This window comes from Xenopus laevis, chromosome 6S, assembly GCF_017654675.1.
Source record: "Xenopus laevis strain J_2021 chromosome 6S, Xenopus_laevis_v10.1, whole genome shotgun sequence".
Taxonomy (NCBI): Eukaryota; Metazoa; Chordata; class Amphibia; order Anura; family Pipidae; genus Xenopus; species Xenopus laevis.
Window position 1 is genome coordinate 50641781 of NC_054382.1, and position 144179 is coordinate 50785959.

Consider the following 144179-nt stretch of genomic DNA (forward strand, 5'->3'; position numbering starts at 1 on the left):
TTTCCATGCTTTCATTCTGCAGTCGTAAAGATACAAAGATAGATGCCCAGTCAACCCAGTAGTCTTTGTAAATCTGTCTTGGTAAATAAGCCCCATAATGTGCAACTTACAAAACGGTTTTCAATAAATAATATTTCTAATAAATTCATGGACAATGTGTTTACAACACAAACCCAAATACACCATCTTTCACCTGTACACAGGGGCCGTGCCTTTATATATATGATATACCTCTCATCTCACAAACCACTCCTTTCAGCTCCCTATGTGCTTCTGGCCTTCACCTCTCCTCCTCCTCTCTTAACTTCATTCTGTTCTGCCCTGCATAGCTCTTCTTGACTTTCTTCCATTTCTTTCCTGTATTTTATCTTAAGCCCTGGCTTATAGTGTAAAAATTACAAAAATTGGATTTCTGTACAAGGCACAAAAATGGGAATATTAATAATTCTGACAATAAAATAATTTTTATTGATTGAGATTAAAAACACACGTATTCAAATAAGGTTTCAGTCAAGAGCATGCCTTTACTGAAGATATTGCATGATCTGCTAGCACTCTTGGGACAATGAGGCAACGATATGTAATGTACATCACCAGTTGAGAAACATACGTACGCTGGAGAAACTACATACTATGAAAGAATGATTTTAAAAAATTAGGCCTCTTTAGCCCAGAATGGAGACCTGTGACAATTACACCCTCATCCCAGCCAGGTGTGTAAAGGTAAAAAATTACACTAGTTACAGACCTTGGTAGAATTGCAACTACTTTCCATAAAACAAGACATCCATTCCATTGGGCAAGCCAGTACTGAGGCTAGCAATACTTCTGTGCCAGCTGAGCTAGTGCAGAGCCAAGGGAGAGAGTCCTCCTTGTGGTAAAGTAAAGCAGTTGTCAACAGTCAGTTTTGAGGAAACTGGCTAGGGTTCATTTGTAGGATTTCACCACTTGCTCGTAAGGAGGTGGAGGTGTGTTGCAGTAAGAAGGTGGAGGAGGGAATGGTGGGTTGCCTTGTGGAGAGTTTGGCTGAACATAAAAGGATGGAGTCATTGGATTTCCCATAGCTCCTCCTGGGTCAGAGTAATATGGCATGACTGGTTGCTGTGGTCCTGCAAAAAAAAAAGCATGTTATATGGGGCTGTAAGTAAGCAACAATATAAAGAGCTGAATGGCCAATGAACAGTAAAAATCAGTTTTGCAGTAAAGTTTTTTTTATGGAAAGCTTATTTGTTACTAGGGATGCACCGAATCCACTATTTTGGATTCGGCCGAACCCCTGAATCCTCGGCGAAAGATTCAGCAGAATACCGAATCCTAATTTGCATATGCAATTAAAAGCAGTAACAAATAGGCATGCACTGAATCCAGGATATGGTTCGGGATTCAGCAAGGATTCAGAGTTTTTCACTCAGATTCGGCCAAATCCTTCTGCCTGGCCAAACCGATTTTGCATATGCAAATTAGGGATGGAAAGGGTAAAACGATGTTTACTTCCTTGTTTTGTGACAAAAAGCCCTCCCGGTGCCTATGTAATGGGGTTATATGGAGGAACCCAAAATGCAGTCAGGAGGGATGAGTAAAGATCCCCTCATGGTGAAGCCCATGGTGTTAGGACTTTGCTTTATTTGACTCAGTCATGGTGGAGCTTCTTTAAGAAAGGAGTTAGATGCACAGAGAAAAGAGAGTGAGGCTGAAAGTTTGAAGAATGTATTAGGAGTTAAGTAGGTTAGTTTTTAAATTGTAAATACCTCACAAGGAAATGTTGTTAATGTGCCTTTCTTTAAGGCAGATGTTAATTGCAGACCACCCATGTGTCTGTGCCCACTGCCCTATACTGTGCATGCCATTCATAAAAGTATAGAGGAGCAGACAAGAGTACAGATGCAAATAGCATTCAAATGCATGCAATTTTGCACAAATCGTTGCGCTTGCATCTGTAAATAATTCCTATTGAGTACCTAACAGCTCAGGGTGCAGTATGCAAAAAATGTGTGTCCTTAAACACCTTGAGGTATCACCTCTGGGCACAGGGTGCTAAGAAGCCTTATCATTATCATTTAATTGCAGGCATACCACCCCCTAACTTGGACGTCATTCAGATTCATGATAGGGAGCACTGGCAGCTGTTCAGGATAGGATCACCTTGTGCCTGTTTGTGCTGCACTCCTTGCAACAGATATTTAGTCCAGTGCAAAGGATACAGTAGGTCAGAGCATAGCGAGTGCTTTACTCAATTACCATTGAGGTGCACAATTTGTATGCACTCTTACTTCTGGGCCCAGTCCATTTGTAAATTATTCCTTATACCTCCTATCACTAATACAGTCACTTTTTCTTCAAGTTTCTGCAAGATGAAATGCAATGAAATATTACAGTGTACTTACCTCCTGGAGGCCCGGCAGGTTGCCTGGTGTAAGACACATTAAACGTAGGTTCATCAACAAGCAAAGGTGGGTACATCCTTCTCCTGATGAAAAATCCAGCCCCACAACAAAACAGCACACCCATCATCAAGAGGAACCTAAAGAGAAGTGAGCAAGTATGTTTATCACATGACTGGACTGCAATCAAGGAAAGTTTCACATTAGCACAGTGTTACTCAAAGCTAAGAGTAGGGTTATAGAAATGAACACAAGGTCAGTAGCACAAGGAATGAATATACCCAGTGCAAATATATACACAAGGATTCTTTTACTAATGCTACAGAGGCAAGAGCTGGACCACTTAAGGGGTAGGGATGGGCGAATTTGGCCTGTTTCGCCAAAAATTTGCAGCCGGCGACAGATTTATCCTCGACCCTGGAAACAGTTTTAATTCAAATATTTGCCATCTAAAACCTGCTGAGTTCATGTAGAAGTCAATGACAGAGGTCCGTTGAACCATTTGAAGATGTTAATTGCCTTCCTGACATTCAAGTTTTTTTTCAGAGGAAAACTTGATTTGATTTTGATTTGAATTTTCAGGTCATTTGCATTCGATCAAATATTAGACTTTCACGTTTTTCTCCTAAATAAAGTCCCATTCGAGTTGTGAGTACATTCAAATTTATTAGAGTTAAAAAAAATTAAGGTAACTTTGTAATTGGAGGTGCAAGATTGCTTCCCTTGTGGCCCTTATACAGAGTACCTTCACCTGTAGTATATGTTGGTGCATGCTGCACCTTGCGCTGGAATTAACATCTTGCCCCTGAATGATGTGCTAACAGAAGACCTCTCTTTTTCAAGTTTTTTTAATTTTTTTCTCTAATTTTTCAAGTTTTTACTTGGCTAGACGTCTACATGCATTGAATACAATAGACTTTTTGGGGTTTTGTCAAATAGAACATTTTGGCTATTGATGTTACTTGTCCTTAGAAGGTTTTGCTTTGGACCAACAAATAGTTACTGGATGCATTTACATTCTGATTTGACAAAAACAGTAGCCTGAATTGGTGAAATCAATTGTGCATCATACGGATGCTATATGATTAAATTATACTTTGATAATATTAATTTGCTTTCTCTGCCTGTGCAGCCTCTGGACCTACCTGTAAAAGGCAGCTAAGAGAAGGACCTTGTTCCAGCAAGATTGAAACATTGTGCCATGATGTTGAACTTGCCAAATGTCATACTGTAAATTTATTTGATTCCATGCCAACAGAGTCATGCTTGGACTTGCCTACCAGACTAACAGAGGATCTAATAGTGGACCTCAGTCTGGGACAATTCCCATCAGCCATTTTTTTATTTCCACCATAAGCCCATGTGGTATCTATTGCATTTGGCACATAGACCGTATCTAATGGTTGTGACATAGGCCCTTGAATATCAGGTTCTGTGGTGAGACCTAGGAAACCCAGTCAGACATTAAACATATCATTCGAGAATTACTGAATGGAACGAACACCTTAAATGATAAGCAAACCTTTAAAACAAGCAAATGTAAAATTGATGATAGTGCTATTATACTTTTGTAATTTACATTCATTATTTGTTTTTTCTTTTTTTTTTCAAGACATTAAAGGATACATGTACTGTTAATATAAATGAATTTTGCTAGAACAGAGCCACCTGCTGGTCAGCTCCAACCAGTCTGACCACCAAGTAGTCAAGGAAGTTGTCAGGAGAAAGAAAGAGTCTATTCTGATGTTCTTTTGCTTTGGAAAAAAATAGAAACTAACCAGAAGAACATCAGAGCCGCCTCTTTCTCTTCCTTGAGTACTTGGTGGCCAGAATGGTTGTAAACTGACCAGCAGGTGGCGGTGTTGTAACAAATTACAAAACGTCCTTAGAATAGCACTCTCATCAATTTTACATTCACTTGTTTTGAAGGCTTGCTTACATTTTATACTGCTTCCAGTTGTGTTGCAGTTATTCATCTCCTATGCATTTAACTGAGCATATCTGTATCAGTTATGCTGGTCAGTTTTCTGTATTGAACCCTATAAGGGCAGAACTACACGTGCAGCGTTTGCATGTGACAGTTGTGTCGCGTCGGACGAACGCTGCAGCACCATCCGACTTTTGTATTACTTGCCTTGTTTCCCGTCACATCCGACTTGACGCGGGCGTTTTGTCGCCCAGCTTCGGATCCGACAGAAGCGCACGGAAATTGTCCGTATAGTTCTGCCCTTAATCCACTGTGCCAAATGTTAATAAATAAATTCTGTTAATGCAATACTAAATTATTTTACCATAGATATTGTTTTTTACATTTTCAAAGTGCAAATTAGCAGTGTAGTTAAATGTTAAAATACATTTTGAATAGCTGGGAAATGCAGAAATATGAATTAAAAAACTGCAGTTATAATTCATTTTAACATTTATACACAGTGCAGATAGGTGTTTCATTGGCCATAGCTGTACCTACCAAAAGTACCATAGCCTCTGAATAGAGAGAGCTCGTACGCAGCATCTGGAACCACAGCAATCTTCATATGCACGACATCTGCAAAGAGGAGCAAAGCTTTCATTGCAAGCCACAGATACAGCATCCTTATTTAAGGAGACATATAGGATACATGGAAATAAATCCTTCTTTTTGCAGGCAATAATAAATACAAATTGTTCTGGCTTCACTGTGGGTTAAAACTTATCATGGACCCTTTATTGGAGGTCTGGTAAATCTCCTGTGGACCTTGTCCATGTTTTAAACGGGGGTTGGGCATATCCTCTGCCTGAATTACCCCCTGCAATTATACCCCCCCCTCTTAAATTTCCAGAGCTGGAGGCAGTTAGGGGGAAGCCCAGTAGGAAGGTAATAGCTAATCAAAGCCCTGCAGTCGCACAAGCAAAGAAAGGCTTCAGTTCCTATTAGGTCAGCCTAATTTCTGATTGGTTTCTATCCTACAGTGCATTGTACTGAGTGCCACCAGCTCCCCTGCACAGCCTGGGAAAGGAGGCAGCAGGAATTGGAACAGATTGGTTGGCCTAGTAGGGTTTTTGCAGAAATTTTCAATAAAGCAATCAGAAATGCCACTTTTTAAATGACAGTCCTTCTATATTAATAAGAGTATAATGTACTGGCAAATTCTTTTTTTTCACAATAGGTCCCCTTTAAAGGTAAAATACGTCTCAGTAAAACATTACTGATATTACAATTTATTTTCTGCACTGAAATGATTCGCCAAGGGAAAACTAGAGTAGGTAGAGTGGGAAGGTGACATCAGTGCAGCAGAAGGAAAGGCATGTGGAAATCGAAGGCAAGTAGTCATGGAACAGAGAAAAAAAAACATATATATATATATATATATATATATATATATATATATTGTAACCGTTTGAGGTCACAGGGTCGTCGTCTCCTGGGGGTAGACGGGTGCACAGCAGTATTGGAGTCCACGCAAAACAACACAAAACTGATTGGCAATGTGCAACTGGCCGCAACCAGTTTTATTTGTCTGGTTGGCAGGAAGACAGGAATCAAAACAAACAAAAAATGAAAATAAAACATTGCCTGTCCGGCACTAACTAAACAATCAGCTCCTAACTAACTAGGTGAGGATCTAACATCCAGCACCTAACAGAAAACAGTATTTGTGGCACAGCACGTACTCACATGAATCAGGCTCTCTCACAGGCCTGCACTGCCTGCTCTTTTCCCCAGGATTGAGAGAGAGACACACACAATCCCTTCCCTACTTAAGGAGAGAGAACACCTGTTCCTCTTTCAGGTGTTGGGCAAAACCCGGACCGTCCATCTGGAATCGGATCCCGCCCAACACTCAACACTCTTGTAAACCGGGCCCTTTTTCCGGCTATTACAGCTAGCCACAGACCCGTGAAAAAATGTACATTTACTTGGTTGCTTAAAAACAGTATGACAGAAATCTGGATGATACATACACCCCTTCAACCAATTTCCCAGCATTTCTGTTACATATCCTCCCCTCCTGTTTCGACCTTGGGGTCGCAACACAGTTTTCTAACTGACAGTATACTCAGGACAAGGCATCAGCATTTCCTAGCTGGGCACCTGGCCTATGTTCCACTGTAAAACTATAATCTTGCAGTGCGAGGAACCATCTAGTGACCCTTCTATTCTTCTCTCTGTTTTCACACATCCATTTTAGGGGTGCATGGTCAGTAATCAATTTAAACTGTCGCCCAAGCAGATAATATCGGAGAGACTCTAATGCCCATTTAATGGCGAGACACTCTTTCTCTACAATAGCATAATTTCTCTCATGACTGTTAAGTTTTTTACTTAAGTAGATTATGGGGTGTTCCTCTCCATCTCGCACTTGTGAAAGCACTGCTCCTACTCCTACATCAGATGCATCCGTCTGTACAATGAACGGTTTCTTAAAGTCAGGAGTTACTAATACTGGCTGTTCACATAAGGCTTCCTTTAAAGTCTGAAATGCTTTTTCAGCTTCTGCCGTCCATTTAATCATAACAGACTCTTTTCCCTTAGTGAGGTCAGTCAGAGGGGCCGCAAGGGTGGCAAAATTTGCTATAAAACGTCTATAGTACCCTGTGATACCTAAAAAAGCCCTAACTTGCTTTTTGTTTACTGGGTGGGGCCAATCTTGTATGGCTCCTAGTTTGCATATTTGGGGTTTTATTAAACCACGCCCAATGTTGTAGCCTAGATACTTGGCTTCCTCCAGTCCGATGGAACATTTTTTCAGATTTGCAGTAAGTCCTGCATCTCTAATAGAATTCAAGACTGCTTGGACTCTAGGAAGATGAGTCTCCCAACTTGTACTTTGTATAACCACATCATCCAAATAAGCTGCTGCATATTGGTTGTGGGGTCTTAAAATTTTATCCATCATCCTTTGAAACGTTGCGGGGGCACCGTGTAAACCAAAAGGCAAAACCCTATATTGAAATAAACCCTCTGGGGTAGAAAATGCTGTCTTTTCTTTTGCCCTCTCTGTAAGTGGTACTTGCCAGTAACCTTTCGTTAGGTCAAGGGTTGTTAGATACCTAGCTGTACCCAGTCTGTCAATCAATTCATCGACACGAGGCATTGGATAAGCATCAAACTTAGACACAGTATTGAGCTTTCGGAAATCGTTACAGAAGCGCAAACTACCATCTGGCTTGGGAATGAGTACTATAGGACTTGACCATTCACTTTGAGATTCTTCGATTACCCATAACTCAAGCATATGTTTGACTTCTTTTGCAATAGCCTCCCGTCTTGCCTCTGGAACCCTATAAGGTCTCCGTTTAACCCGCACACCGGGCTCTGTTACTATGTCGTGTTTGATAACTAAGGTGCGCCCTGGAGTCTCTGAAAAAACACCCCGGTTCCTAACAAGAAAATCCCGTACTTCGTTCTTTTGGGTGACTGATAACGTCTCAGCTACCCTGACTTCGGGTATTAAGGCTATATTTTGGGTTACCGTATGCTGCCTCGAAGAGGGTTCTGCAGCGAGGGATTCCCTCTCTTTCCAAGGCTTAATAAGGTTTACGTGATAAATTTGTTCGAGCTTTCTTTTACCTGGCTGCCGAATTTTATAATTTACATCACTTACTCTTTGAATTACTTCGAAGGGCCCTTGCCATTTAGCTAGGAACTTACTTTCCACTGTTGGGACTAGTACTAGGACTCTGTCACCAGGTACAAAAGTACGCAGTTTGGCGCTACGGTTATAAGCTCTTTGTTGTGCCCCTTGGGCTTGAAGCATGTGCTCCTTTACAATTGGCATCACTGTCGCAATCCGATCTTGCATCTCTGAGATATGCTCAATGACACTTTTATAGGGTGTGACCTGCCCTTCCCAGGTTTCCTTAGCTATATCGAGAAGACCTCACGGGTGTCGCCCATACAATAATTCAAAAGGCGAGTAACCAGTCGATGACTGTGGAACCTCTCTTATTGCAAACATAAGGTATGGGAGCAGGTAGTCCCAATTCCTCCCATCTTTGTCTATCACTTTCCGCAACATACCTTTTAAAGTTTTATTAAACCTCTCAACTAGTCCGTCTGTCTGTGGGTGGTAAACCGAAGTACGCAACTGTGTGACTTTGAACAACCTGCACAACTCTTTAGTGACTCTAGACATGAATGGGGTACCTTGGTCCGTAAGGATTTCTTTTGGAATGCCGACCTGACTAAAGACCTGAACCAACTCTTTAGCTTCCGGATAGCGGGTGGCATAATCTAGAATAACCAATATGTGCTGATTACCCCTGGCAGACTTTACTAACGGCCCCACCAGGTCCATGGCAATTCTTTCAAATGGCACCTCGATGATGGGTAGGGGAACAAGTGGACTACGGTAATGTGGCCTGGGAGATGAAATTTGACATTCTGGGCAAGAATTGCAATATTCTTTAATTTCAGCATAGAGACCGGGCCAAAAAAACCTTTTCAGAATTCTTTCAGTAGTCTTTTCAACTCCTAAGTGTCCCCCCCATTATGTGTCCATGGGCCAGGTCTAGTACCATTCTCCTATAGGGTTTGGGGAAAACTAGCTGCTCCACAATGTCCTCCCCCTTCTTTGAAACCTGATACAGCATATCCCCAATTAACGCCATGTAAGGAAAAGATAGCCTAAGATTAGGCTCAACGGGTTTTCCATCTATAACCTGTACATTTTCTCTTGCTCTGGCTAGGGTAGAGTCCTTCATTTGTTCACTGCCAAAGTTATCTTTTTGGACCTCTAACTCAGGCATTTCTAAAGCATCCTCTGACCCAGTCTCTGTTTCATCTACATTCCCCAACAACACAGAGAAAGGAAAGGGTTGAACATCTTCCGGGAGCTCATCATTAATCCTAGCAAGAGAACTATCAAAGGGCTCAGGACCGACATTAGTATTACTGGTAGCATTTACAAGCCTGACAGGGTCCCTGTTTTCCCACAGTTCCCAGAAATGTGGAAAATCCCTCCCAACTACCACATCATGCAGTAAGCTAGGTACCAAACCCACAGGATAAGTCAGAGAACCAACAGGGGTACAAAATTTTACTTTTGCTGTAGGGTAGTCCCGTGTGTCCCCATGAATACAAATTACCCCTATCATATTGCCCTGACTTTTTTGGGGCTGAACCAGGTCCGACTTTACTAAAGTGACCAAACTGCCTGAGTCTAACAAAGCGGTTATTTGCTTGCCTTCCACAGAAAGGGAGCACATTTGTTTTTCAGTTTGAGTTTGAGGCACAGCAGCACAAACTGCTTTTGCAAACATAGACTGTCGTCTGTTCCCATAAACTAAACCACACTGCATGGGTTCATCTCTCCCTGGACAATTTGCAGCTATGTGACCCAACATTTGACAATGAAAACACCTTATAGTCTCTTGGTTCAGTCTGTTATTAGGCAGGGACCTTCCTGACAATGCTTGCCAGTCTCTAGATCCAGTGCTTACAGTCTCTCCCGCTTTATATGTCCCTTGATACTTTCCAGCCCCCCTTTCCCCTGGAACAGTCTTACCGGTTGCAGATGCAATTCTGGCCTTCTGGGCTATGGGACGCTGGCAAGGTACTGGACTTATCAGCTCCTCTGCTGCAGTATACCTCTCCACCATCTCAATGAGTTGGTCAGCCGTTTTGGGATCCGCATGACTCACCCACTTCCGCAAAGTAACAGGGAGAGCTTTTAGGTAAAAAATAGTGGTGAGCACAACTTTCCCTTGTTTGTTATAGTTTATACAGGAGCAGTGACCAGCTCCATGTTGTAGCTCCCACCCTTCCCAGCTATAGTCAGGTGATCCCACTGGTGTCTAATAAAAGGGCAGCCAAGTATGGAGGTTTACTTTGAAAGCAGCAAGTTAAGTTGCAGGTAAAACCAAGTCCCTTTGTAAAATGTATAATGAAGCAACAGAATTCTTAATGAATCAGATAAAATTGAGCATAGGACTGGCCAGGTATGGGATGACTTTGACGTAGTTGGCCAGCTTAAATATATTGCAATATATGGACAAACAATCCCTGTTTTGTTTAAAGGGTAAGGCATTTTTTAGTAGCAGTATGCACAAAATGTCGCTGTCTTAAATATATTGATAATGGGTTGAGTGCAGAGGACTCTTGTATTTGACTATATGTATTTTGTGGTCACAGCCTCATTGCACCCCCGCCTAATGGTTTTAAAAAATAGTGGTGAGCACAACTTTCCCTTGTTTGTTATAGTTTATACAGGAGCAGTGACCAGCTCCATGTTGTAGCTCCCACCCTTCCCAGCTATAGTCAGGTGATCCCACTGGTGTCTAATAAAAGGGCAGCCAAGTATGGAGGTTTACTTTGAAAGCAGCAAGTTAAGTTGCAGGTAAAACCAAGTACCTTTGTAAAATGTATAATGAAGCAACAGAATTCTTAATGAATCAGATAAAATTGAGCATAGGACTGGCCAGATATGGGATGACTTTGACGTAGTTGGCCAGCTTAAATATATTGCAATATATGGACAAACAATCCCTGTTTTGTTTAAAGGGTAAGGCATTTTTTAGTAGCAGTATGCACAAAATGTCGCTGTCTTAAATATATTGATAATGGGTTGAGTGCAGAGGACTCTTGTATTTGACTATATATATATATATATTATATATATATGGTTTTTCAATAAGTCCTGAATTAGACTTAATTATAGACACTAGAATACTATTTTTTAGATCTTACCCACTAGGGGGCTATACACGTTGTGTTCACGATCACCAATGAAAACACAGTGGTGTGATGACGTCATCATTTCATGGTTGGCGCCATTTTAGCATTTAAATATGTGTGTTGTGTGTGCAGTTTTCACCTCCTGAAGACGGCTTAAGTTAAGAGCCGAAACGTCGAAAATAAAGTAAATTTTTGTTTTTTCAACACTTATGAAAGTCCTGGTTGTGCGGTTTTTTTGACCATTTTGCTGTTTATGTTTTAACCAGCACCTAGGCATTTACTAATACTTGGGAGTGCTACAGACTGTGAATTTTGTTACTAGGGAGTCCCCCTGGCTAGGGGCCGGCTCTTACTGGCAGCACCCGGCTTTTTGCATAAATTTTGTTTTCTTATTGACCAATATTGCAACTTGAGCATGAGGATTACTCCACAACAATACGCCATACATCTTGATTAAATCATTGCTTGGAAATGGATGCAGTTCTTACGCAAACAGAAGTTGATACCACAGGGGAACACACTTTCTCAACAGAGGACGCTGAAAGAATCCTATTCGCTGATTTACCTGTCTCGGCTGATACTGGTAGGACCCCTCGGGACTTATATCACCATGTGTTAAGCTTAAAGAAAAGGGAAGTTGATTTACATTTACATGGGTCATATTTGTCCAGCTATCACAGACAAAAACTTATCCCTAGGGGTTTTCGTATCAGAAATATTCCCACCCTTGGTCGTTCCAACCCAGATTTCTGTAGCAAGTGGTGTAAGATATTGAATAAATGTTCATCCGATTTACTTTTACTGGTTATTGAATTTGTAGGAAAGGAATTGAAACAGACACAATCAGATATCTCGAAATTTGAAACCGACCACTTGCTACAATTATCTCAAGATAAATCGGACTGGTTAAAGAATATTGAGTCGAATTTACAGAAGTATAGACAGGAACTGCTATCATTTAAAGAAAACAAACTGTTAATTGTTAAGGAGGACTATAGGCAGAAAAAAGTTTATAGATGGTTATTGGGTATTTCTGATCAAACCACTAGGAGATCGAGTCGGCGATTCAAACCAAGAACACTAAATACAATTGATAGTTCAGGGGATTCCACTGATTCGGATCCCAGTACTTCTACACACACTGCCCAACCTTTTTTAGGCACTCACCCTTCCCCTCCCACCCACCCGGACAGAGGAAGAGAAGGGCAACTAGAAGGGGAGGCACAAATCGTCACAAAAAAACCACCCCGGAGGGGGACGAGGAGAACATAGTGGTAAATTTATCAAATCACTCCTTAACCATGGGAGAGAGTAGACTTTTAAACAGGGGTTTGAAATTCGTTCCGACTAACCATTCCGATGCATTTGAGGTCCACAAGGACATACATAGGTTTAAGAGAAATCTTAAATTAAGGGACTACTTCAAGGACAATGATAAAGGGGAGATACTGGCTAAAGGACTCAGACCTAAAAGCAGCTTTGAACCCCCAAACACAGCCCCGTCGATTGCTACCTTTACCCACCTATTAGCTAAGGATTCAGGTACCATGCATCTTAATAAAGGCCGTACGTATTCCAACTTATCAAGTTGTGAAAGGGATGCCCTTAAATCTTTGAAAGCTGACAATAATCTTATTATTAGAAAGGCGGATAAAGGTGGAGCGATAGTACTTTTGGACAAAATTTACTATGAAAATGAGATCCTCCAACAGTTAGCTGACATAAATACGTACTCCAGACTGGCATGTGACCCAACAAAAGCTTACAAACGGTCGTTGGATTCTATCATTGAATTAGCCAGGGACTCAGGATGGATAAATGACAGTATACAGAGGTTCTTAGTGACAGAATTTCCAAAAATACCATTTATATACACTTTACCAAAGATACACAAATCCATAACTGAACCCCCGGGGCGTCCCATCATTTTGGCCATGGATTCCTTATTCCAACCAGTTGCCAAATATCTGGACCAATACTTGCAGCCTGCGGTACAGTCCATGGAGTCCTACATCAGGGACACTACACATCTACTTACACTCCTAAAAGACTTGAATGTATCAGAGGATAGCCTATTGGTTACGATGGATGTGTCTAGTCTTTATACTGTCATTCCACATATGGGTGGTATTGGTGCATGCAGGGATGCATTGATCAAAAAACACTCAGGGACACCTCCAACTGAATTTCTGATGTCACTTTTGGATCTCATATTGTCCCACAATTATTTTTCATTCAAAGGGACTTTTTTTCTACAAATCTCAGGGACCGCGATGGGCTCTAATGTCGCTCCCTCATTCGCTAATTTGTGTATGGAACAATATGAGACCAAATATTTGTTATATAAACGCTATATAGACGATTTGCTGTTGATTTGGCAAGGGTCGGAAGAGGAGCTTCAGAGTTTCCATTCCTCTTTAAATAGTTTGGATTTACCCATTAAACTGAGTTTGGAATATGACAAGCAGCAAATACATTTTCTTGACATAACCATTTTCAAACAGGGGGCTATACTAGGCACTTCTTTGTACAAGAAACCCACTGATCGCAATAGCCTAGTACATGCACATTCACACCATCCACCACACATGTCCCGAGGGGTCTTGTTTTCCCAGTTCCTGCGTATCATCCGTAACAACTCCGATAGGAAGATGGCGGAACTACAACTCTCTACATTGAGTTCACAATTTGCCTCTAGGGGATATCCAATGAGGTTAATAGATGAACAGCTACAACGGGCCAAGGCATACACACAGGAGGAGCTACTAGCCAAAGGTGACCATCACCCCAGGGAAAATCCCGATCTAATTTTTGTGACTAATTGGACAGACAAGAGTACACTGGTCAAGAAATCCTTGCAGAACAGATGGGAAATCTTAAAATCTGACAGCAGTTTGCCTTTTTTTGAGACAAAAGTTCCATTGGTTGCATACAGGAGGGGTCCCAATTTGAGCGACATGCTTGTGGAAAAGAATCTAACAGAGACCCCTAAGAAGGGGACTACATGGCTTGACAAACCACTAAGGAAGGGATGTTTTAAGTGTGCTGGCTGTCTAACTTGTACTGGGATGCTACAGGGCTCCCAATTTACACACCCTAGAACTGGTCACAAATTCAACATTTCATATAGGGTTACTTGCACCACAGACCATGTGGTTTATATGGCGTGGTGTCCATGCGGATTACATTATATAGGAAAAGCTTCTACCACCTACCGTGAAAGAATGAACAATCATAGAAGTGCGATCAGATTGGCCCTAAACTCAGGAAAGGCGGATCAACCAATATCTAAACAATGGCTGCATTGTAAACATACATTACCACAATTCAGACATATGATCATAGACCACGTACCGGCCCCCAAAAGGGGTGGGAACAGGGACTTACTATTAGTCCAAAGAGAATCGATGTGGATTTACAAATTAGACACTCTCACTCCCCATGGTCTCAATGAAACCTTACCTATGTCTCCTTTTTATTAACAGCTATTTTCTACCAACAGATCCATACAGACTTGGATGACACGTGAAGTGGGATTATTATACACTTTGTTACAGCGTTACAGGATGTTATGGGACTGTACAATTATAATTAAATAGCTGTAACTATGTATATTTCTTTAGGAGTCTTATTCTAGTGGCGAATAAGAGACATTGTTTCTTTCAGAATGGACACATAGAAGATGGATTGATACTGTTGCTATTTAGCCAATAAGCGTTTAAAACTGACATACCTATGTTCGATTGATGTCATGATTATTTGATGAAATGTATCTTTTGGTGATTGATTAACTAGGATACTGTTTTTCAGGTGTCTTGCTCTCTATACCCCCTATGGAATATGAAGGGTGGCGATTGAAGGCCGGCCGTGAGTAGTGATACATGCCTCTGCGCATAAGTAAGTAAACCCTTATTGCCCTACCCGCTAGTAGTACGAGCACAATGTTGTAAGATTGTGGAAAGCTTACAACCGATGGACGTCTGATCGCTCAAGCCTAAGCTCGACTAAAATATGATGTTCGATTATGGTCTGATATGTTGACAGAGCTCCCCTCTGACTGATGGATTGGCGTGAGCACGGTGGTCCTTTGGACAACCTGTGCTACACGCTGCTCCCTTTGGTCGGATCGTGGGGGCCCTTGATGATGGATAAGGTCGTACGCCTGGACGGTGCGCTGATAGATGGCAATATGGAATCATATGGATACCCTAAACCGTACGCGGATCGGTGGTATTGTTAGTGGCCGGCGCTAAATTTCGCCGAATAAGGATGAAGACCAGACGAGCTGCGGATGATGGAATCGTGAGTCCGACGCATGCCTACAAGATACACTGATAGGCGTGAACACCGGCTCCTATTGGCAGCCGGTGACACATGCTGATCGGTGTTATGGTGAGAGGCTGGCACTTCATATTGACGCAGGGGGACGAATACACTGCGAGCCACAGGATGATTGATGGATGAACGTACTCCAATCAGACGCTTGGATGTTCAGGAGTCGTGATGGGCTCGCTCAGGCCATAGACTGCTGCTGGATTTGGTTGTACGATGCGGGCATAAGGGGCTTACTATTGCATGGATCGGAGGTATGTGTCCTACAGAGGCGGCGAAAAGGTAAAACATATGCGCTGTTGATCTATTCCTGGGGACATGAGATTAATAGCGCACCATGTGTGCGCTATGCTGAAGAAATGTTTTTAATCCACTTAGTTACACCGGATAGCAGCACGCTAACACAAGTGCCACTATTTATAGATTTGAATACATGGTTTTTCAATAAGTCCTGAATTAGACTTAATTATAGACACTAGAATACTATTTTTTAGATCTTACCCACTAGGGGGCTATACACGTTGTGTTCACGATCACCAATGAAAACACAGTGGTGTGATGACGTCATCATTTCATGGTTGGCGCCATTTTAGCATTTAAATATGTGTGTTGTGTGTGCAGTTTTCACCTCCTGAAGACGGCTTAAGTTAAGAGCCGAAACGTCGAAAATAAAGTAAATTTTTGTTTTTTCAACACTTATGAAAGTCCTGGTTGTGCGGTTTTTTTGACCATTTTGCTGTTTATGTTTTAACCAGCACCTAGGCATTTACTAATACTTGGGAGTGCTACAGACTGTGAATTTTATATATATATATATATATATATATATATATATATATATATATATATATATATATATATATATATATATATATAAACTGTATATTTAATCATTGTGATATTATATAATAGATCTATATTTGAACTAAATAATACAAATAAGTTATTCTTACTTCTTTATTAATATAACATTCAGCAGAACAGCACCCTAACAATAACAAATGAGTCAGATTAATTTCAAGTTGAAGTGAACATGCTTTTTTTAAAAGGGAACTATTGAAATAAAAAAGAAAATTTAATATAAGCTTCATTCCATGGAAATACACTTTTTAAATGTAATAATATTCAAAATATAATATATATCAATAATCAATAAAATATATTCAATAAAGCATTGTCCCATATTTAAAATATTCAAGTTACTCTTCACTATCCCTCTCTCACCACGTGTATCTCGTCATGCAGAAGTCCTGGTCAGGTTTTAGTTGACATGTATCATGTAGACATAAATCATGTAGACATAAACCATCCACTGAAAAGCTAAGCAGTGCAATAAGTTTTTAGGTTTATTTGAGATGCGTAGCACTACATGTTTTGAAGTACATGGGCCCTTCCTTTAGTGCAATTTAGTTGGCATATATGTCTACTATATGGGTTCCCTTTCCTAGCAGAGCTCACTCAACTAATTCCAGCTTAAACACAAATCCTGCATGTAAAGAGACAGGGTTTTTGGTGAGTTTGAAAAGAGTGAGCTGTAATGCATCTTCTAAGCAAATGGAACCCCCTAAGGACGCATTTTACCTGTCAAAATCTGACCTGCAAGAAGGGAGAATGAAGAGAGACAGATGCTAAGAAGGGAGTTAAAAGAGTAACTTTATTATTTCAGAAATTATTCAGAATTTTTACTTGATTATATTTAGAAACTTGATCTTATTTAAGTGAGATGAAGCTTATATTACATTTTAATTTTCACAATAGTTCCCCTGCACTGTAACATAACATTGTAAACTAGGCAAGGGGGGGGGTGAGATAAAGAATTATGGGGAAGCTAGGGTAGACGGGGCAGTGGGCAGTGGGGTTAGTTAGGGGTCATGGGGGAGGAGTGAGGGGGGCATACAGTTTACCAGCTAAGGAGGTCCCTCTGTTACAAGGAAAACAGAATAATGCTAACTTAACATATAATTTTCCACTAAGTAATGCAAATTTCAAAAGTAAAAGTAGTAACCTATGCTGTATGCTGGCAAATGCACAGAGTTTGTCAGGTAAAATGTGAGACCTAGAATTAATTGCATGCTCTAAAAATTATGATATAGTTGGTATCACTGAGACCTGGTGGGATGAAACATGTGACTGGATTGTGAATTTAAATGGTTACACCCTTTTTAGGAGGGACAGAGGGATTAAAAAGGGTGGAGGAGTGTGTTTGTATGTAAAGCCTGAATTAAAGCCATGTGCTAAAGAAATAACAATAGCTGGCACTGGTGAGGGTGAAAAATCCCTCTGGGTAGAGATTTTGACTGGGCAAAAGGTTACAAAAAGAATTATCATTGGTGTATGCTATAAACCACCTCATATAAGTGTCGAGTATGAAGAGCAGCTACTCTTGCAGATACAAGCGGCTTCACAGCTGGGTGAAGTTGTTGCTATGGGTGACTTCAATTATCCAGACATTGACTGGGGTAATGGGGTTGCTAAGACAGAAAAAGCTAGTAGGTTTGTAAATATGCTGAATGACAACTTTTTATTCCAGCTCGTTCAAGAACCTACTAGGAATAACTCTCTTTTGGACCTTGTAATAACTAATAATAGTGAACTCATTTAGGGAATAGTGATCATAACATGGTCTCCTTTGAGATTCTGTTGCAGAAGCAATTTTATAAGGGAGTAACTAAAACACTAAATTTCAGACGTGCAAACTTTGACAGTATAAGGGCATCTCTGCAACATATTAAGTGGGAAATGCGTTTCACAGGGTTAAACACAGAACAAAAATGGGAAGTCTTTAAAATGCTGCTTAATAAATATACTTGTCAGTATATTCCACTTGTAAGCAAGGAACGTCATTGCAAAGCAAAACCTTTTTGGTTCAATAGAAGCGTTGGTGTTGAGGTGGGTAAGAAAAGAAGTGCTTTTAAGGCTTTCAAGTTAGCTGGGACAGCTGAATCATTTATAAGGTACAAGGAGGCCAATAAATCATGCAAATAAGCTATAAGGCAAGCTAAAATTGATATAGAAAAGGATATTGCAGCAAGCAGTAAAAAAAAAAAAAAAAAACAAATTCAAAAGAGACTAGAACATGTTAAGATTAACAAAGGTCCAGGGCCAGATGGTATTCATCCCACGGTACTTAGCGAGCTTAGCTCTGTGATTGCCAAATCTCTTTACTTAATTTTTCAGGATTCATTGAGATCTGGCATAGTGCCGAGAGACTGGCGAATTGCTAATGTGGTGCCTCTTTTCAAAAAAGGATCCCATTCTCAGCCTCATAACTATAGGCCAGTTAGTCTGACGTCAGTGGTAGGAAAGCTTTTCGAAGGGTTAATAAAGGATAAGATACTGGACTTCATAGCAAATCATAATACTATGAGTTTGTGCCAGCATGGTTTTATGCGTAATAGATCTTGCCAGTCTAACTTAATTTCTTTTTATGAGAAGGTAATTAGAGACCTCGATTCTGGGATGGCAGTGGATGTGATTTACTTAGACTTTGCTAAAGCATTTCATATAGTGCCACACAAAAGTTTACTGGTTAAATTAAGGAATGTTGGCCTGGAACATAGTATTTGTACCTGGATAGAGAACTGGCTAAAAGATAGACTACAAAGAGTGGTGGTAAATGGAACATTTTCTAATTGGACCAGTGTTGTTAGTGGAGTACCGCAGGGCTCTGTACTAGGTCCCTTGCTTTTCAACTTGTTTATTATTGACCTGGAGGTGGGCATTGAAAGTACTATTTCTATTTTTGCAGATGATACTAAATTGTGCAGAACTATAGGTTACATGCAGGATGCTGCCACTTTGCAGAGTGATTTGTCTAAGTTGGAAAACTGGGCAGCAAACTGGAAAATGAGGTTAAATGTTGATAAATGCAAGGTTATGCACTTTGGCAAAAATAATATAAATGCAAGTTATACACTAAATGGCAGTGTGTTGGGAGTTTCCTTAAATGAGAAGGATCTGGGGGTTTTTGTAGATAACAAGTTGTCTAATTCTGGGCAGTGTCATTCTGTGGCTACAGAAGCAAATAAAGTTCTGTCTTGCATAAAAAAGGGCATTAACTCAAGGGATGAAAACATAATTATGCCTCTTTATAGGTCCCTGGTAAGTCCTCATCTGGAGTATGCAGTGCAGTTTTGGACTCCAGTCCTTAAGAGGGATATAAATGAGCTGGAGAGAGTGCAGAGACGTGCAACTAAATTGGTAAGAGGTGTGAAAGACTTAAATTATGAGGGTAGACTGTCAAGGTTGGGGCTGTTTTCTCTGAAAAAAGGCGCTTGCGAGGGGACACGATTACACTTTACAAGTACATTAGAGGACATTATAGACAAATAGTAGGGGACCTTTTTACCCATATAGTGTATCACCGTACCATAGGCCACCCCTTTAGACTAGAAGAAAAGAACTTTCATTTGAAAGTTCTTTATTATTAGGAATAATAATGGACCCGTCTGGCAGGGTTGAAATGGGCCAGCTGGACACTGGGTAGAAAACCTGTTTTATTATTACAGAGAAATAGAAAATAGGTTTTAAAATTTTGAATTATTTGATTACAATGGAGTCTATTGGAGCTGGACTTCCTGTAATTCAAACTTTCTGGAAAATTAGTTTTCAGATAATGAATCCCATATCTGCTAATATTGCTATAGAAAAGGATATTGCAGCAAGCAGTAAAAAAAATCCAAAATTATTTTTTAAATATGTCAATAGTAAAAAAATGAAGCAGGAAGGGGTGGGACCCTTACTATCAGAGGGGGGTCAGCTGGTTGATGAAAACAAAATAAAAGCGCAGATTCTGAACTCGTATTTTTCATCTGTCTACACAAATGAAGAACCAGTAAGTGAAGGTTTCCTTCTTAACACTCCCAATTCTAGTAATACAACTAATGATGCATGGTTCACACATGATGAAATTCAAAAGAGACTTGAACATGTTAAGATTAACAAAGGTCCAGGGCCAGATGGTATTCATCCCAGGGTAATTAGCGAGCTTAGCTCTGTGATTGCCAAACCTCTTTACTTAATTTTTCAGGATTCATTGAGATCTGGCATAGTGCCGAGAGACTGGCGAATTGCTAATGTGGTGCCTCTATTCAAAAAAGGATCCCGTTCTCAGCCTCAAAACTATAGGCCAGTTAGTCTGACGTCAGTATTAGGAAAGCTTTTCGAAGGGTTAATAAAGGATAAGATACTGGACTTCATAGCAAATCATAATACTATGAGTTTGTGCCAGCATGGTTTTATGCGTAATAGATCTTGCCAGACTAACTTAATTTCTTTTTACGAGAATGTAAGTAGAGACCTCGATTCTGGGATGGCAGTGGATGTGATTTACTTAGACTTTGCTAAAGCATTTGATACAGTGCCACACAAAAGGTTACTGGTTAAATTCAGGAATGTTTGCCTGGAACATAGTATTTGTACCTGGATAGAGAACTGGCTAAAAGATTACAAAGAGTGGTGGTAAATGGAACATTTTCTAATTGGACCAGTGTTGTTAGTGGAGTACCGCAGGGCTCTGTACTAGGTCCCTTGCTTTTCAACTTGTTTATTAATGACCTGGAGGTGGGCATTGAAAGTACTGTTTCTATTTTTGCAGATGATACTAAATTGTGCAGAACTATAGGTTCCATGCAGGATGCTGCCACTTTGCAAAGTGATCTGTCTAAACTGGAAAACTGGGCAGCAAACTGGAAAATGAGGTTCAACGTTGATAAATGCAAGGTTATGCACTTTGGCAAAAATAATATAAATGCAAGTTATACACTAAATGGCAATGTGTTGGGAGTTTCCTTAAATGAAAAGGATCTAGGGGTCTTTGTAGATAACACGTTGTCTAATTCTGGGCAGTGTCATTCTGTGGCTACAGAAGCAAATAAAGTTCTGTCTTGCATAAAAAAGGGCATTAACTCAAGGGATGAAAACATAATTATGCCTCTTTATAGGTCCCTGGTAAGGCCTCATCTGGAGTATGCAGTTCAGTTTTGGACTCCAGTCCTTAAGAGGGATATAAATGAGCTGGAGAGAGTGCAGAGACGTGCAACTAAATTGGTTAGAGGGACGGAAGACTTAAATTATGAGGGTAGACTGTCAAGGTTGGGGTTGTTTTCTCTGGAAAAAAGGCGCTTGCGAGGGGACATGATTACACTTTACAAGTACATTAGAGGACATTATAGACAAATGGCAGGTGACCTTTTTACCCATAAAGTGGATCACCGTACCAGAGGCCACCCCTTTAGACTAGAAGAAAAGAACTTTCATTTGAAGCAACGTAGAGGGTTCTTCACAGTCAGGACAGTGAGGTTGTGGAATGCACTGCCGGGTGATGTTGTGATGGCTGATTCAGTTAATGCCTTTAAGAATGGCTTGGATGATTTTTTGGACAGACATAATATCAAAGGCTATTGTGATACTAAACTCTATAGTTAGTATAGGTATGGGTATATAGAATTTTAATTAAAAGTAGGGAGGGGTGTGTGTATGGATGCTGGGTTTTCATTTGGAGGGGTTGAACTTGATGGACTTTGTCTTTTTTCAACCCAATTTAACTATGTAACTATGTAACTATGTACTGGTGAGAAGCTAAACAGAACATTCATGTGGCATATGGCATTGCACAGAAAACGCATTTACCATATACTCAAATATATACTAGACAGTGAGATAGCCAGGACACTATTGCTGTGTAGATAGGAATGATGTATATATTTATTGGAAGAAAGAATAACTAAAATATGTATGCCTCCAACTCAAGCACAGAGACAAGCAGGCAAATTTACTAAAGGGCGAAGTGGGTAACGCTGGCAAAATTCGGCAGTGTGACGTCATTTCGGCACTTCGCCGATTTACAAACGGGTGCTGGTGTAATTACGCTATCGAAGGAGATAGACTCTGGTGCAACTTCGCACTCTAACGCCAGATGCAAATTCACTACATTGCCTTCGCTTTTGCGAATTTTCGCAGGTAAGTAAATTTGCCCCAAGGATTGATGGTCAGACTGAATGTTAAAGAAGGTACATAGATTTCAAAGTGCTAGAATGGTTCTTGGTCTGCTACACACAAGGCTCCACACAGCAGCTTCTCTGAAGGTAACTTTTTAATTTTTTTCTGAGGCTGTGATTGCCCGTCAAAAAAAACCTTTCCATCAGTAATCATAGTAAGCAGAGACTAATCACGTCTGTTCTGTTTACTGGAAGGAGTTCAAACTTCCCAGGATTGTTCCAGATAACCCAATGTATCTCAGAAGCTCAGAGGGTTTCAACTCATTACGACACAGAACATATGATTCCCAGGCAAATTAATTGTTTGTACAATTCTCTATACAGTCATTTCTGATGCAACACAAAGCTCATCCACAGATACACAATTCAAGCGCTTTTATAGGAGATATATGAGAGCTGTGTGATTTCATAAACAAACAGAACGCCGAACATTTCATTGAGTGGGATTAGAATATAAGTCATTCCCTTTGGGATCATGAAATGTATTAGGGCTCTGTCATACAGCTTTTTTTTCCATATGAGGCACATTTGAGCTGCAAGTTTGAGCATAGTATTTGCAACCCTGGACTTGCGATAGGGGCAAGCCCTATAAGATGATTGATTTTTTATTACATTTTGGACAAAATTCCCCAGGCGCCATAACACTAAACCCTACACATAATTCCATATCCCACACCCCATCTAACTTTTCTAGTTATTCTCCAGTTTAGTTCAAAAGCCATGATTCAATATCTTGCACTAACTTGCTAACAAAACCCTGGGTATGCTTCCTCTATACAGGAAAGTCATGAATGGGGGTTATGGGTGAACTCTGATTTAGCGTGCGTCATGAGTGACCTGTGATTTCAAATCACCTGGAGGGGGGCCCAGAAAAACATTTTGCAGGGGGGCATGGCATGCAAAGTTATGCCACTGACCAGGCCACTTCCAAGACTACAGATGTGGCTCTGAATTTCGCTGTATCTGCTCTATTAAATCAAGAGTCCTGGATGTAGCATTGGTTGAAGTGAAGTAAAATGGTGGTTTAAAAGTGATTCTAGTTTTTGGTTTGAAAAAAAAATTATGTGTAGAAGGAGATAGGAGAACTCGAGGGCCTGTGCCTAGGGCAGCAGCTTTAATGTGGTGGCCCTCAGATACCTATATGGTATACACATTTTTTTTTTTTTCAAAAATACCTCTTCCCTTACCACAGGATATATTTCCATGAAATTCATCAGCAGAGGTGTCGGTATTGGGTCCTGGGTCACTGTTGAAAGTGACGTCACAAGCATGTGCAGTACATTGTGCCATCACTTCTGCCAACTTCACACATATGAGCTGATGGGTTTGAAGAGGTCCGTTGCCTAGGGCGGCACTGGACTAGAATACATCCCTGCATGAGAATACTTTTTTTATATATGCACCTGTGGCCCACCCCAATAATGCTGACCCCATAGGCACGGGCCCATGAGTGCCTATGTAAATACAGCCCTGTTTAAGACTCTTACACACAGGTGTTTTTTCTGCATTCTTCAAATGCACGCTGAGAGCAAAAAAACATATATTGCTTTTTATACACTTTTTTTTATGCAACGTGCATTTTTGTCTGCTCCAAACACAACCTTCTATTCTATTGATGGCTGAATGCGTATCAGACGCAAGAAAATGTAGCTTGCTGTGTCTAAACAAATGTAATGACATGCAAATGGAGTAAAACACAATTCAGAACGCTCATGAGTCCAGTCAGGCAGGATATAATGGAATCAGTTTGTTTAGGTGCCCTCAAACCTGCATTTAAATGCACTGTAAATGCAGGAAAAAATGCAGAAACAACACCCGTGTGTAAGAGTCCTTAACCTAAGCTTTTCGATCGACCAGGCCATGGTAACATTAACACAATATGGATGTACCGTAATTAGGCACTGACTCTCTAAAATCTATTATAATCTACCATATTGCAATGGGCAGCAGTCTCACCAGTCATGAAGGCAAAGGGCATGGCTTTAGATCACTATATCTGCTTAGCAGTTTTTTGAAATGTGGGTTCAATTATGTGCAAATGCAATGAACAGAAGGATAATATAAATGAAAAGGCCTCAGTAACAACACACTACATACTGTAAAAATAACATCTGTGCAGGAAAAATTTCAAACTTGTTTGAAAAACAGGTTATTTTTAGCTTTAAAAAAATGTTAATTTCTGCATATTGTCTAAGCTCTAATGCAGAACAGAAGCCTATCATGTAGGCAGACAAACCCCTTATAAAATTTGTCTCACAATTGCACTGTTATTGGCAAAAGCCTTAAAACAGAGATGTTAAGCACCCCCAGTGATTATAATCACTAACCTCAGGAGTGCCCATACTTTACTAATGTGAGGTTTACTTTTAGTGATGTTGTCCCATTAGGATCTACATCCATAAAAACATTGTCAGCATTCTGTTCCATAGAAAATATTACTTAAATATTGATTTATGAGAAAATGTATATTGCTATAGTTAACAAATATCTATTTCTTATGCAACCTTAACATAAATATCTGAATAAAACGCATGAAATAGGGGGGTGATAAAGACAAGCTGTTTGTTGACAGTGCCTTGAGATCTACTGATCACCAGCTAAAGGTCTACTGGTGGATCCCGATCTACCTTTTGGAAACCCCTGACTTACCTGATACCCCTGCTAGCAGAAAACAACACCAGCCGGGTTAATTCTGTGTGAGGTTTGAGCGCCACAGAGCATCTGAATGATGCACATGTAAGGGGACGGGGGGGGGGGGTGCCTATATGTATGCACAACAGTATTATATGGAATGCCCTGATTAGTTAGAGTCAATTGCACAGCCTTGGATTACAGGTATGAGATCTATTATCTGGAATGTGTGGGATCTGGGGGTTTCTTGATAAGGAATCTATCCAAAATTGAAATCACCATTCCTTAATTCTGTTAACAATCATTTAAACATTAAATTAAACCAACAGGATGATTTTGCCACCAATATGGGTTCATGCAGCTTAGTACAGAGAAAAGGGAAATTATTTTTACAAATTAGATTATTTGCTTAAAATAAACTCTATGGGAGATCACTATCCTGTAATTTTGGAGCTTTAAAGGAGAACCGGTCCTATATCTGTCATCATATCTTCATATTATCATATTGGTATAAATCTGCCAATATTTCAGAAACCACTATAAATTGTAAAAGTATGTAAATTTCAAAAGGGATTTTCTACTTGGATTTAGATGCCCTTTAATGAAAAATAGTTTTTTAAAACTTTATAGTTGTCATAAGGTATTAATGTGTTTGTTGTGTTGTTTGGGACTACCACACCTGCTCATAATGCACATGTATTGATTTCAGCAGATGAGCCTCTGTAAATAACATTTATTGCCAGCTACTGAATGGGAACATCTTTGTTTGTTTCCATGGTATATTCCAAGCTTAAGTCATCTTTGCTAGGCTCTGCTGGGGTTTGATCGGGGGACCTCCTGGTTTCTGGCAGAACCACTAGGCCAGGAGAGCAGCCAGCAAGTTCTTATTTCCTTTTCACCTGGGTCCCTTATTACCCCAGCAGCCTTACTGGTGTGGCACGGCCCTTGCCCATGTTCCCTTATCTGGCTTCCATCTGCTCCTTGCCTTGCCTTGTCTAGTTCTTATCCTATTTTCTGCTCTTCTGGTTCCTGCACCTAGCTCCAGTCCTCCTCGTCCCGCCCCATCCTGGCCTGGTTCTACGCCTGTACCATCCTTTTCTGTCTCAGTCTTTGTCCTAGGACTCCTGATCCAGTCCCCCTTGTCACACCCCATCCTGACTTGGTCCTATGCCTGCATTGTTCCTTTCTGTCCCGGGGTCCTCGTCCTCTCCACCCCTTCGCCCGCTCCATCCTGTTGGCACTATTGCCGGTGTTTGCCTGAAGGACTCACTCCTTCCCCACCTTCTGCCTTTTAGCACCCCTACTTTCCCTTACAATCCTTTGCATTAAAAAACAATAATTTAAATAAATTCTAAAGTTTTAATTTTTTAATAAAAAGAATGTTGTAGCCAAACAGGGTTTTTTCATAGGCCTGCCCCAGTCAATTTAGCATCTATAATCAGCTGGATAATTACAGAATTGTATGTGCAGCTGCCTCCGATATGACTGATGAATCTGCCTTGTGCTATTCATGCTATTAAATTATTCACATCTGCTAGATGGGAAAAAGTTCCTACTGTGAATGGTTCTACCTATGAATCATAATACCCAAATAATAATCCTGAGATTTGGCAATCAAAATCTGAGCTAAATTGTAACAAAATAATTTCCATTAATATTTCAATATATCTTTATTTGATTAAAGCTGAGACAACCAGGTAAATTGGAGACACTTCTTTATTTTAAGGTATACTGATATTTTTCTGAGAAAAACTGCTTCACTGCTTCAAAGTAAAGCAATTATTATGGGGCATACCAATTGGTTGCTCCAAACAGCTGCTGTCATGGATTCAAGGTGTCTTTTAAAGGCTAAAGACTGAATGCCAGATGAACAAATACAATGGGAGCGGTATAGTGGCCCTTCAGCAGTGTGTGTGTGTGTGTGTGTCTAAAAGGAGCCAAAAAGCCTGTCACATGCAAGATATGCAGTGCAAAGCCTTATGAAAACAGAAAGTATTTACATGCCTTTCGCGTGCAAGACATGCAGTGCACTGATGAGATCGAACGAGATTAAACCAGGCTGTCTGCAAGTTTGGATATATGCCTCTGAACTAACGGATATATGCCTCTGAAACGTTTTATATTAAACCAAAAAGGGACACATTTTATACCTCGCATGGAATTGCGCTGCTCAATAATTTACACAGTTTTTCTGAAATCTGTGCCAGGCTAGAGTTCTCTGGCTTATTTACAAGGGGTCAAGCCTCTTTTGATGAAAGATATTGACGCTTGGGACCCATGGACCCATAGAGCAAGCACTTGAATTAGGCACAAGGTACAAAATACATCACTATGAGGCGAAAGGTAGTTCTGTACACCTGCCATAGGCATCTGACACATAAGTTAGTGGGCATCTCGCCTGACCACCACTGTACTAAGTTCTAGTTAGTATTCATAGAAAGGCACAGCTCTTTATACTCCATTCTGGTAGCCAGTGTCGGACTGGCCCACAGGGATACCAGGAAAACTCCCTGTGGGCCCAGGTGTCAGTGGGCCCTCATGCTGCTAAACATTTGGATTATTTCATGGTCATTCCCTATTTCTATGAGTACAAAGAGGCTAAATAGATGAAATAATAAATTATAGTATGTAAAATAGAGAATAGAGGTTGAGTGAGGAGAGGAAGAATAATAGTACTTAAAGTGGGCCCCTTGTCTAAAATAAATTGGTGGGCCCCTGGTCAAAGGTTTTTGGGTGGGCCCCTGGTGTTCCAGTCCGACACTGCTGGTAGCACAACAATCTGCACCTTAGGGAAACCACGGGGCAAAAACACAGAGAGCACCATTTTTTTTGCACCCTGCACCCTGTCCCATAAACCACGCCATGTACTTTTATAGTAAGTTAGAGCCAAAAAACAGGAGCAGAGGTCTCATACTCAAGAAAACATACACATATTCTTAGGGTTTAAGAGAACTTGTTTTGATTTTTTATTTCTATCATTATCAGTATTGGATTCAGATGGGCACAGTTAAGCAATATTGTTAAGAGTAAGGCTAATGGAAAATAAACATATACATATAAATGTGAATAACAGAGCTATAATTTCTTGTTGTGCCAGAATAATTAGAATAATTCTAATTTTTAAAAAAGGTTTTTTTTCTCTATAATAATAAAACAGTACCATGGAAAACCCGGAGTCCAATAGGTTCTGGATAACAGGACCAGTACCCCGTAGAAAATGTTCAGCCTGTTGGGTCTTTGCCCAAGCTTGCAAAAAGGCCAAGGCCAAAACATTGCGGTGATGCCCACAAAAGCATTAATAAAGGTTTTTTTAACTACTTGAAGAGTGTGTGGTGCTGTTCAATAAATCTTCTGCTACAGGGTCTTTGCCCAAAGCCAACATCATTATTCAGTGTACATATGTATTTTGTAAGTATTGTTCTCTATTAAATTTAACATTTTACAAAATAAGCTTATATTTTGATGCAGTAAGTAGTCTCTGCTGGTTGTAGACTATTTGTGGTGCATTCATTTCAGTACCCTGCAAGAAAAATCTAGTCAATGGGTGTTATGGCTTCCATTTAAAGGTCAGTGCTATGATGTTACAGTCCTAACCACTTTGGTATGTTTGCATGCCAAATTCATTGACACATGGGATATGCCGGCCTCTCACATTGATGTAAAGCTTAAATGTTCCCAGCCTCATGCAATCTAAGTCTTGGGTCTTGAGAAAGTAGCACTTTCTCCACACCCAATTACCGTAATTAAACTCTTTGGAAAATATGTGCAGACCGTGGTACCAGATATGCATATAGCCTATAATGTAATACAGGTATGGGATCTGTTATCCAGAATGCTCGGGACCTGGGGTTTTCCTGAATAAGGAGTATTTTCATAATATGGATCTCCATACCTTAAAGGAACAGTTCAGTGTGAAAATAAAAACTGTGTAAATAGATAAGCTGTGCAAAAAAATGTTTCTAATATAGTTAGTTAGCCAAAAATGTAATGTATAAAGGCTGGAGTGAACAGATGTCTAATAAAACAGCCAGAATCCAACTTCCTGCTTTTCAGCTCTATAACTCTGAGTTAGTCAGCGACTTGAAGGGGGGCCACATGGTACATTTCTGTTCAGTGAGTTTGTAATTGATCCTCAGCATTCAGCTCAGATTCAAAAGCAACAGATATGACCCATGTGGCCCCCCCTCAAGTCTCTGATTGGTTACTGCCTGGTAACCAGGGTAACCAGTCAGTGTAAACCAAGAGAGCTGAAAAGCAGGAAGTAGTGTTCTGACTGACTTGTTATACTTCAAATCACTCCAGCCTTTATACATTACATTTTTGGCTAACTAACTATATTAGAAACATTTTGTATTTTGCACAGTCTATCTATTTACCCAGTTTTTATCTTTACACTGAACAATTCCTTTAAATCTACTACAAAAAAATGTAAATATTAAATAAACCCAATAGGCTGATTTGCCTCCAATAAGAATTAATTATATCTGAGTTGTGATCAAGTATAAGGTACTGCTGTGTCCTTACAAAGAAAAAGGAAATCATTTTGAAATATTTTAATGGAGTCTAGAGGAGATGGCCTTCCTGTAATTCATAACTTTTTGGATAATGGTTTTCCAGATCCCATACCTGTACATATTTTAAAGGGGTTGTCTCTGAAGTGAAAAAATATCAAAACTGTTTAAAGTTATAAAATATGCTATAAAATCCTAATGGTTTCACAGTTAAAAGAAAGAGTACACATTATTCTGCATTGATTAAAAAAATGCAGAACAAATTCATATTTAGGAAAATTGCAGCTTTAACAGCTCCCATGTGAAATGACCTGTCAGCAGTGAAAAATATTAAATTAATGTAGAAATACCAATACCCAATACTAATTAGCAGTAAGTGAGGAATTGCTGTCATGGATCTTTTCATTCACTTACTCTGATGAATATCTGTCCTTTTTCAGATAATTTACCTGCAAAATGTGTTAGTATATACTCGAGTATAAGCCGAGTTTTTCAGCATCCAAAATGTGCTGAAAAAGTCTACCTCGGCTTATACTCGAGTCAGCGGGCAGAAGCTGAGATTGCAGTCACTTTTAATCATTCCTATACCAACAGTTCGCTTGGGGAGAGACTGCAATATCACACAGCACCCTCTGTTGGTTATATGAAAGAATAACAGTGCGCCCTCTGTTGGTTATATGAAAGAATAACAGTGACTGCAATATCACACAGCACCATCTGTTGGTTATATGAAAGAATAACAGTGACTGCAATATCACACAGCACCCTCTGTTGGTTATATGAAAGAATAACAGTGCGCCCTCTGTTGGTTATATGAAAGAATAACAGTGACTGCAATATCAGACAGCGCCATCTGTTGGTTATATGAAAGAATAACAGTGCGCCCTCTGTTGGTTATATGAAAGATTAACAGGGACTGCAATATCACACAGCGCCCTCTGTTGGTTATATGAAAGAATAACAGCGCGCCCTCTGTTGGTTATATGAAAGAATAACAGTGACTGCAATATCAGACAGCGCCATCTGTTGGTTATATGAAAGAATAACAGTGCGCCCTCTGTTGGTTATATGAAAGAATAACAGTGACTGCAATATCACACAGCGCCCTCTGTTGGTTATATGAAGGATTAACAGTGATGGCAATATCACACAGCACCCTCTGTTGGTTATACAAAATATTTACAGTGATGGCAATATCACACAGCACCCTCTGCTCATGGTAGTGGGACAGTGGGACAATGCACACAGTGGGACAATTCGTTGGGAGACAGGGCTGTAGTTGTGTCTAGGCTTATACTCGAGTCAATAAGTTTTCCCAGTTTTCGTAGGTAAAATTAGGTACCTCGGCTTATACTCGAGTATATACGGTACTGTACAAGGGCCATTTAGCAAATGAGCAAAGGTTGATGCAATAATTTATTGTTATGGCTACTTAGCTTTATTACTCATCTTTCTGTCCAGGCCTCTCCTATTCATAGTCCAGTCTCTTACTCAAATCGATGCATGGTTGCTAGGGAAATTTGGACCCTAGCAACCAGATAACTGAAATTGCAGCTGCTGGCTAAATAACTCAAATCCACAAATAATAACAAATGAAAATCAATTGCAAATTGTTCATAATATCACTTTCTACATCATACTAAAAGTCAAATTAAAGATGAACAAGCTCTTTAACCCTGGATTGCTGCCTGTGGGGAATATAAAACACACTGTCCATAAGGTTCTTTTAAAGTTTAATAATGATAAATAAATTGTATCTGCCACATAAAAAAGTAACTTTTTTGCAGAAATTTTTAATTCATTATGGATAGATTACATTAACAGCATATTTAAGTAATAAAGAATTAGTAAATGCCCAAAAGTGTTCATATTCTAAATTTGCCCTGTACTCGTAGCTCCATAAACATATAAGTTGCAGTATTTTTTTAATGAACTTAAATGACACTTTAGAAAAAATGTCTAGTTGAAGGGGCACATTTACTAAGGGTCGAATATCGAGGGTTAAGTAACCCTCGATATTCGACCATCGAAGTAAAATCCTTCTACTATCGAAGTTGAAGGATTTACCGCAAATACTTCGGACGAACGATCGAAGGAGTTTCCTACGATCAAAAAAAGCTTAGAAAGCTTATGTGGAAGGTCCCCATAGGCTAACATTGTAGCTCGGTAGGTTTAAAGTGCCGAAGTAGGTAGTTTTTTTTAAAGAGACAGTACTTCGACTATCGAATGGTCGAATAGTCGAACGATTTTTAGTTTGAATCGTTCGATTTGAAGTCGAAGGTCGAAGTAGCAAATTCGATGGTCGAAGTAGCCAAAAAAAACCATTGAAATTCGAAGTTTTTTTACTTTGAATCCTTCACTCGAGCTTAGTAAATGTGCCCCGAAATGTAATAAAAGGTGGCTTATCTTGAAAATTGATAGCTTGCACACCTTCTGTGTGTCTGAAGTATTCGGTGCCCATAATTTCGAGTCTGTCTTTAATGTGCTTTATTCAAAGAAGCCTTGGTGTGTAGGGATGTAGCGAACTGTTCTGCGGCAAACTAGTTCGCGCGAACTTCGACCGTTCGCGTCCGCCGAATGTTCGCGAACGTTTGGGAACGTTCGCATTTTGAGTTCGCGTTCGATTCGAATACAAATCGTTCGACCATTCGACCATTCGAATTCCTTCGACCGCTAAAAATCGAACGATTTCCATTCGTTCGAACGATTGTAAGCATTCGATCGAATGAAAAGCATTCGATCGAATGGCTTCGATCGTTCGATTCGAATGAAAATCCTTCGATCGAACGATTAAAATCCTTCGATCGTTCGAATCGAACGATTTTAGCGGGTGTTCGAAGTTCGCGAACTGTCCGCGAACACCAAATCGGCAGTTCGCTACATCCCTATTGGTGTGCAATTTTAAGATCTCTAGTGTGTAACTAATGATAAGAACAGCTTGGCATGTTACTGTGGCGTATATGCTGATGACTTCATCTAGAGCCTAATATGTGCCCACATTCTCTGTTCAAAGTAGTAAAGAGGAATCATTAAATATTGTGTTTAAAGGAGAACTACACCGTAAAACCAATTATGGATAGAAATTCCCTAATTTATATACTGCACTTACTCTCACAGCATAAAGTTCCAGAATCCCTAAAGGTGGCAATAGACGTTACAATTAAGTTCTTTCCAGGAAAGACAGTTAGTTTTAATACATACATGTAGAGCTGAATCGTCAGATATACAGGTAAAAACAATAGAATTCTACCTGTATCTGATTCAGCACTAACAAAGGCTTATGTTCGGGTGCCTTTAAAGGTGCCCGATCAAAATTTTCCGGTAAGCCCGATAGACGAGCCGACTGAAATCCAAGTCTTCTGCTGATATCAGTCAGCTCGTCTCCCACTATACACCGAATATCGTACGATATTATCAGTACACCTTAAAGGGGTAGTTCACCTTTGAGATAACTTTTAGTATGATGTAGAGATTGATATTTTGAGACAGTTTACAATTTTATTTTTTATTATTTGTGTTTTTTGAGTTATTTAGCTTTTTATGCAGCAGCTCTTCAATTTGCATTTTAAATAATCTGAAAGCTAGGGTCCAAATTACCCTAGCAACCATGCAATGATTTGAATAAAAGACTGGGATATGAATAGGAGAGACCTGAAGAGAAAGATGAGTAATAAAAATTAGCAATAAAAATAATTTTTAGCCTTACAGCGCATCTGTTTTTTTTAGAAGGGTTCAGCGACGCCCATTTGAAATCTGCAAACAGTCAGAAGAAAAAGGCAAATAACTATAAAACTATAAGAAATAAATCATGAAAACCAATTAAAACGTTGCTTAGAATTGGTCATTCTATAACATACTAAAAGTTACTTTAAAAGTGAACCACCCCTTTCAAAAATAATGATCTGAACTTTCAAATTGTGCACAAAGAGTCACCGTCTTGTATTTTTTTGGGAGTATCAGTAACCCTGCACACAGACACTGTAGTCTGGGCAGCTATTGAAAATGTAAACTTCGGGATTGCTGTATTATGGCTATATATATATATATATATATATATATATATATATATATATATATATATATATATATATATATATATATATATAAACTTATATAGATATTATCCTTGAGAAAGGTCCCCAGGAGGGACCGAAACGTCGGATTGTGATGTGAAAATAAAAACTATCACTTTGAAAATGAGAGTGCGGATCCTCTATTACCTATATATATATATATATATATATATATATATATATATATATATATATATATATATATATATATATATATATATATATATATATATATATATATATATATATATATATATATATATATATATACACACACACACACACATGGAGGAGCACCCCTAAACTTGTTTAGCAACTTGCCCAGGTGCTGGTAAATAAGGTAAATAAAGTAACAAGAAATGTTTTATTCACTCCGTTGAGTGCGGTACTATGTTACTTTATACAATATATATATATATATATATATATATATATATATATATATATATATATACATACACACACACACACACATATAACTAGATAGGTGCACACATAGGTCTTGATAAGTGAAAAAAAAAAATATCTACCAGCTTTTTTTTTTACTTATCAAGACCTATGTGTGCGGAAGTTTTTTTGCTATATATATATATATATATATATATATATATATATATATATATATATATATATATATATAGTGTATTGTGAGTCAGTTCCTAAGTTTCAGCAGCACAGAACATGTGCAGTGAGTCAACAGAAATGAAGATGGGAAACTACTGGGACATATTTGGAGGCTTAAGGGCTGGTACAGAATGTCAAAACATAATATGCTGTACTGTATATCTCAGCTTTAGTTTTTCTTTAAATGATTAGTAAACTTAATTTAAAAAAAACTTGTGAAAATTGGTAAAAATTTAAAATTGTTCAGGGTGCTTTTCTAAGTAGTTTTGCAACTTTTTTTTCTGGTTTCAGAGCTTTCTACATTTTTATTAAATTCCAGTAAAATTAATTTTATAACAACAGTGCCACCTGTGGATCAGTTCCGGTCTTTGTATAGTCAGAGATATACCTTCAAAAGGAAAAGAGAGAATGGTTAGGCTGTTGCTCTGCTCAGGAAGGAGATAGGAAAGGGCATCTGAGGCTTCTGATCTCTTTCCTGAAAAGAGTAGCACAAAAACACTTATTTTCTTCTGAATGTATATCTTTTTAACTGTACAGTTACTGGAATTAACCAGCAGGTTGTCAAATAATTTATTATATTGGCTGTTAATAAAAGCTAAAATAGCCATATAAAGGCTGAGCCACCACAGCTTTCGGTTTCATGGAGCTAAATTAAAAAAATAACAGAATCAGCACACCTCTGAGCAAAAATGAGTGGACAATGCCAGATCAACATGGGTTAGGGTTTTTGAATATAACAACATGAGAAGGTTCTGGCATACTTCTAAAGTTAAATACTTGTCATGTACAGATGCAGCCACTTTGGTTTGTCTGTTTGACACAGAATAACTAAACACAGATATCCCATTTATCTCATTTAACACAGAAAACTGTGTCACAACATCCCATCTAATTAAAGCATTCACCATTGTGAACAATGGTGCTTTGGTATGCTAATGAAAAGGTTAAATGCATTAAATGAGTTAAGATAACTTTAGATAACACAGTTTCTTCAATTAACTCTGAGTCATGACGCATTTAACTCACAAATCCAAGTGGCTTCATCTGTATAGGTTTTTTTTCCCAATGAGAGAGCTTCTGCTTCCATGGGACCAATGGGGATCTGATCATGGCTGCCATCCAAACGTAGTTACTTTGAGTTAAAAAAGACAAAAGTCTTCAACTTTCAAGAAGTTCAACCCTTCTAAAGCTGGCCATAGACATGCAGATTTTAGCCTTGTATCCAACTAACAATCTTATGTCATAATCTTCTGACCTGCCACTAACCATTCAGATGAAATAAAGTAGTAAAAAGAACAAATCAGATGATGTTCTGGACACTACAGCAATCGTATGTCCGACCAATAGCAGTGACATTCTCCCATTGATAGTCAGATAGGCAACACATGCAGAGATATTGTCGGTAGTCGACAGAAATCTTCTAACCTGTCTGATTTACTAAACGACTGATCGCCATGGTATGAAAAATGTCAGGATAATCCCCACACGATTTTATCTTTGCATCTATGCCCAGCTTAAATGAATCCTAGTGAATATATAGTACATACATATAACACACCTATAAATATATATATATATTCTATGAATAAGCGCTTGGTAAGCATGAAACATGTTAGGCTATCCATTTGGGGTTAACATAGCCTTTAATGTTTTGAAATAAATACAGTATATTCTGATTTTAACTTTGAGTGGCACAAGAATATATACTATACAGTATATCTCTCTTGTCATTTGCCTCTTTTGGCCACTAGAGGATCTCTTTATTCCTTTTTTGCACAGAATCACATTAGGTTTCACTGTGCCACCGAGAGTGGCTATAACTATGCTGGAATCAGCCTTGCTTTGGTTAGTCTGGGAAAGGTATGGAGTGTCATTGAGTGTGCTGGAGTTATCCATTCATACATATTGGCCTTACCCAAGGGTGGACTACACATTTATAACTGTATATACACATATCTATACTAACTAGCTGTGAATCTCAATATCACAATTGCCTTGATGGTATGATTGTCCAAGAAATCGCATAAGCCACTCTTAAAGGCATTAACAGAACCAGCCAACACAACATCATACAGCAGTGCATTCCACTACCTCACTGCCGTCTCCATAACAAACTACCTAAGTAACTCCAAATGAAAGTTATTTTCCTCTAGACTAAGGGTAGTGGCACGTGATGCAACTGAAGAAGAGGTGATTTGCTGCTGGACGATTAATCTCGCGCAGTAGCCTAGTGTGCCACTGCCTTAAAGGGCTGTTCTCTGGTGTGTTGATCATCTCTACGGGGAAAAAAGATCCCCCACTATCTAGCTGATTAACCAATTAGCCAGTTGTGTGATGTAAATGGCTTGTTGCCTCCAGCCATTTAGTAAAATTATCACTATTTTGGAGACAACTATTTGAACTGTATAGATGTGTTACACAGTGTCAACAGGAGATAATTAAGTATTTGTTTAATTTTCAAGTGTTTTACAAAAAAATGTATCATAATTTAGGTGGTAAAAGTTAGGGCCTGAACTTATGGTAGACATATGGCGCAACAAAGGGGGGGGGTGCTAAGCACATACTGTAGACCTTCTGTCTACATACCCCCCAGTCTGGACTCTCGTCCCCTAACTGCCCACTCGTCAATTAACCTCATCCTCCTCACTGTGTCATCATTCTGCATGCGTTGAAGCATAGGAGGCAAGGTGGCCAGTAAGGCTATCTAGGGTGCCGGCACTGGTAAAAGCGGTTAGAAAAGGTGTCGATTGGTGGACAGTAGAAACACTATAATGTATATAATTTTGCAGGATCTGTTTGATCAGACAAGAGGCGTATGCAACTTAGACAACAAAAAAATTAATTTGCTTTCTCTATGGCTTTTAGAGGGTTTTCAGGGTGGGGGAATGGGTTAGTGAGGCTAAAGATCACTTGTGCGCATTATAGTAAGAATTGCAATTGTTAGTTATAAAGAATAGGTCACAGAGTTCTGATTTGTATCCTGTGCAGTGTTTCAGATTTTGTTATGGGATACAGTATTTTGGTTGAAAAGAGCAAAAGTTATTTTAAGAATTAAGGAGTCCTCTTGAATTATTTAGATTTGGGTTTTTAGAACTATTGGGAATGTAATAAAATCGGTAACTGAAAAAATATTCGCAATGCGAAAAGTTATGCCTCTGTGCGAACAAATTTGCCTTTGTGCGAATTCAATATAGCTTTTGCGAACCTGGAAACTGTTTAGTGACCACTTCCGTGGAAGAAGGTTTGCAAATTTAGTCTCTCGGGTCTCCGGCTGCTGCTTCCACGCTCCTATTTCACCGCTGACATGTTGCGCCGTCTGGCTTCTTCCAAAGAGCGAAGAAGTCAGACGGCGAAACATGTCAGTGGTGAAATAGGAACGTTGAAGCAGCAGCCGGAGACCCGAAACACGCGTGCTGGAACAAGAGAGACGCTAACAGACTCGGATCACCAGACGGATGCGCTGCATTGTTCTTAAAGAGATTTTAAAGAAGAAATGTTTGTTAGTGTAATTTTTACTACTTATTAAAACTGTTTAAACGCTTTCACACAAGTTGCTTCATTTTACCCACTAAGGATACAAGAAGATTATTAGCGAACCAGGACACCTACCAATCTTAAAGCCTTTCTTTAACTTACTTCTTGTAACCATGATCACCTGCTAAACTCACTAGGAAATTGGATTGTAGGCTCTTGTGGAACTACAATTAGACACCATGGGTGCAATTTCTACTTTTCAATACCCTTTGTTTATAGGGGATTGTATTCCACAGAATGCATATGTATTAAGGTGGCATGCAGCACAAAAAAATTTGGGTGAGAATTTAGCACAACTTTTAGAGTATATGTGGACATTTTACTCATAAGTACTACACTATATTATTTGTCTGTTTTTTCCCCCTCAATGGTTTTTACCTTTGAGGTATACAGCAATCCTATCTTGAAAAATTCCCCCGTATGTGTTTAAAGTCTTGAAACGGCACTGATTTAGTGGAAGTGTATATTGAGTTAAAGGGTCAAGTCCACATACTGTTGTGGAGGCCTTTAACAGAGGGGAACTAGAAAATCGATTATCAATATTATTAACAATCATTCTTCAGAATGGTCAAAATGGATACTGGATTCCTAAATTAATATCCCGGTAAAATTGACTGCATTGAATAAGATGGCAAGCCAATGTACTGACTGTGCTGGAGGATATTGGGCAGCATCATTTTAATTTATGATGGTATAATGTAATAATGGCGTTCTTTGAAAATTGGTCTCCTGATAAGATAGTCTTATTCTGATGAAATACTTCCCTTAGGGAAACAAACTGGTTATAATATACTGAATGTGGGTTGCAATTCTGGTCTAATCCTCTTTTCTTTACTACTTCTTAATCTTCCTTCCGTTCTAAGGGGCCGTGGTTTTGTGGCTTTTTAGGTTTCTTTTAAATTACTAGGGCAAGTTAAATACAAAGGCCATAGCTCCGGTTACCCTGTCCTGCCTTTACTTTGTGGTGTCCCAGGCCTTAGAAACAAAAATAGGCAGTTAGATTTTGGGACAACTCCACCCTTTATTTTTTCAATTTTCTATGAATTTTATCTATGGATTGTGACTGGATGACTTTTTAACCCACACTGAATTTTTGGTAAATTTTTATTTTATCCTTTTTAACTAGTTAATTAATTACCAAGTTTAATTTTTACCCTATTTATTGGACTGCACTTTACGGGTAGAATTTAATTGCAACATTAACTTGCTAACTCTGTCTATTAATGGAGCCTTGTTAATTAATTAATGAATGAATTTACCTATCAAGGGGTGGAATTTGAATGAATTGGTGGGGTAATATACCCTTTTAGTTTAGGAACAATCAACTATTTTTTATCACCAGCCTTTGCGGCTGACTGATTTCACAGTATTTATTTGCACTAGCACTTTACTTAATTTATTAGATAGCACTTCCTTATCAATTACCATTATTATTATTAACTACCTCAGTCTTTCAACTTAAGGTTTGAATTAACTTGGCATCGATATAGTATTAACTATTTGGTGGGGTTTCTTTCTCTAATCTAAAAAATTGTTATAATGTAATTAAAATCGCTGTGGCCAATATAAGTCTTTTATTGGATATATTAAAATATTGTCTGGTATAATTTATTTTTAAATCAGTTATGGGGTTTTTTCCCCATGTTAGTCCTTACATTAGACATGAATGAAATTTGATGGAATACATCAAACTGGTAAAATATGTTGTGTACATGCCTTGTGTGATTATACAGGAAGAACTAATTTCAAAGAGTTCTGGGAAAACAAATGTGAGTAAAATTCTTTGGTTTGGAATGAATATTTCCTCTGTAATGATGAAGTAATTGCTTATTTGAGAGCTATGACGTGTGCTTCTTTTTATTCCCTTGATGAACTAAGTCCTTTAGTTGAACAACATCCACTTTAGCAGAAGAATAAATGCATTAATAATGACGTTACCCTTTCCAGTTTCTACAAGCAGAAGTAATAAATACTTACATGTAATATGTAGGATACAATCCTTCAAAGTACCAGCAGTGCTTTTTGGCCTCTGTTAGCTGGAAGGAAAATATTAAACATGTTACAAGTCAATGTATGCACATAAGTTGTTTTCATGCAATAAAATATATTTCAGTTTGAAAACGATCAACTTTTCTGGTTATGAGTTAATTAATTAATTTTTCTAACAAGCAGATTTTTTGGCAAAGATAACAAGCTTGCCACCTAAACCCTGGCAAGTGCTTTATTTTTGGCACAAACCTGCTTGTAGGAAAAAATACACTTTTTAAAAAATTCAACTCAGAAGCAAGCCAAAGCAACTGAGAAATGCGAGTTTAGGGCCTCACTTGCTGTTTCTTGCAAATGTCATGTAACAGGTGCATATAGGTTAGAGTCTAACTTTGCAACTTTGTGGTATATGGACTGAAATGATTAAAGAATAGAATAGTTTAAGGTCCAAACTCCAAGGTAGTCCCAAAGCCATGGATGATGGAATTCAGCAGAAATTGCAATTAGATTATAATAATATTATTAAAATCCTAATATTATTATAACTTTCTGAACTAACTGCTGAGTTGCTGTGTTGATAATGTTAAAATGATGTGACAGACATTCCAATAAAATATTAATGAGCTGAAGAACTGAGAAAATGTTTGTACCAGAATGCCTGACAACCTCTGTTTAAAAGCTTTGTGTTTAATATAAGACATAACTAAATTCCACCCAGCAAAGGTCATATTGCCATAATTAGCAGTTTTATATCTTTTTAATAAAGATTTTCGAAGCAAGAAATGCTTTATAAAGTTAAGGTCACATTTACCTTACCGAAATACCAAGCCATGCTGCTGCTTTGCTGCACTTAAATGCCACTGAATTTATTTTTTACAATTCATAGCAATGTTCAGTAATAATATCATATAGTACACCACTAACAATACAGACCATATCTTGAGACAAGCTGGGGACTGCCTTACACTCTCAAGGGTTGAAATGTTAATTTTAACACTAATTAAAGAGGAAGCTAATAAGAAGCAGTTTCTATGCAAAGACAATTTAAAGGTTGCTCTCGGGTTGGGCTCCCTAGAATCAACAAAAATCAGATTTGAGGCTGGCAATATTGTTTTATGGTATAGCAGTATAGCAATGGATACAACCCCTAAATGCCTACAAGGTTTTTACTTAAAAATGCAAAAGAACCAGAGTATTGGTCCACAAAGACAGGATAGCATATCTGTGCTCAAAGGAGGAAATCTCTGTGTTATCAGATACTTGACTCATACAGGTATGGGACCTGTTATCCATAATGTTCAGGACCTGGGGCTTTACAGATTACGGATCTTTTCATAATATGGATATTCATACCTTGGGGCAAATTCACTAAAGCGCGAAGCAGCTAACGCTGGCTGGTGCTGGTGTAAATTCGCTAGTGAAGTGGACCTACTCTAGCGCTACTTTGCACCCTTACGCCAGGCTAGGTTGCGTTATGGCGAAGGGACGTAACTACGCTAATTCACTAACTTGCAGTTTTTACTGAATGTTACCTCTTGTGCCAGACTTGCATTTGCCACCTTAGACCAGGTGAAGTGCAATAGAGTAGATAGGGCTTGCTTCAAAAAAGTCTTTTACTTTTTGAAGGGTGATAGGCTGAAAAAGATCGTAAATTTTTCTGGGGGTACCCTCCTGCCCCCCTACATTTCCTAACATATGGCACCTAAACTATACAGTGGGCACATGTATAGGGCAAAATAAAAATTTCCCAGGCTTTTGTAGTGCACTGTATTTGCTGCTACATATACGTCCATTGTACTTTAAGTTGGCGTTGTATGCAAATTAGGCATTGCTAGCGTAATTTCACTTTGCATGATGAATTAACACTAGCGCAACTATGCTACCTTTCGCTTCCCTGAGCGCAACTTCGGATTTTAGTGAATTAGCGGCGCCCCTGCAAGTGCGGCGAAGTGCAGCAAAGGCGTCGCTAGCCCTTAAGTCTACTAGAGAATCATTTAAACATTAAATAAAGCCAGTGGGTTGGTTTTGCTTCCAATAAGGATTAATTATATATTAGTTTGGATCAAGTACAAGGTACAATTTTATTATTACAGACAAAGAAGAAATAGTTTTTAAAAACGTGGATTATTTCCATAAAATGGAGTCTATGGGAGACAGCATTTCCATAATTCTGAGCATTCTGGATAATGGGTTTCCGGATAACGGATCCCAAACCTGTACTACAAGCCTGTAGGAAAATGTTCCATCCCCAGGCAGCTTAGTAAAGTAAGTAAAGAGTACATTGTAGGTTATGCATATGAAGAATGGACTCTCTGATGCACGTTTGGTATATGGTGGGCCAATGATGCTTGACTGTATTAGGGGTTATCTAACTTTTTAGAAACATAGTATGCTATTTAATGTTACCTCTTGCATTATGATGTGCCGTCTTGTAATCATTAGCAACACTGTTATATTCCAAGTTTATATTAATGGTACAAAATTGGCAATATGAACTGTGTTTATCCAATTCATTTTGAAATACTGTACTTTTGTGCTATGATGACTGCTGCTAAGGCAATATGTCAGCTATTTGCTGTATCTTTTATTTACATGGGCTGTTAGGGCAACTTAAGTATGGACACAGTGCCTAGATCATGCAATTTTCTGTACTGACCTTCTTGCAGTGTTCTGTATTGAAGTCATATGTGTTTTAGTTACATTAGGATTGATGATCTACTGTTTGCTTTGAACTGTCATTGAAATAAACATGCCATATACTGTAGTTGTACAGTGGATGCCTAATAATTCCGTTTCATCAACCTAACACTTTCTTCCTACTGCAAACAACTCAATCAAGTGACTTTTCTCAGCGACACACAGCATATATGTGTTGTTTGCAGGCAAAAAATGCAAATGGTATGGTGAGAAACTCTCCGCCTCCCCCATATTTAAATAACTGTATGGAGAAATAAATAAAGAATATTTGTGCAATTTATTAGAAATACAGTACCAGTTGGTGTTATTTGGTGATAATAGCAACATATCTCATTGGTTCACATAGAAAAATTAGTAGTATTTGGCAACTTGTAAAAATGTTTATTTGATGGGTACCATAAAAATATTCATGTTTTGTAAATGGGATTGTAGCACTTGGTCATGTATCTCTTACAGGATTCAAAATCCTATATAGACTCAAAAATACTGTTTTTAATAAGCACAGCTGGATAACACAGAGGACAATGCACGGCTGGGTAAAATGGATAATGTTCTCACCATCATTCAAGCCCCTTGAGTTTTAATGCTGGCCGTGGGCAGAGATAGGTCTCAAAAAGCACCGCTGTATTATCTTGTCTGATATTTTCCAGGCCGTTACTTTAATCGAACACGCCACACTGATCGCACTTGCTACTTGGTAGCAACTCAGTTCAGGTCAATACAAGTGCATGGAATGTACATGGTCTTTTAACAAGTAACTCCCACGCCACTGGATGCTAATTAGACACTATAACGATGATAACCATAATGAGCTGCAGTCCTGACAAAGAAAAAATAAAGTTCAGCTGTGTTAACTGTTATTATTTCTGAGGACTGGCAATGTCTCTTGTTGTGACTCAGACTGATCTCGAAAGCCAAGAGGTTTCTATGGAGCTGCATGGGAAGTTCACTTCTGTGAACCTATTATACGTATCTACTGAAACTGCACATGAAAACCACAACACAACCAGAGATTTCCAGTTTTCACATTTCCATTACAGAATAGCATTGATGCAATGGGGCACACGTCTGTAATTTCATTAATAGGGTTGTAGTTCTAAGTTAATTAAAGGCACATCAATATAAACATCATAAATATGTTTTTAATATTCTGTAGATGGTAAAAAATGCTACTGCAGTATTTCAGTAACAGAAATTTGCTTTACTTCTGCCATTCTCCACCAGGAATTCCAGAGCATATCAGCCAGTGACTCCAACAACAAGAAAACAAACTGATTGTTTGTCCCTCTTCTAATCATCTTCCAAATTAACATTGAAATCACTGCACAGTTGCTAGGGTCACTGTTTCTTGATAAGTGTTACCCTAAAACCCTTTTCTAATTTCTTTGGAGGGGAATCTTCTGTATTAATGGACAACAGAGCTAAACAGACAATAGTACTGATCTACTCATTTCTCTGAACGATGTTATTATTAATATCACCTTATTGTACCTTAAAGATAGCATAGCCTAGTATTTTCTATGATTGTCAATATTTATCTAGTTACTCTTTAACTTGCATGATCTTCTAAAGTCTATAATAACTGTGAATTAGGACAAAATATATGTTATGGATTTGCTTGCTTCCAGGTTTGCCCAAGATTCGTAGGTATGGAATCCATTATCTGTAAACCTGTTATCTAGAAAGCCCCAAATTATAGGTAGGCAATCTCCCAAAGAGTCCATTTTAATCAAACAATTCTAATTTTTAAAAATGATTTCCTTTATTTTATGTAATCAAAAAACAGTACCCCGCTTGAACCCAGCTAAGATACAGTGAATCCTTATTTTGGCAAAACCAGCCTATTGGGTTTGACTAATGTTTAATCTACCATGGTGACCTCCCACACTTCTTTGTATCAGAATTAAAGCAAATACACCATGCTTATGTGTCGCTTCTACCAGTGTCGTAGGAAAGGCACCATTCCGAAAGTTTACATAGTTCAGAATTACGAACATACTAAAGAACCTGGAGAACATTTTGGGGTACTTACATAAGCAAACTTTGTTCCAGACTTAGGGGCAGATTTATCAAAGGTTGAAGTAAAAATTTTATGGGAGGCCTCCTAGAACCTATTTGGAGTCAATTGGTGGACTTTGAAAAATCAAAAGTATTTTTTTGGAAAAACTATGAATCGAATTTGATCGAATGCAATGTTACTTCGATTCGTACAATCCAAATTCAATCGAAAACGGACCTATTCGCCCAAAACAAAAAAAACTTAGATTTTTTGATAAATTTCTATTGGTCTTTTTTAATTAGAATTTCGAAGTTATGGGAGTTCAAAAAAACTCCCATTACTTCGAAATTCGACCCTTGATAAACCTGCCCCTTTGTAATGCATAATAGATGTTTGCTTTCAAATAGCAGAATAGGAATTGCAACCAGGCCAATTGGTTGGTTAGTGTAACGACCAATGTACACCACTAAATCTGTCTTGAGAAGCAGTGCACTCCTGGGCCTTTTTTTCACAAATCTCTCTTCACCAGACCATAGGTAAAATCATTGTACAGATGCAGCCACTTTGGTATGTGTGTTTGACACAGAATAACTAAACCCAGATATCCCATTTTTCCCATTTAACACAGAAAATTGCGTCACAGCATCTAATTAAAGCATTCACCATTGTGAACAATGGTGCTTTGGTATGCTAATTAAAAGGTTAAATGCATTAAATGAGTTAAAATGACTTTAGATAGCACCAATTCTGCAGTTAATCCCAGTAACGGAACTAGGTGGGGGGCGGGCCCTGGTGCAGGCCGTGCAGCTGGACCCACCCTCGTCCGTGCGAATTTACTTTGCAGCTGCAGCGCTCGCAATCTGCCGGGGGGGGCCTGCGGGGGTGCGGGCCCTGGCCCAGTTGCTCCCCCTGTAGTTACACCACTGATTAATCCCGAGTCATGACGCATTTAACACACAAATACAAGTGGCTTCATCTCTACTTTATTTAAATATCAAATTAATTATAAATAGCATCTGAGGTCTGACGAGTTTCGTGGTTGAACACTTCCTCAGAGACCTCACTTCCCGTCATCGTACATAGTATTTAACCCCTCCAGCCAATTATTTAATTTTAATTATTTAATTTACACCACTATAAGCACCTTCTCTGTTCCAGAAGCAAAAAAAATGCTTAATGGACTTAGTAATAGTTTAGCTTGCATACCCTCAAACATTTACTGTTCACAAGTAATGGAAAACTGAGTGCAGAGGTGAGTTCTAATTGTGGCACTTAAAGAAAGAGCAACCTTGTTCCCACTCAGTGACTAAAAGGTATTTCTTTTCATCCACAAAATACAGGGTACAGAAACCATTGTTCGTTATGCAAAGCAGTCACCTACTCGGCACTCAGAACTGGAAAATGGCTGAGAAGCAGTGAAGTTAGTACAAGCACAATTTTCCACACTGCAGGGAACACAACATCAAATTAATCACTCTGTAAGGAAGATAACATGTGATATTGTTCTGTCTCTGAGGGGTGATCAGCAGTATCTATCCTTGCCCCAAATTCCAGACAGCACAGGATTGCTCACAGACTGCATGATTAGGAAAATAAAATTAGGCAAGGTATTTATTTGTATTCAAGAATGTCACCAGTGGCAACACGCATATGTGGAAGAGAATACTTCCTGGAGAGAAGCTGAAATAAATCATTGTATTTCATACAAAAGGAACTGCATCAATAAAACACTTGTAAATACAAGCTTTATATTTCCGAGTGTCTATCGGAAAGGAAATCTGCACTGTAATGCAACCCAGACTTAATATACAGCAAATGCATTCACATGAAAATCTGCAGGTGTTCATCACTTCTTAAACTCACAAAGCAGAAAAAGACGATGGAATATACATCTCAAGAGTTTTTTACCATATATTCTATTCTGAAAATGGTACAATAAGTCAGGGCCGGGCCAAGGTATTTTGGCACCCTAGGCAAAGGCTTCAATCAGTGCCCCCCCAACCAGTCCTGCATTTCCCACCTTACCATTCATATTGCCCCCTGTACCTGTGCCAGCACCTATCAAATTTCCCCCATTTGTACCTGTGCCAACGGCAGTCAATCACTCAGATTGCCCCCAATCACCCCAATCTGTACCTATGCCAGCAGGAGCCAAAAATCCATCATATTGCCCCAAATCATCTGTATACCCGTGCAAGTAGCAGCCAAAATATTGCCCACAAATATGTACCTGTGCCAGCAACTGCCAAGAGGGAGGTGGGGAATGCTTCTGCCTGCAGTACGAATCACGTGCAAGAGGGGGTTGGAACAGGTGGTTTATAAAATTGAAAAACTATTAAAAATCAGGGTTCAAAAAAGAAAAAAAAATCCCCTTAAAAGTGCGCCCCCCCATGATTGCCCTAGGCGGGCGCCTAGTCTGCCTACCCCTAGTTCCGGCCCTGCAATAAGTAAGAACCCAGCTGACAAATCAATATAAAAACCCTTAAGTAAAAAAAAGATAAACAAAAGGGAAGGGCCGCACTAGCTCACCGCTCTCCCCTCTAATCAGGTGCACAGTCAGACAGTGACCCCACTGTGTATACGGCAAGACATTCGACGGCAGACGGCACTTCTGAAAAAAGAGGGTTTATTGGAAATCCTGCTGGAATACACCTAACGCGTTACGGGAGTTATCCCTTAATCATAGGTTCCTATGATTAAGGGATAACTCCCGTAACGCGTTAGGTGTATTCCAGCAGGATTTCCAATAAACCCTCTTTTTTCAGAAGTGCCGTCTGCCGTCGAATGTCTTGCCCTAAAAAAAAGATAAGCTAAATGTAGCCATACTACAAGAGGTGCTGATTAACATGTTCTCTACATAAAATACATGCACTGAATGAAAGTTGTTTTTTAAAGGGATGGTTCAACTTTAAAATAACTTTCTGTTACAGAACAGACAATTCTAAGCAGCTTTTCAATTGGTTTTCATTATTCTGACTCTTTGCAACTTTCAAATGGGCGTCACTGACTCCCTTCTAAAAAACAAATGCTCTGTAAGGCTACAAATGTATTGTTATAGTTAGTTTTTATTACTGATGCTTCTATTCAGGCCTCTCCTATTCATATTCCAGTCAAATATTTTATTCAAATCAATGTATGGTTGCTAGGTTAACTTGGACCCAGATCCCAGATCCAGATTGATTAAGATGCAAATTGAAGAGCTGCTGAATAAAAAGCTAAATAACTGAAAAACTTTCAATAATAATGAAAACAAACTTTTAGTATATCATACTAAAAGTTATCTCAAAGGTGAACAACCCATTTAAGACAATTTGTAATATTGTTATTGCTCTGTTTATGCGTACCAAGAAAGGACCGGAATACTCTTCCATAATAAATAGAGAACCAGTTTTATTTGGGGTTTCTGTTGAATTTCATGGTGTAGTAGATCTATGGATTTATTTTAACTATTCACCCCAATTGAAATGAGAGCAGCAGAACTTGAATGAAGCTTAAACCAAAATAAGTCATTTTTAGCATAGTTGAGACAAAGGTTATATTGCCTTTATTCCATAACACTGTACATATATATATTATCTATCTATCTATCATCTATCTATTGTATATACAGTACATTTATACTAGCAAACATAGTGCTAGAAATGCCTTGTGTGAATCCATGATTGCTTAATAGACACTACCATTGTAAATCTCACTTAACATTCTCTGCTTCCTTATTCTCTACACTTTAGTATTCTCTTCTCATTTCCCCAATTCTCCCTCTGCCATTCTCTCCTCCTTTTTCAAAAATCTTCCTGTACCAGTCTCTTCTCCATTTCTCGCTCACCACATGCCCACTCTCGATCTTCTCATGTGCCATTTTCTTCCCCTGTTTTTCTACTTCAGTATATGCAATTCTCTTTTTTTCCTTTCTTTTCTGACATGCATTTTTTGCTTTTTCTCCTTCTCCATGTGTTTCATGCTCTTCAACTTGCCTTCTTCCTATGTACCATTATCTCTACATTTAGTCTCCACCCAGTGTGCCATACTTTTAACTCTTATTCTCCATCCTTGTGCCATTATCCCATGATGCCATTATTCTGCAATATCCCTTTGTTATGCACCATTTTCTTCCCCTGCCATTCTCTTCTTCTTCCAACCCTGCCTCCAGCTACTATTCAATTGATGCCTTGCATCCCTTTATGAGAATTGTAATTTTCATAGCAATTACTTTCTTCCAATATGCCATTCTTTTCTCCCTAACCCCATGCAGCATTGTACCAATGTTTCCACCCTGCCCCAAGAGCATTTTGTACTTTCCAAAAGATTAGTGTATATTGCAATGCTCATATGCTTTTCTGATTGTCCCCTACCTACTTACTGCAATCTTTTCGCTTACAACTTCTAATAGCCTGAAAACTTTGCTTCCCTATTCTCTCCCTTTCCTTTTCTCACTGCACTTTTCTTTTACCATTTGAATTCTGCCCCTCTTCATTTCACTACACTGTCCCTGTCTCCTAAAGAGCAAGACTTCCTGCGAGTCCCTTGCAATTGTCCCTTGACAGCAAGACACATCAGTTCCTAAAAAGGGGTAACTTTAAATATACATTTTAAAATTGTATAAAGAATAATTAACCTCACAGCAAATTTGTTCTTATTAGACAGAATGAAATAGGATATAGTTGCAGTAAGGACATCTAATGAATATGAGCGTATTTGCCATCAGTTAATAGCTTGTTTTCCTTCCTTAGCACTCCATTGCCATCTGATATCTACAGATGACTTCCCAGGGGGAGTTTTCCCATTTGGCTCATGAAATCAAAAGTGGGAAAATCACTGCGGTGTGAAACAAATGTTTATCACCTTCCTGTAGGGACAAGATCTGCAGCCTTTTAAAAGCCTATCAAATTGGAATCTGCCATCAGAGACTCTATGTTATCAATCCATTTATTCTAACTCTAGTTTTGTCTTAATGCTAGAGTACATATAAAAAATTCATAGTTAACAAATATTTGCCCACTTCATCATGTGAAGAAGAACTCCTAGCATCCTTTGTTAATTGTAGATGGAATATGATGGAAGCATGTTGGCCATTTCGTGCAGCTGTTTTACTCAAAAGTTATTTCATTACACTCATCAGTTTTTTTGTCTGTACAACAATCCATAGCTTGTTGCATGGTTCTCTTGCAGCCTATAGAAATGCCAGGTGAAGAGTGACATGAAAGTAACATATCTGTTAATGTATTTATTTCCCTGTAATATGTAGTAATTAAGACCTCTATATCATAACATTTTTAAAAAAATATATACATAAATCATTTATGGTCATGCATTTAAAGGGATACTGTCATCGGAAAACATGTTTTTTTCAAAACGCATCAGTTAATAGTGCTACTCCAGCAGGATTCTGCACTGAAATCCATTTCTCAAAAGAGCAAACAGATTTTTTTATATTCAATTATGAAATCTGACATGGGGCTAGACATTTTGTCAATTTCCCAGCTGCCCCTGGTCATGTGACTTGTGTCTGCACTTTAGGAGAGAAATGCTTTCTGGCAGGCTGCTGTTTTTCCTTTTCAATGTAACTGAATGTGTCTCAGTGGGACATGGGTTTTTACTATTGAGTGTTGTTCTTAGATCTACCAGGCAGCTGTTATCTTGTGTTAGGGAGCTGTTATCTGGTTACCTTCCCATTGCTGTTTTGTTTGGCTGCTGGGGGGAAAAGGGAGGGGGGTGATATCACTCCAACTTGCAGTACAGCAGTAAAGAGTGATTGAAGTTTATCAGAGCACAAGTCACATGACTTGGGGCAGCTGGGAAATTGACAAAATGTCTAGCTCCATGTCAGATTTCAAAATTGAATATAAAAAAATCTGTTTGCTCTTTTGAGAAATGGATTTCAGTGCAGAATTCTGCTGGAGCAGCACTATTAACTGATTCATTTTGAAAAAAAATGTTTTTCCCATGACAGTATCCCTTTAACATGGCATTTAAGCTAATGTATTTTGTGATCCCCTTGACATCAATACATATATAGTCTAGAATTTTGAAAAGGCAGCATAATTTGGTGCAATATTTATTGTTCATGTTTATCTTATTATTAAAGAGTAGCTAAAAAACTAAATCTGATAATCCAGTGCTTATAATTAATTCATTTACACTACATATGACATATTAAATAATCAAAGACAACACAACACTCTGTGAGCTGTGAGCATATGGTCTCTGCACATTCCCTCTGACTGCTCTGTGCATGGTTTTGCGCACAGATGCTCAGAATATATTCCAAGGTCTGAATCCATATCCCTAGAGATTGCATAACCATGAAAAGCTGTTTCCTAAAATGTTGGTACACAGCAAAACAAGCTTGAATCATATTTATTTATTTTTGTAACTTGAATTTTAATCTGAAAACATGTATCATTGCATTGTTTATAGTGAAAGGTGCATTGTTGGTTGTAATTACAAATATTAATAAGTAAAAAGAAAAGAACTGGTATAAAATACAGCAGGTGAGAGGATAACAAAAGACTGATTACATCAAGAAAACCCAGGAGTGCACATTTGCACCTCAAACCACCAATCCCCCCAACCTGATTTAATTACAAAACTGGGGGCTGGGACAGCAAGAGACTGTCCAGTTCCCAGTGCAGATGCGTTCAGTGGGCAGCATGTAACTCCTACAATTTTGCCACTGAAGAGTGTTATTGATTAACTGTATAGTGTGCGTGTTGTAATATGATGACATCAGTGTCACTTAATGAACTGAGCAAATTAAAAATCCCTGGGGATAAAGTAATTCTATCTAACTCCTTTTGTACTCATATACCTATTAAATCTGGAATGATCAGTGTATTTTTTTTTTATTCACTGAGCCACATGGTCCTTTGTTGTTGAACAAGAAACTTTTCACATTTGTTTTTTAGTAATGGCACAAAGAAAGAGACTGCACAGTCTTTTAGTATTTTACTAGCTTGTGATTACTATGAACCTAGTCTGCAATTTCACTGAAATAAATCCTGATTTAAATGAATCAAATTCTACACATGATAAAGTTGCTTGATGATGACTTTACATTAAATCATATATTTATAGAAAATCTAAATGTTAAAAATGCAGAGGTGATTGAAACTCCTTTAAGGATAAGATAAGGTTGATTAGTAGGATCAGGATGATGTATTTACATTAAATCATATACTTATGGAAATCGAAATGTTAGAAATACCATTTAAGGTTACTTTTGCCTTTCCTATACCTATAATAGACTGACTACTCACAGCAGATACCTGAAACTGAACACCAGTGACCCACTTTTCTTCCAGAAGGTTTCTGTGTCCTTTTCTAATATTGATCACATCTAAAAACCCATATTGCTATAGACTTGATGTACTAATAGAAAGTTGTTGGTGTGCAGGTTGTACATCCTGTATCTTTATTTGTGCTCAGTTCAGCTTTGTTATACTGAACTGCAAACAATACTCTGCTCTACTGCTGAAAATGTATTTCAGTTTTATTTTCAAACATGTTTACCATGTATATTTCAACTGTGCTGTCATGTACTACACACTCTTACAAAACTCTTTAGCTATCTGATCCACATACTTGTTTTTAATATTCATTTCTTAGCTTTTTTTTCCCCCAATAAATGCCCATGCTGACAGTTATCCATGTCATTTTTAACCTATATTGGTATGCATGCACCTTGAATACAGACACCGTTTTTGTTTCTGCATTTTATTCTGAGGATCTGTTAACTGGCACTAAATCCTATAAGCTGCAGGATCTTATAAATATTTGGGTCAGGGAGGGAGTGAAGACGTACTAAAGCCAAGACATAAAACAAAACATATTTTATCTTTTGTTGTGAACATTTAAGGCAGAAAAATAAAACTATAACTAAAGAAAATGCAGTTGTAATGTAAAATAGTATGTAGTAAATAATATTTACTTTAATACATATTTTAAGGCTGAAAGTCTGAGAGAACATGGAAGATAATTCCAGAGAAATTGTGCAGCTCTAGAAAATTATTAAATGCATTGGAGAACAAATATGGGATGCATTATCCTGTTATCCAGAAAGCTCAGAATTATGGAAAGACCATCTCTCATAGATTCATTTTATCCAAATAATCACATTTTTAAAAATGATTCCCTTTTTCTCTGTAATAATAAAACAGTACCTTTTACTTGATCAGATCTAAGATATAATTAATCCTTACTGGAAGCAAAACCAGCCTATAGGGTTTATTAATGTTTACATTTTCTAGTAGATTTAAGTTATGAAGATCAAATTATGGAACAATCCATTGTCTGGAAAGCCCCAGGTCCCAAGCATTCTGGATAACAGGTCCCATACCTGTATATAAAAGTAAGTTGTTGATGAGCAGATTATTAAAAGACCAATGACAGGCTTAGTGGCTACTTGGTGATATTTCAGAAATATAGGGTGTGACAACTTTGTGAACTGCTTTGAAGTTCGTGTTCAGTAGACTGAATGACAGTAGACTGAATGACAGTGGAGGCCAGAGAAGTGATGGTCCGAGTAGTATGGCAAGAGGAGCAATTTGTGAGGCGTATGAACCAGGGACCTGCATTTATTATGGACTGCAGTGGTGACAGGTTGTTTAGGGGGTAAATTTGTATTTTGGTGACATTTTATGTTATAAATGGTCATGGCAGAATCAAAGATAACTCCATGGCATCTTGCCTGAGGAAAGGGGATGATAGTGGATTTATTAACGGTATTACAGATTTCTGGGATGATATGGGTGTTGAGAGGAGGTAAAATAACAGTTTCTATGTTGTAGATAATTAATTTAAAGTAGTGTTGGACATCAAAGTAGAAATTAAAAAAGAAGAGACCTAGGTTAAGATATATGGTGTGGAAATAGGAGAGGAGACATGCATTTAAGTTTGTTTAGCATAAAGGTGGTATTGGTAAACATATAAATTGAATAATTGCCTATGGTAGAACGTTTATAATGAGAATAATAATGGACCTTGGGCAGAGCCTTGAGGAACCCCAAAAGAAAGAGGTAAGGAGCAGACACATTGCAGCAGACGCTAAAAGAGACATTAGAAAACCTGAAATATGTGTTAAAGTCTTTTGGTATTCAATTATGAACAACATTTTTTTAGATCTCTACAGATCTTTCTCAGACAAAATTTTTCACTGGGAGTCTGTGCTGCCCATCTCCATATATTTTTTTCAGTTAATAGTGTTGCTCTTGCAAAATTCTTTACTGAAATCCATTTTTTAAAAGAGCAAACAGATTTTTTTTATCTTATATTTTGAAATCTTACATGGGGCTAGACATATTCTTAGTTTTCCAGGTGCCCTGAGTAATGTGACTTGTACTCTGATAAACTTAAGTCACTCTTTACTGCTGTACTGCAAGTTGGAGTGATATTACCTCCCCTCCAAATAACACGCTCAATTTTTTGCACCACTCCCTATTTAAACATTATATATTTTTTCTCTTCATATTTTAAAAATAACATTTTTAAGGTAACATAATTTGCTTTGTGGATAGTGTTCAGAGTGGGAGAATTGCTTTCAGTTAATCCGGCTACAGGATCAGGTACAGAGTGTGGTTGTTAATGGTGCTTTCTCAACTCGGTGTAAGGTTCTTAGTGAAGTCCCTCAGGGCTCTGTATTGGGTCCACTTTTATTTAACTTGTTCATTAATGACTATGGGGAGGGTATTATTAGTAATGTCTCAGTGTTTGCAGATGACACACAACTATGCAGCCCAATTAATTCCATCCAGGATGAGTCATCCTTGCAGTAGGATCTGGACAAACTATCTGGGCGGCTAAAATGCAGATTAGATTCAATGTCGATAAATATAACGTCATGCATCTGGGATGTAAAAATATGCAAGCCACGTTAACCCTTAATGGCACTAGGAAAATCCATAATGTAAAAGTTGTATCAAAAGGGGCAAAGGGGGGGTCATTCCTCCACTGTACAGGGTGCTAGTAAGGCCCCATCTAGAACACCGTACAGTTTTGGTCTCCAGTGCACACACAGGACATTATTGAATTTGAGAGGGTGCAGAGAAGTGCAACTAAGCTGGTAAAAGCTATGGAAAATCTCAGCTATGGGGTTGTTTACGCTGGAGAAGAGGTGCTTGAGGGGTGATATGATTACTATGTGTAAATAATATAAGGGAATCATATAATAATCTCTCTGATGCTTTATTTACTAGAATGCCCTTCCAGCTGGCACATGGGAACCCATTCCGATTAGAAGAAAGGAGGGTTTGGCTAAATATTCGGAAGGGGTTCTTTACAGTGAGAGTCGTGAAGATATGGGATTCTTTTCCTGAATCAGTTGTGATGACTGATACATTAGATGCATTAGTTTTTAAGCAAGTGATGGAATACAGGGTTATGGAAGACAGTTCAAGTACAAGTTGATCCAGGGACTGGAGTCAGGAATGAATTGGAGAGGCTTCAAACAGGGGTTTTGCCTTCCTCTGGATCAACTAGCAGTTAGGCAGGTTATATATATATATATATATATATATATAAACCTAAAAGGTTGAACTTGATGGGAATGTGTCTTTTTCACACCTAACTTACTATGGCACTATGTTACTATGACTACAATGTTTTTATTTGATTTATTATATTATAATTTATTTGATTTATTATAATTAAAAAATGCAGATTAATAACCCAATTCTGGATTTAAATGACACCCATTTTTAGTAAATGCCAAAACTGGACCCTCTATAATGGGAACAAAATGGGTAAATCAGGGAACTTGGAGCTGGTATACAAATGCAAAGCATAAACCAGCTCTAAAGACCTTTCAGTATAAAATTCTGATTCACCTTTTAAATTGACTTCATGGGAACAAAAACACAAACAGTGCCTTGAAAAATTTGGCAAAAAATAAAATAGTGCTGCTGGCTAAATTGCTTTTTACAGAACTTGTATTGTCATTAGCAAGTAGTTGATTGTTAAAACATCAGGACTATATATACTGTATAGAGAGTGCATTAGTCAAGATTTCTTTCTGTTTTTTGTTTCTGCAATAAGTGAGATGATACAGCAGTAAGTGTAATTATATCTCTCAGAGGGATTCTGAACTTAATTGCACAGAAACGGACAAGCTGATCCAGCAGTATTGATAGCTTGTGATTGCATGAAAACTGTATAATCACTGAGACAGTGAAAACACAATTTACTCCGTGTTTATATAGGCATATAGGCTAGTTAATGTATATTTATAATTGGCATCTATGCAGTGGAGTAATATATTTTCTGATAACTCTGATACTGCTCTTTGAAGAGAAAGTCTCACCAAAAACAGAATATCTTAACATACTTTATTTCTGTCCTGTATTTGTAACATCTTTCTTTAAAACAGGTTTGCCATAAACAAGATTTGACCTCTGCTGTTGACTACTCAATGCATATTACTATTTTGGTTTCATAAAACAAAATTTAAAAAAGATACATTTTAATAGCACTTTTGAAGTTTACACTGCTATCCCCCAGCTATCTATACAGAAATCTATAAATTATCATTCTCCATAACTGTACAAGAATAAACAGATTTAGTCGTAAAAGGTAAATAAATCATTAAAATGGAAATCACTGTAAACACTGTCCAACTATATAAACTCACACATTGTATTAATACTGCTGCTTCAAGAGCATTATACTACATAATGAGTTACAGAGTACACTTTGCACCCTAGAATTTACCTTTTGCTAAAATCTTACTTGAATGAAAAGAAGGTGCTATTATATTAAAGGGGTTGTGCACCATTAAATTAACATTTAGTATGACGTAGAGAGTGATTGGTTTTAATATTTTATTATTTGTGGTTTGAGTTATTTAGCTTTTTATACAGCAGCTCTCTAGTTTGCAGTTTCTGCAATCTGGTTGCTAGGGTCCAAATTACCCTGCCAACCATGCACTGATTTGCATAAGAGAATGGAATATGAATAGGATAGTCCCTAAATAGAAAGACTAACAAAAAGTAGCAGTAGCAATAAATTACAATTAATTTGTTTTCAGATGGGGTTAGTGACCCCCCAAAGAGTCAGAAGGGGAAGGCAAATAATTCAAAAACTATAAAAAAGAAATAAAGAATGTCAATTGAAAAGTTGCTTAGAATTGGCCATTCTATAGGACACTAAAAGTTTACTTAAAGGTGACCCATCCCTTTAATGTAGTGAGTATAATTGCAATTGCACACAAGCTCTGTGTGAACTACACAATCAACATATTACTACCCACTATTAGTATGGGTTTAATCCTAGTTCAGAACATAAGTGAATGCTCAGCAAACATGTCTCCAAGAGTTTGGTATTTGCATGAGCACAATATGGCACACATACTGTACTACTTGCCAAGCCACATCACTCCCCTAAATGCGCTTTAATATGTACAGGTAAGTTAGCTAACTGATCTCCAATTACCTTTATCCAAGAAGTAAGAAACCTCCTTTGATAAGCTGCAAATCAACATGCTTATTCCTCTTTAAAGCTGCAGTATTTTAGCCTCATCCACAAATATTCTGACAATGAAGTAATAATACAGGCTTACAAACAGCCATAAGAAATGGTTACTGGGGGGAGGAAAGGTGTGGGTGCAGTCTGCACATAGTGGTAGTATTACACATACCCCTTATCCACCTTATTCTTCTTGGCTTTCTACTAATTTGTCTCTACCCTTTAAATATATCATCAGTCCTTTCATAGTTAATTCACCACTGCCCATCCTGTTTTCAATTAAGAAGAACTAATAAATCCAGAGAAATGCTAAGAGAACAGATTTTGGAAAGAAGAGTTTACTACTTTTTTGCTACAATTTTTCTACTCTGAACATCCAAATTGCATGCATTCATCTCAAACATTTAGCAGGTATATTATAAGGAGACAAATTGCTCCAATAAACTGGGTATTAAAAGGAATTCCTGTTCAGTGTGATGTCAGTGCTCCAGCTGCTTGATGAATCTCAGGGGTAAGCAGCACAAGCGTATGGCATAAACATGAAAAGCTGTTGTCAGATTGAAGCTCAAACTAAAGTCAAGGTTGGTCCATGGAGACTGCAGGCAAGGCCAAACTGGAAAAAAACGTCAGCGCAGCTGCTCCAAAAATGGATCACGCTGTCAAGGAAACATGTAATGCAATTGTGTTGTGACAGTTGGTCACAAAGCATGGATACTGTGTACATATAAGGTCTAAACAAAGATTTCGAAAAATGAGATTTGTAACTTTTATGATAATTCTATAGTATATAACCACATAAGGCAAAATAGGTTTACAGGTGTTAATTGCTAAAGGTATCACCCTTTAGTTCTCGATGTACTAGAAATATTTCGGCAGCTGGAAGGAGTCCTACTAACAGCCACTAATGGGCCACAGGATGGGCAACCCTGAAATAAATGTTTGCTATTGTCATCTAGTACTACTTTTTACCATCATTATCATCATCGCTATTTTTCAACATCATCTTCCCAACTTTACCAGCACTATGCCATAGCTAGAGTCCCTAACCATAGGCATTGCCATTAAGTAATAAAAATCCGAGCATTTTCATAAGGTCTTGTAATAGCAACCGATGTTTACAGAGAATACAAAGAAATGAGTAGATACACTGAGACTGTCACTACTTTACCCAGTGGAAGGTCACGGAAATGGAAAACATTTTTACACAAAGCTCAATCTGTACCAACCTTAAAGGAGAAGGAAAGGTTATGGCTAAGTACCGTAAGCCTTATCAGAAAGGTCTATATAAATACACCACTAAACCCTCAAAGTAATGCAGCTCTGAGTCCTCTGTCAAAAGAAACACATAATTTCTTTCCTTCTATTGTGTACACTTGGGCTTCTGTATCAGACTTCCTGCCTTCAGCTTAAACCTCCTTGCCCCGGGAGTGAGCATGCTCAGTTTGCTCCTAGCTTCTAGAGCCCTTTACTCAGGTATGGTAAAACATTCTACAGAATAAATATAACATTCTAGCTTGCACTATTGCAGCTAATATATTGGCAATAAAATGCCTCTGTAGCTTTCCTTCTCCTTTAAGGTCTTATGCACAGTACAAATAATTTAAACAAGTCAGCAGGCAATGAAAGACTTTCTGTTAAAACATAAGGTATAACTGTTGTGTTGCATTTCATTTGCATTTTTATGTCATTTCTTGTATTTAACTATCATATTTAAATCCAATAGGCATATTTTGCAAGCATAATATCTTTTAAACACCCAGTGCCTGTACCAGGGAAGTTAAGGGTGAAAGCCAGTTTCATACTAGACTTTAGACACTACCTTAAAAGGGTACAGAATGTGACCACTTTCCTCTAATGTAAAACTCAGGACCAAATGACAACTTAATGCTCTGAATAACAGTCTAAAGTCTACAGAATGTGTTTCCTTTGATCTTTTATAAAACAAGCAGCAACATACAAAATCACAAAGGCATTATAGTGTTACATTATTTCATATATACCTGTATATTTTTCTTTTATAACCATATAAAAAGTGTCAGACACAGGAATACTGTATGTTAACACAAATGTTGTTACTTGAAGTATGTTACTAAAGTTCTAAGATGGCTAAATAGGAATGACAGTGAAATATACGACAGATAAATTACTGTAATACCAACAAGCCCTCTCTGTAACATGTGAAACATTTGTGGTTTTTCTACATTTCTAAAAAGCTCTAAACAAAAACTTCTAATGCCAAAAGTTGGCAATGTGCTATAGTCAGTGGGAGCTGTGCTGATCTGATTGGACCATTTAAAATCAATCTTTTTAGAGGTTTTTCATTGTTTTTTAATTATTAGCTTTCCTACTCTACCTTTCTCCAGCCTGCAGTTGAAAATTATATCTGGTTGTCAGGGGAGACTTTTTTTAACTTATCTTTCTCTTCTGGACTTCTGTGATGCATGCTGCATAATTGCCTTCCAAACTACTGCCAGCTTGCTAAGGTAATTAAGCCTTAGCAACCAGATGGCAGTTTAAATTCCTGAGACTGGCCGAGCAAAAACATAAATACAGGTATGGGATTCGTTATCTGGAAACCTGTTATGATTTGATTTATCTACAGAGACAAACGTTCATGCAATGTTTCATGAATGGCATACTTGACCTTTGTCACTTTATGGCGACTTAATTGTCATTACTGTCATTTATGGGGTTATTTATCAAAATCCGACTTTATCTGTTTTTTTAAATTAAAAAAAGTTCTACCAAACTAGAATCCACGATTTGACCATATTTGTTATTAAAAAAAGCACAAATTAATGGGATTGGGGGGAAACTCGATAAAACCGATGAATTTTTTGGGGCTTTTGCCCGAAAAGTCAGAAATAGTTGGATTTTCAGGCTAATTCCAGCATGGTGGATTCTTGTGGTATAATAAATCTTGAAAATTTTGTATCTTGAAAAGTTTGTATTTTATAGTAAAAAAACTCACATTTTCTGGGGCAAATTCACTAAAGCGCGAAGCGCCGAACGCTAGCATTTTTTCGCTAGCGTTGGCCATTTTCGCTACTGCGCAAATTCACTAACGAACGCTGGCGTAGTTTCGCTAGTGTTACTTCGCAACCTTACGCCAGGCGAATTTTCGCTAGCGAAGAAACTACGCAAATTCACTAACTTGCGCAGTGTAGCGAACGCTACCTTTTATGCTAGACTTCCTTCGCCACCTCAGACCTGGCGAAGCGCAATAGAGTAGATAGGGATTGTTTCAAAAAAAGTCAAAATTTTTTCTAAGTCTCAAAAAACGCTGGCGTGTTTTCTACATGATGGCTGATAGGCTGAAAAAGATCTAAATTTTTTTGGGGCTCCCCTTCCTCCCCCCTACTTTTCCTGACTCATGGCAACTTACCTAGACAGTGGGCACATGTGTAGGGCAAAATAAAATTTTTATTTGCAGATTTGAAGGTTTTCTAGGCATTTGTAGTGCAGATACGTGTTCCTCCATTGAAATTTGAATTTCGCGCCGTATGCAAATTAGCCTTCGCTAGTGTAACTTCGCTTTATATAGCGAAACAACGCTAGCGCAACTTCGCAAACTTACGCTACCCCTGTGCGCAACTTCGCATTTTAGTGAATTTGCGGAGCGCTGGCGAAAATTCGCCTGGCGAAGTGCGGCGAATTGTGGCGAAGAGTGGCGAAGTTGCGCCTGGCGCAACTTCGATTCTTAGTGAATTTGCCCCTCTGAGTTTTTGGCATTCAGACTTTAAAAAATAACCCCCTATATATTGCAGAACTTTGTATTCAGACATGGCTGTTATTGCTATTATTCTTGTCAATTGTAACATTTTCATTGCATACAAATAAATGCAAAATTGGAAAAAATATAACAATGGGGCACATTCATGGTGTAAAGTTGAAGGAGTGCTGAATGTTACAAAATCCCAGTCTTCAGAGCCCTATGCACATCAGTTGTGCACTAGTCCTTAGCACTGCTACTGTTCCCTGTGTCAGAATAAACAATCTGTGCAATTCACAGATTGTGGACCCATTAAGATGGATACACATGCACTAATAAAATAAAAGTTTATGATATTTGATAAGAAAAAAATTGTTGACTGAAATCTTTTTAATTGTGGCATCATCACTGTTATGTGGGTTGTGTGAAAATTACAGTAGTGTGTTAAGAGCACTCCTCACAGGGAGAGAGAGAGAGAGCTGTGGGGCTACAGAACCCAGTGACTTCTAAACCACTGGCAACTGTATTAGACCAGTAGACTCCTGCTTCCCCGGTAAATCTTTTGCATGTCTATTCTAGAAAAAGCAATTTGTCTCATTTCATATAAAGTTTCTAATTGTTACTGAGAATACCCTGGAGACGGCAAAGGGAAAATAGGATTTGTTTTTAACACATCATAACTGTGCTGTACAGTTTTCATGATAATAAACAGATCCATCACAGCTATGTATTTTATTTCTGTCCTAGGTATGATTTATAGTCTTTGGCCATTAAATGCAGATCTGGCATGAAATCACTTGGACATGTTTGCAAACATGTTGAATCTCCAAGTTCATAGGTGCAGCTTTTTCATAGGTACATTATCCACATCTTTACTGGCCCTATATAGTCCTTATAATTTATTGCATTATTATACAACAACAAGGGACTAAGGGTGGAGAATACATTTTCTGCAATCTAGAGGGTAGTTTTCCTTGAAATGCATTACTATTATTGAGATGTAGTAGTCACAATTTGCAGTTGGTCTCCATTTCTTTCTTTGTTGTTGTTAGATTACATAAATTAAAGGGGGTTGCTCACTAAACTGTTATTATGTTATAGAATGGCCATGCAGCTTTTCAATCGTTGTTTAATTAATGTTTCAATTATTTTGTAGTAGACTTAAGTAATGGAGATTAAAATTACTGTAAGATCCCTTATCCAGAAACCCCTATTTCCTGAGAGTCCTGGGTAACAAGTCCTTTACCTGTAGTAAACGTTAACTCAGTGGCAAACAATCCCTTTAACCTAGCACCAGGAAGTAGGATAGTGACAGAAATTAACAATCCTGCTAAGGCACTGTGGGAGATGATTGTGGACAGGGGGCCTGGGGTAGGGGGGCCATGGCTCCTTTGGCCCTGTCCTGATGTGCATTATCATGCCTCAAGCTAAATCTGCTCTCTTATTGCTGAGTTAGTGATTTCAGCAACCAGGTGGCATTTTATCACTTAGAATATTACCATATACATCATATTAAAAGTTTATGTTAAAGGAGAAGGAAAGGTATTTTAACTTGGGGGTGCCAAAAGTTAGGCACCCCCAAGTTTGAGTTAACGTTTACTACGGGTATAGGACCCCCAAGTTAAAAGACCCTTCCTTATCCTTTAAAGTGAACCTGCCCTTTCATCATTTTATTCATTTCAGTCGTTACCATTAACTAAAATTAACCTGAAAATTAATATCGCTACAATGTAGTATTAGGAATTCTATTCTGTGGAATTTACCACATTACATTATTATTTCAATGTAAATTAAGGTTCTGTGAGTCCAAAAGAGAGTTTGTCTCAACTTCAGTTTGATCTTGAAAGCAAAGTGCTTTTTTCCTAACATACTTTGCAGTAGTCTATATATTTACTGTATATACCTCCCATTATATTGCTTTTGTTACATGCCAACACTTCACACCCCCATAATTTCTCAGCTTGTCTGAGCCACAGATGTTGCTTGCAATGCTTGTGAGTGCCAGATTTGCTATATCCCATATACTCATGGTAACTAGGAGCAGCACCTCAGTAAAAAATGGCTCATTTCATTGTTACTAACTTAATTTTCAAAATGCTGCTCTTGTAATTCATTTATTTTACTGGCATAGCAGGGAGTGGGTTGCAAGACACAATTTATTACAGGAAAGCATAGAGAAAAACATTGGAGTCTCTGCCTTAGCTGTACAGATAAGAGAGTTTTCTCTGGTTATTTGGTTCTCCTAATGTGATATGGCTCTTTGTATCATGTAGGAAATCTGTGCTCCCGTGGACAACAAAGCTCATGAAAAAATTTTCAAGCAGCAGAGAAGGGAATTGCTAAAATATTTAAATCACCTAATGTCTTATTTAAGGGCTGCCAAATATATTGGCACTGTATAAATGTACGTTAATAATAATCATTCTGTTTCCATTTCCAGCAAAGTAAACAATAATAGTAAAGGCCCCCATACACGGGCCAATAAAAGCTGCTGACATACCGAATCGGCAGCTTATTGGCCCGTGTGTGGGTTCATCCGACGGGCGTCCCTGAACGATATCTGCCCAAAAGTCAGGCAAATGCCGATTGGGCAGGGTAAAAAATCCTGTTGAATCGTGGAGGCATCTGTTCATTGATGCGGTCCCGTATCGCCTCCATTCTGATCCAATCGTTGGGCCCTAGGGCCCACAATCAGATCAGCCCCGATATCGCCCAGGTCCATTTGGGCATATTGGGGAGAGATCCACTTGTTTGGCTACATCGCCAAACGAAAGAATCTCCCTGTGTATGGCCACCTTGGTAGTCTTGAGTTCATTAGCAAGGTGTATAAAAGTTATAACCAGTCGTCTTTAACATGAGCCAGTCAGTAGTAACGTTAATGTGCACTGTGTCAAGGCTGACATGCAAATAATAGAACATTAAATAAAGAAGCTTTTATTATTTCACGAAAAACGAGCCATGGAAACCCATTTTTGAAAGTTGTGAGGACACTCTGTTGCCAGGGAGCTAGATCTTGGACACGTGATGGTTGGGAGCCAATTGGAGAGCTTCACACTGGTGAGAGAAGTGTTTTTGTATAAAAGTTATAACCAGTCGTCTTTAACATGACTCAATAGCTATAAAAGAAATTAATTATGTAATCCTTTTATCAGAAAGACAAACCTACAATAATATCTGCTTCTTGTAAAATGCATTTAGGTAGGAATATTGCATAATACATATTTAATTAGCTTAATAACTGATTGGACAGATTGATAGCTCTGACTATAGATTGAGAAAACTGAGGTTTTATTGTGGCAATATACTGGGGGTAAACACTGGTTTCCCACTGGCACAAATGGCTTATGAGTCATCGGAGTGCTTATCAGCAGGCCTGATGGGGGGGGCGACATACGAGAGCAAGGGTCCACCAGGTTTTCACCATAAGGTACGCATAAGCTTAGTCTGACTCTGGGTATAATATATATATTATCTATAAACCTGAAATACAGAACGCTCTAAAAACCAGAAATACCATTTCCTGTAGTATACTGTATAAACTGATGTATAATTTACAATCCAGTTTTGACTATTGGTACCAATGTGTGCAGCTTGTACAAAAGTCAACAATAATAACAAAAGCTCAAGTGTTAGCAATTCATTTCTCCATAATGGGAAAATTATCATCCAAAACTGTAATCCTTGAGTGTGATTTGCATAGTGCAGTGATCCCCAACCAGTGGCTCGTGAGTAACATGTTGCTCACCAACCCCTTGGATGTTGCTCTCAGTAGCCTCAATCAGTTGCGTGTTCATGGAATTCTTGGCTTGAAGGCAAACTTTACTTGCATAAAAACCATGTGTACTGCCAAACAGAGCTGCCAGTCCACATAGGAACTACTAATAGCCAGCCATTCACAGCCAAATTTTGCTCCCCAACTTTTTTTTACATTTGAATGTCTCTCACTGCTACAAAAGTTTGGAGACCCCTGGCATAATGGATTAACAATTCAGATAGTACGCAGCGTGCTGGTGAACAGCATTAAGTACTGGCACTCAAATGCCAAATGCAACAAACATTCAAACAAACATCTATCAGCTACAATAAATGTGACAAGAAGTTTCTGTCAGGAAAATTTACAATAAATTGTAAAATAGATAAAACTGTTAATATCATGAAATTAACAAAAAATGTATCTAAATTGCTAAAGTGCTCAGAAAAGCACTCTAATCAATGTTACATTAAGTTATAAGTAAGACTATGTGTCCCCCTATAAGCTAAAGGGAGATCTAACAACGCTTTACATTTAAAAATATAGAAACTGCTGAATATTAGTATCCCACTGGAATATAAATGTATACTGTACTGTATTTAACATATAATTTTTATCATAGATATTATGTCCAAGATGTGCATATTCAGGGCCTGTAGCAGCTTATCCAGAAAGACACTTAAAGGACAAGGAAAGTTAAACTAAAGAAGTAGCTAGAAATGTTGTACATTATGTTTTGGGCTTCTGTACCAAACCCAGTCAACCACAGTCCTTTAGCCGTAAGGATCTGTGCCTCCAAAGATGCCCCAGTAGCTCCCCATGTTCTTTTCTGCTGATTCACTGCACATGCTCTGTGCTGCTGTCACTTACTGAGCTTAGGGGCCGACACTGAAGAATCTGCCCATGTGCTTAAGCCTTTAAGTTGGTAATTGCGTCCAGTTTGAGGATGATGTAAAACCTCACCTTTATTAACATAACTACACTGATTACATGATAAACAAGGAAATATCCCCGTGAACTTGGGCCAATATATGTCTGTACTGTCCCCAAAGCTGTCCGAAGATCCGAATGTACCAGCTGACTCCCTAAACTCCTACCTTTCTGATAAGAAATCATGATTGTCTAAACTCCCTAATCTCAGAGTATGCTGATCCCAGAGTCCCCCAATGTCTCCGATGTGCAGCGGCCTCAGTATCACTTTTCCCACTGAACTGTGTGACAAAGGGGATCGGTGGACCACCACCCCCGGATTTCTCTCTCCTGTGCTTAACCCTATGTTTACCTCTATCCAAAATATATGTATCAGGAACTTCTTGTACATTTCATCCAGAGGTTGATTCTGTCTATCAGGCTCACTCACCACTCTTTCAACTTTTGAGAATTGACTAATAGGTATAGAATTTTTCATATGGGTAGGATGGTAACTCTAATAATGCAACAACCAATTCCTATCCATTGGTTTAGAATATAGCTCTGTACTGAACCTATTCAAACACTTTATAACCTTCACATTTGGATGTATCCAACTGATCTTGCTGGAACCGCGATAGGGAATCCACATCACCCCTCCATATAATGAACACATCAGAGGCAAGGAGCCCTGAAACCCTGAAAGTTGTTCATTGGCAAAGTGCTTATGCCTGATCTTAGCAATATAATAATATAAAATAAAAATGTGTTTGATTTCTTGCAAACTGCACCTCCTTGTCACAGTGACAATGTCACAGCTTTTGAATAACAAAATGTCACGACCGGCACCCGATACCAGAACAAATGCCAAGCACCCTGGTCTCGGCTCGGCTTCACCAGTAGTGTGACCACAGTTGGGCTTCGGGAGGAGCCCTCAGCTTACTTGGGTGCCACCTGGACTTAACGAGGGGTGACAGAATAGTCAGGATACAGGCAAGGTCAAACACGGATAATCAGACAGACGAGATTCAGAACAGATGCACAAGGCTCAGGAAACCACTAGAAACAAGTTCTATCACGGGCACTGGCTGGGGGTCAGAATGGGCTTTAAATACATTCAAAATTGGCGCCAAAACAAGCATCAATACGCGCTGACGCAATCACACCAGCGCACCTGTACCTTTAAGAGGCGCGCCCTAGAATAATCAAGATGGCGCCGGACCAGGAGCGCGGTGGCGTGGCGGCCCTCCACGCGCCGCACACCAGGTAATTTTATTACACAAAATCACATAAATAATATGTTCCACTTACTCTAAGGAAAAAATTAAATGTTTCATATATTAAATGATTATTTCTAAAGGTCTTTATCGTCAGCTTAAATATAATAACATATTATTTCCAGCAGGTTCTGAGAAAATGCTGTTACTGGGCATGCTGCTATGAAATTATGTGGCCAGTGTCAGAGTGTCAGGGGCTTGCCAGAAAACCTTAGACCTTTCTTTATTCTATTAATCCCTTTATTAGCTATTCTTCCGTCCATTTCTCCTTTTTATCCATTTGTTCAAAAAAGAATAGCCATGGTATATGAATACAAGTCAAATGGTTGGGTGAGCAGGAGGGCCCATTGACACCTGGACCCATTGCCTGTTTTCCTAGTATGCCGGTGGGCCAGTCAAACAATGTATGTGAACAAAAAAGGCAAAATTGCTAGTGGGCAGTGTCTATGGCCAGAACTAGGGGAAGTCAGAAGAAGAAGAAGAATTTGGATCTTCATACCTTAAGGCTACTAGAAAATCATGTAAACATTAAATAAACCCAATAGGCTGGTTTTGCTTCCAATAAGGACTAATTATATCTTAGTTTGGATCACGTTTTATTATTAAAAAAAAAAAAAGAAAATCATTGTTAAAAATCTGGATTTGGATAAAATGGAGTCTATGGGAGACTATTAATATCTATTAATATCTATTTTCTACCGGGATCAAGGCACTGTGTCTCAGTGTGGCTTGACTCACTCTTTTAATGTTAAATTGTAAATGAATGCTTACAGCAATATAAAAATAATAATGCACACATTTTTACATTTTAGGAAGTGTTATTGCATTCAGTATTTTGCAATTAAAATAGAGATATATGAAGCCCTAGCTGTGGCAGTTCTAATTTAGTATTACAGTTACCAATTTCAGGTAGACAAGAGTCTTACCCCCAAATGTAATATTTGGAGTTATCGCAGCACGCATTCGCACTTTTGCGAGTATATTTGCGCTAAGCGGAATGCAATATTTTTCGCACAGATATATTACATAAGCACAAAACAGTAGCAAACGCAAAAATAAGATGAGTCGCAATGAAAGATGTTTTCACTGGAAAAAAACTAATAACCATATACCTTTACCAAATATAAAAAAAAATGCTGACAAATATCTTTACCACATATAACTTGACCACATTTTTAAATTACATGAAGAATAGCGAAAAAACGTATGCAATGCGAACGGTGGAATTGCTCCACGAATATCTTTCTGCAAAAGTTGTGCATACACCTTCTTCTCACAACACTGATAGCAAAGTCACGTGAACACAATTACATTGCGATTAGATTGCGAATAACATTTGCACTGAACAGCGACTACAGACTTTTTTTCGGCAAGATCTCGATCGGTGAAGCCCGTCGGGGGCCCCATACACGGGCCAATAAGCTGCCGGCACGGTCTGTCGGCAGCTTTTATCGGCCCTTGTATGGCCACCTTTAGAATCCTTGACCTCTACCCTCATTGCCATATGTATAGAAGTGGGAAGTGATTGAGCAAGTGATGCTGGTTGTTGGGCACCTGTATATGTTGACCCAGCATTGCATGGGGGTCCATAGTGTAGTGAAAAAAGAGGAAGCCAAAAAAATACTTTTTGCAGGGGCAGTTACATCACACCTCTCCTTCTAAGATCCACTAGAAAACACAAACAGATTACATAAGTCCCAATAAGGCAGCTTAGTCAAGTTGGGCTTATCTACCAGCAACCCTACTTAGGGCCAGTCATATCTGCTGAGTTCTCCCTATGTAAACCATTCCTTTTACTAACTTTTTGGTTAGACTGTGACCTAACTATTGCCTTCTTTAGTCTGTAAATCCTTTGATATGAAGCCTAGTCCTGTGGAAATCTGATTTTCTGACTATATTAGTTTGTCCTGCCTTACCTGTATTCTGTATCCTGCTAAAGTCCTGCTCCAGTCTGTCCTGCTCTACTACTGCTCCATCCTGCTCTAGTCTGTCCTATTCCAGTCTCCCCAGAACTTTGCCTCGTCTGCCTTTTTCCAATATCTTCTTAGCTCCATTTTGGGCCCCAGCTGTTTCTTGCCTGAAAGACGTTAATTAACTTTTAGAAAGCTCTTATAGAGCTCTGCTTTGATTTGCCCTTTGAAGGGAAACTGTCACTGACATACACATACAGCCAAACTGTAACAGATTCTTGATAATTATTTTTCATAAGTAGGGTTAATTTTTATGATATTTTTTATAGATATATATGGTTTATTAGCCATGCAACTTCTAGGCAATGAATTGCTGCAATTATTCTGGAATCAACAAGTTAGATCATAATTAAATCTGTCAGTGACTACAGCATGACCGTTTGATTTTTGCAGCCAGTAAAAAAAAATTTGGTTGTAGAACTCCAAAACAAATTGTTAAACATTTATTTTAAGAAAGAAATAACTAATAAATGTCTGTAAAATAGATTTACTACACATCCATTATAGTTCAGTGAATTGTTTAGAATACTGACAGTAGTTTTATCTGAACAAGCAAATGCATTGCTTTCCAAAAACATGAAGCTGTCAGGCTCATAATAAAAACAAACTGGTGGGAATCAAAACAGTTATTTGCATAATCAAGCATTAGGTCTGCTCAGTGAGTAGCAGAGTTATACCAGTCAATGTTAAGCAATACTTGCCTTGGGGTGAAAAATCAAGACATGGTGTCTGATACAAATGCCATCCTTTTAATATGATCCATATTATAAATATGCACTGAAGCATGTATGAACTGCACATTATTTTAATTGACTTCAATAAGGTGCATGGGCTTTCTATACTGTTAATTTTTACTGTTAGAAATACAGTTTTTGTGCATTCATTGTAAATATTTTTTAGTATTTGAACATTTAAAATATGTTTGTGCAAGAATAAAATGTATTATCCAGAATGCTTGGAACCTGGTATCTTTGTGTAATTTAGAACAATCAAATTGCGATTCTTTTCCACAAGTCTCGAAAAATTTGTGGTTTTCCTATATATCTAAAAAGCTAAAAAAAATCGAAATTTATTGCGTGAAAAAACACAGAAACCTTTAATACCAAACTTTGCAAAGTAAAAGTTGTTGAGGTCCCATAGAAGTCACTGGGAGCTGCACTGGTCTTATTGAACTGCTTTTAATCTTCTCAGACTTTTAGAGGTTTTCTGATTTTTTTTGCTGATAATTTTAAAAAAAACTTGAATTTTTAAGAGGTTTCTGAGGTATTCATATTTTTTAATGCATCGTTCAGAATATTTTTGATTTGTACTTTTTATATTGGCAGTATTTAATAAATTCACTGAAAACCGTGTGAGTTTAGTCAGGGTTTCAAAAAATCTCTAAAACCACTAAAATCCGACCTTTAATAAATAAGCCTCTTTAAGGGCAGGACTCGATGATGCGTTTTGACCCGACACGTCGCAATGCGACGTGTCGGATGGTTTACTGAAAACAGAAGTGAAGGAGAAATCGCATGTTACAACTACATTGATCCGACTGTCGGATGAAATCGCAGCGCTGCGTTTTCATCCGACAGTCGGATCAATGTAATTGTTTACGTGCAATTCTCCTTCACCTCTGTTTTCATTGCGACGTGTCAGGTCAAAACACATCATCGAGTCCTGCCCTAGTATAAAAATCATTTAAGCATTAAATGGAATGTTTAGTCACAAATATAGGTCCAAAATTGCACCAGTGCACTTGTCCATAGCAAATCTTAAAGATTACTGTGCCATTTTCTAACTGATAGTAGACTAATTAAATCTAACTGCTGATTGGTTACTAAGCCATAATTAAGTCCTTATATGTACTCACCTCAATTTTATTTTAGTCAATAAAATGTTTAGCATATTTTGAACAGTTTTTTTAGCTAATATTGATGTAACTCAGATTAAACAATAAATGTAACATTCTCTCTGTCTCTGATTGGCAAGTGTTTTATTATCTAATTTCATGCATGGAATTACCGGTACCACCATAGCAAATCTTTTAAATAAGTAGCACATCTAGTCATTTATGAATAGTACAGGGAAATCATTTCACTCAGTGCATGCCTCCTCTCCAGTCAAGAAGTCCTGAGGCTTCAGCTGTTCTTAGCAACATTGATTCAAAGATCAAAAGATTATATAAACCTAAATGCTTCCTCGCTGTTACCATCTCTTAAGCAGGATAACGATGTGAAAGCTGTGAGTGAGATTTTGGGGATCAAAAATAAACTGGTCAGAAAGTCACAGGGGCAAATTCACTAAATTGCGAAGCGCCTAACGCTAGCGCAAATTCGCCAGCGTGATGTCATTTCGTTACTTCGCCGATTTACTAACGGGGCGTAAATTCAATAGCGAAGTGGACCTATTCTAGCGCTACTTCGCACCCTTACGCCAGGCGAAGTTGCGCTATGGCGAAGGGACGTAACTACGCTAATTCACTAACTTGTGCATTTTACTGAACGTTACCTCTTGCGCCAGACTTGCCTTTGCCACCTCAGACCAGACGAAGTGCAAAAGAGTAGATAGGGATTGCTTCAAAAAAAGTTGAAATTTTTTCTAAGTCCCAAAAAAACACTGGCGTCTTTTCCTTTTTTAGGCTAGGGCCACACGGCGCGATTTTGCCGCGATTCTGCGCTGGGCGAGTTGCGAGTTGCGAGTCGCTGCGGTTTTTAAGCCGAAATAGCTTTGTTAACTTTGGCGCTGGCGTCAATGCAAATCGCGGCAAAATCGCTGCGCTAATTCACACGCGGCGAGTTGCCTCGCTGGGCGTTTCCGGGCGACAGTAGAAAAAGAATCGCCGCGTGTGAATTAGCGCAGCGATTTCGCCGCGATTTGCATTGACGCCAGCGCCAAAGTTAACAAAGCTATTTCGGCTTAAAAACCGCAGCAACTCGCAACTCGCAACTCGCCCAGCGCAGAATCGCGGCGAAATCGCGCTGTGTGGCCTTAAGGGTGATAGGCTGAAAAAGATTGTAAATTTTTTGGGGGTACCCTCCTTCCCCCCTACATTTCCTAACATATGGCACCTACACTATACAGTGGGCACATGTATAAATAACAACTCTATTTTATCTTATGAAGCTTTCCCAGGCTTGTGTAGTGTAATGTATTTCTTGCTACATATATGTCCATTGTACTTTTACTTGGTGCCGTATGCAAATTAGACATCGCTAGCGTAACTTCGCTTTCCTTGACGAATTACCGCTAGCGCAACTTTGCTACCACTCCCTGAGCTCAACTTCGGATTATAGTGAATTAGCGGTGCCCTGGCGAAACTTCGCCTGGCGAAGTGCGGCGAAGTATGGCGAAGCCTGCAGTAGCGCAACTCCGCACGTTAGTGAATTTGCCCCACAAGATACAGTAATTAGCAATAGTGGCTAAACTATACAGGTGATTTTCATTCATTTGAAAATTCAATGGGGCATACCCCCCAAAAAATTGTGCTAAAAATATTAGGGGTCTACTAAATCCGCACCCCAGATAGTAAGACAAATGTTCATGGGGCAATTTTCACATTTACACTGGAATTCGTTTTGAACAGGATATTAAATGAGCCACAGTGTCTCATGAAGCAGTATTGCACATTTTTCTTTGTTCCTTGGTTATCCACATGGAGCTATAAAATATATTTAGTCAGTTCCTTCTTTTACCTGATCTGCCACCGTTCAGTTTATTGTCAGCTTCCCCATGTGTTTTACATTCTGTTCTTTCACTAGACTATAGATCTGTTGCAGAGTTTTGCACGGGATTACACTGCTGTATATAACAAGGTGAAAGCAGTAAAAGTGCTGTCTGATAACCTTTGGAGATCAAGCAATACGATTAGAGAGAATCTGGGATACTTATCTAAGGGACAGTTTTCCCATAGTGTATTTGAATTTGTGAATCCACCTTCAGTATAGGCAGTTTTGCCTGTTCACCAACTTTGCCTGTACACCAATTCAGGACAGTAGTACTATTAGTCCATGGAGGCACTATAAGGGTAAGGGCACATGGGCAGATTTGGGGAGATTAGTCGCCCTAGTGACAAATCTCCTCTTCTTTGGGGCAAAATCTCCTCTTCCTCATGAGGCAACTTTGGGTGACCAGAGAATGAAGTGCCGCAAATGCCATCCCGCTGGCGATTTTTCATTCTAGCCGCGGGAAGGCAGGGGAAGGCAGTTTGGGGAGATTGCCACCCTGAAGAAGAGGAGATTTGCAGATGGGGCAACTAATCTCCCCGAATCTGCCCGCATGCCCTTGCCCTAAATTTAGGCAGATGAATTATTCAGCAGAAGAATTTTATTAAAAGTAAAAACATTACAGAAAATGATATAAACATTTCAGAAACAGAAACGCATCACATTATTAACCAACATTAATTTAATGAAAGTAAGTTCCCTTATCATTAAATCCTGTTTTGTCCAGGTCAATCTCAATATCCTGCTCTAGGGATTCCCATTCCCCCTCTTGACTCAAAACCTCCTCCCCACTCTCTTTTCCCTCTTTCCTCTTTCAGTTCCTTTTTCCCAAGGCCCTAGCCTTCCACTTCTCTCTCTTTTTTCTTCCTCCCTCAGCCTTTCTTCCTCTTCCTCAGCCAGATCTCCCCAGCTCTTGCCTTCTGGCAGAACAAACCTATTGCCTGTTGCTACCACTATTTTTGGGGAGATGCCTTTCTTTTTAATGGAGGCTTTCTTTCCCACCACTCTCCACTTCTCCTATCTTCTTGGCTGACTGGCCCTCTGCTCACCCTTCTCATTGGGTCAATCTCAATATCCTGCTCTAGGGATTCCCATTCCCCCTCTTGACTCAAAACCTCCTCCCCACTCTCTTTTCCCTCTTTCCTCATTCAGTTCCTTTTTCCCAAGCCCCTAGCCTTCCACTTCTCTCTCTTTTTTCTTCCTCCCTCAGCCTCTCTCTCTTCCTCAGCCAGATCTCCCCAGCTCTTGCCTTCTGGCAGAACAAACCTATTGCCTGTTGCTACCACTATTTTTGGGGAGATGCCTTTCTTTTTAATGGAGGCTTTCTTTCCCACCACTCTCCACTTCTCCTATCTTCTTGGCTGACTGGCCCTCTGCTCACCCTTCTCATTGGGTACCTTCTCTGTTGCCCTACCCACCACCTTAATGCATGGGGCACTGGATTCCAGCTGCACAACCTCCCTCTCTGATCCCACCACTTCAGATGTTGGGGCACCCTCCTCCACAATCTCCATTCCCTGGCCAATTTCCTTCTATAAATTAGGGCAATCTCTAACAATGTTGTGCCAGGCATCAGGGCAAGAACGATGGGCATGTCCTAACTTCAAGCACAAATTGCAGCGGATTTCCTGGCATTCTTTACTGGGGTGCCCAGTTTCACCACAGAGGGGGCACTTCACCACTGGGCATTTAGCTGCAAAGTGCCTGTTTGAGCCACACCTGAAACACACCCTGGGTTGACTGGGATAGAAGCAAACCCCCCTGTCCTTACCAATAAAGAAGGAATTGGAAAGGTGTTTGGGAACATGGAAATTCATGTGCAGTTTGACCTGTACCTTCCACCCTCCTATCCAGAAACCCTCCTCATCATAAAGTGTTGTAAAGGGGGAAAGGACAGTAGATTGCCTCTTTAGCCAGACCATCACATCTTCCGGGGACACACACATTGTCTTAAGCATAATGCTGACAGTCTTGGTCACAGGCCCAGAGACTGGAATCACGCTAAACCCCTCCCACTCTGGGGCTTCTCTCTTACCCTCATATTTGTGCCAGCAATTCTGTCACACTTGGCATTCCAGATCTCCAGTACCAAGGTTTGTAGTTATATTTGTCAAGACTTTTAACTCATGATTTGTCACTCCAACAAGGTGCACAGTTTCTATTGCAATCTATTGGGTATTTAAAGTCAAGAGTAGAGTTGGCCTTTTTGGGATATGGAAAGGGAGATTATGGTGAATAGGAGATGGGTCAGGGGCAAATGGACTAATTATTACAAATTTACAAGCAAATACATTGCTTGTAAATTTGTAATACTGCCCCAGCCTTAACTGGCATTTCCACAGCTAGGCCAGTGCAATACCAGACAAGTGGCAACACTACTTGGGAAAGAGATAAGAGGCCTAGGGTGGTATAAAAGCTGCATCAAACCATGGGGGACATATTCCTGTTAACAAAAGGTGAGATAATCCTTAAATGAAATATATAAATGAAAATATCTAACTTATATGTCCAATTAATTCTGTCATTCAGGAAAAGCATAAATACAGTATGTAATTGCACATGAACAGTTTCTTCCATCAGAAGAGAAAGTAAGGTTGACATGACAAACAAACCATGTGTTTTTGTACAACTGCAAATAACTCTGGCACTGAATGGGTTAGCAGCAATCTCCTATTGATCAATGGATCTAGGTCACACAATGACTGCTTTATAATGAATGTTTTAGTGGGAGCTGCACAGCATTATCCAAACAAGAAAGAAAACACAAACGATAATTTTTGTGACCTATTTTTCATCTCTGCTCCTAGGTAAGATTGCTTGTAATATCTGTGCAACACAATACGACTGTATAACTGTAAACTGAGGTTAAACTCTCTGGGGCTGGTTTATAAACCCAGGTTCTAAACTGCAGCTGCCAACAGCAAAAAATAATGTGTTATAATTTTAACCTGTTACACACTCTTTAACCTATCTTGGAAGAGGTCCTGTTGAGTGTAAAAAGATGGAGGCAGGGCCAGATTTCCAATGCATTCGATACTAGGCCTGCCACTCAAGATCACTGAAGTTGCACCCCTTCCCCTTTAATACTCAACCAGCCACAGACTGGGATTCACCCACCCCGAGTGATTTATTGATTCCCTTCCAACCCTGCTCCCATTTACCTACTCTGTGCCACTGTGTAACACAGCTGAGTTAGTACAGAGCAGATTTCTGGCTGAAAGCATAGTATCAAATAATTGAGGGCACAGTCAAAAGAAACTTAATGATCTACTACAATCTTTTAAAGCCACCTCATCATAATGTATTGCTTTCGTACATTTATAGAATGTGTAACTACTTGTTAATGCAGACACAATATACAGTGAAAGGAACACTAACTTTAGCTGCAAAATCCTATCAGCGAATATGGGAATGGGAAGTGAAGTTCCTGGCATATTATTCAGTGAGCAATGGGCAAAGGGATCATTTGGCAAAGCACACACAGCATCCTAGCACATTATACAGTCAAATAAGGCCTTGGGCACACAGACTTTTTTTTTAATGTAGAAAACGTTGGAGAGCAACATAATCATGCAAAAAGTTCCTAGGGGTACAATATATGGGATTTGATTGGCAATTGGTATCCCCTTTGTGCCTACAAGAGGCTCTGTTTGGAAGTACACCTGTTTTTTATGCAACTAAAACTTGCCTTCAAAACAGGAATTCAAAAATAAGCACCTGCTTTGAGGCCACTAGGAGCAACATCCAAGGGTCGGAGAGCAACATGTTGCTCATGAACCACTGGTTGGGGATCACTGTTGTAGAGTTTTACTCTGCTAAACTTTGCATGTAGTCTTCATTGGTTATTATGCCCAGAATTTAAGAGCTTTGCTGTTCTGTTCCTGTTCTATCAAAACGAAAAATTTAAAATGCTTTCCGGTTGCTTGAGTCGAGCAAGATTGCCAGACAAGTGATCGGACTAGTTGTGACTTTTTTTTCTTTTTTCTTTAATATCTCTCTCCTGTTCACCTTTTTTCTAGCCAAAATATAGTATTGCAAGAGCTGTGAAACATAAAAATATATAAATACTTTTGAAACAGTCTGGCTTCTTGTTCTTTATAATCATTTGCTTTCTTTTTTATTTATATTTTACAAAGTGTCCCAACTTGTTTGGATATGGGTTTGTGCACTATTGTCCTCTTTGCTCTAGTGATGTGCTCCCCTTGGCCTGCTGTGATTCCAAAAAACGGAGCGAAGGGGGGAAATCTGACAGCTCTGTTTACGTTTTCCACTCTCATGAGTTTTATACAGCTTTCAACAGCAACAATAACTTGTTACAAGTCACGTAGAAGATAAATGGCAGCAACAGATTAGCAGGAAAATGCAGGGCCAACATGGGGGACCGTGTGTGGAAAGTCCCGCCATTTTTCGTCCGGCGGCGGTTGTTTTGTCGATCACACAGGTGCAAATCCCATCACTGACTGTCACCACTGCTACACCAGCACCCACCCATAACCCCCCCCCTCCAGATTGTTTGCTCACCAGCAAAGTATGTATCCACTCTGGTCTCCAGCTAGAGGAGAATCCAAGAATGTAGCAATAGGCTGCAGGCCTGCAGAGGGAACAGGCTGCGGATCGATCAGCACCCAGGAATCACACCAGCAGTACTCCCTGTCTGAACTCTCTGTCGCTGATTCCCCCACAATGTGATGGCGCAAGTGAGTGACATCATCAGGGGGCACACAGTGTAAAACAGGCGCACAACCGAAGAGCAGCCAGCAGGGACAGCACAGCCGCATTTTCAAACAGGTACCAGGTGGAGTAGAGGCAGTGGGGCCCACTAGGTTCAGGAGGCGGCCAATAACAAGGACTGGGGCCCACCGGGATTTTTCCCGGTGTCCTGGTGGGCCAGTCCGACCCTGTACAGCAGGGGTCCCCAACCTTTTTTTACTCGTGAGCCATAACCTTTTTTTACTCGTGAGCAACACAAGCATGAAAAAAGTCCATGGGGATGTCAAATAAGGGCTGTTACTGGCTGTTTGGTAGCCCCTATATAGACTGGTAGTCTACAGGAGACTCTGTTTGGCAGTACACCTGGTTTCTATGCCTCCAAGCCAGGAATTCAAAAATAAGCAGCTGCTTTGATGCCACTGGGAGCAACATGCAAGAGGTTGGTGAGCAACGTGTTGCTCGCAAGCTACTGGTTGAGGACCACTGCTGTACAGGAAGGCCAGTATTTTATTCCAAAAGAGGTGGCAACCCTATCCGCAGGTGTGGATGGTGAGGTTCCAAGGTACGCCACTGGCTATACGACACTATAAATTGGAGAATCATTTTTATGTTACACCTACTTTCTTTAACTATTACATAACTGGGAGATAAAAAGCACACTCTTCTATCCAGTTAAAGTTAACTTCCAAAATTCATAGCATGTGTACAAACTTTTGCTCTACTGCACATGTGCAGCAGCATCAAGGATCCTGGGGACAGGAAACAAATTGTCAGTTAATCACTCACTAGAACTGTAACCAGGTCTGGTTTGTTTGTACCAAAAAGTAGTGTTGGCACTTGGTACCCAAGTGAATAAGCATTTGTCTTTTAAGAATATGTAATCTGCTGATCTTACTGTGTTTGGCAAACCCCAGGGGACTCAGCAGTATTCAGTTGTTGTAAATGCACACTGGAGTGCTGCGTCAATGAGCAAGTTGAGGTGGCAGTGCTCCACTCATTATCAGGGGTGGCAAAAATGCAGCTCCTGGAACTTTAAGAGCCACATTTTCAAACCAGAAATTTGGCTGTTCTAGTGCAGAAAGCGCAATTGCGCTTTTCTGCTCTAGTACCCTGGACCCCAAGGACCTCCCTGGACCCCCTCCAGCGTTCTGATAAAATATGGGAGGCAAAGAATGATTGCAATATTTGAAGCAAGTGTACAAACTGCAACACTTTGCCATACTCCAAGCTTCCAGGAATAGAACAAAAGCACAGCACTGATGTTCAGAATTATTTTAAACAAGGTAATCTCTTTAAAGGACTTTTTAAAACATTGATTAACAATGCTTAATCTTATTTTCCTGAAGTCCTGAGTGAACTCTTTACAATGGACCTTCAAAAAAGCTGTGTGCTTTTTTTGCATAATAAATGGAAATATACAGTAATTCTAATGTTAATTCAAACTATTGCATCAGATTTAAAGTTACCTGTAAACCCACTTACAATGCAGCTTTTTTGCATAATGAAAGGAAATATAATTCTAATGTTAATTCAAACTATTGCATCATATTTAAAGTTACCTGTAAATCCACTTACAATGCAGTAGAAGTCAGTTCTCCTCCAAGTTTGTTAGCTGGCTTCTACTACATTAGTCAGGTGTCAGAGTCAGCAGGGAAGTTACTGTAATATAACCAAGTCAAGAGGCATTCTCTGCTTCTGTATTCTGAAGAACATTCCCAGCAAGCATTGTTAAGGGATACATGATATGCTGGTAATTATTTGCAGGGTACTGGGAGTTGTTGAGTGATCAATCATTGAGCAAACCCCCACACACACACACACACACACACCTGCTGGATTAGTAAAATGTTTATCTTTGGGATCTTCACATAAAGTATATCAATTAAAAAATATCAATGGTTTTAATATTTGAGTTATTTATGAATGTTATTCAAATTGAAAGCTTACCTTCTTCTTCTGCCCAGTTTTGTGGTGAACCCACACCCAAAGGCGATATTAACATTAAATCTCCTCTCTCAGTGCCTCTAGGTTTATGTTTAGCCCAGAAAAAAACAATTCATTGCAACACCCATAACACAGTGAAACAGGCAGTTTTAAATATGTTAATAATGCTGGATATGGGGATCTGTCCATATTTTTGCGCTGCTTGTTGTTATTGTTGTACACTTCTTGTACAAGGATGCACCTCCCAAGGTTGGGCACTGAGTGAAACTGATATATTCAAATAAAAAAGTTGCAAAAGCATGGGAAAATGTGGTGCTCATCTAATCTAATCTAAGTACTGCCCATAAAGACTACAAAGAAAGTTAGATGGCCTTGGTTCTATGATTTGAATCAAACTGATGAAATGTGTTTAGAATTTGTAGCTCCAACCTAAGAGTCCTCTTATTATTACCACTCTAATGAGGAAGTGCACAACCTAATTTCCCATGAGCCACATTCAAATGTAAAAAAAAGGTTGGAAAGCAACACATTTCTGCAAAAATATGTGCTCTGACTATTAGTAGCCCCTACTGTATATGGACTGGAAGCCTGCCGGTGGCTCTGTTTGGCAGTACACATGTACTAAAGCTTGCCTTTAAGCTAGGAATTAAAATATAAGCTTTGAGGCACTGTGAACAACATCCAATGGTTTGGTGAGCAACATGTTGCTCTTGAGCCACTGGTTGGGGGTCACTGCGCTAATGTTTTTTTGAATACATACACATATATACATTATACACAAAACAAGAAAGAAATAGAGTGAGGATGATTTCCTTCTGAACATTGCTAAAGACTTCACTGAAAGTTAATGGTGCTTACTCCACCATTTCAATCTGGTGTACACTACACTAACTTGTTAAAACATGCCATAGCGTATAAACTATATCTGCCTTATAATCACACTTAAACAAAACAATAACCCAGAACCCTTGGGTATTTCATTGCTATGCTGGACAGATGTTGAATATCAAAGCATGGCAGAAACCACTAAATAAGTGGGTCAGTGCCACGGGGGATTTGTTGCTGCCATACATCTACTTTTTACTTTCTAATCTCATTTGCATAGATTGACTAAATTAGTTTATCAACTGTTCTATCAGGATATCAATTTGCAGAAAATTGGAATAGGAGCTAAATAAGCCAATTCAGATAATTTATAGCTTGTTTGCCTGTAGCCCTGAGACAACATGCAGACAGTATGTCTCTGTAAATACTGCATTCCTGCTTGTTATAAAATGTAAGTCCTTTCAGTATAGTCTGTCCTTTGGAAGTAAAATTATATAAACATCATCAAGCAGTTCAAGCAAAATGTGCAGAGCATATACTTACTACAAACAAGACCTAGATCATGCAAGTTTCAAACAAAAGCAGCTGGCTCATGGAACATACTTCACCCATTGTGTCGTCCTTTTTTTTTTTGCATGGAAACCTGGCCAAACTGACTGCAGGAGAACAATAGATCTCTATCTCCTTTAATAGAATTTCCTAAACAGAATGAGGCATTGCCAGTAGCAGAGAAAATGCCTGACCTTTATCACACTCACCAGCAAATCTTTCATTCCAGATGTGGATTGGAAAAGACCATAATTTTCAATTGTGAGATTAGCATGCTCTTAGAAATGCAAAGCCAAGAATTCTGAGCTATGCCTAGCATCTGAGGCTAAGCAGGAAGTATAGAAATCTGATATACAATATAATAAACACACAGGCAAGCCTTACTGTCTGTACCTTAGGGCAGACTATACCTACTGTATTTACACACTGGTCAACTAAACATACTGTGTAGACTGGTTATATACTGTGAAATGACTGGTTCTATATTCAAGAATACTAGGCTTATGGTAAATATGTGTAAACTAGACAATTGTTATCTGAATTATGGGTATGCTTGTATAGTATCTATATAAGGGTTAATTAGCCAGTATAAGGTCCTATGATTCCCTTTTTGCTTCTTCTAACTTTCAATTTCAAGTACTGCTATATCACTTTCTTACAGAAACTGTTTACAGGCTTTTAGAGGTGTTCTTTTGTGCGGAATCTAAACCCAACATAGTTCATTATTACAATGGATAAGAAAGTGATAAGAAGAAGAAACAGGAAACCATTAGAGAAAATGAAGCAAAATGCTGATGATTAAGATGTTCAGTGATGTGCATAATCTTGCTGTACACAATTGGCACTTATAAACATAATTTCAGGAGATCATTTTCATAACAATAGAATTTCATTAATCTGTAGGTCGGTTTAGTGACAAGAAAGTCTTTCTAGAACAGGGTATTCAACCTGTGAGCCACAGGAACTGAACTACATCTCTCAGCACGCCTTAGAGTCTAGGTCTCACAGCAAATGCTTATAGTTGAATTACAACAGCAGCTGTAAGGTTGGTTAAAATGATGGAGGGAAACACTCTTTTTTTAAAGAATTCTTTAGTTAGATCAGATGAGGTGTCAGCTATTATTGGTTTTGCAGGCACCCCTGTATGAGGTAGGACAATTCTGCATAATGTTGTCTGTATGAAAGGCAGGCTGGGACTTACCTGGCAGAGCAGTGACAGGAGGTACAACCCCACACAGTGCAAACTCTTCATCTTTTCACCTCCTGTAGGGCAATTCCCCTTTATTCACAATACATGCATTTAGAGCTCCAGCAATGCCTGTTTTCCCTGAAATTGCAGTAGAAACAGAGTAGAGGCGATGCAATATATGCAGTATAAAAATCCCAGTAATCAGTGAGCCGTCTCCTTCAGTTTTTTGTCCTTTTCCATCAGCAAACTGACATGCTCCAATCTGGTAATTAGTGTATTGATCCTAGGCAAAGGCAAATGAGATTGATCAGGGAAACCCCAGGCTCCTTATTATCTCATCCCCAGCAGATCTGACAGGGCGGTGGGTGTTTCCCTTCCATCCGCTGTTAGAGCCAGAGGAGGAGAGATGATGCTTGATAATATATGGGAGAGAGATGAGAGAAAGAAAAGAGAAAGAGGGGAGAGAAAGGGATTGCACTGGAACAGGGAGGGAGGGGATTAAATTCATCTGTGTCTCTGCCTCATGGAGAAGGATTTCATAGCTGCAAATGGAGAGGTTATAGGCTGAGATCAGAGTGTGAGGAGGAGATTATTGGAAAGAGGAGGAGGAGAAGATCTCCTTCCCCTTCAGCAGCTTGTGGTGGGCTATTTCATTCCCTCTTTATTTACCCTCTTTACACAAACAAGCTGAAATGTAGTTGGGCACAGGTTTGTGTCAGCACAGTGCCAGTGTACAGACTGGTCACAAAGGGACAGTTATGCCGCCTCACAATGTAAATGAATATCATTGTTAACCTTCTGGCTCCCAGGCAGTCACATCTCTACTTTAAAATGTGCTGTCTGTCCGTCTTCTCACTTTCTCAGTCAGGATTTGTAGGGAGAGAATTACCACTATTTGGTCTCTAGTTCTGTTAACTTTACATTATCCAGCTCGTTTATTTCTACTCCTATACAATTGCCTCATACATAATAGAAAAATACATCTCATAACAAAGCACAATCATATAACTGCCACTGGATTCTCCCTGAAGGTGCACACACATTTACAAGTGTGACTTGGATTCTTATACTATTCTATCACAAGCTATAATAATTTTGACTCAGCACCATTCTGTAACAATTTGTACCATGTTTGTCGTATACCTTGTGGTATAACCTGCAGTTCTCCAGTCAGTGCCAGCCGTCCAAGTCACCCCCGCCCCCCCATGCGCAAACGAGGGTGCACGCAAACGGAGGCAGCACCAGCTTAACTATTTTCAGTAGCGGACTAAGGGCAGGCTGCTTATTAGGTACGTGTAGGGTTGCCACCTGGTCGGTATTTCACCGCCTAGCCAGTGTAACACCTATTTGGCTGTATTTAGACAAATACCCACTAGTATGATAGAACATTGGCTACATGCGACTTACACAACAGGGTCAGGGCCTTAGCCAAGTGGAAGCTATCCCTTTAAGATGTAGTATAACTACATAACACATGCTACAGCATATAAAAATAGATTGATTGGATGCCAGGATGTTCTTGATGCAAACAAAATGGGATTTATTGTACAGAGACAATTGACCACAGGTTTACTCAAGCAGGAGATGATGCAGGTGTAGCATATCACAGAGGAGGGAGGATAGCAGAAGTTGATACAGCGCAATGAAGACTGTCAGGGAGTAGTTAGGGAGACAAAGTCTAAAGCCTAACACCCTATCCACTGAGCCCCGGCACTAAAGGCAAACAAAGAAGCCTTTGTGAAGCTACTCCCTGCTACTATCCTTGATGGAGCACACAGCTGCTATATAAAGCTGACTATCTCACTCTCCTAGAGAGTCTATTAAAGATCTGCCCTAATGATAGCTAACCTTGTTCACAGGGTTTCCTGGTCCCTGACTTAATCACCAAAGGTACAAGTCCCTTAGGGGCAAATGGCTTTACTGGGGCCTTGGTGATCCCAGGCTCAATGGGAAACACCTAGCAGCCAAGACACCAGGAGCCAAAGAGGAAGAGGCCACTCCCTACACAACACTATATAGCAGTGTGGCATCAAATGGTATTACACCCTTTGAACAATAACTAATGGTGTACTAAATGAAATGTTACAGGCTTTTGCTCAATAACAAAAGAGTAAAGAAAGGGTAGGGATTTAACTCTATAGGAGCCTAACAGATCCTATAGGTCCCTACACCAGTAAAATACCAGCCAAGGCCAGGGCCGGTATTACAAATTTACCGGCAATGTAGCTGCTGGTTAATTTGTGATCACCAGTCAACAGGCCACTCGTCGCCTGCCTTCGATGCACCTCCAGCCCACTCCTTTCTTCCCTCTATAGCTACAATACTTACCAATTCCACACTCCATGACTCAGGTCCGCCCCTCAATATCATGACCCACCCCTGTGACATCATGACCCCGCCCATTTACATCACAATCCTCCATCTCCAGGCCCGGATTTCAGGAAAGGCCACCAAGGCCCAGGCCTAGGGTGGCAGGATTTTTAGGGGGCGGCATGCTGCCCAACCACACCCACATTGGTTAAAAAAAAAAAACACTGGGGATGCACAGGAGATACAATAATTTTTTACATTTCTGTGCTCCAATCTCCATATAGTCCCAATGATGAAAATTTGCATTTGAATAAAGGGGAGGGGACAGGGGAGACAAATGCCAGTGGGCCTAGGGGTGCCCGTTATGTAAATCCGGCCCTGTCCATCTCCTGGACCCGCCCCCTTCCCTGGCCAGTAAAGCTCAAAAGGTGGCAAACCTAGGTACATGCCTGGCGGCCACCAAGCTTTGTGCCCTTAGCACGTGCCTTTTCTGCCTACCCCTAGTTCTGGCACTGTCCAGGTGTTAAACTGCAACTCTCTGAATTTCTGTCCCTTTGCATAAAATATTAATGGAAAACAATGATCACACTGCAGGAATCTTCTGTGGTGGACGGAGTTCTGCTTACAAGGGGCATTTATCTCTCATGCAGTTTGGTATACATTTTATGAGGTGAGAAAAGGATAAAAATGTCAAGCAAGTTGTGAGTCCTGCTGACTTGAATGGCAATTATCTCTTGTGAGAGAGTGTGATGCCCGCCTCAGTACAGAGACTGATGGATTTAAATCTCAGGGGTGTTAATAGATAAAGTGAACAGTAAAGTGCACTCCAGGATGAGAATCAGACGTAAATATGTATTGTAACCAAGAAAGAGATTGTAATGTCAGTGTATTATTTTTTTTATTTATTTTCTTCAATGTCAGTGTTTAAGTACAATATTATAATCCTGTTTTCTTGGAGGCGTATGTCATGTCCTTTGTGGTATCCTTACCCATCCCTCATGGAGGGAAATAAATATGTACGGAAGCTTAACTGCTATATATTTACATAATTATAAGCTCTCCAAAGGAAAGCCTTCTATTGGTAGAATCCCCCTTTGACTTTTAAGATATTACAGGGGCCATTTACGATTCGCAGTGCAGGGTGCAATTTGCAAATACCAATGGTCCTAGTGGGCGCGATGAGAAAGTAAATTGGTGAAATGCAAGCTGTATGTTACCTTTTATACTTTTCCGTGAGCAAGCCTTTTTATTTGCTAGGGTGTAATGAGGTATTATTTATTTTATGGTAGGTGTAGGAGTGCTTCTGTCTTTCTTGCCTACTAAGCCAGAAAACCCCATGTTGTGCCGTAGCCCCTTGTTGCTTATATCTCCTGTGCTCAGAAACAATGAAGGCAGGATTGCTAGTGTACAGATGACAGCAATTAGAAATTCTTTACTTCAGGTTACAATGGGCTTCAGTTTTCCTCATAGCAAAGGACATACTTGGCAGTTGCATTGTATTTGGTGCAGTGAATAAGATCTAGTATTTTGGACAACCAAATGAACACATCTGGACCTTTACTAGCTATTGTTGAATCAAAATGGGCAATGACTCACTTGTTCAGTGCTTTTATTCAAGATTTGTGACCAGTGAAACCAGTTGCTCTGCAGCTAGTGCTCTAAATGTAAATACACCTTTCAAATAAAGGATAATTGATAATTCTGTGATGTATGTCAAGCTATTGTTCTGATAATCAGTCTGGCTGTCCCATAGGTCAAAGGAACAAAATAAATTAACTACAATATATATATATATATATATATATATATATATATATATATATATATATATATATATATATATATATATATATATATATATATAGATATATAAATTAAGAAAACAAAAATGTCTTCCTTTTTATTTAATAGCACTATCCCATGAAGAGTGTATTTTCGAACGTGCGTTCATTGTTGAGGATTTTTTCTATAAATAAGATGGCTAATGTTATATAAACACTTAAGGGGTTATTTATCAAGGGTCGAATTTGAAGGGGATAAAATCCTCAAATTCGACCATCGAATTCGATATTCGAATTCGAAGGATTTAGTGCTAAAATAAGCATTTGATCGATCAAATAAAAATCATTAGATCGAACGATAAAATCGTTTTATTAAGGATTTTTATTCGATGCCAAAAACTTAGAAAATGCTTGTAGAAGGTCCCCATAGGCTTATAATGCAATTCGGTAGGTTTAACTTGGCGAAGTATTGAATTAGAAGGATTTTTAAAGAGACAGTACTTCGACTATCGAATGGTCGAATAGTCTAATGATTTTTTATTCGAATCGAAGGCGAAGTCCAATTCAATGGTCTAAGTAGCCTATTCGATGGTCGAAGTATCCAAAAATTTACTTTGAAATTCAAACTTTTTGAAATTCGAATATTCACCCGAGGCTTAGTAAATCTGCCCCTTAAAGTATGTAACTTATTCTGAAAGGGGAAGGGTAAAAAGTTTTACTGATGGTAAGTTAATGCCAAGTCTAATATTTGCTTCTCCTATGGTATAGGTTGGAATCTACACTGGTTTGTGGTAAAAAAAAACAGTATTATTATGGACTAAGCCAAAAAAAATAGCTAATGGTCAATGCCATTCTGTGCCTTGCAGGACTTTGCTGCACATGGAAAATAACTTAGGCACCAGTTCCCCTGAGATTTACAACAGAGCAACTAGCACAAGCTAGAGGGAATTCCAAAGTGCTAAAAATATATATATATACGGCATCTTTTAACTAGAATGCATGGGACCTGGGGTATTCCAATTATGCATCACCATACCCGATAATTAAGCAAGCATGCCAGTTTGATAAAAATTTAATTTTATTTAAAGTAGAAAAAAACTTTTGATAAATAGGCCATATATATCTACTTAAAAGGAAAACTTAAATAAACACAGTAGGACTGTTTTGCCACCAATATGGATTCATTCAGCTTAGATACAACCAATTACAGGGTGCTGTTTTATTATTACAGAAAAAAAGGTAATACTTTGTAAAAATTTGAATTATTTGTGTAAAACTGAATAATTATTTGACTTAAATTGAGTATATGCAATTAATTCAAGAGATTTATATTAACTAACATTTAAAAATCTAACATACAGGTAGCTAAAACATACAGAATACTGTTCAGTGCTGTGAAAAGATGGGCAATGCAATATACTATAATTCACATATTTTGTCCAGATTTGGTAACCCATAGCAACTAATTAGATGAGAAGACATGTAAATGTTAACTGCCTTTTCAATCAAAACTTTTAGCTCCTGTGTGATGGTTCATTGTAGAAAGGACGCCAGTACTAGCTACTGCCTTGTTGTGTCTGTTTTGTCTATCCTTGCATTTTCTGTTTAGGTGTGTGAGGGCCCATAGCTAGAGTGTCTTGCCTGGTTTCATTTAGTTGCACCTGATATCCACCAATGTGCTCTTATAAGCACCCTTCTGCAGTAGATTTATGGTAGTGAGATCCAAATTATCTGGAAAACTCCAGGTACTAAGCATTCTTGATTACAAGTCCCCAACATGTTCAGAATTATCTGCTTCAACTTTAGTTCTAGATGTGTTCTAGAGTATTCCATTCCGCATTCATTAATTGCATGCAGCCTCCACCCACAAGTAATTATGATATTTTACAATCAGTATATCCTTCCTGAGAATTTTGAATCCCAAGGGTCCAAGATAAACCAATGGTTATTAAGTAGAATACCTAGAGTAACTATAGGAACACAGGGCAAACTGGAATATATACACTGAACTAGTTCACAACACAATATTATTAAGTAAGTACAGTATATGCTAAGCAACACAGAAAATAATATTACATATATTACGTTTTTTATTGAAGATGAATCTTTGTTTAAATGAGGGATGCATTTGTTTCAACAGGTAGCATTCAGTACATATTAAAATAAACATAAATAACAAAATGACAAGACTTTGAATATAAAGACATCCAAATGCTAGATGATCACACAACAGTTAGTAGGGTTAGCAGGAGACGGGAGCATCTGCTCAGAACATATCACAGATAGCCCCTCAGAGCTTTCTTAACCAGAGTTTATGTTTGAAGTAGGCAGTGCTGCATTCTGTGAAGAAGACATGAAAGATAAGACATATTAATTATTAATACTAACAAGAACCCTAAGGAGGCCTGGGGGTAGCATCCAAACCAAAATTTTCATTTTATTTCTCACCCTTCTAATCTGTTTACTTTCAATGCACGCATGAGCTGTGCTGCAGGAGATTATTAAGGTTCTAATAAACAGTGACTAACTCCTCTTCATATCATTGTAATAGGCAATATTTACTAAGATAAAGATCTGTATATTTGCTGAAGCCTCTGGACCAAACCTTAGATTCTTTTTAAACTGAAAAAAATATACAGTACCAATGTATGCAAAAGGGTGACGTTATGACCTTAGCCTCATTTATTACATGTGAGCAAGATGCAAAAAAATGGCAAAATCTACAGAATCCAATCCCTATGATTGCGAGTCTCATGGCAGGTGTAAGGTCCTAGTTGCCTTGCACCTCACGCACAATTAGCAGGTGAAATTAGGAATGTTTTTTCAACTAGCAAAGCAATTGCTTTTTTTTAAAATAAAGCTCTTACCTCCTTATTTTATTTTTACCAAAAAAAAAACCCCATACATTACGGTACATTTACTTGAAAAAAATTATTTATGGGCTTGCCCAAAAATAATATATTGGTTTAGAATGGGTTATGTTGGGTTGTTTTTTTTGTTTTCGTGTTTAGCACTAAAACAATTATACCTAATTACATAATACATACAACATATAAATAACTACATCCAATTTCCAAACACCAATTTTATTCATGAAAGAAGTAATACAATAGTATAAAGAAAAATAGTTTTCAATAGTCAAAACATTTGCTCTGAAATAAGTGTTCCAACTTTTTTGTTTGGAAAAATAATTTAAGGGACTTCATGTGGTGATTTTAACTTTCAATGTACCCTACATTGTTATTATAATCATAAACTGTCTTAAATGTCTCTTTTTTTATACTTGTTTTTATTTCTGATCCTTTTATGGAACTATTTGAGTACATTATTAATGCACCCTTGGAAAGCTGTTTTCACGACTCAGTAGCTTAGAAACTTGAAAAATGAAACAAGCATACCAAAAATACTGTTGAAAAGACTAGAGAGCCACTTTGAAATTGTACAATAAAAAGAAAACACTGTTTATGATTCAAGAGCTGTATACTTTGAAGTATAAAGGAAGCCTGAGCCCAAGCACTACACTATACATACAAGCTTTCTCTTACTATCAGATTACCATCTATGTTTGATTTCATATTTTCAATTGAGATCATTATCGATACAATAGACAAAAACCCCTTATGAAAACGAAGGTAAGATTGTGAGCATGGTACAGCGGGGGAGGAGGCAGATGGGGTGGAATTTAATTAAATTCTGCTGCAAGGAATATGAAAGTAAAAACTTTTTTTTTCTTCTTGAATAATGCCTAAATAGAAAAAGTGGCCAGCAAATGAAGCTTTCAACAGGTGGACCTCAGTACTAGCACTAGTCCAGAGCAGGTCCGGACTGAGAATTAAAATAGGCCCTGGCATTTCAGGTACACAGAGGCCCAATCATCCCACACAGAGGCCCAAACAGCCCCCACCAACCCACTAAATAGTGACTTTCTATGGCACCTTATAGCAGCCCCTCTGGCATTTGCCAGAACCCACAGATTGCCAGTCTGGACCTGGTCCAGATGTCTGCATGCTGCAATGATTAACTACAAATCTTCATTTGACTAAAATAAGCGCATGTTGCTCTATCTAGAGATTTATAGTGAGATGTCCACTTCACTTATCTCTGAACTAATCCACATACAGTATGTATATGTAATGTAATAAATGATTACGTTTTCTACTTGTCTAGTAACCCATAGCGGCCAATCAGCAGGCAGCACTTACAACGTAGCTGTTTACAAACAGCTATGGGTTCCTAGTAGGAACTTCCTACATGTGGGCAAATGTAAGATTTTTTATATACTGTAAAATTACTCCTTTAGGCAGCTTTCTATTGCTGCTTTCTATGTTTGTTCTGTGCAGTTGTGTCTTTTCACAAGATGGCTTATACTTTTGCTGAAGCATCTCACCTTCTGACATGTTTTATATCATGTATTGGCATTTACTATACCCTAGAGAATCTGATTTAGATTTCCTATTATGACTAAGAATGGATGTTTCTACTGTATCCTGTTCCAAGGAATGACAATAAATAATTCTAATACAATTTGCGCTACTGATTTATCCCTTATATTTGTCAGCTTTATTGACATTTCAAGTGTTTTTGCTTTCCGTTTTGTGTGCTAAAGATAAAACTATAATGATGCGCTGGGTCTGTCCCCTGACTGTGCAGATTGTCTTAAAGGAGTAGTTCACCTTAAAATTGACTTTTGGTGAAGAGTTATTATGTATCATATTACCAATTTGTAGCAGATTGATATTTTCCCAGCTGACTGTCAGGATAAAAACTGAGGCATTTATGTAACAAGATGAATGTGTCAGTTTGTCTAAATGTGGTTGACTCCTTTCAGCAATCAATGATATCTCAGAGCTAAATGGCAGGGCTGAGCTCTAAAAGGGAAATTATACACAACCAAATCAAAAACATTTAACACTGGTGAGTACAGCCATCAGAAGGCTAAGTTACTGCTGGAGGAAGCATCTTCTGGTGTTTCTCTGCTAGAGTAAGTCGGATAAATTATCATTTATGGGGGATTACCCTTTCATTGTCATGCGGGAGATGACTCCCTGAAAAGTTACATTTTAGGTAAGGTGTTATAAATTACAATTATTGCAGCATATGAAAAAAAATCTGTTTTATCTATTATTTTCTAAATAAAGAGAAAATAGGTTTTTAAATCCCATCAACAGTTGGGGTCATCTAATCCTGATTAACATGGAAGTGACAAGCACAGCATCGTTAAACATATTTAAAGCCTAAAGCTGGCCATACACAGCTTTTTTGGCAGGTTGCCAAATGAGAGGATCTTTGCCAGATTTGGCCACCTAAGTAGAGGATCAAATTGAGATGATCTGATTTGGTTCAATGATAGGATCATACCAGTAGCCCGTGCAGGCCCATGGAAAGAAGATTGCACCAACATGCATATACGGCCCTTGTCTAACAAGATTTTGAAACCTGGTCGTTAGATATCTGGATGATTTTCAGACAGGTACCTGTCAAGGAGACAATTGGGAAGGCCCCATAAATGGGCTGAGAAACTGCCAACTTTCTTTGAAGGTGTTTATACAGCAGCTTTACACCTGTGCACACTTGTTCCATTTAAAGCGTGCCATACATTTTGAACTTATTTCAGTCTGTGGTTTAATAGATGGAAAAGTATCATTTCTATTGCCAGGTATCCGAGGAAAGCAGGTGAAACTGTTTCTATCTAAAATTTGCTAGAATATTATTAAACCAAAAAAAACCCCCAATACATGTGTTTTGCCATTACCATTTATGTATGCATGGATATTTTATAGCAATTAGAAGGCATTGCCATACAATTATATTTATGGCACATTATACACTTTCTCTAACAATGTAAAAACCTTGGTGAAGTAAAGGCTGTTCCCACCTGTACTGTCCATCTAGTCACAGGAATTAAAGGATTAGTAACATTAAAATATGAAATAGTTTTAATGTAATAAAAATAAAATGCAGTGTTGCCCTGCACTAGTAAAACTGGTGTATTTGCTTCAGAAACACTATTATAGATTATATCAGGGCTGACCAACTGGCGGCCTGCGGCCTACCTGCTGTGTTTGCTTACCATGTGTAAGATTTAAATGGTATCACTACAGAGATTAACTGGCCCCTGCATTGTTTAAAACTCAAATTCAGACTAATTCCCTGTACTGTTCACACCTCCAACCATATGTTTGGAAGTATGGATCGGACCAGAGCAGAGTCACAGTCGCTACAAAAAGCGGTGAGGATTGTGTAGCACTACCTTGTGTGTTTGTGTTTGTGTTCACACCTGAGACCCAGACTGCGACTGCCCACATTTTTCATCTGTTCACACTTTATACAAAATGCTAATGGTACACCAGCACTATGTCACTTGTACATATCATAGTGGTCCTGATAGGTTTCCCTGTCTCTTGCTCTGTTCTGCCTTCCATATGCTCCCTGTGTGTGCCCTGCTCTGCCTGTTTGTGCCCTGATTTACCTGTGTGTGCCCTGCTATGCTTGTGTGTGACATACTCTGCCTGTGTGTGCCTTGCTCTGCCTGTGTGTGCCCTGCCTGTGTGTGCCCTGCTCTGCCTGTGTGTGCCCTGCTCTACCTGTGTGTGCCCTGCTCTGCCTGTGTGTGCCCTACTCTTCCTGTGTGCCCTGCCTGTTTGTGCCCTACTCTTCCTGTGTGCCCTGCCTGTGTGTGCCCTACTCTTCCTGTGTGCCCTGCCTGTGTGTGCCCTGCTTTGCCTTTGTGTGCCCTGCTCTGCCTGTGGAACATAAGACTGGTATTTGTTCTGGGGGGGTGTTAGCATTTGAAAATAAATTATTGTTAGGGGCCCCTAAGATGTTTAAGTGCTGGGGGTGCTGTGTTATCCAAGGGGAAGAGGAGGCATATAGATGTAAGAGTATGTCTTAATATGACAACTTTTTTCACATATGAGTGATAAGTGATATCCCTGCAGTGAGCACCAACCATTGACTACATGATATTTTCATTACTTTAAAACACTTTCATTTTTTGGTGTTACTGTTCCTTTAATGTAATTTACCTGTCACTGCACTAAGTGCAGAATTTAGCCAGAAAATCCTTATACAAGGGGTTTATGGCTAAAAATCCACCGTGTGTGCACAGTTGCAGATCACTTTAATTCCCATCACTTCACACACAGGTCAGGAATAAAACATTGTTTATTTGAAAACAACTGAGGAGGAAGGCATTGCATTACTGTTTATTTAAACACTCTGAACAGGGTCACAGATCTGTAATATTCCTGCTACATGTAATGGGAACCAGAAGCTCAGAAATGTTGTTTCCATTAGAGAGAGCAGTGATTATTACTATGTATTATTTTATTTTGCTAACCTCATTTCTTGTAGGGATCTTCCATATGTCTATTTATGAAGCGAGCAGAAGGTTTTTTCCATCGGCACTGATAAAATATTTAAGTAAAAACTGAATAGGATGAAACAGAGCTGGAACCTTCAGTCTTAAAGAATGATGCACCGCAAGAACATAGATACTGTATGTTTTAGTGCACTGCTGAATCTTCAGCTGTTTCATGGTGATCAGAGGCATCTCAAAGTAAATCAAGAAAGCACTTCACAGTAATAAAGCAGGCCCGTGAAGACCGGAAGAGGCTGGAGGGATAGGGCCATGACCGGGTGAGGAAGGGAAACCCGGAAGGCAGAGCAAGGGATTGTGGGGGATGTAGTTTTAGGGAGGTGGTGGGAAATAGTGTAGGCAAAGGCAGGATCGGGAAAGAAGCCGGTGCCATTTTAAAAAGACTGCCTGCCCACCCGCCCCTTTTGGTAGGTGGGGAAGAGAGGGTTAAGGTGAACAAGTTGCAGCCACTTAGGAGGGTAGGTGGTGGAATTGGAGAAGGGAGTATGGTGGAAGATTGGTAGGTCTGAGGCTAGGGGGTGTGGTCATTGGCCACGGTTAAGAGGGGAAGGTCAAAACAAGGGGCCTAGCCTCAGGATGAGGATAGGTCCAGTAGCAAGGGGATCTCCATAGGAGCAGCCTTCAGCGGCTAGCTGTGGAGATCTCGCTGGACATTGGTTTTAATGTTAACGTTTGAAATGTTAAATATATGTGATTGTTAACTTGTGTGTAAATAAAAGTGGCTGGGGCCTTTCCAATCCATTAAAGAAGTGTCCAGTTGTCTATTTAATAGTAAAGGAGAAGTGTGTTGGGAAGAGGGTCCAAGACTTGACGATACTCAGGTCATGATTTGTGCCTTACCTATTTGGTTTTGCTCCTAAACAGCCTATTCAAAACATTTCAAGCCTTACAGACCATGGCAAGATATGTCCATGTTCTACAAAAGAAATAAGACAATCGATTATTCCACAGTTTGGCTGGCAATGAATTAGGCAGAGAAGATACACTGGGGCTCATTTCTCAACACTGGGCAAATTTGCCCATGGGCAGTTACCTATAGCAACCAATCAGTGATTAGCTTTTTAAAGCCAGCTGGAAGTAGAACAATGAATGCAGCAATTTGATTGGTTACCACGGGTTACTGCCCATGGGCAGATTTGCCCAGTGTTGATAAATGACCCCCAATATGCCTTTATTTCATAGGACTGTGTTGTATTTTGTCTCCTCATAGGTAATGTGATGTACAGGAACATTAACGATAGTCTTCATGTGATAGTAATCACCACATGCCCCAGTTCATTCCACTGCAATATTTTTAGTTGGCTACATTCACTGTGTTAATAAAGTGCTGGTCTATAGAATAATTGTGGGCTGTGGGGAGATACAACTTATATAAAGTATATAAAGTATATATATATATATATATATATATATATATATATATATATATATATATATATATATATATATATATATGTGTATATATATATATATATATATATATATATATATATAATTATAATTATATAATTTAAATAAAAATATTTAGTTGCTTTGATTATACAAAGAAGTACTGGGTACATCATTAAATGAAATGTAGAAATCATTGTTCCTAATTCTGTCCATATCCTTATTTTGTCACATTATATAATTTTATATTAAAAGTCAAACAAAACTGGATAAGATCTGCTAGAACCACATCCTAATCCTATGGTTTCTTATGCCCCTGACAAAGCTGAGTAATCAGCAAAACGCATAGGGCGGCAGCATAGTTGGACGGTGGCGTGAGTAGCTCCCACTGATTCCCAACGTAGATAGACAGGTCTCTGAGCAGTGGAAAAATGGAAGGGAGGGATGGGTTACTTCTATTATTGTGACAATACATGGCCATTTGGCAGTCAAGACAAATTCATAATACCTGTTTGGTGTTAAATAAGGGCACCACCATTTAATTAGTGGTTATCTAAGAAATTGTGTGCTCACTTTTGTAGTGATTATGTATATAATTTCCTGCTGATTAATGACATGTGGGGCCCCTTGGCTACATGCATGGGTCCGGACACATGCAGATCCAGGCAAACGTGCATCTGAGCTCTCTATGCTGGGCAGGCCTTGCCTGCCTTCTTCTACCAGAAGGTGCACCCCACGTGACCCAGCAGCACAAATAAAAATAAATAAAAGATTATTGAAATAATAATTGAAAAAGAGCTAGATGGGTCTCTGATCACACTGAGCCCCTAGGCTATAGCCTAGGGGAGCCTGTGTATTAATCTGCCCCTACATCAATAGCTCTGCTAATTAAAGAATTGATTTTGGCTTACATGAAAAATATTGTCTGAATTTACCATGAAAATGATTGCTTCCTTGTTTTCCATGGATTACTATCATTCTTATTTTATTACAATGAAGTGTAGAAAAAGAATATATTTACACTACTACAGCTCCCAAGGGCTGGGTAGCATATTAACTGCAAAGTCTAGTGCCTTCAGAACGATTTACAGCATTTACAATGTTCAGCCAAAGTGTCCAAGTAAATTGACATTCTCCTTGCAGCATGTTCCAGATGGCTTGGAGTCACACAGGGTAAGACACATTGCAGATGCCAAGAAATCTAGATACAAACACTTACATTAGCTCATGAAGTTAGCAGAGAAACCACTAATGGAGCTTTTGCTGTGCCTATGCCTAGTGCCCCAACTCTCTGCTACTAATTAAACAATTAAAGAACAGATACCATTACCTCACACTTTTTTACTGACTTGAGACAGTTTGGAAATGCCAGTGCAGAACAGCATCATCTGACTATTTTAACCATGTACTAATTTAGCAAATATAAGCAAAATGTAAGACCAAATTTATATCTATTTTAAGAGCCCCTGAGTCTTCTACCTGTTGTATGTCATCATTTATCATTGCTGGTATTTTCTGAGGCCACACTTTTGGACAGATGGTTGTCAAGATGAATCAAATGGCCATAAAAAAAGAAAACAATATGTTGTGAACTATTATCCTTTTTTCTATACCTTCTAGAACTGATTTTCACCATTTCATCTGGGTGACTTTTGCCGCACAGTAGAAGCTAATACAGTAACGGGACCTGTTTTTCTGAATAATTGGGATCTGGGGTTTTCCTGATTAGGGATCTTTCTGTAATTTGGATCTTCATTCTACTAAGAAATATTCTAAACATAAGATAAACCTCATGATAAAAAGGTTAATCTTAGTTTGGATCAAGTACACGGTACTGTTTAATTATTACAGAGAAACAATAAATATTTTATACAAATTTTAATTATTAGTATAAATGGAGTCTACGAGAAACAGCCTTCCCGTAATTCAGAGCTTTCTGGATAATGTGTTTCCGGATAATGGATCCCATTCCTGTATTCTATAAATATTGCCTGCATATTTATAAATCATTTGATAGACACTAGAACAAACAAGAGAAACAAGGAATGCAAAGCCCTTGCAAACTTAATGGCACATTACCTTTCATATGTAATAAATGTAAATGTTTTAAAAATTGCTTGGGGCTTCTCACATATTCACAGGTTTGTAATGATCTAACAACTTACATCCTGCAACTAACAATATAGAAAGACATAGATACTATTACAAAATGAGCTTCCTTTTAGTCAGTCAACCATGCTGAACACCCAATTCAATCAAACCAGCCAATTTAGACAAAAACAGTAGGGTCAGAAGTTAATGGTCTATACATTGTTTGGTTGGACAACATATCATTCACGGCAGCATAGTAATAAGGGTAATCAAACCCAATATCCACAGATGTAATTATGATAGAACCATTGTGAATTTACTTGCAAAAGAACTTGGCTTTGAATATGGCTAGAACTAATTGTTATGTTTTGGGTAGCCTGAGGATAAGGAGAGTATAACAGTGCTTTATTAGCTTTATTCTGACTAAAGATCCAGGCTGAAAGTGCACTTCTCTTGCACCATGTTTTCTGTCATTATAAGCCTTGCATTTGGCTTGTTGACGTTTCACAAGGTCAGCAGTAAATGATTTTGTAGGCAGAGTATTTTGTGGAAGTTTGATTGCTGCAACATGTAACTTAGTGCGCATCTGTCTGCCATGTAATAATTCAGCTGGAGATGATTGGGTTGTTGCATGGCACGTTGCTCTGTAGTTATGTAGGAACTCTGTTGTAAATACTTTCTAAGTATTTTTCCCAGTTAGATTTGCTGTCTGTAGTGCTTCTTTCAGACTTCTGTTGAATCGCTTGATTTCTCCATTTGCTTCTGGGTAATACACTGAACGTTTCCTAAGCACAATATTCCTCTCTCTCAGGAAGGATTCAAACTCATATGAGACAGGGATGCACCGAATCCACTGTTTTGAATTCAGCCAAACCCCCGAATCCTTCGCAAAAGATTTGGCCGAATACCAAACCGAATCCTAATTTGCATATGCACATTTTTTACTTCCTTGTTTTGTGACAAAAAGTTACGCAATTTCCCTCTCTGCCCCTAATTTGCATATGCAAATTAGGATTCGGTTCGGCCAGGCAGAAGGATTTGGCTGAATCCTGCTGAAAAAGGCAGAATCCTGGCTGAATCCCGAACCGAATCCTGGATTCGGTGCATTCCTAATATGAGACAAACTGTGGTCCGTTGTCTGATATTAACTCCTGTGTATTACCTTCTCTGCTGAAGACTGCTGAAGACTGTTTGTTATAGTTATACAGGAGCAGTGACCAACTCCATGTTGTAGCTCCCACCAATTCCAGCTATAGTCAGGTGATCCCACTGGTGTCTAATAAAAGGGCAGCCAAGTTTGGGAGTTTTACTTTGAAAGCAGCTGGTAAGTTGCAGGTAAAGCTTAGTCCCTTTGTAAAATATATAATGAAGCAATAGAATTCTTAATGAATCAGATAGAAATTAAGCTTAGGACTGGCCAGATATAGGATGACTTTGACGTAGTTGGCCAGCTTAAATATATTGCAATATATGGACAAACAATCCCTGTTTTGTTAAAAGGGTAAGGCATTTTTCAGTAGCAGTATGCACAAAATGTCTCTGTCTTAAATATATTGATAATGGATTATGTGCAGAGGACCTCTTGTATTTGTCTATATGTATTTTGTGGTCAAAGCCTCATTGCATCCCCGCCTAATGTTTTTAAAAATTAGTGGTGAGCACAACTTTCCCTTGTTTGTTATAGTTATGCAGTCAAGGTAAAAGCATGCATCCGCACACCGACATGCACAGATGTGTGCTCGGGGGCCAGGGGAGGGCGACACATCCAGCCTGGTTGCCTTTTTGAAGTGTGTGAGAAAACCAAATATACAAATTCCTTGAAAATCATGCCAGAATCGAACCCATGACTCTTATGCTTGTAAATCAACATTTGTGTGCCCTGTGAGTGTAGTAGAAACTCTCATTTGTAGGTAGCTAAAAACAGATTCCCTTATTCCCACTTGCCCTACAGAAAACAAACCCTTTTTTAAAGAGTTACAAGGTGTACCTACTAATCTGTGTGTCTGAAATAAACCTTAATCAGGGCAATATGTCACAATTTGTTTTGTTTAAAGGAAGAACAGTATATGGCTGTCACTCAAGTATTTTCAGATACTTTGTAGTTTGATACAACTAAACCTCATTGATTTACTTGTAATGAATGGCAAGCAATCAGGTTTTTGCTCAGTTGATATTCTTCTAATTAAGTATGTTGCTTGTATACTATAGGCAAATTATTTCTATCCAAATGTAGATACAATAATAGAACCTATATGGTAAATACGGCCCTGACTACAGTCATTGTCATCTTTGAAAATTGTTGGCACTAGACAAATACATTTCAATTATAAAAGGCCTGGAGGCATGACATTTACTCCTACTATGAACATGGTATGTTTAATGACACTGAACACAGTTCAGGAAAAATCTTATTTTTATGCAGTGCTTCTAGTTTTTAATTATTTCACATTTCAGAAAGGGATACAATTGCTGCCATATCAAAATTGGGACTCCATAATAACGATTTTTTTCCAGAGATGTAGCACATTTCTAAAGAGTGCTTTTATTCAGTCATTTCTTGTACTGGTATACACTTTGAAACCAATTTTAACTAGAGACTTTGTTTTGTACAGCAAAACTTTGCTGGTGAGCATTCAGTCATCTTTAACTTGCATCCTCTCTTCCACACAAAGAAAGCTGTTAAAGAGTCCTGTTATCAAGTAGGGGCCTTAGAAGCTACTTATTATTATTATACCTTGTACAGTACAGAGATCCATTAAACAGTGATAATAACTGCTCATTCTAAAACTACCACTTTCAAATTTCAAAGGGGTATTTGAAAGACATTTAAGAAGAACTTTAAATGCTCAGTGGGATTTTTTAGACACACTTTAGACATAACTCAGAGGTTATGTAGTTATGCATCTAGTTATGCAGTTACATATCTTAATAGAAGTGTAGTGGGGTCTGCAGCACCTCCCACCAACCAAGAAACCAAAAAAATGGTGTGCAGGGTCAAGTGAAATATAGTAAACGTTTTATTGAGAAAAAAGAATGACCCAAAATATTGCACCACCCCATTCAATATTCCATAAATCCCAAGAACAAAAGGATAAAATTTAACCTTTATTGGTGTATGTTAAAATGAACCAAGGGTGGAAAATTTATTAAAATTACAATCAAGCGGAGCACATTTATTTGCTAAATTTTGTAGTGTATCCCAGATGCTTATAGGTTAATCATACTCAAATTTGAAGAGATTATATGGAAAGTATCATAGTAGGGATTAACTACATTTAGTCATATAAATTGGAGCAAAAAGGCCCTTAGCAATCACCTACAATTACAAAAACTGTTTGTTCACTGTAGAGTGTAAGAATAAATAAACAAGTTACAGTCACTTGTCCGATAGAATTATAGTGTGGGCATAACTTCCCATTACCTCTGTACACCCAAAACTACTTGCAAGGTAACCCTCATTAATCACGAGGCATGCAGTACACAGCCCTGCTAGTATAAGATAGGTAGTCGGCGTTTCTTTCTATCGACGGTAGTTACTGATTGCTATGGTGCCAGTCCCCCACCAGCCATTAACGCACCCCCGGACCCAGGTCCAGTCAGGACAATCTGACCAAAGCAGAACGTTTAGCTATACAACAAATTAGGGACTGGGACGATGTTATAATCAAACCCTCACATAAGGGAGGGAATGTTGTTATCTGGCCAAGAGTCATGTATTTAACTGAAGCTTTGAAGCAACTAAATGATACCAAATGCTACTATAAATTACACCGGGACCCAATTGATGAATTTAGAAGGTTATACAACACTCTTGTCACTGATCAGACTGGTTTGATTAGCAAAAGTGAACACAAAGCTCTGCTCAACACAGTCTCCACTACTCCTACATTTTATATGCTGCCCAAAGTACACAAAAACATCTCCAAACCACCCGGTCGTCCCATTGTATCGGGCAATGGTAATTTGTGTGAAAGGGCCAGCCAATACATTAATTCTAAAATGAGGAGATTTGTCCAGAACCTTCTCTCTTATATCCAAGACACGGGAGACTTGCTATGCAAGTTACAATATGTCAAGGCAGAAGCAGGGACTTTCCTTGTGAGCTGTGATGTTGATGTTGATGTATTCTTCCATCTCACATAAAAATGGCCTGTGTGCAGCAAGATTGGAAACAGAAAGTGAATGGGACAGCCAATATATTGATTTTATAGATGACCTCATTGAATTCTGTCTTAATCACAATTTTTTTGTTTTTCATGAAAAATTCTATTTACAAGTAAGGGGAGTTGCTATGGGGGCTGCATTCGCACCCACCTATGCTAACCTCTTCATGGGTTGGTGGGAGGCCTTTTGGGTCTTTGGTGATGTGATGTCCCGTTATACACCATTTATTTCATCTTGGTATCGCTACATTGATGATTTGGTGTTTTTATGGATGGGAGATCGGGCACTACTGGATGAATTCCTGTTGGCACTTAATAATAACAGTCTCAACGTTAAATTAACACACACCATCAGCAATCGCAGAATTGACTTCTTGAACATCACTCTCACAATAAATGACGATGGCACTATCTCCAATGATTTGTTTCATAAGACCACGGCCACCAATTCCATTTTACATTTTCAGAGCCATCATTCAGCATCAACCAAAAGGGGCATTCCGGTAGGTGAATTCATCAGACTAAGACGTAACTGTTCGGATGTGACTACCTTCAAAAAACGGTCAACTGAACTTACAACATGCCTGACTGTGAGGGGTTACTCTTTGACCTTGATTCGGAAAGCCTACTCCAGGGCCCTTAGGACCCCCAGGGACAGTTTGTTTAACAGATCCAAGAGATCTATAAACCAGGACTCACAGCCAGTACGCTTTATAAGCACCTACTGTAAGCAATGGTCAACCATTGATTCCATACTTAAGAAGCATTGGGACATTTTATTAACAGATCCAGTCTTATTGAGTACACTTGGACCTCGACCACTAACATGTTGTCATAGAGCACCGAACCTACGGGACCAATTGGTTAAAAGCCACTTTGCTAGACAAGATAAAGGTACAGCAAGGACAGGTACATTCTCGTGTGGTAAATGAAGAGCCTGTCGATATATGCATAATAAATCCTTTGTTGTCGACAGATGTGGCAAATGACATAATATTACCCAAAACTTTACCTGCAATACAGACTGTGTGCTCTACATGTTGACTTGTCCTTGCGGCAAAATATATATTGGCAAAACTAAACGGGTTCTAAAGAAAAGAATACTGGAACATGTGGCGAGCATTGACAATGCACTAGAATGGATAAAATCACAAAGGAAATTACCCCCAGTGAGTAGAGATTTCTTGGAACATCATAATCACACTAGAAAAGGTCTTCTAGTGACCGGACTATCTAGAATATCCCTAGGGATTAGAGGTGGTGACTTAGAATCATCAAAAGGTGAGCGAATGGATTTTCAATATGAACGCAATGGGTCCTGGTGGCCTGAATGAGAGTATCACCATGAAAATCTTCATCTGAAATATTCAAAATTCTGAGTATCTCCATCAACACTTTCAGTTGAAATTCATCACTCTCAAATCTCACAATTGAGCCAATAATAACTGTCTTTGGTAGTGACAGTACTAGAATTGACATAGATTAGATACATCTCACTATTGTAAGCAATTAGCTACATATAGCTAAGAATGTTTCAATCATTTAGTCATTTTTGCAACATTGGTTACCTTATGATCTATCCCATGCTATGGGAGTAAAGATTTACCATGTTGCAATTTACTTTCCCTCTAGTACTTTCAATTATGTAATGGATACTTTGTCCACGAACCAGGCAGGAGTTACGAGTATGGGGAAATTGAATGAGCCAGACCAGCTCCTCCCCACACCTCTAGACACTGTTGCGCATTGTTTCATTTGAATAGACACTGCGCATCTATAAATAGACGCACTCCTCTTCACGCCGCAGATTGCCTTTGACAAAGCTCGCTGAGCGAGCGAAACGCGCGTCAGGCGCTGTGTTTCTTTCAGCTCAATTAGGCAGGGAGACAACATGCTTTAATCGTAGTCACTTTTCACGGCAATAGACGCTATCTTCTACAAATACAGTATATCTGGGGGTGCGTTAATGGCTGGTGGGGGACTGGCACCAGAGCAATCAGTAACTACCGTCGATAGAAAGAAACGCCGACTATCTATCTTACACTAGCAGGGCTGTGTACTGCACGCCTCGTGATTAATGAGGGTTACCTTGCAAGTAGTTTTGGGTGTACAGAGGCAATGGGAAGTTATGCCCACACTATAATTCAGACAAGTGACTGTAACTTGTTTATTTATTCTTACACTCTACAGCGAACAAACAGTTTGGGTAACTGTGGGTGATTGCTAAGGGCCTTTTTGCTCCAATTTATATGACTAAATGTAGTTAATCCCTACTATGATGCTTTCCATATAATCTCCTCAAATTTGAGTATGATTAACCTATAAGCATCTGGGATACACTACACAATTTAGCAAATAAATGTGCTCCGTCTGATTGTAATTTTAATAAATTTTTCACCCTTGGTTCATTTTAACATATACCAATAAAGGTTAAATTTTATCCTTTTGTTCTTGGGATTTATGGAATATTGAATGGGGTGGTGCAATATTTTGGGTCATTCTTTTTTCTCAATAAAGCAGTTACATATCTGCCAGCAGCAACATTTTAGGGAAGTGTGATTAAGTACCTAAATAGGAATTAGGGAAAAACAGACTGAAGAATCCTCATGTGCAGAAAAACACATTTCACGTCACTAAAAAAAATACATTATTGTTCAGAAGTTTGAAATCAGCCAGCAATTTTGATGTTAATGATACTGTAATTTATAAACAAAGGTAGCATTAAATTGATCAGAAATGATAGTCAATACATTGGGACAAATTTACTATAGGGCAAATTTTCACCTGCGAAAGGCTTCACCACACTTTGCGCCACTTTGTCAGATGCAAATTTGCTACCACTACGTTAATTCACAAAAATACGAAGTTACGTCTCTGCAGCCAAACACTGCTGAAGTTTCACTAGCATAAATTCTTCAGCGTGAGCATTTCATAGCGAACTTACTCTAAACCTTCATTTCCGCCTAGCAAAACTTCGCTTAGATCAATTTAAATAGGGCGGTACATTTAGGTCATATATATATCTTTATTAGTGATGGTGGGGAAATAGCTTGAAGTGGCCACTTATTATTAAAAATGGTCAAGGAAGCAAAATAAAGGCAAAAGATCCTCTATTGTCCTAGACATGAGCCCACCCTAAAACAAATGTGACATACCCCTCAAATGGTTTAAAAAAAATGTTAAATCAAAGATTTTTAATAGTCACAACTTTTAAATACAGTCACTGTTTTTTTTTATCATTTTTATAACTATTTGGCATATGGCAGTGCTGCACTTTTGAAAGAACTGGCCCCCCTTGTGAGCGCCGAAGATTTGCGGCCAGCCGAATAGCCGAAAATATGGAAGTGCCGAAAAGCTGAACTCCCGAAGCTCCAAAAACACCGAAGCCACGAAACTAGCCGAAGTCCCGAAGAGGCGAAAAGACCCGAAGTCACGAAAATAGCCAAAGCCGAAGTCCCGAAGTAGCAAAAAGACCCAAAGTCACGAAAACAGCTGAAATTGAAGTCCTGAAGCAGCGAAAAGACCCAAAGTCACAAAAGGGAGCGAAGTTGAAGTCCTAAAGCCATGAGTTCAAATCTACTGAACACCAATTTGTGTTTTTTTTTAATCCCCTGGCCACCAATGTATTATTTTTATATTCTATAGGCCCCTGCCACCAATGTTTTTTTAAAAAAAATATTTTTTGGGGCCCCAATTTTTTTAACTTGTAAGGGGGGTCCTGGCACCAATGCTTTTTTTTAAAAAAAAAACTTTTATGGGGGGGCCCTGGCACCAATCGTTTTTTATAACTTGTGTGTGTGGGGGAGTTACTTTTTTAGCACTGATGTCTGTGTGGTCCTTTAACTGTGATGTGGAGTGGGCGGGGTCTGGGGCAGGGCTTGGGCGCAAGGGTGGGCAGGGCCCAGGGGGCCCCGAAAATGTTGTTGTACGGGGCCCTGTGATTTCTAATGGTGGCCCTGCTAGCGAAGACCACTTCACCCTTTAGTAAATCTGCCACATTGACATTATAATATACTTTGTATTTAGAATTTTACATGAATCTAATTTGCAGCAGTTTCAGCTTTGCAGATCTTTAACATTCTAGCTGGCAGTTTTTGAAGCTATTTAGGAATAATTTTAGCCAACACCTCCTATAGCTCTTCCCAGAGGTGTAGGGCATTTTCCTCTAACTTGATAGGGTAGAGGTCTGGTGATTCTGCTGCCCCAAATATTCTTGAAATCATGGATGAATAGATGATACATTATGTTTTCCTGCAAATTTGTAACCTGGTCCAAAAATGCTAATATTTAAACAGGTTTCATAAACCCAAAACGTCAAATAACCACTATAATATATAAATACAGATTTAAATGAATGCTCAATCGGGCCTCTCTTATATTAAATATCATTTTGAATAGCAAATTCAAAATGATACAGTATTTAAAAAAAATTTACTTTCTTAAAGTTCAGTACATATTGTAAGAGATGTGCTTGAAATGATCATTGTTACATGTATTTTTCACCAGTGTTGAACCTGGTAAACATGATTAGGCTGTAGGTGAGCAGCACATAAAAAAGGTGTGGGACTATACCTCAGTGCTCCATGGACACCTCCTTTTGTTGGAGGGGGTGTGAGGCTTCCTTGATTGTATCCTTCTAGTTATCTAAAGCTGATTAATTATCAACTTCACAAGAACTGAACATAGAAGGGAGTTTTAAGGCCCCCATACACGGGCTGGTAAAAGCTGCCAACAGGCCGATTCAGCAGCTTATTGGCCTGTGTGTGGGGCCATCCAACGGGCTTCCCCTGTCAATATCTGCCCGAAAGTTGGCCAGATCTTGATCGTGCAGGTTAAAAAATCCCGTCGGATTGCGGCCGCATCTATGCGGACCCGCGATCCAACTACCCTTAGGGCCCACAATCGGATCAGCGTGATATTTCCCACTTCAATGTGGGCATATCGGGGAGAGATACGCTCCAAACGAGCAGATCTCTACATCTATGGCCACCTTTAGTTTAGCTCATGCAATAACAAAAATTATTTTGTGATTAACCCATTAAGTGCCATGTATCATAGTATCTATGATTTGTGGATAAAAGGACTCAAGTGCCACAGATCATAGATTCTACAATCTGCAGCATTGGGTTTGGGAGTGGAGAAGCAGCTTTTCAAGCAGCTTGCTCCATTCCTGCTTGTTCCCCAGCCCCTAAGCAACGAGCAAAGGTGAGGAAAGAGTAACGGCGGGGTACGAGTCGCCTCTGGCCAACGATGTGACCAGGGGCACTAAGGCAGCAGCAGCCATTTTCATTTCTGTACGCCACATAATTTGTTAAATCTATGAATATGGTGCTTCAAACTGTTAAGTAGAGCCATGTCGTTCATATTTAAAATGTTTTATGCAGATGTTATGTAATGTGGGGCATATAATGGGGTAAAATGCTTGCTTTGTGATGATTTTCAAAAGTTTCATAAAAACTGCTACATTCAGCATAGCTTTGCAGTTTGGTAGTTTGCAGTTACCCATTTTGGATTCATCAGAATGTGTACTTTCCAAAAATATATGGTTTTCTAGGGTCTCCATACTGTTAGGGGATCTTATGGCACATAATGCACATACCGTGTGCTTATATTGTAGCAGTCAGAGTGTCAGCCGTGAAAATTCCTATGTGCAATTTTCATTTGGGGGTCTCTGTACACCACATAATTTTGTAAATCTATGCATGGTTGGTTTTTTATGCACTAAGTAAATGTTTTTTTATGTTTGATACTTTATCTCTCCCATTACCTATTTACATAAACACATTCAAGACTTTGCTAAAGCTGAAACCTTTCTCTGTAGACAATATGGGTGATGCCAATCCTCCTAACTTATTTTTAAAAGTACAGCCCTGATAATATTCTTCAACACAACCAATAAAAGTCTCTACTGTCATTGCTGCTGCTCATGTTCCTACTAATGGGCAGTACAAAGCATTCCCTTTATTACAGGCCTTGTGAATGCCATGTTGTTTTCCATGTCCCCACAGCTACTTAGAGTGCATTTGGATAAATGCAGGCCCATCAAAGCCAAATTTTAAAAATGTGTTTAGTTAGATAAATGCAGGCCATGAAAGTCAAAATTTAAAAATGTGTTCAGCTAGATAAATGCAGGTCAACAAAGCCACAATTTAAAAATGTGTTCAGATGTACCTGCAACCCCTTAGCAGAAGCTTTGCCTTTTATATTCACATTAAATTTATAGTTTTAATGTGATTTAAAAGCAATTCTTTTTGAGTCATCTCCAGAAATGTAAATGAAGGATATTGAATTACAAAACTAGTTATTAACTGTAATTTTATGTCATGTACATGTAACTGCCATTCAACTTTCCCTTCTACAGTTGTATGGGGACAAATCTTCACACACTTTTTTTTGCAAGAGGAATTTTTATAGGCATTTGGACATATTGCCATAAAATCACAGTTAATGGAAATGATGCTCTTAAAGATATCAGGGTTGTCTTGTTGCTGTCATTGGTAAAGGTATGTATATATATATATATATATATATATATATATATATATATATATATATATATATATATATATATATATACAGTATGCACACACATACATACATACATACATACAGTGAAAATAAGTATTGAACACATCAACATTTTTCTTAGTAAATATATTTCTAATGGGGCTATTGACATACAATTTACATCAAATGTCGGCAACAACCCAAGTAATCCATACAAAGAACTCAAAACAAAAAAGTCCATAAACCTGCTGAAATCTGTCAGTATTTAGAAAGCAATCCTGCCCCCTATCAGTACAAATTAATATCAGCTGGTTTAGTCCTAATTGATGAGAACTTCATTTACATTTGTCCACTAGAGGTCACTGCATTACAGTGATGCCTGTATTGGGAAGAAACCATTCAGGTTTCTAACATCACTGCTTTTGTACAGCAAAGGGTTAACAAGGCAAATAAATACACATTTTCTGCTCTTCTCTTTCAACTGCCCCTCAAAATCCAGTGGTGTGATAAACACAGTTTTATAAACACAGTATACAAAATAGGTTTCTTGTTGACATTTTTGAGGCCAGCCACATCTTTTGATTTATTCATGGGTGTAACATTAATTGAGGCATGCTCTGTCACCACTGAGAGCCCATGAATGTAGAGAGCCCACTTTCATTAACTAATGATTTACATATATTTGTTAATGTAATTGCCATTAAAATCAGCAACTGTCAAGAAGCAAAAATTCCTCTTTACATTCTTTAATTTTTAATCATGGTGCTGAATTCACTAATAATGAATGACAAACTGGAACTGCCCAATGAACAGTAACACTGGCCATGTACCTTTAACTTTCTGGGTTATAAAATATGGAAAATATAATAAACACACAGAGATGTATATTGCAAATTCAGCAAAATATTTTAATAAATGTAAAAGCAAATTGTATTTTTAGTTACATTTTTCCATTAGAAACCAAAAACTTTCAGCACTCCTTGCGCAGGATTACCTTACACTATTACAATAAAATGGTATTTCAAAATTAAAAACTTAATAGCAAAATAAGGCAATGGTCTAATGGTGAAAACACAGTTTGCTCATAAAACCTGAAAGCAATGATAAAATCAATATTTTGTTACAGCAAACTATAACTGACAATTGGGACTTTTTAACTTTTCATTTTGGGTTCCAAGTATCAAGTGTGGCATTCCGTATCTGGAAATAAACATGGAAACACAGAAAGCTCCAAATTAGCGAGAGGCAACCTCTAGTCATGTGTGGGTCAACAAAACATTGACCTGCACTAGAACCTAACTTGAGCCCTCCCAACCTGAACCCTTACTGACCCAGTGAGGCTGCTCTATTTATAAACCCGCACCTGACCCATCTCTGACATCACAAGAGGGGACAGGTAAATGCCTATATATGGAGCCTGCCGGAGGTGGAAGCCAGCACAGTAACATCGTGTGCGGGGACAGCAGAAGGAACAGCTCAACCTAAACCCACATGCGCCACGGCAATCTTGTGCGGAAGTTGGCGCAAACTCGCCTGACCCACAGGTTTTGGGCCACCCCACACATCACTAGCAACATCTCATAGAGTCCATTTTAAGCAAAGATTGAATACTGAAAATTTCTTCCTTTTTTTCTTTGTTTGTTCCCCCCACAATTTCCATATGCATGGAGCGTAAAACTTAAAGGCACCATTGCAACACCGCAAATATAATAATTATTTTTTATACAAATATCATGCAGTGATTCCACTCCACAGAAAGAACAAGTCATATTATGTTCCAATGATATTATTGGTTAGAGAGGGAGGCAGTTCCCAGCAAAACATTATATCTGCTTAACTATTTTAAATAGTCTTATAATGTATATAACTGCCCAGCCAAATATTTTAGTGATAAAGCAACATTTTCCATTTGAATAGTCTTTCATATACTTAGGCAATCATCAATATGTGCTGATTAATAATTATCAGTGCATTAAGAAGTCTCAGTACCTACCTCACATACATGAACTAGCCATTGTATAACAAATCTGGCTATTGGATTTTAATAATATAAAATAATTTAATAAAAATGACTCAGTGTTGCCCATGGGCATTATTATGGGCATAGAATTAATTTGGAGAGGAACATCCACGTCTCCAGTTGATTAGCCCTAAGTTACATTGCTAGTTTAAAATCTGGCAATGTATAAATGTGTTGTACTAATGGGGGAAAGGTTCTGTAAATAATTGGGCTAAAGCAGATATTTCTTTTCATTGCATTTATAAAAGGAAGAAAAAATTACTATTCAGCTGGAGTGTTTTGTGATCTTTAAAATAAGCATTGCTCCTATGTGACTTTTGAAAATCTAAAATGAGACTCAATTCTGGAAACTGCTTGTTATATGGGATTTTTAGTTATGAAGTGGGTATAGTATGGAAATTTATGCCTCATATAAAAACATTTTAAAAATATATATTTCTGGTACGAAAAACTCCTTAAAGGAGGCACAAATACTAATATTCTGGATCTTCATGTCACAGCAATGACTCTTGCATCAATATGCGCTCCTTTCACTTCAGTATAGTTGCATTCATCACTGATCAGTCCTTTCTGCCTTCCATTCCTGAAATGAACACTGTGGTGCCCTTTGTCAATGGGCACTGTGGTGCCCATTGACAAAGGGGAAGTCTGGAGTTACTGCCACCTCCAGATCAGGAAATAGCACCAGGATTCCCTCCATTCCATGTTTCAATTGCATCAATTGAGTTGGACAAAAAGAATAGGGTGAACATTTCCCTTCCATGACAAACATTAGAAAAAAAATTATATCAGGGAACACTAGAAAATGTGCAAGACATACTTTGAAATTTTTCTGTGTAACTGCTCCTGATTTTTGAAGAGCACACACAGTAATGTTCATTTTGGTGAACTGGATGCAACTGTGGTTGGTACAGCACAGCGGCACTATTGCTTGCGTCTAAAATGTTGCTGGAATTCTGGGAAAAAACACTGCATTGTGGGAGAAAACATGGCAACTGGAAATAGCACTTTGCTCACTGTACTTCCAGATGTAAATGCCCTATGTCCTCCCTTGTGACCTGTGCATCACTGCAAAAGAGGAAATGCAGATCCTGGAAACATCTTGTGCTCCATGCTGAGGGGCTGGTTTTTCTGTGCAAAGTAACAAAAGTTACGTTTGTTGTTACATTTCTTTTCTGTAATTTGAGGTATGTTTTGGACTTTTATTGTCCTTTTAAGAAGTTTTCCATTTTAAAATAAAATTTTACTATGAAAATTTGCAACTGGTCTTCATTCTTATTCTTTTGTGCGTTTTAGTTATTTACAGTTGGGCCAATAAATCTTTGGACAGAGACACCTTTTTTCTAATTTTGATTCTGTACATTACCACAATGAATTTTAAATGCAGATGCAGTTGAACTGCAGACTTTCAGCTTTAATTTAGTGGGTTGAACAAAACAATTGCATTAAATTGTAAGGAACTAAAGCCTTTTTTTAACACAATCACTTCATTTCAGGGGCTCAAAAGTAGTTGGACAAATTAAAAAACTGAAAATAAAATGCTAATTTCTAATACTTAGTTGAAAACCCTTTGCTGGCATTGACAGCCTGAAGTATTGAACTCATGGACATCACCAGATTCTGAGTTTCCTTCTTTTAAATGCTCTGCCAGGCCTTCACTGCAGCAGCTTTCAGTTGCTGTTTGATTGTGGGCTTTTCTGCCCAAAGTTTAGTTCAACAAGTGAAATGCATGCTCAATTCAGTTCAGATCAGGTGCCATTCAAGAATATTCAACTTCTTTGCTTTAATAAACTCATGGGTTGCTTTGGCTGTATGTTTTGGGTCATTATGAAACACCTCCCAATCAACTTGACTGCATTTAGCTGGATTTGAGCAGATTGTATGTCTATCATGGATAAATACTAGTGTCCCAGTGCCACTGGCAGCCATGCATGCCCAAGCCATCACAGTGCCTCCGCCATGTTTTACAGATGATGTGGTATGCTTTGGCTAATGAGCTGTACCACATATTCTCCATACTTTGTTTTTGCCATCATTATGACAGAGGTTGGTCTTGGTTTCATCTGTCCAAAGAATGTTTTTCCAGAACTGTGCTGACTTTTTTAGATGTTTTTTAGCAAAGCCCAATCTAGCCTTTCTATTCTTGAGGCTTATGAGTGGCTTGCACTTTGCAGTGCACTCTCTGTATTTACTTTCATACAGTCTTCTCTTTATGGGAGACTTGGATATCGATACACCTATCTCCTGGAGAGTGTTGTTCACTTGTTTGGCTGCTGTGAAGTTGCTTCTCTTCACCATGAAAATGATTCTGCAATCATCCCCCACTGTTGTCTTCCGTGGACATCCAGGTTTTTTTGCGTTGCTGAGTTCACCAGTGCTCAGGATGTACCAAACTGTAAATTTTGCTACTCCTATTACTGTAGCAATTTCTCGAATGGGTTTTTTCTGTTTTTGCAGCTTAAGGATGGCTTGTTTCACCTGCTTGGAGAGCTCCTTTGACCACATGTTGTCTGTTCACAGCAGCATCTTCAACATACAAGCACCCCCCTCAAATCAACTCCAGGGCTTTTATCTGCTTCATTGATAATGAGATAAAGGAATTGCCCACACCTGCCCATGAAATAGCCTTTGAGTCATTTTTGAGCCCCTGAAACGAAGTGATTGTGTTAAAAATAAAGGCTTTAGGTCCTCACATCCTTTTTATGCAATCTTTTTTTTTTTTGCAAATTCTTTATTTAAGGTATTTTCAGAAAAGGGGGGGTGAAAGGGGGTACAGAAAGAAGAAGGAAGGGGAAGGGGGCAACAATTTCCAATATACGTAATACATAGACATGACATGGTAAATACTGACAGCAGGTGATACCGAAATGCAGCAATTACAATCTATCGATCAAGATATTGAATAACAACTTACACATTAAATGGAATGTGAAGCAAACTGGTCGAAAGAAAGAGTATTGCACCAATGAGAACAGACAGTCCCTAATTGTGTGACATCAATCAAAGGGATTCAATATAGGTTACCCAGGGAGACCAAATTTTCCAATATTTACCACTTTGATTATGAATAAGATGGGTTATTTCTTCCATTCGCCTCATCTCTTCAGTATTCATAATCCAATCTGACAATGTAGGTGCTAACTCTGTTTTCCATTTCTTAGGAACCATGGCCTTCGCAGATTGGAGAAGAAACAGAGTTAAGGTGTCCCATCGTTTCTTTTCTCCAGGAGGTAAGTGTAATAGTATTTGAGCCTGGTGATCTATCGTAATGTTTGAGCAGGTAAGTTTGTTTACTATGTGTAAAACCTCTTCCCAATAGTGTTTCATTTTAGGGCAAGTCAACCATATATGTGTGTGAGTACCTACAGCATCGTTACATCGCCAACATAGATTAGGGCAATCGGGGTACATTTTCTGTAATTTTGCTGGGGTATAGTGCCATCTAGTAAGTAATTTATAGTTTGCTTCATTTGTCTTGGAGGCTTTGAAAGTTTTGTATTGATATTTATAAATTTCTTTCCATTGACCTTCGGACATAGTTATGCCCAATTCCCTGTCCCATGCTTTGCAGAAAGACCAGGACTGAGGAGCGGTATTGTTAAGAAGCATTTTGTATGCCTTTGAAAATGGTTTGAGTATAGGGGTAGGAGAGTTCAAAAGTTGTTCCCAAGGAGACACTGTCGTTCCCAAACAGAAGGTTTCAGTTTTTGTATATAAAAGTGAAGCTGACTGTATCCCCATAGGTCTCTAGGGTGTATTCCCCATCTTCTTTGTATCTCAGCTAGAGATACGATTTTGTTATCTTTAATAAAATCTTTTACTCTAGTAGTCCTATTTTTGTATCTTTCCCACCTAGTAAAGGATCCCTTCTCCATACTAGGTAAAAAGTCAGGATTTTGGTTCAGAGGTTGAAGGATGCAGGGGAAAGTGGCCAAATTCAAACAAACTCTATTTTTTTGCCATACCCGAAGAGTAGCAGTGATCAGCGGGTGGGTAATAGAATGTAGTAACACATTGGTATCTTTACACCACAATGTGTTTCGAATCGGGAATGGTACAAAACTTTGTTCTAACAGTATCCAATCCTTCTTCTCAAAGCCAGAATACCAAGCAAGCGTTCTCGCTAAGTGGGTAGCTACATAATACAGAGAAATATCCGGAAGTCCCAGGCCTCCTCTATGTTTAGGTTGAGTAAGCAGACTATGTTTTAATCTAGAATGTTTCCTACCCCAGACAAATCTACTCAGTAGCGATTTATCGGAAACAAGAAATGCCCGAGGAAGGAAGATCGGAAGTACCTGAAGCATATATAATATCTTTGGTAAAATCATCATTTTTATGGCTTGGGCTCTCCCAAACCAGGACAGTTGGAGCTTCTCCCAGTTATATTAATATTTAATGTGGGATTGGGCCCATTTGAAAGAGAAGTTCTGTTGTAAGTGTTTGCTCGTTAATTCGGCAATGTTAACATTCAATATTTCAGATTTTGAGTAATTTACCTTAAAATTAGAGAGTTCTCCAAATGATTTCAACAGAGACATTATATTGGGAAGGGATATCATTGGTTTTGTGACAAACAACAATAGGTCATCTGCAAAAGCAGCGCATTTAAAATCTTTACCTGCTACAATCAATCCAGAAATGTCCGGATTCTTCCTAATACGAGCTAAAAGAGTTTCCATAACCATTATGAAAAGAATTAGCGAGAGCGGACATCCCTGTCTCGTACCATTGAAAATTAGCACTTTAGGGGATAGCGCGCCATTGACTCTTATCCTAGCAGAAGGGTTGTCATATAATGCCATTATTTTTTGCTTCAAGATAGGGCCTATTCCAAAACCCGTCAAAGTTCTATCCAAGTATTCCCAAGAAACCCTATCAAAGGCTTTCTCTGCATCTGTTGTCAGGATGAGAGAAGGTATTCCTTTAATTTGTGCATATCTCATCAATGATATTATTTTGGTTGTGTTATCTTTCCCTTCTCGTCTGGGAACAAAACCCGCTTGGTCCGTATGTATCAGATCGGGTAAAAAATGCTTCAGCCTATTGGCTATAATTTTAGCGTAGACCTTCAAATCAATATTAATTAGCGAAATCGGCCTGTAGCTAGGACAAAGTTGCGGGTCTTTCCCCGGTTTCGGAATAATGGTGATGTGGGCTTCTTGCGCTTGTGTATGGAAATTGCTAGTATTAGAAATAGAATTAAAATATTCTAAGAAAAGGGGGTTTTTTATGCAATCTTTTTGTTCAACTGAATTAAAGGACAAGGAAAGTCTAAAATAGAATTAGGCTAGAAATGCTGTATTTTGTATACTAAACATAAGCATGAACTTCACCACAAAGCCTAATCAAACAAATGATTTATGCTTTCAAAGTTGGCCACAGGGGGCTGTCATCTTGTAACTTTGTTAAACATCTCTGCCTGACCCTGACCCTGCACATGCTCAGTGTGGTCTGCGCTGCTTAGGAAATGTCATAAACAAAGCTGCTTGAATTTGCATGGCTGGTAGTAAGGCGGGGGCTCCCCCTGCTGTTCATAGTAACATACATAGTAAGTAAGGTTGAAAAAAGACACATGTCCATCAAGTTCAACCTTTTTTTTTTTTATATCTGCCTAACTGCCAGTTGATCCAGAGGAAGGCAAAAAACTCATCTGAAGCCTCACCAATTTGCCTCAGAGGGGGAAAAATTCCTTTCTGACTCTAATTGGCAATCGGACTAGTCCCTGTATCAACTTGTACTATGAGCTATCTCCCATAACCCTGTATTCCCTCACTTGCTAAAAAGCTATCCAACCCCTTCTTAAAGCTATCTAATGTATCAGCCTGTACAACTGATTCAGGGAGAGAATTCCACACTTCACAGCTCTCACTGTAAAAAACCCCTTCCGAATATTTAGGTGGAACCTCTTTTCTTCTAATCGGAATGGGTGACCTTGTGTCAGCTGGACAAATAAAGCATTAGAGAGATTGTTATATGATCCCCTTATATATTTATACATAGTTATCATATTTCCCTTTAAGCGCCTCTTCTCCAGCATGAACATCCCCAGTCTTTCCTCATAGCTAAGATTTTCCATACCTTTTACCAGCTTAGTTGCCCTTCTTTGTACCCTCTCTAATACAATAATGTCCTGTTTGAGTGATGGAGACCAAAACTGTACGGCATATTCTAGATGGGGCCTTACAAGTGCTCTATACAGTGGAAAAATGACCCCCCTCCTCCTGTGACTCTATGCCCCTTTTAATACAGCTCAATACCTTATTTGCCCTTGCTACAGCCAAGGACTCCAAGGTCCTTTTCCATAATGGATTTGCCTAGTGCAGTCCCATTAAGGGTATAAGTGGCTTGAATATTTTTACATCCCAGGTGCATGACTTTACATTTATCCACATTGAATCTCATTTGCCACTTAGCTGCCCAGATTGCCAGTTTGTCAAGATCGTTCATAAGTATGATTGTTTCCCTGCTCAGCAGTTAGGGACCATCTGACAACTCCTATCCACAGCAGTAAATGAAGGGAGAATGTCACTGCATACAGTCAGGTTTCTTTAATTAAAGTATATTGGAGATAGGTTTTTTTTCATTAAAGAAAGTAAAAATGGGATTTTATTTTTTTGCTTTTCCTTGTCCTTTAAAGCTGAAAGTCTGCAGATCAACTGCATCTGAGTTGTTTCATTTAAAAAATCATTGTGGTAATGTACAGAAACAAAATTGGAAAAAAGTTGTCTCTGTCGAAAGATTTATGGGCCTAACTGTACATTGTTTGTTCTGTAAACAGTGACCTGGTTGCTATACCTTAATTATCCTAGTAATCAGGAAACCATTTTGAAATTGAAAATGAAGATTACCTGGAAAAACAAACATTAAACTAATTAAAATGTGAAGATGCAGAGTCAATCTGTTATTTGGTTGCTGGGGCCAGTGACCCAACAACCAAATAGCATTTTCAATTGCAGTCTGGAAAAATGTAATAATAAAAAAACTATACCAAATAAATGAAACTCTGAAAAGTTTTTTAAAATAGGTCTATAACATATGCATGTAATATAATGGTGAACTTTCTATTTAAGCTTTAATACTACTGCAGACACTTAGGGGCAAATTCATCAAGGGTCGAATTTCGAGGGGTTAAATCCCTCGAAATTCGACTGGGGAATAGAATCGAATAGGCAATTCGGGCGAATTTACGCGCTGGCGAATAGTCGAATTGGCGAATAGTCGAATTGGCGAATAGGCGCTCGATCGAAGATTCGATCGAAGGATTTTCATTCGATCGAATGCCTTTTTATTCGATCAAAAACTTGGAAAACAAGCCTATGGGACTTTCTCATAGGCTTTTAAAGCAATTCGGTAGGTTTTAGGTGGCGAAGTAGGCAGTCGAAGTATTTTTAAAAGAGACAGTACTTCGACTATTGAATGGGCGAATAGTCGCAACGTTTTTGCGCTCGATCCAGTACTTCGACTGTCGAATGGCGAATAGTCGCAGCGTTTTTGCGCTCTATCTATTCGAATCATTATACTCATTCGATAGTCGAGGAGCACAAAAATTCGAAGTTTTTTTACTTCGAATCCTTCACTCGAAGTTAGTGAATCGGCCCCTAAGGGGCAGATTTATCCACGGTCGAGGTGAATTTTCATATGAAAAAAATGAGAATTTCAAGCTATTTTTGTGTACTTAGACTAGGGAATAGTCCAAATTTGATTCAAATTTTATCATGTACTGTCTCTTTAAAAATTTGTCTTCTACCATTCACCATCTAAAACCTGCCCATTTGCCATTTTAGTCTATGGGGGACCTCCTAGAACCCATATGGAGTCAATTGGTGGACTTTGAAAAATCAAAGTTTTTTCGGGAAAAACTTTGAATCGAATTCAACCGAATGCGTTATTCCTTCATTTCGTACGAAAAAAAACCTTCAACTTAATTGCGGTTGGTCTTTTTGAATTCGAATTTTGAAATTTTTTAAATTCGATATTCGACCCTTGATAAATATGTCCCTTACAACTTAATAAAAGCATAAAAGCATTACCTGAAATAAAGGTCTCCCAACCTGGGCAATGGTTTCAATCACAGGGCTTATTCCTCCTCGCCATTAGCTTTCAAAGGAGAGAGATAACCTAGACTAGGGCTGTCCAACTGCGAACCCCTTGTGTGCCCCCCACATGAAAGTCTGTGTCTGTTAACATGTGAAAGTTTTAAAAGATATCACTACAAACATTGTTTAAACCTCAAAGTCAGATTTGTATTGTTCACACATGTAATCCCCCCTGAATTGTTCACACCTGTGACATCTCTATTGTTCACACCCTAAAGCCCTGTACTGTTCACACCTGAGACCCAAATTGAAACTACCCACATTATTCACATGTCCACACCTTATTCAAAATGCTAATGGGGCACCACCAGCACTGTGTTACTGTATGCAGTACATCTTCGAGTAGTCCTGATGGGTTTTCCTCAGGAAGGCAGAGAAGGGTTCCCAGGTTCTGTAGTTCACTCCCTTAGCCGGTTAAAAAGAATCCGTTCTCCCTCGGATAGGTAACAATAGAGTATGTATAGATAAACCAGCGCTAATAGCTCGGGATAAATAAGAGCTATACTATAGTATATAGTGTAGTATTTCTTTAACACATAAGGCACCATTTGTGCAGTTAAAATTGATCTTAGGTAAAGTGTATTTTTTCCTTCACCCGTGGGGTTAATTTGCCCTTTAATCTTTTATCAGCTTTTAGATAATAACACCATCTGTGGTTGCAAATTTTATACTCACAAAAGTTTAGATATGTCACTTGCGTTGAAAATATTAGCTGTAGCGTTCTAATCGTAGTGGGTATCCATCAGTCTAAGTATATTCTTGGAATTAGCATGTAAAATAGTTAGTCCATGGGAATGTCCAGCATTCAGAGAACTCGCTCCGCTGTAGTAGATCTTTAGCCGGCGTGGTTATCCCTGTGGGTTGGGTTTCCCTGTCTCATGCTCTGTTCTGACTTCTCTATGCTCCCTGTGCCTGCCATACTCTGGCTGCTCTGTGCTCCCTGTGCCTGCCATACTCTGCTTTCCTTGTGCTTCCTGTGTGTGCCATACTCTGCTTGGTATTTGTTCTGAGGATTCGTTAGCATTCGCAAATTATTGTTAGGGGCCCCTAAGGTGTTTAATCATGTTCTGGGGGGTGCTGTGCTATCCACAGGGGAGGAGGAGGTATATGTATTGAAGGGTATGCCTTAATATGACAACTTTTTTCACATATGAGTGATATCCCTGCAGTGACCACCAACCATTTGGTTTTTTGGTGTGCTATTATTAAAGACATGGGGTAACATGGTTGTGGTTTAAAGTGGATGTGGTCTAAAAACAGGGAGTGCATAACACTGGCTTCCATTATTGGCCCTCCACCATGTAGACCAGAAAAATTTCAGCACTCTGTACCACAGAAGTTGGACAGCACTGACCTAGACCACAGCATTGGTTCCATGAGATTAATCCTCCCCCACTTGCGGCTTTTAAGAGAGAGAGAGACTGCCCAGAACAACACCCATTTCCAAAGGCATGGGGCCACCACTAAAAGGGACGGGTGTGGGGGTGCTACAATCACATGGAAGCCTGGCCTGCAGCATAGCTGCTAAACTTCCGAACGAAATAGATCTGCTACAATACAAAATGCAAAAAGAAAAAGACAAAACAAATACATTTTTAAAAATAAAGCAACCAAAAAAAGGAATTATTTGTTGTGTACTATTGAAAAACAATTTGGAAACTAGCCCCCTTTATTATATTCATAAATTCTCATTTTGCATGGTGGGTAAATGTTTCTGGTTCTTATGACTGACTGCAAATGTGTAATAATTCAAAATTATTATTTATTCAAAAGTGAATATACAGTAACTTTACCTACCATTCAATAAAAAATGTATGGTGCAGACATTCAAAATATAAAGTGTAATTATTTGTACTGTTCTTATTAAGGCTCACACTTCTTTTTTATCTCTTCTGCCAGGTTAATGCACTTCAGAATCCGTTGCTTCTCTGCTAGCAGCTCCTCCCTGGTTACTTGCCCCAAAAGTTTCTTTGCAAATAAATTCTGATCTTGCATAAAGGGACCTACTGATGCCCTGCTGGATGGAGGCAATGTGTCTAGAATGCCCGTTGTAAAAGAGAAGTGGATATGCTTATCTCGTTTCATGCCTGGTGCCCTTTCTTCAACCCAGGTCAACGGTCTATGAGAGAAAAAGTCATACAGTTTTTAAAAATAAAATATACAACTTTTTACTGAAATAATATGTTTGTATAATAGGTATAGGCATTAGGCTTTGAATTTGGGGTAAAATCAAGTGTACCTGTATGTACTTATAGTGCAGACAATATATATATAAAAGGTTAAAAAGGTAAACTGTAAAGCCTTTGAAGGGTATAAAGGCATAGCTTATTGCATACGTCTTTTAAAATATGTAATGTATTACCTGATCCCAAAATAATGCTAACATGTAGAGTATTAATGCACTGACCTGTTTTCTGCAGTCAGGAAATGTGCTGTAAGCTTGGAATAATTCAATTATTTTTGATCCTCTCTTGTGGCTGAGGTGACAGTAAGATCACCAAATAGATCAACTAGCCAGCTTAGTCGAGCAATGCCACTAAAAGATGGAAATCCAGAAAGGTTCTCATCTAGATGACCTCCTAGAGCAGAAAGAAATACCAGGTTTTTCATCCTCAATTGTCATAGGCTAAGCAGTGTACCAGCTTAGTTAAAATGGTTTATACCAACTGAATGTTAGTTATGTAAAGGTTAATAAGTAATGAATGTTCTTATTATACTACTCATTTACCACAAATTAGTAATGAAATGCACTGTAGTATTGTAAAATCTAGTTGCCTGCACAAAGGATTCTGCTGCCAGTTAGGGTAGTGACATGGTTATGATTAGGCCTTACCAGTGAAATGCAGCACTCCTTCCACAAGCTTTTTGCCCTGTACTTCCTTCTTCTGTTGCTTGTATTCCTCTGTAAGCAGCTCTATGTGCTCCACATGTAGGACTTTGCCTTCAAAAAAACACAAAAAGTGTTAGACCCAATTTAGAGTAGGGAAGAGAAAATTTTTGCCCATAGCCTGCAATATCAAATATTTAGCCAGAAGGGGTTGATGTTTTAGGATAACCCCATGGTCCATGATTGGATCACAGGACAAGGTTTGCACAGTGACCCTCATCCAAGGCTGATACACTCCTTGCTTGATGAGATTTTCTAGCCTTTCTGATTAATATGTGAATGAGCTTTGATCAGATTTTCTAGTACCCACTGACATCTAAGTTTGGTTCCACAAGGGAGCCTGGGGCTGGACATTTCTGATAACTTATCTCCCTTGAGGTTGGGCTACAGCCTTCCTGCAGTGACCAGTCCCACAATTCTCCAACTCAGGCAAAGTGCTGCTGTAACTACTGATGTTCATGTGAAGGTCAGGACAAAAACTAAACATTTTACAAAAGGACTTAAAAAGGGCTTATTTATAGACTGTATTTCTGCAAAAACATAACAAAATGGAAATTAAGGGCAACTCCACAAATAAAAATAACAGCTGCTACCCAATGTATGTAAATAGTCTTACAACAAACACAGACACGCAAGCCTTTATACTTTTCTTAGCGGCCATCCCCTATATTTTCATATCTTTATATTCTAATCCAGGACAAAAAGGATGAAAGGATGTAAGCAAGATTGATGAGTATGGGCATTCATTACTTAATACTTTCTTCAATGAAACGTTTGATGAAGAACCACTATCAAATATGCACCTTGTTAGTTAATTTAAAGTCAACAAATGCACACAATGTCTCTATGTCCTGCTCTAATTTATAAATAGCCCTGTGCTTAGTAGCCACTCTACTGATAACAGTATGACAGCAGCTCAGGGGCTTGGCATTCCCTGGTCTGACCTACCAGTCAATTCGTTACATGAAAGCACTGATGCCCCACAATTAAACACACACATCAGGGGCTGTGCTAAAAATATAGAGACTTTCAAAAATAGGACCTGACATCAAGTAGAGCTCAAGTTTCCAGAAATATTCTTTCACTTGCGTCTTGGATATTATTAAATGAACTCATGTGTATTCATCCTGTGTAATGGAATCAAGTGAAAATGTGTCAGTTTGACCCTTACAGCTTGCATCTTAGTTTGGCCCATTAGTGTGAATGTAATATAATATAAAAGTATTGTAACTATTCATGCTTTTAAATTTAAAGGTGCAGCTGGGATTCTTTTTTTTATAAAATAATTTCTATTGAAATTGGCAACTTACTAGAATTACTGTACTCTTTCAAGGTAGCATATCAATATGTATATCAATATAACAAAATGTTATTGATGAGCTGGAGAGAGTGCAGATGTGCAACTAAACTAGTAAAAAAATGGGTGAAATTAACTATGAGCAAGCCTAGGCTTGTTTTTTTAAGGGAAAGGCATTTGCAAGGACACATAATTATCCTCTATTAGTATAATAGAGGAGATTATAGAAAAAAAGATTACAGAGACTGCCTGCCTGTGCAGTGAGGTTGTAGAATGCTCTGCTGGGTGATGTTGTGATGGCAGATTCTATTACTTCTTGAAGAAGTATAACATCCCTATTAAGACCTATAAGGATGGTTTGGGTGACTTCTTGAAGAAGGATATAGTGAGTTTGAGATCTACTTTTAGTATTTCTACGTTTAGTATAGCCATGATTATATATTTTACATGAGTGTATTGATAGGTCTGTAAAGGTGCATGTAAATATATGCACTAGGGATCATTTGGGGAGTTGAATGTGGACTTTTTTTAAAAACCAAATGAACTATGTAACTATGTATTTTGCGCTATTAAGGTTGAGGTCAGAAACACTGTAAACATCAGACAATTTAGTAGCTTTTATCTGAAAAATGAGGAGATTTGGGACCATGAATGGATATACCTTTCTGCTCTGCAAGTCTCCATAAATCATATGCTGCATCTGCTGACAATGCCATAGGGTACTCCACCAGGATGTGTTTACCAGCCTTTAGGAAATTCCTTAAACAAAACATCAGAATCACCATGACATAAAAAGAGAACAAAACACTGAAATATTATTAATTTGCACATTGTGTGAAATTCTATGTTGCAGTTTTCACAGAAAAAATATTTGAAAGTTTAAATTGAAGTCAAAATGTATTTTTCTAGCCTAGAAAATATTAATTATATGTATAGTGCTGCTGAACCAGTGTGGGTGTAAATGTGCCCTCTAATAGTGAAGGACAATACGTCCAGCTTTGTGCCCTGTAGCTGCAAAGGCTAATGTCTCTGCTACTGAAAATGAAACACAACTGCAAATTGTCTCAGAATATTCTTTACATCATACTAAAAGTTCATTTAAACGGGTTGTTTACCTTTGAGATAACTTTTAGTATGATGTAGAGAGTGATATTTTGAGATAATTTGCAATTTGTTTTAATTTTTTTATTATTGACGGGGTTTGAGTTATTTAGCTTTTTATTCAGCAACTCTTCAATTTGAATCTTAAGCAATCTGGTAACTAGGGTCCAAATTACCCTAGCAACCATGCATTGATTTGAATAAGAGACTGGAATATGAATAGGAGGATAATTAATAAAAAGTAACAATAACAATACATTTGTAGTCATGCAGAGCATTTGGTTTTTAGAAGGGAGTCAGAGACGCCCATTTGAAAGCTGCAAAGAGTCAGAAGAAAAAGGCAAATAACTATAAAAAATACAGTAAATAATGAAAACCAATTGAAAAGTTGCTTTGAATTATAGAATAATATTATAGAATAATAAAAGTTACCTTTAAGGTGAGCTACCCCTTTAAAGGGTGAACAAGCACTTTAACTGCTTGCTGTAGTTAACTAGTAACATTAGCAAAACCAGAGGTTTTAGGTTTTTTATTGTCTTACAAATAAGCTGTCTGGGATTTTGATATCATATACACTAATTTACTTCTTAAATGTACGATTTATTTGAGTAGGGAATGCTGTCCAGATCTGAACAACTAACTGCACTGGGGTATGTGCTGGCTTATAGGAGAACTAAAGCTTAACTAAAGAAGGGGGCTAGAAATGTTATACATTATGTTTTGGGCTTCTATGCCAGCCCAAGGCAACCAAAACCCATTAGCAGGCAAGATCTGTGCCACCAAAAATGCCCCAGTAGCTCCCCATCTTCTTTTCTGCTGATGCACTGCACATGCTCTGTGCTGTTGTCACTTACTTAGCTTAGGGATCAACTCACAATATTCAGTACACATAGAATATAAACGTCACAATATAAGGCAGATTGGTAATTAATACTAGGGATGCACCGAATCCAGGATTCGGTTCGGATTCGGCCAGGACGAATCCTTCAGCCCAGCCGAACCAAATCCGAATACTAATTTGCGAAGGATTCGGGGGTTCAGCCGAATCCAAAATAATGAATTCGGTACATCCGTAATAAATACAGATAATTACTACTTGCCAGCACAGACACCAGTGCAACTAGCATTAGAATTTAATAATCATCTTATATTACAGGCTAACCTAATTTTCTGCTTGGTATTTTGCAATGAATATCAACAGCACTGAGAATGTGAGTCACAGACTTGGTGACCCCCTTTGACAAGTTTGAAGTCCTGGATCACTGCTGCAATTGAGAAGCTAAAATTTCAGGCTTGTGCAATAAGTTCAGTATTTAAAATATGGCATTTTTAGCACTCATTTTTAGGTTTTAGTTCTCCTTTAAATGCTATAGTAGCGTAAAGGAACAGTAACACCAAAAAATGAAAAGTCGTTTAAAGTAATGAAAATATAGTATACTCTTGCCTTGCACTGGTAAAACTGGTGTTTTTTGCTTCAGAAACATTACAATAGTTTATCCAGGTATAGGATTCCTTATCCGGAAACCCGGTATCCAGAAAGCTCCGAATTATGGAATGGCTGTCTCCCATAGACTCCATTTTATCCAAATTTTTAAAAACTATTTCCTTTTTCTCTGTAATAATAAAACAGTAGCTTGTACTTTATCCCAACTAAGATATAATTAATCCTTATCGGAAGCAAAACCAACCTATTGGGTTTATTAAATGTTTAAATGAATTTCTAGTAGACTTAAGGCATGAGGACCCAAATTATGGAAAGATCCAGGAAAACCCCAGGTCCCGAGCATTCTGGATAACAGGTCCCATACCTGTATAAACAAGCTGCTGTGTTGCTATTCAAAGCTGAAAAAGGAGAAAAGAAAAATTTTTTGATTGTCAGTACTATTTTGCTCTCTTATTTAACCATGATGGGTTGTACCATGTTTTATCTGCTGTTTCAATTATTATTGCAATAATTATGACCATTAATTCAATTTGAATGCATGGTGTATATTAATCATTGGAGATTTATTTTCATATGTATAGTGACCATTTGATTTTAACTTAATATGCATTTTTTATTGGTGTGGTTTTATAAGCTTTGTACCCATATGGGGTGCCTAAGCTTCTAATGAAGTGACTTTGGTCACGAAACGCGTAAAGCTGGTTCCCCTGCCCACACTTCTACTTTGTGTTTTAACCAGGACTAATAAATATTCAATGTTTTATGTTTGGTTTCCCCGGCATCCTGCTTCATTGGTGCCTCCGACACCACTAAGTTTCTTCCAAAGGAGAAAAGCACAGAATACACAGCAGTGTCACAGCAAGTCACCTCAGCAGCCTGTCTTATAAAAAAAAATGCAGTGTGAAGAAAAAGCAGCATTCTATGGGAAGACACATAGATAAAAATCCAAGCTATAACTACCTGATACTCTCTTCATGGTTTTGATTATCTGTACAAATAAAAGCAGCATCAATATCTTTACTTTTCAGTGCTTCATCCAGCTCAATCTGCTTTGCATTATTAAACCGGTCAAGTTTTCTCCTGAGTAAAAGACATTATAAGATATGTGTACAGTTGCACAAGGAGGAAAACAAAGCAAAACTTTAAATTGGTCTGGTGTAAAATGTAGATTTTACACCAACTGCTGTGCCATGTTTCTTATTAACAAAAAGCAGAATGATTCATAGATTCATAATATGTACTTGAGAAAACAAACTAACCTTGATACAAAGCCAATCAGTTTCAGACTCTCTGAAGGGCTGGACTGCAACGGGTTGAGGATATCCCGAATTCTCACAGAGCCAACAATGCCAATTCCCACCACTACTACGCCAAACATTCTATTACCCTAAAAAATGTACAATGAAACATTTAAAGTAAATGCAAAACAATATGTCTCATATCATAATATATCTGTCTCACTGTCACCCAGCTTACAGCAAGTGGCTACTCCATCTCACCAAAAACTGTATCAGATCTGATCATAATGGGTAGAATGTTCAACTGATATGTAAGTACAGAGAAGATTTTTATGGGCAGGAAGTGATGTTTATCAGCAGATGTTTATTTTTAACATACCTGACCAGTTAATGTCCCTGGTGATTGTTTGCTAGGGGCTACTAGTGGGATTGCCACCAGGCATGTATTTCACCAGTCTAGCCGGTAAATTACCAACCGGGGCCGGTATTACAAATTTTCCATCAATGTATTAGCTGGTACATTTGTAATCCCTATTGTTCCGCCCGTGGCCTGTCTCCAATCTGCCACTGGTCCGTCTCAGATCCGCCCCCTGACCTCCCCTACTCACCTAATCCAAGCGCTGCTGTCCCTTCCTGGCCAAACCAGCATCGAAATGCTGTGACTCCGCCCCCAAAATGTCTAAACTCCACCCCCAAAATGGCACAACCCCACCCCTCTCTGGCCCGCCCCCACCCTCTACATCACTGGTCCGGTAGGGCCAGAGCTAAAAGCTGGCAACCCTAGTTACTAGATATGTAGTCATGTTAAAACCATTTATTACACTACCCCATTAGAAACTTGTTTCAGCATCTTATATTCTGTTTTCAGGCTAACCGTATGGTGATGGTCTGGTTTGGGCAAGCTGGTTGTTCTTCACTTGTAGATAATCTTTTAGACAGAGGAACAATTCATGCTCAACAACAAAGTGCAAACTAAGCTTCTACATGTGAAATTTACATTTGTATTTACCAAATTACACAATGGACTGCAAAATTTAATTGGTGCATCCTATTTATGGTATTATATCAAACATCTATATGTTGAAAAACTCAAAAATTATGGTTCCTTAATATTTAATATGTATGTGGTGTACTCACAAGTTCCCCAGTTTGTCTATTATGGTATAAAAGAAGCAAAGTCATTATAGTCTGATGTATGTTATGTTTTGGGTAGCCGAGGATGAGTAGAGTATAACAGTGCTTTATTAGCAGAGTCATGCAGCCATTATTCAACAGTAAGATTTCACTTTCACTTTTAAAGGAGAAGGAAAGCTACGGAGGCATTTTATTGCCAACAGATTAGCTGCAATAGTGCAAGCTAGAATGCTGTAGAATGTTTTACCATACCTGAGTAAAAAGCTCTAGAAACTCTCTGTTTGTTTAGGATAGGAGCTGCAGTATTAATGTGGTGTGACATCACTTCCTGCCTGAGTCTCTCCCTGCTCTGGGCTCAGATTACAGTAGAGAAGGGAGGGGGGGAGAGGAGCAAACTGAGCATGCTCTTGCCCAGGGCAATGAGGTTTAAGCTGAAGGCAGGAAGTCTGATACAGAAGCCCATGTGTACACAATAGAAGGAAAGAAATGCAGTGTTTCTTTTGACAGGGGACTCAGAGCAACACTACTTTTGGGGTTTACTGGTTTGTTTATATAGACCTTTCTGATAAGACTTACTTAGTTTTAACCTTTCCTTCTCCTTTAAGCTGTCAGGAAGTATGCACAGTATAAGTCTGGGCACAGGGACATCTACAGGCCATTTGTATAAACACCACATATTCCCTCTATTGTAGGAAAGCATTTGGGCAACTATAATAAACAGCAACAATTAAACAGTATGCAATTTTAAAACAATATTATACATTCTTCACATCACAAAGTCCCTGGTCCATGCAGGTAGTTTTCGGATTCTCTGAGTATGCCTTATAGGTTGAGATCAGGAGTAGGAAAATGTCCTTCATCAAATGGAGCTTCTCCAAAGTCATATCTAACAGGAGTAAGACGACTTACATTCCAGACAGACAGTTCATAAGTGTATGGTCCTCGCTGGCATCTCACTTCAAGTGGTGTAGTAAATTTAGATTGACCTTGTTTCAGTATTCCTGGTTTCTTAATTCTGACTAAAGATACAGGCTTAACGTGTACTTCTCTGGCACCACATTTTCTGTCAGTATAAGCCTTGCTTTTGGTTTTTTGACGTTTCACAATGTCAGCAGTAGATGATATTGTTGGCACAGTATTTTGTAGAAGTTTGATGTCTGCAACATGTAACTTAGTGCGCATCTGTCTGCCATGTAATAATTCAGCTGGAGATTATTTCCAAGATTTCCCAGTAAGATTTGCTGTCTGTAGTGCTTCTTTCAGACTTCCGTTGAATCGCTCGATTTCTCCATTTGCTTGTGGGTAATACACTGAACATTTCCTATGCACAATATTCCTCTATTTCAGAAAGGATTCAAACTCATATGAGACAAACTGTGGTCCGTTGTCTGATATTAACTCCTTTGGATTACGGTACTGCAGACAGAAATGTTATGACTGCAGCTGATGTTATATGAGAAACAAATGCAATTTCAGGCCACTTACTGCATAAGTCTATCAAGGTTATAGCAAACTTACAGTTTATAGGTGCATCTGTAAAAGGGCCGACAATATCAATAGCAAGTTTTTCCCATGCTGAATCAGGGAATGGTACTGGTTTTACATCTGGTCTCAACTTAACTTTGTGTACAAAGTTCTTTGCACAGTCCAGTGTTGCTTTGTGGTGACACTGGCTGTGTTGCAGGCACTGGTCCTGTAGTAATGCGACCATCAACTAATTGTAGGTTTAATGCAGTATCCCTTCAGTATAGCTGTACCCTTATTCACAATGTAAAAGTCACATTTTGCAGTATTTGATTCAAATTGTACAGTCACTGGCAAGCAACCAAGGACAGGGATTGGATCCTTTAAGTAACTGACCAGTTTCAGTGCAGGTGCAACAAGCAGATCTTTTGCAAAGTATTTCAAGAAAATATCCTTTGGTAGTAGATTTGCAATCAAATGGACTTGACTCAGACTCAGTTTAAAATCATAGAAAAGTGTCGCATCAGTAAGAACAGTGTATAAACATTTTCTATTAACGGTTAATCTATCTCTCATAAACTTTTAAGGTGTTCTGTGCCTTCATCTTTACAGAACAAAGTCCACTTAGGCATTTGGATAACAATGGAAACTTGTTTATATTAGTTACTTAAAGGAACAGTAACATCAAAAAATTAAAGTGTTTTAAAGTGATACAAATATAATGAAGTGTTCCCTGCACTGGTAAACTGTTCTGTTTGCTTCAGAAACACTACTATACTGTAGTTTATATAAATAAGCTGCTAAGCAGCAATGGGGCAGCCATTCAAAAGAGTAAAGGCTCAGGATACACAGCAGATAAGCTTTGTAGAACATAATGGTGTTATCTGTTATCCACTATTCAACCTGTGCCATATAGCCTTTTTTCAATTTCTGCCATTGCTACATAGCAGCTTGTTTATATGAACTATAGTAGTGTTTCTGAAGCAAATAGATACGTTTTAACCAGTGCAAGGCATTACTTTAAAACACAAAATTTTTAGTGTTACTGTTCCTTTAAAAAGGGGAAGTATACTCCCCTTTTCAAGATGAGCTGAATGAATAGGGCTTGTGTCGAACATACTTTTTGCCTATTGTTTTAATCAAGAAATGTTTTTCTTATTTCTGGAACTGAATAAGAAAATAAAACCATTTTCACTTTATCATTTCCTGGTTCCAATGAACGCAGGACAAGCTGATAAAACTAAATTACCAGTCCACTAAGAAGCTATCTGATAATGAGCTTTTCAAAGGCTGTAGCTTAGGGAAGGGAGAGAGATATTCTTTGTTTAGGAGCTCTCGACAAATTTCCCTGTTTATAATGGTGGGGGTAAGAAGATCAGGTAAAAAAATCTGATTAGTGCTTTGTAATAGTAAAGCTGGCCAGATGTATCAACCAGGTACATCTAGGTAGTTAAGAAATACCTGGAAGACAATCACTGTTTTGTAAAACTGTCTTCTTACATGATCTATAAAACATTTTGAGTTACCCAAATAGTCATCTGACCTTTACATTTGTAGCCATGTCATTCGGTGGCAATATTTAACTCTTTACTTGTAGATGGCAGGTAAGGCAGCATAGGGTTCAAGAGATTTCCTTCCGAGGTTTTAGGGCTTAAAAGTGCATGTAATATAAGTTGAGCTGAAATGTGAAAGTTAAGAATCCTGTGTGAACCAACAGCATTATTTGAAAAAAAGAATGATTATTACATAAAATAACCTGTAAAAAAACCTGTAATGGTTTTGCAAGATTGCAGTTTCCCCAGTAAAGACTATAATGAATTTAGCTGACACTTTATCCCAAAGCGAATCTGAAATGAAGCCTCCTAAATACTTTAAAGGTTCAGTGGATTAAAACTAGCATTAATCACACATATGCTACATGAGCTGGGATCGGAGTTGGAGCACAGCTGTTCAGAGACCTTTTGACCAGCATATAATAATATTAATAATATATAGGAATCAAGATTCAGTTTGTTTTCAGTTTATTAGTACCTGACTGTAAGAACTTGTTCTCAGTGCAAATCTTGAGTAATTCAGTCTCTTGCAACTAAAATCTTCATAAAATTAGGTTTCAGCATTTTTAATGGAACAGCTATTCTGGCTTTTGGCAGCCACAGGTATGGCCTATAAATTCAGAACAATCTATAGAGTTCTAATAGGCCCAAGCAAAATAATTAGCCCCTGGGCCACTGAGAATGTGGAGGCACAGGTTGTAGCCCTAAAATCTTGGAATGCTAGAGGTTGTTCAGTGTAGGAGCCAGCATAGTTATCAAAAAGTTAAAGTGCTCAACACAATTCTGTCTTCTACATTTGATAAATATGCTCCTAAATATCTCATACAAGCAGTGCAGGGCCACAGGCAACTGGCCAGTTGCGTCACCCCCTTCACTATGCGCACAGACGCGAGCGTGCGCATGCGCGCTGACTACAGCTTCACAGCGCACACCACCCTGCTGTCAGATAGGCGCATGCTCATATACGCACATGGAACATGACACACGCCACCCTGCTGTCAGATTGGAGAATGTGCACATGGAACAGGACGCACACCATCCTGCCATCAGTTAGGCGCATGCGCGCATGGAACAGAATACCAGACTGGACAGGGGTAGGCAGCAGTTAAAGGTACGTGCCGGGCGCCCCCCTAAGCTTTGCGCCCTAGGCACGTGCCTACTCTGCCTACCCCTAATTCCGGCCCTGCATACAAGTGAATAGCGAGCTAGGGAAATTTCCTCCATTTAACTGATGTGAGTGATATATAGTGGTGGGTTTTGTATATATAGTCAAAAGTGTCTTGCAAAGATTAATTTGCCTAGGTCTGAGTGCAGTTATATTGTACATACAATTTGCAGCATCCAACTCACACTGACTACTTACCGTATATACTCGTGTATAAGCCGACCCGCGTATAAGCCAAGGTACCTAATTTTACCTATGAAAACCAGAAAAACTTATTGACTCGCGTATAAGCCTAGACACAACTCAGAAAAGTCTCAGAAATATCAAACAGTCGGTTTAATGTTAAAAATCAAGCCATGATCACTGCATCACTGAAATGTATTACCTGGCCCGAGAAATGAGCAAACAAAGCAGGAAATAACCCTTAAAATAACCCTTAACAAGTTCAAGTTCAATTCAGACTGAGAGATATACCGTATATACGGTACTCGTGTATAAGAAGGGGAGAGCCGGGGATACTGCTTCCTGCAGCCGGCGCTGAGCTGATGACGTCAGCGTGCGGCTGGGATGCCTCACTACAACATGCAGGAGCCGTGAATGCGCTGGTGAAAGTGATAGCTGGACAACAGATGGAGGGCCGCAAACATGGCATCCCTGCAAGTGCCCATAACAAACACAGCGCGTCTCAACTGGCCTGTTCCCTCCCCCCTCATCCTCCTCACCCGCAGCCTCGCTTACCAGGAGTACGTCTGCTCAGCCATGGCTCCTCCGGGGGAAGGTGTTAGGGCTTTGGCCCAGGAGGATCACTCAACGGCGGCTCTGTGATTCGCTGCTCAACATGATGGTCGCTGCTTAAGGCGCTGGGAAACCTGGATTCCGGCTGCCCTGACCCATGGCGAGGAAACTGGTTTGCGCGCACGGGACTAGAGAAGACGGTGCGTGCACTCGCGAATCACGGAATGGCGGAGGAGACGCGCAAGCGCAGTTCAACAAAGCTGTCACGCTATTACGCCTAGATGACACTTGCGCTGTTGCTCTTTCTTCGCGGCTGGGAGGGGGATTCATCGCTACAAATTTACCGGTAAGGCAGCTGACCCGCGTATAAGCCGAGGTAGGATTTTCAAGCACATTTTGGGTGCTGAAAATCTCGGCTTATACGCGAGTATATACGGTAATTGTGGCCAAAAATATATTGCATCCGTTTTAAAATGTAAGTATTGACAAAAAGAGGCACATTAATCAAGGGTTGAATTTCGAATTCATGTGAGTTTTTTTTAACTCACATGAACTTGATTTTAGATGAAAATTGATTGGACGAATTTTACCGACCTGAAAACTCGAATCTAATATTTTTTTCTCAAAAGAAGGCTACAAACATCTCCAAATTGGTCACTGGACCTTTCCCATTGACTTATAAATGAATATAGCAGGTTTTAGGTGCTGAATAGTCGAATTCTTAAAGGGTCAGTGTATGATAAATCTCGAAAATCGAATTCAAATTTTTAAAAGAAACTTTAATAGTGTTGGGATTCCCTAGTCGAATTTGACAGTTTTGACCATAAGAAAATGTGAGAATTCAAATTTTCAATTCGACCCTTAATAAATCTGCCTTATACTTCCATTTACTTGAGAGTTATTTTAACTGTCCCCTATTCCAACTGTTTCATATAAATTTACAACTATAAAAAACAGATACTTTACCACACTAACCACTAAATAATGATAAAGCAAAAATAGATATCACATAACTAAAATATTAAACAATAATTAGTGATTATAGACAAAAATAGAGATTTTGCTAAATATAATGTCTATATATAAAACCCCACCCCCACCACCGGGTGCAGACACATTTTTTTACTGCACCATGAATACCATTTGAACCCTGTTTATCACCACTAACAGCAACTTCAGCTATATGGCTTATCTCTTATCTGCTATGCACAGAACATATGAAGAGATGACAGCTTCCAGTGCAACAAAGGAGCTCATTTTTTTTACAAATGCTATTAAGAGTTTCTGAAGCGAGCCTTCAGTTTTCACAAAAAGAATAATACTTAAATGTTTGCAAACTTTAGGGAAAATATATTTTTGCAGCAACTTTTTCTCCTTAAAAATCACTGTAATTGGCAAACCCAAAATGGCCCAAAAGTTCTTACAACCTCTTCTAAGGAAAACTGCTAACACCTATTGCAATTGGAGATCTGAGGGTCTGTGCATGCAAGAACAGATTTTAATTGTACAACTAAATAAACGGAGTACAACGGAGTAGCATCTTCTCCCCTACCCCTTTCTGTTGGGGTTCCTCAAGGCTCTGTCCTCGGACCCTTACTATTCTCCTTTATACTTCCTCCCTCGGCAAATTAATCAACTCGTATGTTTTCCACTACCAGTAACGTAACTAGAGGGGGGTGGGCCCTGGTGCAGCCAGGCCCCCGCCCCCCTCTGTATGCGATTTTCGGCCCTGAATTTCAGTGGTGCGCGAGCTGCCGGGGGCCCTGAGGGGGTGCGGGCCCTGGCCTGCTCACACCCCCTGCTTCCACGGTAGTTCCGCCACTGTCCACTACCACCTCTATGCTGACGATACTCGGATCTATCTCTCATCTCCTGATCTCAACCCTGAACTCCTAACTCGCGTCTCCTCTTGCCTGTCCGCTATCTCTACCTATCTCTCTACGCTATCTTAAATTAAACCTCTCTAAAACTGAAATGGTTCTCTTTCCTTAACTAACACCAGTAACATCCCGGAAGTATCTATCATAGCTAACCATTCCACTATCACCCCCTCTCCCCAGGCCCGATGCCTCAGGGTTATCCTAGATTCTGCCCTGTCATTCACTCCTCATATCCAGTCACTTATTAAATCATGTCACTTCCACCTAAGGAACATATCCAAAATACGATCATTTATCACCCAAGATGCTGCCAAAATTCTTATTCACTCTCTCATCATATCACATCTAGACTACTGTAACTCTCTTTTAATTGGCCTTCCCCTCCAGAGACTGTCACCTCTCCAGTCCATAATGAACACTGCTGCAAGGCTCAGCAACCGCTCCTCTTCTGCCACGCCATTCTGTCAATCCCTGTGCTGGCTTCCGCTACCTTTCAGAATCAAATTCAAATTAATGACCCTGACATTCAAAGCACTTCATAACTCTGCCCCACCCTACATCTCTGAACTCATCTCTATATACTCACCCAACGCTTACTACGCTTCTCTACTGACCTGCTACTCAACTCTTCTCTCATTACCTCTTCACATGCTCGCACTCAAGACTTTGCAAGGGCTGCACCCCTCCTCTGGAACGCTCTCCCACGGTCTGTCCGACTTTCTCACAACCTTTCTGCTTTTAAGAAATCTCTTAAAACGCACTTCTTTCGAGAAGCCTACCCTCACTCTACTTAACTACCAAATGCACCAACACATACAGTACCACATTTCTCACCCACTTAATACAATGTTGCCCACTCCCACACCTTGTGTATTACTCCCTTCCCTTTAGAGTGTATGCTCTTTCTGCATAGGGCCTCCCTCACCTTTTGTACTGGTATTGATTGTGATGTATGTATGTGATGTATGTAACACCATATGTTCTATGTATATAATTCATGTGATTTAGTTGTATGATCACATTTACTTTACAGTGTTAAGCAATATGTTGGCTCTATATAAATACATGTTAATAATAATAATAATAATATAAGTAAAATAGCAAAGGCAATTAAAGAGACCAGAAAAAGAAAGAAAATGTCAGAGCAGGAAAAGTGAATACATAGTAATGTTCCTTGTAATGACAGTGCCAATAATTTTAATTTTTCCTGTGTTCATATTTAGTTACAATTATAATAAAGAAATGTAAAACACCTAAACGGCTATAGGTTAGACATGTTAGCAATGTCATTAAAATAACAACAGCAGCTGTAAAGTTAGAGAGTTCTGGAAATGAACGGTCTGTAAAACAGAAGCACAATGAAAGCACCAGGCAGAGTGGAACAAGAGATACACTGGTAAAAGCAGTGTTCGCCATAATAATAGCATTATTAAATACAGTTTTCTTCCTGCGCAAATCCATACCTTGAGTGCAAAGAAAAAAAAATATTTGGAAGGAAATTGCTGTACTTTGTCAGAGGCAGTGTCCCTGTAAGAATGAATGAGATTCAGTACTGTAACTTACCCAATGAGCTCCCTGTAATCCACTAGCAGACTGACACAGCTCCCGACCAGTTTCAGTGACCAAAGGTGCGCACACCTGTCATTCAGTCAGTAACCAGCAGAAGTTCATGTCCCCATGTTACGAAAGACCCACATTTTTTAGCATACGCGTCTAACATTGGCTGCATTGTAAGTCGCTTGGTGCTTGGCACTTGGCAGGCATCCACAGAGGGCAGAAGAATCAGCAGCCATGTTTGTTTTGGGACACTGAAGATACGCTCCTCGAGGCTTTTCATAGTGAAGTGAACCACAACAACTGTAGTAAACACACTATGTTAGAATTGAAACGCAGCTGTACTCGAAGGATTAAAGTATAAAACGTAGCTATTTGTATTTGTAAGTGTACTCGGATTTTGACCCTTTTATAAAATGGCGCACAAGTGCATCTTGATCTGCACGTGTTTGTAAAGTGCCCTTCAAAACTCAATATGGGACGCTATATCTTGGTCAGAGTTATTTTAAATACATCTGTGCCAGGGACCTCGGTTCAATGCCTGTTTGTAGAACCTAGCTCTTGGTTGGATATATTTTCCCTTTAATGTTTGCATTTTTTTCATGGTTTTATTTGCAAAGCTCAACCTTGCTAAAACTTCCCAAACCTAGTCATTGCATTTTTTAAGGACAAGGATAAATTTTTGCAAACATGCTGTAGTTGATTTTTGTTCCTCAGTATCTTCATGATTAAGCATGAGTGGGTTAACACCCAGAAGGGTGGATATCACTGAGCATCAGCAATTTGTCAACATCAGATCAGTGGTAAAATTGTTTTTCCTATAGGGAAAACTATGCTAACAATAATATAATATGTACAGTCATATCAAAAAGTTTGGGAAACCCTCTTAATTCTTTGGAGTTTTGTTCATCATTGGCTGAGCTTTCAAAGTAGCAACTTAGTTTTAATATATAACATGCCTTATGGAAACCGTAGTATTTCAGCAGTGCCATAAAGTTTATTGGAGTAACATAAAATATGCAATATGCATCATAACAACATTAGACTGGTGCATAAACTTGGGCACCCCAACAGAGATATTACATCAATACTTAGTTGAGCCTCCTTTTGCAAATGTAACAGCCTCTAGAAGCCTCCTATTGCTTTGATGAGTGTCTGGATGGCGGTATTTTTGACAATTCGTCTATACAAAATCTCTCCAGTTCAGTTAAATTTGATAGCTGCCGAGCCTGGACAGCCTTCTTCATACCATCCCATAGATTTTCGATGATATTCAAGTCGGGGGACTGTGATGGCCATTCCAGAATATTGTACTTCTCCCTCTGCATAAATGCCTTTGTAGAATTTGAAGTGTGTTTAGGGTCATTGTCTTGTTGGAATATTCAACCCCTAACTTCAACTTTGTGACTGATGCTTGTACATTATCCTGAAGAATTTGTTGATATTGGGTTGAATTCATCCGACACTCAACTTTAACAAGGGCCCCAGTCCCTGAACTAGCCACACAGCCCCACAGCATGATGGAACCTCCACCAAATTTGACAGTAGGTAGCAGGTGTGTTTATTGGAATGTTGTGTTCTTCTTCCGCCATGCAAAGTGCTTTTTGTTATCACCAAATAACTACATTTTTGTGTCATCAGTCCAAAGCACTTTGTTCCAAAATGACTGTGGCTTGTCTAAATGAGATTTTGCATACAAGTGACTCTGTTTGTGGTGTGAGTGCAGAAAGGGCTTCTTTCTCATCACCCTGCATACAGATGTGCTTTGTGCAAATTGCACTAACAAAGCACTCTTAATAACTATTTGTAATCCAGGGATTTCTGCAAAATTGAGTTCAATCTAAATCTCTTTAAAGTAAAATACACAAAGGTTTAGTTCAGTCAGCATTAGTCAGAAGATGTTTGGTAATTAAACCAGCGGACAAGGGGGGAGCGGTGGTAGTGATGGATAAGGAGTTTTATATAAATACAATTATTACAATGCTAGATGATACAACTACCTATCAGAGACTTACCACCAATCCCCTCTTCTCTATACAGAGGGCTATTAAAGATTGTGTTGAAAATGCCTTACAACTGGAGATCATTGATAATAAATTAGCGGTCTATTTGATACAAACCAATCCAATTACACCTGTTTTATACATACTCCCTAAGATACATAAGAACATGGACAAACCCCCGGGAAGGCCGATCGTAGCTGGGGTTGATTCAGTATTTTGTCCCCTGGCAAAATTTCTTGATAGGATTCTTAGGGAGTATGTCTTTAACACAAAATCTTTTATTAGAGATACTGGGGATTTCATTAATAAGATCAACACGATTGATGGTTTAACATCTGATGCCATTTTGGTTACCCTTGATGTTGAGAGCCTCTACACCTCCATCCCCCATGATGGAGGTTTAGAGGCTGTCGGCCACCATCTGGATAAGGATGAAACGCTTGATGGGGCTCAGAAGAAGTTTTTGTTAACACTATTACAAATTGTTTTGTGTAAAAATTATTTCCTGTTTCAGGATGTTTTTTTCCTACAAACCAAGGGTACAGCCATGGGCTCGAATGTCACCCCGTCCTATGCGAATCTTTTTATGGATGTATTTGAAAATCACTTTGTATACAATAATTGCCAATTTCTACAGAACTGTAAATGTTGGTATCGCTACATAGACGATATCTTCATGATTTGGACGGGTAGACATTCTGAGCTCATTGGTTTCATAGATGGATTGAACAAATGCTCCCCTTTTATTAGTTTCACTATGCATTGTGATATGATCAGCATACCCTATTTGGATGTGTTGGTCAAAAATACCATGAATGGCCGTTTAGACACCGATTTATTTGTTAAACAAACTGACAGGAACATGTTACTGCGATTTGATTCCTTTCATCCCTCGCACATAAAAAAATCTTTACCTAGATCTCAAGTGATGAGAGTGAAACGCATTGTCCAAAATGAACAACAACAAGCAGATAGAGTTGAGGAAATGAAGGATAAATTCAGAACGAGGGGTTATCCATCTAAAATCCTTGATGGAATAGATAGGGTGACTGAAGGGGAATCAGCAAACAGTGAACGTCAAACAAAGCGAATCTCGAAAAGAATACCATTTGTTAACCAATATAATGTACTGAGTGGGGAAATCTCTAAAATAGTAAGGAAGGAATGGAGTTTATTAACTAGAAATTTTCCAGATAAAATGATATTCCGATCTCCACCGGTGATGTCCTATTCAAAGGCAGAAACAATAGGAACCAAATTGGTAAAGGCAGATTTAGGATCATCAACAAAATACGTACAGACCCATTTGAAAACCCCTAAAAATGGAACTTTTCCATGTTGTGGATGCAGTTATTGTAGCAATGTATTAAAAGGAGAATGGATTCATCATCCCTTACAAGGTACCCGTATTCCCATCAGGGTTTTTTTTACTTGTATGTCCACATTTGTTGTATACAGTATTAAATGCCCCTGTGGGAAAATATATGTGGGAAAAACTATTCGCTGTCTAAGGGATAGACTTACCGAGCACAAGTCAGCTATTAGGAATAAATTAAACCAGCCTATTGCGAAACATTTCAATGAAAGTGGTCACACTATTAGTCAGTTACGCTTCCAAGTCTTAGATACAGTTCCACGAAGGAGACGTGGGGGTAATTGGGACAAAGAATTACTACGCAAGGAAGCTCAGTGGATCAGGAGGTTGGGGACTTTATCCCCACATGGGTTGAACCATGAGTATGACCTGAATCCATTTTTATTGAAATAGTTTTTAATGTGCTACTGACCTTATTTATTTATAGGTTATTACATGGACATTTGTATCCGCTTCCTGGGAGTGGGATGTAACTACGATATTCTTCAATGATTTTGTATTTGATGGATACATTGAAAGATAAGTACAGCTGGAAGTTATTTGGATACATATGAAAAGCTTTTAATCACTAAAAGTATGTTATGTATATATGACTTGACACAAGGGGGCACTGTGATACATTGTATTTAAGGTCAGGTGGTGATGTGTGTTTTTTATACTTGACAAAGAGTGGAGTGCCACTCGAAACGTTGTAATTTTATGCTGCTGTCCCATACACAATAAAGACGGTTTTACGAAAACTGGAGTGCTGTCTACTGGGAGAGAATTAGTCAGAAGATGTAGACACTGGGTTGCTGGCTCTGATTGCCCCTGGTCACCATCTTGAACTATATCTTATTATAACACCTTTCAGACCTGCAATCAGGTAAAAAATCCTGAAGGACCAAGGGGATCAAGTTCATGGCCAGGTATCTGCACATGCTGGAGTTGGCTGGATGTCTAACATAATAGCCAGAACACTACTTCCTGTTTTGCACTGATTTGCCCCTGGACAGTTATCAAATGCTTGTATTCATAGTTTGAAGGATAAGTAACCCTTTAGAATTAATGAATGTAAAATTGATGAGTGCTATTCTAAGAACATTTGCAATGTACATGCATTATTATTTTTTTTTATTTTTTTTAAAAATGTTCATTCCAAGATATTAAGGAAATTCAAAATCAAAAAGACCAACCAAAATCAAGTTGAAGTTTTTTTTTTGGTCGAATAGGTCTGTTTTCGATCTAATAGGTCCGTATTCGGCCGAACCTGGTTCTAGGAGGTCCCCCATAGGCTAAAACAGCAATTCAGTAAGTTTTAGATGGCGAATAGTCGAAGTCGAATTTTAAAGAGACAGTACATGATAAATTTCGATATTCGTATTTTTTGCAAATTCGAATTGAATTTGGACTATTCCCTAGTCGAAGTACACAAAAATAGCACCAAATTAGATTTTTTTCAATTTGAAAATTCACCTCGACCTTTGATAAATCTGCCTCTAAGGCAGGGGCCCCCAACCTTTTTCACTCGTGAGCAACATTCAGATGTAAAAAGTGTTGGGGAGCAACACAAGCATGAAAAATGTTCCTGGGTGGTGCCAAATAAGGGCTGTGATTGGCTATTGGTAGCCCCTATGTGGACTGCCAGCCTACATGAGGTTCTGGTTGGCAGTACATCTGGTTTTCATGCAACCAAAACTTGCTTCCAAGCCAGGAATTAAAAAATAAGCACCTGCTTTGAGGCCACTGAGAGCAACATCCAAGGGGTTGGGGAGCAACATGTTGCTCGCGAGCTACTGGTTGGGGACCACTGCTCTAAGGGATACATGTTCTGTTAATATGAATGAAATTTGTTACAACAGTGCCGCCTGCTGGTCAGTTTCCAACCATTCTGACCATCAAGTAGTCAAGGAAGTTGTCTGGACAAAGAAAGTAGACTAGTCTGATGTTCATCTGTTTAGGAAAAAATAGAGACCTTTCTCAAATCTATCCTAACCAGAAGAACATCAGAGCAGTCCTGCTTTGACAGTGTTTATGCAGAGATGAGAATTTTGCAGTTTTTTCCACTGAATTATTAGAGTATGTTGTTGTAACCATTTTTTTCCAGCTGGTGGCAGCATTTTCCACAGTATAATTTGTGTGAGCCAAATTGATTTTTATATTGTTCAAGAACATAGAGCAGTGCCTTTATTTTATTTTTTTTTGCTAAGCCTGTTAAACATGGGTCATGTTATATGCAACTAGCAGCATGTTGTGCAGTGGTTAGCATTTGTGTTTGCAGGGCTGTGTTCTGGTTTGATTCCAATCAGGTCACTATCTGCAAAGAGTCTGAGCTCTGTGTCTGTTTGGGTTTCCATACAGGGCTCTGGTTTTGATTGAGATTTAGATGTAAGCTCCACTGGGAAAATACTTAATATTTAATAATTCATAATAATCTCTGTAAAGGGTTGTATGATATGTTGGTGCTAATTTTATAACGGATAATAAAAATATGCAAACAATATATCAAGGGAAAAAACTAGTCTACAGTAAAGTGACTGGGGACAGAGTGATAATGAATGAAAATCAATTGCAAATTGTCTCAGATTATCACTCTCTTCAAGAACAACGTTGACTGCAATATCTATTGTTCCAAAACATAGGCTGGGAATATGTACAAAGCATTTGCACTGGTTTCTAAGAAACCTTTTTTAAGTTTATGAATAGGATCAAAGCTCAAAACCCTTTGCAAATATTTTTCCCAGTGTAATGCTGCTGAAAGTTATACTGTCTGTACCCCCTTCCCTACTGGTCCCTAACCTCTCTCTCTCTTTAGTTGGTTTTTCTCTGTCCTTTTTTCTCTCTTTCACTTATTGTTTGATTTTATATAAATGTTTTAATGCCAATTGTTATATATACAGACTAACATGTACAACATGGATTATGAGCATAAGCACTGGACATTAATATGTGACTGAGACCTCATATTGCTCCTTAAAATCCATATGTAATGACTGTATCAAACATGTTAATGCTTTATTTTTTCTTTGATGAGAAATAAAATATAAGTTACAAAAAAAAGTTATACTGTCTGTAAGTTTAGTACATAGCTAATACAAAGTTAGCATTTATAGGGCAAAGACTTAGTACAGGTATGGGTCCTGTTATCCAGAATGCTCGGGACCTGGGGTTTCCGGATAATGGATCTTTCTGTAATTTGGATCTTCATACTGTAAGTCTACTAAAAATCATGTACATTTTAAATAAACCTAACAGGCTGGTTCTGCTTCCAATAAGCATTAATTATATCTTAGTTGGGATCAAGTACAAGGTACTGTTTTATTATTACAGAGAAAAATGAAAACATTTTAATAAAAATGGAGTCTATGGGGGACTGCCTTTCCTTAATTTAGAGCATTCCAGATAACGGATCCCATATCTGTAATAAGTCCTTTTATTTATTTGGCAGGACCGGTATCAACTCAATTCCATTGTGCCATATTGTTGGTCATTATAGAGCTGGATTTTCAGCTATTTCTAGTTTGCAGTGATGCTTACCTCCCAAGCAGGGCGCAGGCAATTTACACAAACATGCCCTAACTTGCCTAGGAACTTAACGCAGCTTACATTGAAGTTTGTGTAAGTTATGTATCAAGCAATGGCAATGCAGAGAAGCCTAACAGGGGCGAATTCCACTCACCACCAAAGAATAAAAAACGTAGAGTAAATTCCACTCCTCCCAAATTTACTGACTTATTTAGCACATTAATTATTTTATTGACTTTTTATATGAACTACATATTATAGAGTAACATCAGCTGCATTATATTGAGATATATTTACTGAATTATATAAGCATCCTACGTGAACTTATCAGCAGTGAAACAACTAGTTATTGGGCCCCTAGACTTATGAACTTATGCAAAAACAAACTTTTCATAAAAAACTTTGATAACTTGCATATCAAGGGCATAGCAGCGTGACATGGGTAGATGGGTGGGTAGGGTTTAACTTGAGGGCAAATTCCCCTGACCCCCCCAATGAATTAAGACTTCCACTTCCAGTGTAAATTCACCTGCCTCCCAATAAACTGACTTATTAGCACATTAATTATTTTTACTATTTCTATTAACTATTACTGACTAGCAAGCAAGCAATATCCCCTAAACTTTGGGAAATACATTTCCATGAACATATATTGCAGCTACTTATCAGTCTCACTATGCTCCCTATAGTTCCTGGGACTACCAGCAGTTGCAGGTTCTGTTTCCTCTATAGTTACACCCATGACTTTTAATCAATGACTGGTGGGTTTGTAGTATCTGTGATAAAGACAGATGTAAAATGTAAAAATACATCCAACAAGTTCAACCTTTTGTCCTAGAAAAACCTACTTACCTGCTGGTTAATCATTTGATTAGCACACAAAAGTACATGGCCAAAAAATGCGCATTTGTTTTCTTGGGGTGGCCCTGCTTCCAAGGGGCCTAAAATAAGGCAGTAACCAGTTGTCCAAAAAGGGGTGGATCCCAGAAAGTTGGTGGACTCTGGAGGCACACTGATGACATGTATTTTTGCAGTTTGTTATAGCACAATAGAGAGTTTTAATGAACAGTAAACAGAGACTAAGCAGGGGTGCAATGAAGGTACACTCACTATCATTTGATTTATTAAGAATTGTATTATTTCTTCAGCCATTTCTATAGGTTTTACTTGCAACTTGCGTTCCAAGATGTAAACTCCCAAAAGGTTGCCTTTTTTATAGGACATCACAATGATCACAATGTTGTGCAATTTTCAACTCGGTGGGTTGGCATCAAAAATTTCCATCTGAGACTTGGAAAAGTTTCACAAAAACATTAGCAGTGAAAAAAAATTAAATTGATTTATTCACTGCTAGTATTGTGATTCTTTTACATATTTGAGGCGACTTTTCTCTTCTAGGGATATTGAATGTTTGTTTTGGTAGCGAAAACGGCAATCTTCAACTTTTTTTTTCATTAAAATGTTTCTTCAGAAGGCCTGTGACTAAAGACCTTTCAGTCTCTCTACCTATATGTTATAATAAGTTATGTGTTCCTACTAACAACAAAGGGATAGTTAGAACAGCATAGTGTGCAAAGGCTCATTTATTAATGGCATAGCTATTCCTTTACTAATGAGTCATCAGTGTTATTCATCAGTATTAATCAGTATTATTCATTCTCATGTTTTGCATACTTAAGTTATTCAGACTACTTGCGATCTACATGTGATTCATTGACTGATTCCATTTTGATATTTAATATATAACAGATTATGATTAAAATTAATTTGATTTAGCATACCACCGATTCCTATCGTAAATAAAAAAAACTGAGTTCATTAAATCCAAATTGCTTTAATGTCTGCAGACATATTGTATTTAATCCCATCACTAATCAGGAGTAAAAAATAATGGGTCCCCCTTATAACCATGGCCCACTCAAACTGGATTTTCCCTGAAAAGATATGTTGGGGATTGGGTACTCTCTGGTACCTTGTACCTTGGTACCTTTCCTTGTTCTTACCCAACTTGCCTTTTGAAACCCCCCCTGTCACTAACAATAGAACATGTGTTCCATGCTCCCAGGTGCTGTACTGGTGGAGGAAGAGTTAACTGCACGAAATTACACCGGAATAAATAACCCTTTATTTGCTGAATCATACACAATCACTTTTGTGGTATTACCTAGATGGCAGAAAATGTATATAAGGATGTTATATAAGCATAGGGTTGGTACCAACCCAGAGGTGGTACTTCTTATAGATGAACTAGCCCCCAACGCTAAGGGGGCAGTTGTGCTTTACACCTGGAATCTCCTATTTATGAGCCTAACAGCTTGAGTCTCTATACTGGCGGGTGACACCATGGGTTAGTAACCCTTCTGGCCTTCTCACTGGAGCCTCAAGTAACTCTATCAACTGCCATAATCCTAGCTCTCACCTCTAGAGTGAGCTATTACAGATCTTTCCTTACATGGAATTCTCCACCTAAGGCCTACCTCCACCTCAGACTCCCCTGGCACCAAGCACCCCTACTATTAAAGGAGAACTAAACCCCCAAACTAATGAAAACCTCTACCCTTCATAGTCCCCCCTTCCTGTCCCCCCCCCTGCACAGGTGTTAATACCTGTAAAAACCTTAAGTCTTTAATTACCCCTCAATGCAGAGTCAGCGCAGCAGAGCTCACGGGCGCCATCTTCACCAATTCGG

At 38.7% G+C, this 144179-nt stretch overlaps 1 protein-coding gene and 1 pseudogene across 1 annotated transcript; both read right to left on the minus strand.

The window, feature by feature from the left end:
* Positions 1 to 442: 442 nt before the first annotated feature.
* vopp1.S (VOPP1, WBP1/VOPP1 family member S homeolog) lies at positions 443 to 81834 on the minus strand. Its single transcript, NM_001094847.1, has 5 exons — positions 81431 to 81834; positions 39718 to 39776; positions 4849 to 4926; positions 2385 to 2521; positions 443 to 1109 (listed from the first exon to the last, which is right to left on the minus strand). The coding sequence occupies exons 1-5, from the start codon at positions 81479 to 81481 to the stop codon at positions 928 to 930; spliced, it is 507 nt and encodes a 168-aa protein (NP_001088316.1). The 5' UTR covers positions 81482 to 81834; the 3' UTR covers positions 443 to 927.
* Positions 81835 to 118898: 37064 nt separating this feature from the next.
* LOC108719698 lies at positions 118899 to 125295 on the minus strand (annotated as a pseudogene).
* Between the last annotated feature and the right edge of the window lie 18884 nt (positions 125296 to 144179).

What these genes read in the sequence shown, in the direction of transcription:
- vopp1.S (NM_001094847.1), bottom strand. Translation starts at nt 81,481, where the DNA reads ATGAAGAGTTTGCACTGTGTGGGGTTGTACCTCCTGTCACTGCTCTGC. An exon ending in TCCTGTCACTGCTCTGCCAG is followed by an intron (nt 39,777 to 81,430) that starts GTAAGTCCCAGC and finishes TTTTCCTTCCAG; the next exon opens with CTAACAGAGGCCAAAAAGCA. An exon ending in ACCTGCCGGGCCTCCAGGAG is followed by an intron (nt 1,110 to 2,384) that starts GTAAGTACACTG and finishes TTTTTTTTGCAG; the next exon opens with GACCACAGCAACCAGTCATG.